Source organism: Coregonus lavaretus (genome assembly GCF_964263955.1).
Source record: "Coregonus lavaretus genome assembly, chromosome: 9".
Classification (NCBI taxonomy): Eukaryota; Metazoa; Chordata; class Actinopteri; order Salmoniformes; family Salmonidae; genus Coregonus; species Coregonus lavaretus.
Window position 1 is genome coordinate 29,920,311 of NC_139996.1, and position 144,179 is coordinate 30,064,489.

At 43.0% G+C, this 144,179-nt stretch overlaps 1 protein-coding gene across 1 annotated transcript; it reads right to left on the reverse strand.

The window, feature by feature from the left end:
• Window positions 1-32,372: 32,372 nt before the first annotated feature.
• LOC311134565 (talin-2-like) lies at window positions 32,373-109,099 on the reverse strand (the record flags this gene model as incomplete). Its single annotated transcript, XM_084168271.1, has 55 exons — window positions 32,373-32,501; window positions 33,293-33,418; window positions 33,491-33,673; window positions 33,818-33,880; window positions 33,993-34,118; window positions 36,308-36,432; window positions 42,770-42,875; window positions 43,008-43,115; window positions 43,617-43,802; window positions 44,437-44,553; window positions 45,261-45,386; window positions 45,851-46,034; window positions 46,318-46,484; window positions 54,077-54,223; window positions 55,448-55,567; window positions 55,687-55,788; window positions 56,569-56,715; window positions 56,908-57,078; window positions 57,168-57,269; window positions 57,355-57,490; window positions 60,225-60,406; window positions 62,715-62,855; window positions 63,050-63,211; window positions 63,393-63,536; window positions 63,862-63,984; window positions 64,100-64,189; window positions 65,087-65,180; window positions 65,747-65,886; window positions 66,499-66,696; window positions 66,986-67,105; window positions 69,624-69,832; window positions 70,898-71,000; window positions 71,102-71,230; window positions 71,529-71,777; window positions 71,936-72,049; window positions 76,070-76,198; window positions 76,932-77,098; window positions 78,194-78,488; window positions 78,777-78,944; window positions 79,153-79,251; window positions 79,545-79,753; window positions 80,416-80,524; window positions 81,000-81,113; window positions 81,251-81,437; window positions 82,916-82,992; window positions 83,081-83,182; window positions 84,421-84,576; window positions 86,060-86,164; window positions 86,322-86,385; window positions 99,153-99,280; window positions 106,466-106,608; window positions 107,091-107,249; window positions 107,920-108,049; window positions 108,141-108,238; window positions 108,964-109,099. 55 exons carry the CDS (start codon window positions 109,097-109,099, stop codon window positions 32,373-32,375), a joined length of 7,644 nt encoding a protein of 2,547 aa, XP_084024397.1.
• Between the last annotated feature and the right edge of the window lie 35,080 nt (window positions 109,100-144,179).

Below are 144,179 nucleotides of genomic sequence, written 5' to 3' on the forward strand. Positions count from 1 at the left end.
CAGGTTATGATAATTCACGTAGCAAGTTAGTATAATTAGGTTAAGGTTAGGTAAAGGGTTAGGGTTAGCAAAAATGCAAACAAAAATAACATGTTTGACTTCAAATTTGACAAACGCTGTATCCCATCTAGACATGACTGATTTGACGGGTAGGAGAGCAGCCCCTTCAAGATGTACGTTCCCATTTCTAAGGTAGTACATGCTGCTGTTTGGGAAGGACACTATCCAGGGCAGGACTACCACAAAATGTGCTGTTTTATAACGCTATTCTACACATTTTGTCATGATGCTAAGAGAAAATGTTGCAGTTTTAAAGCTAATTTCCTGCAATTTTACACATTTTGCCATGGGGAAGATATTTTTTGTTGTTGCTGTTTTATAGCTCATCTCATGCTTTGGTTCACATTTGGCCATGAGGCTGACAGAATATTTTGCAGTTTTAAAGCTAATTTTCTGCTATTCTACACATTTTGACATGAGGCTGAGAGAACATGTTGCAGGTTTAAAGATAATTTCCTGCAATTATACACATTTTGCTATCATATGCTATCTGGAGGTCGGGGGCCCTGGGGCACTTGCTCTGTGTGCCCGTTCGGTAATCTGGCTTTGACACTATCCCAAGAAGATGGCAGGAACTGGGACAGAAATGCACATTTACCCTATGGAGTTTACAAGTTTACACATTCTTATACAGTTGCATTAGTCTATTTTATAAACAGTTTGTTTAGAAACAGCATGTTGGCAGTGGGCCATGCTACAGTAAATACAATGTATTGAGATTTTTTTCCTCATGTCATTGTGAGTTGATTTAATATCGAATCCTGTTTAATGTTTTTTTGTCCTTTTGTCCCAGGATACTGGACCATAACTGTGCCAGTGCCCAGTACTATCCATGGAGCTGTCTGCAGGGCTTACATCAGCTTATTTCCATCAGCATTTGTGTTGAAGTTGTCCTACTGGGAGATGTTGTATTAGCTCAGGTCAAGTGTACAGTCAGTGAAGAGGTACTGCTGGTGAAAGACTCAGGTCAACCAGCCCCTCGAGGCATTGTTCACAATCTGAGAGGCGTAAGATAGGAAAGAGCTGCCAGATAATGTATCAAGTAGCCTCCTTGCTAACTCTTTAAGTATTAGTTGGCTGTAGGCAGACAGCCTCCATGGGATACTGAAGTGTGATGGTATTTCAACAGCCCTCTGCTCCCTTTGACAATCTACAGTAGCCATATACTGTAGTTCTAATCAGGGGTGCAACTTTGGTTTTAGAAGTGGGGGGGATATATCATTATTTTTTAATAATACAAAAATCCAGTCTGATAAACACTCCAAACAGCCTACCGATCGCTCAGAGGCGTCCGCATGGTCCTAAAGCACACGGTTGCCTTGTTTTGTATCACATTCCAATGATAAAACTGGGGGGGACAAAAATGCAATTTCAGAATGTGGGGGGGACATGTCCCCAGTGAAAGTTGTGCCCCTGGTTCTAATGTTAGATAACTGTCACTGCTGTTCAGACTGTTGAACATGGATATAAGAAGAGTAACCGTAAAACACTATCTACAGGGAAAGAGTTACTTAAAATGGACATGTACAGTACATTACAGGTTTTTAGCAATTGTTTAAGTTTGGAAATTAACCTAAAGAAATATTGATTAATCAATGGATTGATCAGTTTGACTATCTCTCATATCATCCATAGCACTGAAGGCTAACCATATCAATTGAACAGATAATTTGCCACAGTTGACAAAAAGTAGAGGCAAGCCATTCGTGAAGACCCCGAACAGCCAAAGTTGATATTGGGAAAATGAAATGTAATTCCATTGAGTAATTCCTAATTATTATTAGTGTGTAAATATATATCTTATTGTAATGTAGACAGAAAGCTGAAAGAAACATAGGCTTAGACTGAGGCCTTCTTGAGTCTGTCCTTGTCCTCATCAAGATTCTTATGAGGATATTTTTAGGATTGCCTTCTTCAAGCACCTGCCTTGGTCTGTAAAGTTCAACTAAGTCACTATGCCAAGTGTTCGGGCCAAACCCTATGAGATAAGCCTCTAAAATAATAAAAGTATTTCGTATGCTGTTCACTTTGGCTTTGGGCTGTTTTTATTATCACAGCAACTGGCATAGGTTGATTGCCATTCACGGGTGTGTATTGTGTGCGCTGTGGTTGCAGATTTTTACATGGAGGGAGAGAGCATGAATTTGCACGTCCCATATAATGTGAGTGAATTAGCACATCCCATATAATGTGGCAATGAGTCAAAATCCACTTAGCCTATTGTTTTCTGGCACATTCATTTATTTTCATTCGCATGCAGGGTCCGACATTAACGATGGCACACCGGGGCAAGTAAAACATGTGTCGGCCAGTGGATCTCGTCACTCACTGGCCCGATAGGGCCAGTAAGTAACTTTTCAGTGCATTTTATGCATTCCAGTTCAACATTTACCTGCTCTGTCACAGTCTACCATAGAGCCCCACAGTGAACGCATCATAATACTCATAAAACCTAGAGGTCAAACACGGAAATGGTTCCAATCACTAGCACATTAGAGGCTGCTGCTGCCTATTGAAATCACTGGCCACTTTAAGAAATGGAACACTAGTCACTTGAATAATGTTTACATATCTTACATTACTCATCTCATATGTATATACTGTATTCTATAATATTCGACTGTATCTTAGTCCATGCCGCTCTGTCATTGCTTGTCCATATATGTATATATTCTTAAATTCCATTCCTTACTTAGATTTGTGTGTATTGGGTATATGTTGTGAAATTGTTAGATATTACTTGTTAGATATTACTGCACTGTCGGAGCTAGAAGCACAAGCATTTCGCTACACCCACAATAACATCTGCTAAACACGTGTATGTGACAAATAACATTTGATTTAAATCATTTTTTCATCATTCATTTTTCCCATGGGGAAATTTAGAACCACTTTAAACAAGGTTTGTGTTTCATGCAGGCTTTCCCTGGTGTGATGTTTTGAAAACCGTGTAAATGTCTCTCGGACAAGGTGACTTTTATCAATATATTCCACTTTATTTAATCTCAGATTAGAAAATGGTAACTAGCATCAAAGTAGACATCATGCAAGACTACAAATCCCTGCAAGTTCCTGCAGGCCATCTTTGCTGTCAGCTAGCTAGCAGGAAGCTACCTTGATCCAAAACGAAATATATATTGAACAATTTAATTTACTATTCCATATTTTATTTAACAAAAATGTGTTGGTTTATTTATGCATTTGGTCTTGTGTCTTGTACAGAATACTATCCTAGTAGCAGTCAGATATTTACAATGTGCCATGAATACTAGGATAGTTATTTGCCTAGATGATATTAGCAACATAGGCTACCTTTATTTTACCAGATCCTCTTCTCCTTCAGCCGGTTGAGGTCTATATTTAATCCCTTATAATTTCTGCCAACTATATGAAAGAGGTGAAATCTATTTAAATTCATGGTGACAGAATGCATGGTGTCAACTAACTTGTTAACATGTTCTGTTGCAGATTCAAAGCCAGATTAACTCATTGCAGAATGTATTAAGAATCATGAATGAATAAGCATATTTATTTGACAAGAATGCACCTAGTCACCCATCAATCACCTCAAACACCTGAACTCCAACAATTATATTGTTTTAAATAAATCTAAAACAGTAGACAATGCATACATATGCCTTTTAAACATAAAATAACATATAAACATCTGATTTGAAAGTACAAATACAATTATCTATTAATCAATGCCACAAACCTGGGACATCGAAGAGCACCATATGAACTATTAATACTACCCGAGAGCGCACAGATTCTTCTGCTTTTTCATTATAGGAATTAGACCAACACGAATAACACAAAATGTAAAACAGCATTTAGTGATTTTTGATGGTTGAGTTACAAATGGAGAAACAACTGGATGCGTAAGGTAGGTTTAATATAAAATACTAGGTGAACTCCAGCAGGATGAGAAACACACTTAACAGACTCAAAACAAGGAAGCCATGCCTAAACGCAGCTATATCAACCCTCTTCTTGTCCATGTTGCTGCTGTCAATTGTGAGCAGCAGATTTACCACTGCATTCAGTCTGAAATCCAGAATAAGCAGGAGGAGGACAGCATTACAAAGGTGAAAAAAAGGTAGCAAAAACAGTACACCACAAAACTTTTAAACGTGTTACTGAGTCTAGATGTTATCAAATCAGGAGAAGAATAAGTGAATAGGGAAAATGAGTGAAGGTAGGGTGGGTTTATAGCGATAAGATGGAGAGTTCCAAAGACGATGAGTAATCACAGCATTTCCACAAATTGAGCCAAACACAATACAATTTAAGCATAGAGGACAGCATTTTGTTGACAACATGGTGGTTTACACTATGTCTACTGTGTGTGAATGATGAAAGAATCTTACCCCAGCTGTAGGTCAATTTGAGTGTGTGTGGTCACTTAGGTAGCACATCAACCAGTACTGGGACCATTGGAGACTATAAAGGTAAAGTACAAAATTGAGGAATTTAACAATCTGTGGCTTAGATTTAATTCAAAGTTGACACAAATGATAAACTAAGCAATACGATGCAACAAACTACATCACATATGAAAGAGTACCACACAGGCCAGTACAATAGTCTATACATACTTGGTGGGGCAAACCCCCCACATTTTTTTTTAGATGCATGCCAGCAAAGCTACTACACAACACAACACTAAACAATACATTAATTGCTCTATAACGGTGACAAATGGTGCCCACAAATTGTTAAGGCCTACATTTAGCTGTCCCAACAGCAGAGCTTTCTTTTCAGTACCATGGAGTGAATCCTTACCACTGCTACACCTGGCTATCAGCGGAGCCTTGTCTGGCAGCGAAACAGTTAATTCAGCCTCATTTACTGCCTTTAAAAAAAACATAGCTTATATGGCTGACTTGCTTAAACAAATATGGTTTCTACTGACAATTGAGATGTACAAACTATGTCATAAGGGGATGACAAGCGGATAAGAGGCAATCCGTACATTTCGATTAAGACATTAATGAGCAAGCTAGGACGGACGTAGTCAATTTAACTATTTGTTTAGCACTTTTGAAATGTACAGCGACAGAATTCAAAACATGGGCCGTTCTTACAGTGTTCTCCCTGTACACCAAGTCAGAACCGTAGGATAAATAAAGGGGGCATATAAGCAGACAATGAAAGCTCTTACAATATTCGTTGATTACATTTCTCTAAAACAGGTTATAGGCTACATGTGCACCACCAAGTCGTAGGCAAAATTAATTACTACACAACATACACTTAGTATTACTTTCTTAGCTACAGTATACATATCTCCCTGACATATTACATCATTTATGCAGCAGCATACAATACATTTTTGGACTCACCTTGTTGTGCTGCGCTCACTTGAACAGGAAGGTGGCGCGGCGGTCCTTCGTGGGAAAATTTTGTCATCAAAGTCTAGCATTCTCTGGATTTATGGTGCTTTCTAGACAACTGGGAACTCAGAAAAAAAACAAGGTCGAATCATGATGACGTCAGTGATCTTCAGGTCGTAGCTCTAGAAAGAGGCCCGAGTTCCGGGATGACCGTTCAAAACTTATTTTCCCAGTCGGAGCTCATTTTTCCCCCGAGTTCCCAGTTGTCTTGAACTCACTGAAGTCAAGTTTTCGCAGTTCCGAGTAAACAGTTGTTTTGAACGCGGCACAAATCATGCTTCATTGACAACATGGCCAATGTTGAATGTTTATCATTTTAAACTTGGAAAAGAGGCCCTTAATCCCAGATTTGGGACCACACAGCCACTCCACTGAATAGCAGGCTAGTGATTGCTTTGCAATGCTTGCAGTTAGCCACTGATTCCTTCCAAACCACTCATTGTTGAATTTGCGATTTCCAACTTGTTGTGTAATGTTTATGTCCAATGGCCGATGAACACCGATGTGTTTTATCTATAATTTCTCTTCATATGACAAGGATTAAAAAGGATTTGCCAGTAGATTGTCGACTTGGTTCATGATGTTGACTGCTAGCTAAAATTTTGAAAGTATGATGTTGACATGATCAGTCCAATCAAAGCTACTGTAGATATAACGTGATTTGACGTCATTTTATCTGTGACCAATGACCTTGAGCCTTCTTGGATGGGCACTTCTAATGTAACTCTATGGCAGCACCCAAGGGGCTTGAATTTTCGAGTTCTACCCTTAGACTTGGCGGGATGTAGTGTCCCCATGAGTGACAGAACACTGAGCCAATCACGGCGCAACTAGAGAACATTACCAACACCTACGCTCCTTATTTTCCGCTGGCTGCCCCACCACCACACTGAGCTAGGCTGAAACACCTGCATTTTGGAGCTGCCTTACTCAAGAAAGCAATAAAGAGACCATGTTTGTACGCAGCTTTTTTTTTAACATTGTTTGCAAACTGATATGTGACACGTATTAATGCCAAAATAACATGCAAAACAGGCAAGCCCACCCCCCAAAAAACTATTATTTATTTTTTATTGTATTTATTTTTTTGCTAAAAATGTGGGGCTCTGCCCCACCTGCCCTAAATGACGGGTCATCAATGCTCATAGATATACACTACAGCTGCAACATATACAACATTTACCTCAATTCATACCAGACACTGCAAGGCTGTCATAGCAAAGTTATGTTTAGTACTATATAGATTGATTTTAATATTGTATGACCTTGTTCTTCAATTGTCCCTACAGTATTTTCAGTGTGGAGCAGGAAGAGGAAGTTTGTGGTGGCATGTTGAATTTGCAGCGGTATTCTGGGAAAGAAAATAAGCTCTATTATGATGTTTTCTATAATTATTAGAATGGTCAGAGTAGGAAAAGGTCTTATTGTAATTGTGGAAAACAAAGGTTTCCCCTATTATCAAATCGACACATTAATATGATTTTGTAATGCAAGTTTCAGAACGCAGAGAGTAGTCCGTGTTTTGTTTGGCTTAGTGTGTCAACCATGTTTCAGTCCTGGTAGCTCTTTATAGCTGCAGAACCCAACATTTCTATTTCCCTGCCACTGAAGTCAAGCAAAAAAAAAATCTAAAGTGGTATAATTATGCGTTTGATTGGAATCTAATAATTAAAATAACTCTTGATAACTATTGTGTAATTCAAAGCTTTTGTGAACTTTTTTAGAGGGATCAAATCAAATCAAATCAAATGTTATTTGTCACATGAGCCAAATACAACAGGTGTAGACCTTACAGTGAAATGCTTACTTACAAGCCCTTAACAAAAAATGCAGTTTTAAGAAAGAATACCCCCAAAAAATCACTAATAACAAAATACTATATAAAATAATGCGAAATAAAAGTAACAAATAATTAAAGAGAAGCAGTAAAAATAACAATAGTGAGGCTAAATACAGGGGGTACCGGTACCGAGTCATTGTGCGGGGGCACCGGTTAGTCGAGGTAATTGAGGTAATATGTACATGTACTGTAGGTAGAGTTATTAAAGTGACTATGCATAGATAATTAACAGAGAGTAGTGGAGGGGAAGCAATGCAAATAGTCTGGGTAGCCATTTGATTACATGTTCAGGAGTCTTATGGCTTGGGGGTAGAAGCTGTTTTGAAGCCTCTTGGACCTAGACTTGGCACTCCGGTACTGCTTGCCGTGCGGTAGCAGAGAGAACAGTCTATGACTAGGATGGCTGGAGTCTTTGACAATTTATAGGGCCTTCCTCTGACACCGCCTGGTATAGAGGTCCTGGATGGCAGGAAGCTTGGCCCCAGTGATGTACTGGGCTGTAGGCACTACCCTCTGTAGTGCCTTGCGGTCGGAGGCCGAGCAGTTCTATACCAGGCAGTGATGCAACCAGTCAGGATGCTCTCGATGGTGCAGCTGTAGAACCTTTTGAGGATCTGAGGACCTATGCCAAAAATTTTATGTCTCCTTGGTGTTCATGGACCATGTTAGTTTGTTGGTGATGTGGACACCAAGGAACTTGAAGCTCTCAACCTGCTCCACTACAGCCCCGTCGATGAGAATGGGGGCGTGTTTGGTCCTCTTCTTTTTCCTGTAGTCCACAATGATCTCCTTTGTCTTGATCACATTGAGGGAGCGGTTGTTGTCCTGGCACCACACGGCCAGGTCTCTTACCTCCTCCCTATAGGCTGTCTCGTTGTTGTCGGTGATCAAGCCTACCACGGTTGTGTCATCGGCAAACTTAATGTTGGAGTCGTGCCTGGCCATGCGGTCATGAGTGAACAGGGAGTACAGGAGGGGACTGAGCACGCACCCCTGAGGCGGATGTGTTGTTACCTACCCTTACCACCTGGGGGCGGCCCGTCAGGAAGTCCAGGATCCAGTTGCAGAGGGAGGTGTGTAGTCACAGGGTTCTAAGCTTAATGATGAGATTTGAGGGCACTATGGTGTTGAACGCTGAGCTGTAGTCAATGAATAGCATTCTCACATAGGTGTTCCTTTTGTCCAGGTCTGAAAGGGCAGTGTAGAGCACAATACAGATTGCATCATCTGTGGATCTGTTGGGGCGGTATGCAAATTGGAGTGGGTCTAGGGTTTATGGGATAATGGTGTTGATGTGAGCCGTGACCAGCCTTTCAAAGCACTTCATGGCTACAGACGTGAGTGCTACGGGTCTGTAGTCATTTAGGCAGGTTACCTTAGTGTTCTTGGGCACATGGACTATGGTGGTCTGCTTGAAACATGTTGGTATTACAGACTCTGACAGGAGAGGTTGAAAATGTCAGTAACACTTGCCAGTTGGTCAGCGCATGCTCGGAGTACACATCCTGGTAATCTGTCTGGCCCTGCGGCCTTGTGAATGTTGACCTGTTTAAAGGTCTTACCCACATCGGCTACGGAGAGCGTGATCACACAGTCGTCCGGAACAGCTGATGCTCTCATGCATTTTTCAGTGTTACTTGCCTCGAAGCAAGCATATAAGTAATTTAGCTTGTCTGGTATGCTCGTGTCACTGGGAAGCTCGCTGCTGTGCATCCCTTTGTAGTCTGTAATAGTTTGCAAGCCCTGCCACATCCGACGAGCGTCGGAGCCGGTGTAGTGTGATTCGATCTTAGTCATGTATTGACGCTTTGCCTGTTTGATGGTATAGTGGGATTTCTTATAAGCTTCCGGGTTAGAGTCCCGCTCCTTGAAAGCGGCAGATCTACCCTTTAGCTCAGTACGGATGTTGCCTGTAAGCCATGGCTTCTGGTTGGGGTATGTACGTACAGTCACTGTGGGGACGACGTCATCGATGCACTTATTGATGAAGCCATTGACTGATGTGGTGTACTCCTCAATGCCATCGGAAGAATCCCGGAACCTATTCCAGTCTGTGCTAGCAAAACAGTCCTGTAGCTTAGCATCTGCTTCATCTGACCACTTTTTTATTGAAGAGTCACTGGTGCTTCCTGCTTTAGTTTTTGCTTGTAAGCAGGAATCAGGAGGATAGAATTATGGTCAGATTTGCCAAATGGAGGGCGAGGGAGAGCTTTGTATGCGTCTCTATGTGTGGAGTAAAGGTGGTCTTTTTCCCTCTGGTTGCACATTTAACCTGCTGGTAGAAATTAAGAAAAACTTATTTAAGTTTCCCTGCATTAAAGTCCCCGGCCACTAGGAGCGCCGCCTCTGGATGAGAGTTTTCCTGTTTGCTTATGGCCGTATACAGTTCATTGAGTGCGGTCTTAGTGCCTGCATCGGTTTGTGGTGGTAAATAGACAGCTACGAAGAATATAGATGAAAACTCTCTTGGTAGATAGTGTGGTCTACAGCTTGTCATGAGATACTCTACCTCAGGCGAGCAAAACCTTGAGACTTCCTCAGACATCGTGCACCAGAAATTACAGAAATTACAGTTTTTAATGTCCCGTTGGTAGGATATTCGTGCCTGTAGTTCGTCCACTTTATTATCAAATGATTGTAAATTGGCCAATAGTATCGATGGCAAAGGCAGATTAGCCACTCGTCGCCGGCTCCTAACAAAGCACCCTGATCTCCTTCCGCGATATCTCATTTTCTTTCTACCATGAATGACGGGGATGAGGGCCCTGTAGGGTGTCTGGAGCAAATCCCTCTCGTCCGACTCATTAAAGAAAAATTGTTTGTCCAGTTCAAGGTGAGTAATCGCTGTTCTGATGCCCAGAAGCTCTTTTCAGTCATAAGAGACGGTAGCAGCAACATTATGTACAAAATAAGTTACAAACAATGCGAAAAAATATAAATAAATAATTAAATAAATAAATAATTAAATAATAAAGTGTTTTCCATTAAAATTATATTTTTAAATCATAAATGCATTATAAATAGTTTCAGACAGAGTGCATTGGGTTAACTTTCATGGTCATTTACCACCACTCTCTCCCCTGGCTCCCATCATGTCACCCTCTGTCAAACTAAGGTTGTAATTTCTATTATGTGAGAGAGTTGACACTTGGCTTTGTCTGAGCCCAGTACAACATAGCAGCATGCCTGGCATACATGGAGATCACAGTGGATCAGCTGGGGATCCTCACGCTTTACCAGTGCTTTAGGGAGTCAGACGGCTGTACTACTCCAATGAAGTGATACCTGATGAAGAACTCATTCCTTTGGCTTGCCTTATATTGTGTCGGGCAGCATGTAAGATAATTCACAACGACAGTTCCTCCAGAGATGGGTTTATACCACTCTGTTAGGTTGTGATTATGGACATGATCAGATCCAGACCAGTCGAATGAGACACAAGTCCGACAAGACATAGGAAGAGTATTACAGACGGGTTGAATCATGAGAATAATGTCTGTTTGACTGGTACCACAGCCAGGTCTGTTTCAGCATTTACATTTTACATTTTACATTTTAGTAATTTAGCAGACGCTCTTATCCAGAGCGACTTACAGTCTTCATACTCTAATGAAGATGATAGTGAGGGTCTATCAGGTCTGCTGATCTCTTACAGTAAGGGCCCCCTGTGTGTATGAAATGTCCAGTTACCCTCCTTGGCTGCATAGGGAGGAGCTGAGCTGAGCTGCACTGGACTGTTGTATGAGAGCTTGTTTATCCAAGCCAGAGAGCCCATGGGAGAGAAGCTATGGGACTTTGTCATGGCTGAAAATACTCTTGCGTCGCACGTGCCAATCACTCGGCCTCAGAGCCTCACAGGAAGTGGACTCCAAACTTCACAGTGTGTCGGATTGCCACCTCTGTTCGGAAAGTAAATATACTGTAGATACATTAAGTAGCATATCCCACACAACTTTATATATGCATAGGAAGAAAATTGAATGAAATCGTTACGCCTGTCCAATACTGTCAAGCCTGCAAACAATGAAGTTTACTCTTGTCGTGCTTGCAGTGGTTTACATCTGGGAAGCAGTCCTCTAGGCCAGAGGTTGAGGATACTGTACCAGCCAGAGCCAGTAGCTGAAAAGGCAAGGACTTCATGAGTACAGTGTTACCTATGAATATTACATAATTATTTCACCAGTGGTAAGGGACTTGCTTGTTTGGGCTCGCTTTGTTTGTATGTCAACCTTTGTACACCTGTGCTGTCTCCTGTCTGGACAAAATCACATCTACCATTTGACACACAATAAAGTGGTCCATGGTGTGAACCCAAGCCATGTTGACTACAGTCAGTCAGTCAGTTAGTCAGACAGACAAGAATGTTACTGAGAGCAGAGGCCCAGTCCGGATGGTACCCTACAGTTGGTTTAGAACCCACTATACAGCAAGTCAGTCTCTGTGAGTCTCTGAGGAGTGCAGTGTTGGAAGGCTCTTCGTAAAATACTATTTGAGGATTCTACAGACATGGTCCAGATATATATAGAGCCCATTGGATCCCTGTGGCCGCTCCCTAAGGATTACAGTGCCATGCACGGGCATACATTTAGAACAGCAAATATGGAGAGAGTATGTTGGGGAGGGGAGGGGGTGGGGGTGGGTGTGGGGTGGGGGGGTGGGGGTGGCGTAAACCTACCCTCCTGTAACCTGAGTGCCATGGCCTATTAATGCCCTGGTGTCATAGAGTCCCGGGTCTCTCTGCACATTATGTTCCACTGAGTTACAGATCTCACACACTAAATTAGCATAGACCGACATCTAGCCACAGCCAATGCCTTCACAACCAGGTACATTTTCACTTATCATGACTAAGAAATTAGAGACAGAATCAGGGGTGGGGAGGTCATGTTTCAGCTAGAGGTGCCCCATTAAAGCTGCACAGAATTCCACCTGTGCCAGGTATTTTGCTATATGAGGTTTCTTTCACTACTCAAACTGTGTCTTGCCTGGGTGAGTCTTGTATGGGCCAGGAATGGGGCACCCTCTTTGTCCTCACTGGAGTCCCTGTCTGCCACTGAAAAACATTTCCAAGTAGCACAAACCATTATGAAACTCATCAAGGCTAACCTCAAAGTCTACAACATAATTTTTTGTCTTAGGTTGACCTGTGTAGTTCATATGCTGTTTTAGGGCAGACTCTGTCCTGAGGTACAAATCAATCTGTCATAGTTGAAGTAAAGAAACATGTATATTTTTTTCTATTTTAATTCAAACTCATATGTTGTCTAGAGTAAAGTAATAAGCCTACATCTAGCCTCCAGTGCACTTCAAACAGACAGAAAGAGACCAGCTAGCACTTAACGAACTTGACAACATTTGTATTTATTTATTGGTATTTCATTACTTTAACAGAACTTTTCCTAAAAGTTCAAACATGGTTACATTTAATTTCAATGTTGCTAATGTTCTAGGAACATTCTCCAACTGGTTTGGAGAAATAGTTCAGAGAACGTTAAGAAACAACATTCTTCTGTGGGAATTTCAGTACTTCAGCATACGTTTCCTACAGGTTTCCTCTTGGTTCTATTTAAAGTCATGTTCTCAAATTGTTCAGAGAATGTTAAGAAAACCTTCCATAAAAACCACAAGAAAACTTTAGTAACATTCAGAGAACGTTCTAAGAATGTTACTTAAAAACATACATTCCGTTCTCAGAATGTCAAGAAAACTTTCCATAAAAATCACAAGAAAACTTTTGAAACGTTCAGAGAATGTTCTAAGAATGTTATTTAAAAACACATACAATATGTTCTCAGCATCAACAAAACTCTCTCTATCCTTTATCTCAGGGGTTGGCAACCCTGTTTTTGATTTGCCCAACCTAGAAGACCAGGTGTTTTGAATTTAGGCAATCACTGAAATGACAAATTAGCTCAGTTGGTCAAGTGTGGTGCCCTGCGGCACTCCAGGAACAGGGTTGCCTGCCCCTGCTCTATCTTGTTAAGTTTGTTCAGGTGTGTTGGCCGAGCCCACTAATTGAAAAATGTACATTCCCACAACTTCCAAGGAACGAAATGTGCTAGCTGGGAGTATATGGAATAGAAACATGAAGAACTTGAGGTAAAGAAACCCATGTGAAGAATGTCCTTTTTCTGCTCCAAAAAGACCACTGCGGGTGGTAGCCATAATGGTGGAATATTTGTGGGCTAGCCAGGACTCCTCCCAAAGCGTTTGTTTGTGTTCCCCCTACACATCTGGGAAGACACAGAGGGAAGAATGTCAGGCATATCTGATGCAGCTCTGTCATAAAGAGGGGGAAATAATTGAGGGGGGAAACGCCATAATTAATTTCTAAGTCATAGTGTGTGCCAGTACCACAATTTAACCCAAATACAAAAGAAAAGTTATACAAGCCTGAAAGTTTTTTAATACCAATATCAGCCCTATCATTCACTTTTAAAACACTAACTTGGGCTTTCTTATGGCAGATATTCATGTAACCCCGTTCAAATTCCAATGGGGAAGCCAACAAGGGGGAGGAGAAAGTAAATGACTGTTTACTGGCAGCTTGAATTTCTCCAAGTTTCAGATAAGAGATTCCTTGCCAGCATCATCAGGGCCGTGTCCTAGTCAGGAATTCTCCCTCCATGGATCAGAGGATGTTGAAAGCTACTGATATGGGGAAGATCTTTACAAGTGGTTGAACTGAAAACCCACTGTTCTTCGAGTGGTCTTGTGTTGACAACTTCTCGTTCTGAATGGTTGACCCTCTTACGAATATTGTCAAACTACACGTTTTGCATTTACACAGTTTGTAGCCTAGCATCTTGTTGCCTAAATTATTTTGTCCCTAATGTCACAAGGTTAGAACTTTCTGTGTCTACACACACAGAGAGACGCTTCCATACGTGTCCATATATGGAGTCTCTTGTGCTGTAGCCTCTGTGTGTGTGTGAGGTGGAGGGCTAGGTTGGAGAGCCTTTTTGTGAGGTCTAAGTCCTACTTTATATATTTTTCCATTCCACAGTGCTATAAAACTCTTCGGTGTGCACTTACAAATGAGCCACTGTTCTTCTCCAATACTCTCCTGCTTGTTTCAGAACCTACTGGAACAGAGAGAGACAGATGAAGAAGCAAAGTAAAGGGGAAGCGAATGTTAGAATAAGAATAAGGGTTTGTTATGGAATACTTACTGAACCACTTTTCTGCTAATATTTTATGCTGTACTTTGTCACAATTACATACATATATGGTACAAATTCATTATTGCTAGTTAACCTGGAATAATGGCAATCTATTGTCACAATGAGCAGTATGGCCAGCACATGTACATAGATTGGCATAGCCCATCTGATCAGTTCTCAAACTGAAATCTGGGCCAGTTTGTACTACTGTGTGCCTCATCTCCCCAAAATGTGAAATTTTATTTTTCCTTGTTAAATAACATTTCTAAAATAAAATCAGAAAGTGGGGGTTTTAAACTAGATTTGGGGAATGAACTGCAAACCCCAAAATTACTTTTAAAGTTAAAGTAAAACAGTCATTTGGAGCTTGCGGGAGAATCTATGGCAATGATACATTCCAGTGTGGTTTTGAGTGACTGGTGAAAGGCTGACAGAGTGTTCATACTATGACCTGGCCCAGCAGTCTCCCTACAGCAAGGAATGCTACAGGAACCCACATATCTATAGTAACTGTATGCTGCTCATACCAAAGCCTGGCTGTGACCCTGTCTGTGTTTGTTCAGATGCTGTGACTGTTTTTCCCGTCACATTTAGACTTCCCCGTCAGGTAGAGCACATGGAAAAAGTAATAAAACAACTGTCTGAATGCATAGACGTGACAATAGACATCCGGTGGTGGAGGTGTGGTCTGAGTGATCCCTGCCCTGAGGCCACACTGTTAGAGATAACAGCATATGATTCTTGTCATTATCTCCTGAGGCTGCTGAGAGGAACACTCATATCACGAGTCACATATAAAGAAACTGGGAAAGGGCTTGATGAAAGAGGAAGTCTGACAAAACTCTTGGAGCTAGCTATCCCAGGATCCCACTTCCTCAACCAGCCCAGTCTCTGGGTCAGTCTCATCAGCCAGAGCTGCTGGGTGAACAGTACACTGGAAGAGTGGACAGCCAAGCTCTCAGAGTAATAGAGAGTAGAGTTTAGTCACCGATTAATCACTCTAGTTCAACACAGTCTAAACCCTGTCAAGAAAAATGGCATCAGTCAAGAGAGAAAAAACAGCTGAGTATCCAGAGTAACTGTTTTTTCAGCTTTATACATGGAGGGGAAGCCATGGAATTGAGAGAAAAAAGTAGCCCTGCCAGGACGTTTGTGTGCAGCCAATTTGGGCTCTCATCTAGTGTGCACTGCAAAGTTTCCAGAAGGGGAAGGGACGAAAGGATGAGTGTTACATTTCATTTGAGACAGCTTAAATCCCTGGGGACACTGTGGCTCGGTTTCAGTCTGCAGCAGCACAGTTTGAGACAGAGCTCTCCGACTGCTCACCATCATGGGTCTGTATCAGATACCAGCTGAACTATCCCATCTCATCCAAAACCCAGGTTTGGTATTAGGCTCAGTATGTGTTGGCAGTTATAGGTGCTATTATTTATTTGAGACCAGCTGCAGCAGATACATTTACATTACCTCCTTAGTTTTTAGAGGTGTCCAAAATTAGCCCCTGAAGATTTGAGCTTCATAGCTTTGGCCCAATATAGCTCAGCTCTTACGGCACTGCTGACTCAGAAAGGCTGTCTCTTTCTTACACCCCCCCTCTAAAGGAGCTGCCGTGCCTAAGACTGAGAGAGGCATCCATTACCGTCACAGAGCAGGGGACTGGGTGCTGCTAAAGGCGGCTAGACGGTTTACGTGCATAGATCTGTTAGTGGGTGGACTCATTTTTTGGGAGTAGCGGACTCTTTTAGTTGCGTTCCACCCAGAGAGGAAGTCCGCCTTGTGTCGTGTATATCCACTAGGGGGCTTGGGGAGCCAGAGTAGTTTACCAATCAAGAGGGGCGAGGCACTTTTTTTTACTCTAGCTAGCGACGACATTTGAACTTCCGGATCCGGTGTTATATGCCTGTTTACAAATACTAGCTAGCTAGCTATCTACATGTCAAGCTAGTCTGGTGTTCTATGTTTTATGATGCTACTTTTTAGCCACAGAAGCAGAAGCAAACATGTCTCTCTATGAATTGCAATTGCTAGAGTTTGAACAGCAAGAGCTTGAACTGCTCTTACTACTCAGGAGGAGAAGAAAACCCCCCTGAGAAAATGGCGAGTTCGTCCACTGAACACAACAAGAGGGGACGATGGGGGAATACACGTCTCTTGTCCAACCTATGCGAAGCATTGACTAGGAAAGACATTTGAAATACTTTTGGATGTCGGCTACCAGATTTGACGACTTGCTTCAGCGGCTTGCCCCTCACATCTCGCATGAAAGAACTCACAGGTTGCCCGTAATTGCTACAGGAAGGATGTCTGTGACCCTTCGGTTTATGGCGAGTGGCAGCACACAGCAAAGTATCACTGCAAGTTATAAGCTAGGAATCGCGACAGTTTGTGCCATCGTCACGAAAGTGTGCCACGCTATCTGGCATATCCTGAAGGAGGATTTTGTTGTTTATCCCTCCGTGGCAAAATGGGCTTCACCATGATCGACGTGGGCGCATAGTCAGGAGGGAGATGCAGGAATCTTCTCATGAAGCAAGTTTGGCTCCCAATTCATAGCAGGCCAGCTGCCGCTACCAAGGCCAGAGTCAATGCCAGGGACCCAAACACTGAGCCCATGTCTTTGTGGGAGATGAGACATTCCCTCTGATGGTAAACCTGATGTATCCATATCCAGGTAAGATAAGCTAAATACATGTGACTATACATATGATGTGAAAATTATACCAATATAGACATTGTAATTATATGCCTCACATAAAGGTGATCTGAGGATGGGGGCCTATGTCCAAAGCATAGGCTACACAGTTGTTACAGTACACATTTGATAGCCTTAATTTTCCTGTTCAATACTAATGGAAACGCTTATTTTATTCAAAGGTTCTTCTGGTCTTGATGACGCCAAGAAGATCTACAACTACCACCACTCAAGAGCCAGAAGAATTTCAGAGAACTGCTTTGGGATCCTTCCTGCAAGATGGAGGATCCTGGGACAAGCCCTTGAGGTTGCCCCAGAGAAAGCTGAGACCATTGTGAAGGCCTGCGTGGCCGTCTACAATTACCTTTCCACTACAAATACTGTCAACCGAGTCATCAACCCCACGTTTGTTGACCACTCCACACCCACTGGGGACCTGTGTCCAGGAGAGTGGAGACAGGTGGTACAAGGGGACACTAGCTTCCTGGACCCAAGAAACATGTGGCAGACAGGGCAACCAGAGTTGCTATAGATGTGCGCAACAACCTCAAGGACTACTTCCTCACACCAGCTGGTCAAGTGTCTATCCAGGATGCTGCCATGACACGTGGCACCTTACATTAAATGTTGGAGTTTGGTTTGGAAAACATGTGCACATATGTTCTCTTCCTCTGGTTGATGACAGTTTATATATCATGTGAGCTACACACTTGGTTTTGCAGTTTTTCTTATTCCTAGACCCTCAAGATATTTACCTAACCTTGTGTTGTGTAGTGGCCTTTCAATGAGGACTTTCCTGCTATGGTACATGGATGGTACGTGGGTGAGGATGGCTGTCTAGCTGTAAACAATTACGCTAGACCCTCAAGACATTTACCTAAACAACATAACACAAGATTGTACATGGTCATGTGTTGTGGTCTTTCAATGGAGACCTTCCTGTTTTGGTACATGAGGTGAGTGTCCAGCTGGAGACAATAAGGACAGACCCCCAAGACATTAACCTCATCTACATGGTACAAGTTTACTGAGTGACTGATTCAAAACAGTAATATTTTATGCCACGTACAAATAACCAGACAAAAACATTTGCAGACGTTTTAGATATTTATTTAGGAAAATAGTTCAATGTAAAACAATGTAATACACATGTGAAAGTGTAATCAAATGGTAAATAAGAGAAAAAAACACAAAGTAAACACCAGTAACACGGGAATGAGGAAATAAATATGAAAAACATGCAGAAATACCCCCAGTAAATTGCCCACCACCCTAACGTATGAATAAGAGAAGTACACAAGACCAGTTTTTGGGGTGAGACGGACGGAGCGAAAACACATTACTGATCAATGGTTCTGTGAAAGTACATCGTCATGTCCCTGAGAAAAGGGAGACATTGATCAGCAGGAATAGACACCATCTGTCATGGATTCTGCCGAGGCTGCTCCTCCTCCTTGCTCGGGCAGGCTTCGGCGTTCGTCGTCCCCGGAGTACTAGCTACTGCCGATCGATGTTTCGGTGTTTGTCTTGTTCTGTCTTGAGTGGTTACACCTGTTCGCTATTATGTTTGATTGTAGTCCCTATATTTACCCATGTCTCTCGTTTGGTATTGTGTGTTATTGTTTGTGTCTAGGCTGTATCGGCATTGCTGTTTTGTCGTATACGTGTATTTGTTTTCCTCCCTGTTTAGGAGGTTTTGTATGTTCTTTACTATTAGTAAAGTACGTCTGCTAGTATCTCTGTGTCCTGCGCTTGACTTCACTCACTGCATACACGTCGCCTCTTGACAGAATAACACACCATCATGGAGTCAGCAGGATCGGCGGTGCCAACGGGATCACTGGAGGAGCACGTAATCCACCAAGCGGCCATGATCCAGGACCTGGGCACCGCCATGCAAGGGGTGATGGACACCTTGAGGCGATGGGAGATAGGAGGTTTGCCCACACCTCCTCCAACGATACCACCACCATCAGCCATACCCATCGTTCCATCTCCGGAGTTCAGTGGGATTCGGCTCTCGCTCCCGAGGGCTTATGATGGCACTGCGGCCAGGTGTCAGGATTTCCTGCTCCAAGTTGAACTCTACCTGGCAACCATCCACCCGGCGCCCTCGGGATACGAGAGCGTTTCCGCCCTCATCTCCTGTCTGTCTGGCAAGGCACTGGAGTGGGCCAATGCCGAGTGGAGGGGAATAGACGCGGCTACAGTCAGCTATGCGGGGTTCTCCCGCCGCTTCAGGGCGGTTTTCGATCATCCCCCAGAGGGGAAAGCGCCGGGTGAGCGTCTGTTCCACCTCAGACAAGGGAAGAGGAACGCGCAGGAATTCGCACTGGATTTCCGGACTCTGGCTGCCAATGCGGGATGGAATGAGAGGGCCCTCATCGACCACTACAGGTGCAGCCTAAGGGAGGACGTTCGCCGAGAGTTGGCCTGCAGGGACACCAACCTAAGTTTCGATCAGCTGGTGGACATGTCGATTCGTCTGGATACCCTGTTGGCTACCCGCGGATGTCCGGAGTTGGGGCCGTCCATTCCATCCCCCAGCACCTCCGAGCCGAGCCCTATGGAGCTCGGGGGTGCTGGTGCTAGAGAGAAGAGGAGAGAGACCAGGAGAGAGGCCGTCCCCTGCACCAACTGTGGCCGCAGAGGACACACTGCGGTTCGGTGCTGGGGAGGGTCTCCTAGGGATCGAGGCAGCAGGCCACGCACTGATGAGTCATTCCAGGTGAGTAAGCACCCAACTCACCCAGAGCTCTCTGTTGTACACATGTGTATTAAAGTTGTGTTTCCCGAGGTTTCTCCTCACTCCCAGCATAAGGCGCTAGTCGATTCAGGCCCAGCTGGGAATTTTATCGATCGCTGTTTCTCATATAAGTTAGGGATTCCCCTTTTACCAGTTGATGTGCCCTTCCCCATCCATGCCCTAGACAGCCGCCCTTTGGGGTCGGGATTGATTAGGGAGGTCACAGCGCCACTTAAGATGAAGACGCAGGGGGGTCATGAGGAGATTATACAGTTGTATTTGATTGACTCTCCTGCATTTCCCGTGGTGTTGGGGCTTCCCTGGTTAATATCTCATGACCCCAACATTTCATGGCAACAGAGGGCTCTCAGGGAATGGTCTGATCAGTGTGTCGGGTGGTGTATAGGTGTTTCCATAGGGGCAACGACGGTGGAAAGTCCAAACCAAATGCCCGCTATGCACATTCCTCCTGAGTATACAGATCTGGCACTAATCTTCAGTAAGAAGAAGGTGACTCAATTACCACCTCATAGACAGGGGGATTGTGCGATAGACCTCCAGGCAGGCGCTGCACTTCCTCGTAGTCATGTGTATCCTCTGTCTCAGGAGGAGACGGCAGCTATGGAGACATACGTCACCGAATCTCTGGGACAGGGATACATATGGCCATCCACTTTTCCTGCGTCCTCAAGTTTATTTTTTGTGAAGAAGAAGGATGGGGGTTTGCGCCCGTGTATTGATTACCGTGGTCTCAATCAGATTACCATTAAATACAGCTCTCCCATCCTCTCCCTCTGATTGCGAGTATGACGGAGTCATTACACGGGGCGTGATTCTTCACAAAATTGGATCTCAGGAGCGCTTACAACCTGGTGCGCATTAGGGAGGGAGATGAATGGAAAACAGCATTTAGTACCACCTCGGGTCACTATGAGTATCTCGTCATGCCATACGGTTTAATGAATGCTCCTTCAGTCTTCCAATCATTTGTGGACGAGATTTTCCGGGATTTGCATGGACAGGGTGTAGTGGTGTATATTGATGACATTCTAATATATTCCGCTACACGAGCCGAGCATGTGTCCCTGGTGTGTCGGGTGTTGGGTAGACTGTTGGAGCATGACTTGTATGTGAAGGCGGAGAAATGCCTGTTTTTCCAGGAGTCCATCTCCTTCCTGGGACATCGGTTGTCCGCGTCAGGAGTGGAGATGGAGATTGACCGCGTTTCAGCCGTGCGTAATTGGCAGACTCCCACCACGTTTAAGGAGGTGCAGCGGTTTTTGGGTTTTGCCAATTACTACCGGAGGTTTATCCGTGGTTTTGGACATGTAGCAGCTCCCATCACCTCCCTGCTAAAGGGGGGCCCGGTGCGTTTGCAGTGGTCGGTTGAGGCGGACAGGGCGTTTAGACATCTGAAGGACCTGTTTACCTCGGTTCTGGTGCTGGCACATCCGGACCCCTCTTTGGCGTTCCAAGTTGAGGTGGATGCGTCCGAGGCGGGGATTGGTGCTGTACTGTCTCAACGCTCGGGCACGCCTCCAAAACTCAGTCCCTGTGCTTTTTATTCTAAGAAGCTCAGTCCGGCGGAACGCAATTATGACGTGGGGGACAGGGAGCTGCTAGCAGTGGTTCAAGCCCTGAAGGCGTGGAGGCATTGGCTTGAGGGGGCTAAACACCCTTTCCTCATTCTGACTGACCATCGTAACCTGGAGTACATCCGGGCAGCGAGGAGACTGAACCCTCGTCAGGCTAGGTGGGCCATGTTTCTTGCCCGGTTTGTATTTAAGCTCACGTATATACCAGGGTCACAGAACGTGAAGGCAGACGCCCTGTCCCGGCGATATGACACAGAGGAGAGGTCCATTGAGCACACTCCCATACTTCTGGAGTCTTGTCTAGTGGCACCGGAGGTGTGGGAGGTCGATGCGGAGATCGAGCGGGCGTTACGTACAGACCCTACTCCTCCTGAGTGTCCAGAGGGGCGGAAGTACGTGCCGCTCGAAACTCGAAACCTGCCCCTTCGCCTGCCCTGCTGGAAACTGGGTCTGCAGTTTGTGGGGCCATTTAAAGTCCTGAGGAGATTGAACGAGGTATGTTATAGGTTAAAACTGCCCATGTCTGTGTCTAGGCTGTATCGGCATTGCTGTTTTGTCGTATACGTGTATTTGTTTTTCCTCCCTGTTTAGGAGGTTTTGTTTTGTATGTTCTTTACTATTAGTAAAGTACGTCTGCTAGTATCTCTGTGTCCTGCACTTGACTTCACTCACCGCATACACGTCGCCTCTTGACACCATCCATGGTACCATGACGTCGTAGACGGCCTTTGCTGGATCCTGCTGCCGTTTCTTTAAGTCATCCACCCGCTGCATAATAATGTTAGTGTCCAAAGGATCCTCAGCAGTCTTCCTCTTCCGGCCATTGGAGCTGGGTCGGGGAGATGGGGCGGATGTTGATGAAGTTTCAGGGCAGAGAACAAGGATGCACCTGGACGGTGCGTTAGGTGTTGGTGAGAAGAGGCGTTGGGTAAAGGTGCCGGGGAGGTAATGAACCAGGCCGGGGAGAGAGCTGAGGAACCAAAGTGTTATGTTTGGTGCAAATCCAATACACCACTCTCCATATTTTCAAGCATAGTGGTGGCTGCATCATGTTATGGGTATGCTTGTAATCGTTAAGGACTGGGGAGTTTTTCAGGGTAAAAAATAAATGGAATGGTGCTAAGCACAGGCAAAATCCTAAAGGAAAACCTGGTTCAGTCTGCTTTCCACCAGACACTGGGAGATGAATTCACCTTTCAGCAGGACAATAACCTAAAACACACCGCCAAATCTACAAGTTGCTTACGAAGAAGACAGTGAATGTTCCTGAGTGGCTGAGTTACAGTTTTGACTTAAATCTACATGAAAATATATGGCAAGACCTGAAAATGATTGTCTAGCAATGATCACCAACCAATTTGACAGAGCTTGAAGAATTTTGAAAAGAATAATGGCCAAATATTGCACAATGAAGTTGTGGAAAGCTCTTAGAGTCTTACCCAGAAGGACTCACAGCTGTAATCGCTGTCAAATGTGCTTCTACAAAGTACTGACTCAGGGGTGTAAATACTTATTTAAATGAGATATTTATGTATTTCATTTTCAATAAAATGTGCAAAAACGTCTAAAAACATGTTTCCACTTTGTCATTATGGGGTATTGTGTGTAAATGGGTGAGAAAAAATGATATTGAATCAATTTTGAATTCAGGCTTTAACACAACAAAATGTGGAACAAGTCAAGGGGTATGAATACTTTCTGAAGGTACTGTACTGTATTATGATATTTTCTTCCAGTCCAGTGCCTGCTGCTCAAAGGGAGATTTCCTTCTTGGAGGACATTACACTCCTCATCCAGCCATTTCAAAATGTCTTCCTATAGTATACTGTATCTTGCCAAAGTGGTGCTCTGTGGAGTGGTATTCAGCCAGCCATACAGTTCAGTGCCGGTCTCTCCATCTAAGATCAAAAACATTTTACAAATAGTGCTTTATAACTGAAAGATGTAATGGCTTGTCAAGTCAACCATCCTAGTCAATACCACACATCACATTTTGGAAAAGAGAGAGAAAGAGAAAGTGTGAGAGATTATCAAAATGTGGAAGACCATAGACAGCGCCTCATTTTATGAAACCACTGACGGCATCACTGGAACTATGTTCTGTATTCTTGAGAAGACTCTTGTTGTATGTTTGTTAAGTGAAAGCCAGGATGTTGGGCGAGCCCCCCCATTGATGGCCTAAAATAGTAATGTGCAGCGCTGCAAAGCAGAATCCTCTCGCTCATCCATTAGCTGCTGTCACCTGGGTTTATGTTAAAGAGAAATACCTCTCCAAGCAGATTACATTTAGTCCATACAAGAAGACGAAACGTGTTTTACAGTCATCCATTCTCTGCAGGGTCACAATGACCTCACTCACTCTGACTTAGGCAAGACATCACTTAGCTATTTGTCATGTGTTATAGGTAGAGAAAGGCCAATTGTAAATGCTTAATGGTACAGTATATAAGAGCATTGTCGAAGATAACAGAGTATTATAACATTAAGTAGATGACAAAGAAGAAATACAAAATGAAGTTGGGAAACCAGCTGTAAAAACATAATTGAAACAGACAAGGCCAGAAAAAAAAAACTTCACTAGAGTTGGATAATTTGTTTATGACTTGTCAAGGGCTTTTCACCATAACATATCAACCTGCGACTTGGATTTGGGGAGCCAGTTCAAATAAACTATTACACCACCATTCTTGTGCTCCAGGCTCTGGGCTGCATTTAATGGAGCATCCTGACAAAAATAACCAAAATCTAAACACTCGCTACATGGCATTTTACCTAAGAACAATAATGGTTTCAGCTCTTTTGTCAGTTCGGTTAGCTTAGGATTTTCTCTTTAGTTTCACATTCAACATTTGATTTCACGCCACATACTCATAGCTTCAGTGCCTACACTTTGACAGTCTATATAACATCATGTCTGTAGTGCCCCGAGATGTTGAAGAAGGCATAGCTTAAACCAAAAAATATTCCTTTCCTGACATACAAAACATTTTTCAAACTCTCTGCTTCCTGTCTCTCCAATATCTACAGCAGGAGTAGAACCAGATCCGTTTGGCTCAGAGCAGTTACTGCTTCAGTATTGATATACTGTAAGTGAGAAAAAAAGCATGATGCTATCTGAACTCAGTCCAACTTCAGCCTTACTTATCTTGGACTAGTTTTCATGAGGAAAATTCTGCATACCAGACAGGGCCCATTCACAGACAATGGGTTTATTCTATCCCAAGAATTTAGTGTGTGCTGCTGTCTCATTTAATAGATCCCTTAATTCTGTTTAGTCTTGCAATATAACTCAATAAGCAATACCACCAGAGACCAATATAAATGTTTAATATCCAGCCATTTCAAATAATATAATTAGCAACATCCTGACAAATAAACTTTCTGAAGAATGCTGTGGGATTGCACTGCTCAATCCTTGGTACCATCTCCAGGCAATCATCAGCAATGACAGTAAGACATGTTACCAAGACATTCCTTAGCACAATAATTATGGATACATCTATCACCAGCCATTTACACTAATGTCAGCCATTTCTGAGTCAGTTCAGTTTAATTTACAAAATGAAACATGACTGAACTATCTATCTCAACTAACTGGTCAACAACACAAAAGCATTCAGACAATAGTCCAGTCAAATTCTGATAGTTGCTTTTACAAGGTGTATGAAGTGCTACATACTTTATTTATTACACATTGATGAATATCATCTGTGTGCATAAATGAAAGCGAAACATTGACCTATTTTCATCCAGTTTAGCCATGGCTTAGCATGGCCCCTTCTCTGTGAACTTGAGCATGGAACAAAGCAGGGAGTAAATGGCTGCCAGGCTGTGGGGATTAGGCACGGCACAAGCCACAGTCCCTCTAATAAAAACACTCCACACTGTTAATGTAACACATTTGGAGGGTCACAGCTCCCTGGTGTGGGTGCCTGGGATTACTGGATGTCCATGAGCCTCTAGGCACCCACAGGGGCCCTTCAGAGGTTTCTCTGGATATTAATGACAAACTCCCTTGTGTAAGAGATCAGACATCAAAACTACTACCAGGTGCAGCTGGCCTCCATACATGAGTGAGCAGGATTGACAGGGGTGAGTGGGCAAAAAACTCCACTTCTATATTATAACACCAACAGATGGCTTTCTCTCTAGGCTTCCACTCTTACCTTTGGATGGACCTGGTCAAGACTAGAGAAGAGTTAGCGTGTGAGTGATGAGTGTGTGTTTACATAATAATAATAATATGCCATTTAGCAGACGCTTTTATCCAAAGCGACTTACAGTCATGTGTGCATACATTTTTATGTATGGGTGGTCCCGGGGATCGAACCCACTACCCTGGGGTTACAAGCGCCATGCTCTACCAATTGAGCTACAATTGAGTGTGAGAGAGAGTGAGTGAAAGAAAGAGGAGGGGGTGGTGCTGCATAAATATTAGGGCTGTCAAGTGATACATGTTTAATTTAGTTAATCGCAGGATTTGCTGTGATTAATCGCAAATTTAGAATTTGCTCAAATTGAGCTGTAATTTAAGATTTTGTATACAAAAAGCATTACAAGAATATTGATGTCTTGATTATGTCCAAGGTAAATTGATAAATAACTATTTTTTTAACCTCAATGTCAACTTGTTTTGACATGGCATTGTTGTTTTTACAGTAGCTGTATAGATTCTGTATGTTGGATGTTTTCAGTGTATTTTGAACACTTTCAGACAATGCAATTAATCACAAAAAATGTGTTCACAAAAATTACAAAAAGGTAAACTCGAGTTAACTGATTAACCCGACAGCCCTAATAAATACAGTGCCTTCACAAAGTATTCACACCCCTTTACTTTTTCCACATTTTGTTGAGTTACAGCCTGAATTTAAAATTGGTTAAATTGAGATTTTTTTTGTCACTGGCCTACACACAATATCCCATAATGACAATGTGGAATTATGTTTTTCAATTTTTTAAAACAAATTAATTACAAATGAAAAGCTGAAATGTCTTGAGTCAATAAGTATTGAACCCCTTTGTTATGGCAAGGCTAAATAAGTTCAGGAGTAAAAATGTGCTTAACAAGTCACATAATAAGTTGCACGGACTCACTCTGTGTGCAATAATAGTGTGTAACGTTTGTACTTATTATCTGTATGGTCCCTCAGTTGAGCACTGAATTTCAAACAAAGATTCAACCACAAAGACCAGGGAGGATTTCCAATACCTCACAAAGATGTGCGCCTATTGGCAGATTGGTAAGAAAAATAGAAAAAAAAGCAGACAATGAAAATCCCTTTGAGCATGGTAAAGTTATTAATGACCAGTGGTGTAAAGTACTTAAGTAAAAGTACTTTAAGATACTACTTAAGTCGTTTTTTGGGGTGTCTGTACTTTACTATTTATATTTTGCACTACTTTTACTTCACTACATTCCTTAAGAATTGTACTTTTTACTCCATACATTTTCCTTGACACCCAAAAGTATTTTGAATGCTTAGCAGGATAGGAAAATGGTCCAATTCATGCACTTATTAACAGAACATCCCTGGTCATCCCTACTGCATCTGATTTGGCGGACTCACTAAACACACATGCTTCGTTTGTAAATGATGTCTGAGTGTTGGAGCGTGCCCCTGGCTATCCGCAAATTAAAGAAACAAGAAAATGGTGCTGTCTGGTTTGCTTAATATAAGGAATTTGAAATTATTTATACTTTTACTTTTGATACTTAAGTATATTTTAGCAATTACATTTACTTTTAATACTTAAGTATATTTCAAACCAAATACTTTTAGACTTTTACTCAAGTAGAAGTTTACTGGGTGACTTTTACATTTACTTGAGTCATTTTCTATGAAGGTATCTTTACTTTTACTCAAGTTTAACAATTGGGTACTTTTTCCACCACTGTTAATTACACTTTGGATGGCATATCAATACACCCAGTCACTACAAAGATACAGGCGTCCTTCCTAACTCAGTTGCCGGAGAACAAGGAAACTGCTCAGGGATTTCACAATGTGGCCAATGGTGACTTTAAAACAGTTACAGAGTTTAATGTCTGTGATAGGAGAAAACTGAGGATGGATCAACAACATTGTAGTTAGTCCACAATACTAACCTAATTAACAGAGTGAAAAGAAGGAAACCTGTACAGAATAAAAAATATTCCAAAACATGCATCCTGTTTGCAACAAGGCACTAAAGTAATAATGCAAAAAATGTGGCAAAGCAATTTACTTTTTGTCCTGAATACAAAGTGTTATGTTTGGGGCAAATCCAATTCAACACATTACTGAGTACCACTCTCCATATTTTCAAGCATAGTGGTGGCTGCATCATGTTATGGGTATGCTTGTATTCGTTAAGGACTGGTGTGTTTTTCAGGATAAAAAATAAAGAGAATGGAGCTAAGCACAGGCAAAATCCTAGAGGAAAACCTGGTTCAGTCTGCTTTCCACCAGACACTGGGAGATGAATTCACCTTTCAGCAGGACAATAACCTAAAGCACAAGGGCAAATCTACACTGGAGTTGCTTACCAAGAAGACATTGAATGTTCCTGAGTGGCCGAGTTACAGTTTTGACTTAAATCTACTTGAAAATCTATGTCAAGACCTGAAAATGGTTGTCTAGCAATGATCAACAACCAATTTGACAGAGCTTGAATAATTTTTTTAAGAACAATGGGCAAATGTTGCACAATCCAGTTGTGGAAAGCTCTTAGAGACTTACTCAGAAAGACTCACAGCTGTAATTGCTGCCAAAGGTGCTTCTACAAAGTACTGACTCAGGGGTGTGAATACTTATTTAAAGGAGATATTTCTGTATTTCATTTTCAATAAATTTGTAAAAATGTCTAAAAACATGTTTTCACTTTGTCGTTATGGGGTATTGTGTGTAGATGGGTGAGAAGAAACAATATTTAATCAATTTTGAATTCAGGCTGTAACACAACAAAATGTGGAATAAGTACTAAACAAAGAAAAATCACTATTAGTGCAATCATGTTGGAGTCATGAAGTTATTCATGCTGGTGTGCCAAACAGAAATTTTGCAGATCTTGATTGCTACTCTAATTCAGTGGTTTCCTAATCAGACTGCAATCATGAAGTTCATGACAATAAGAGGACGGACACACTGGAGATCGTGGGTTCTTCAAAGCATTACTCATCCCATTGAGGGTTTTGATAGTCCTATTCCTGAGCCAAAGCTCCCCAAACAAACATCATCCTCTTCCTCTGGTCTAAGTTGCGATGGAATGGCACTCCCTTCCTTGCTGGACACATGGCTTGAGTTTCCCCTCTCCACTGTGTGGCCTCGCATGAGACCAAAACAGTCAAACGGCCAAATATGGTGTTCATTAGGCTGGCTATGTGTATAGTACTGCTGGGCACCTCTGCTCTGACCGTCTTTCATATAGTCTGTCCTGGGGAGCCCAGGGCTGGGCACTGTGAGGAGGACTGGCATGTGAGCTCCAGACTTACTGGAAGATTTGTCACCTGAGGAGAATGTGCTCACTGCCAACGTAAGGTCTACTAGACATAGAACAGCTGATCTGAATTGCATGGCATCACTTTTAACATCAGAGGACTTATACAGACAACATTACAGAAATGGGCAATTCATTTGAATCTATTGGGAATCTACTCAAGTGAACTAAAAGTACAAACAGCTAAAATGGCAGTCAGTCCCTGCATGGTTCAGGGTCTGGTCTGTGAACCAGGGGAATACAGCACATACTGTATGACCATATTTGGTCTGCCTGAATTTGCACTCTCCATCCACTACAGCATAGGTCTCAAAACACCCAGTGACCCCAACCTCTACATTGAAAAGACTAACAGTGACATCTACTGGAAAGAATGTTGGTGAGCTGATAAAGGCTTTGCTTCATTTAGCTATTCAATTTCCTTTCAGTTAATTCAAGATTCCTGTTCATGAATGAATGATACATACAGTAAATTAATCACAATGACCACTAACAAACTGGGCCATGTTTGTTTGAAACTCTTTATTTTCAGTGAATACAAAAAATACTTTTGTGACAAGATAAATATTATACATACAGCATCAGTTAAACTGTTGATGAATTCAGTCTGTTAAAGAAAGCACAACACCTACATTTGAATAACAGCTAGTCGTTTTTCCTATTCCAGTTAATGCTTATAGACAAATTGCTTAGACAATATACATGATCTCAGGATAGTCGTTACATTTATCGATAAAAACTTAATTTATAGTGGTTTAACAATGAAAGAAGGACGTTATTTAGTCCTATTTATAAGGATTATGTGTATGTTGAATGAATTTAAAGGCAGAGCAAATTCTCATCTTTAAGAGTTCAATAACAACTTGCCACATGCTCATGGAATGCAGTGTAGTGTGTGTTAATTTCTGTATATTGTCTATAACCTAAACATATCCATGGATGCACTTTATATACCAGCATGGTTTACGGCAGGCAGATGGGCTACCAGCCAAGGCAATACATTGTGTTATGGCATAGGACTAGGTGATAGTTAATGACCCAGAGAGAGTTTGGGTTAGACGGGATAAATGTTCTTATCCAGAAGGACAAGCCTTTAGATGTTGGTACAGCAGAATCAATTAAGGCACTAGTACACAATGCAGACCACAGCCTGACAATGAGGGACTGAGCTGTTGGAGTGGACACAATACTAATTACCTTATACTACACCAATACTGGAATAACATAAATTAACTATTTACCTACTCAGGGCTAGGGCTAGGGCGATACCAGTATCGCAATATTTTTTTTCCATGGCAAAAATGAAAACACGAAGCAGACACAACTCTTTGGTCCTTTAAAAACCTGCTGTATGTAAAATATTGTGTGTTATAGCTTGGAAAATAAATACATATGACTCTGGATGACAACATAATGATGTTTGTTTCCAACATTAGGGCTGTTTTCCTAAATAAGTTTAATCCACTTCGTGTTTTGTTTCCTTGCCACTTTACTAACGAGTATTGCGATACTGGTATCGTCCCGGCCCTAGTCATGACTGTACTGTATGTGGTTTAATCACTAATACATTTGACAGGAGCGTTAGTAGTAATCCTGGTTGAACATTGAAGGCATTGCTTGCTCTCCTCAGTGCATAAGGTTATACCAGCCATCTCAGTGCCAGTCTACACCGCATCCTACAGTTTCCTACATGTTTAAGTGGGAAAAAGCCATTCACAGCTGCATACACAATTCCAATCAGTGCTGCCCTGTCATCAGTCTGATACAGTATAATGAGTGTTAATGTATTGCTATGGTCAGAGTAACAATAAGAACATGAACACGAGAATAAGATCATCTCCCAAATTCAATGAAATCTATAATAAGTATAAACCAAACACCACCAGATGAACAGGCCATGGACAGACAGAGCATAGCTTTGCTCTTGCGTGCGTATGGTGGAACTCCCAACCAAACTCTGGCTACTGTCAATTAGACTGGCATTAAAACACAAAGACAAGAGAGAACAAACATGAGAAAGAATGTAAACAGAGCCTCCACCTGCAGGCACCAGGCAGCCCAGAAAGAGTGTGAGAGGGCTTGGCGGGAGAGAATACCAGTCTGGCAAAAAGATTGCACATAGACCTCGAGATTTAACCCATTAACAACCCTCTGCCCGTGACTGCTCCCTGCTCCTGAAATATGAGTGACAGCCGAAAGTCCAAACATGGGAGCCGAGGCAGTGATCACCCTACTGACACACCAGGGATCATTATTACTTCGAGAAGTATTACTTTAAAAGGTATTATGATGCTGTAAGAGATGAACTAGCGTCTGCTGTTGGCTTTACTATCCACTCAGACACACTCAATGACACTATGAATTTGGTGTGAAGCTGAAGTTCTATTACATTAAATATAGTACATAAAATCGAAACATTTACTTATTCAACAGCAATTCCAAAGATCACATTCATATACTAACATATTACAAATGCCCAATTCTAAGCTAAACTATTGGTTAGTAGCTTTATCGATATGTACAGATGCATCTTAAATTGACCCTGCTTCTCACAGCAGGAAAATAATCCTGTAGCAACAGGACATTTGAATTATTATGTAGATTATAAATTAATGGGCATTTTTGTAGGAGTTGATACATTATTCATTAGGGCAAATCAAGTCTGACATTTTTAAGTGGAAATTACAAAATTTAGAAGCCTTTTTAAACCTTGAATACACTACAATTTGCATTTCTTGCTGCGTAGGAAAATTCTCTGCAACAGAGTGATCAAATTAAGATACCAGACCTGTCTAGTTTTAATGGTGCATGCAGGCCAATGATTCAAATGAAGCATTAGAGTACTGCAATACTTACAGTAGATCAACACTAAGATGGTGTGTGAGGAACTGAAGCTATGGATCCCTATGTCAGCTGTGCCAGTTGGAGAGTGAGCTATGCCTTTTTATTAGCTTTTACAAGTTTTAAACTACCTTCAACTGATTTAGAGATGTATCCATGAAAAGTATTAATAGTATTTACCATTATTGGATCCAGTAGTGTTCATTTAACTGTGATGTCCTTATTCATGTATCCTACCATAAAATCTGTAAAATAATCTGTCTCAATTTTAAGATTGCAGGTCATAACCCCGCTAATACAGTACAGCTATAGCCAGCTGGTCCTTATGTCATAATGTCAGTATCATCCTCTGTGAAACACAAACACACACACACACGCAAGCACGCACTATTTCCACTCATGAAACAGGCCTGGCCCGTTCCACTCATGAAACAGGCCTGGCCCAAATATGTTATACACTCCACCCGTGTGAGAGAGAAACAGCCAATCACTGTAGTCAGCTACATCTCTGTGTAACAAAAGGTTCCAATCAGATGTCCATCTACTTTACTCTCGACCAATCAGCTCTCATCCTCCCTCAGCTCAGTGGGCAGGAACTTGTACTGCTGCTGTCTGATCTGAGCTAGCTTCTTCCTGGCCTCCTCCAGCTCTCTCTCTTTTCTCAGCATCTCCTCCTGGGCTGCAATGATCTGAGGAGAGGAGGAAATGGTTAAATACATGCTTCAGTCTGCTCATCTTAAATCTGTCCTGTAACTCTCCAACCCAACAGATTATAATATCATCAAATAATTTCCTCCAGTCCCTTTAGTGAACATGGACTTGATTGATATGAGTTCTACAAATACAAAGGAAATATACTTTCTTCAAAACATTTAGAATACAGCTCATACTCATTTCCCAGATTTCTCAGTAGGTTTCTTTAAAGCGGGTTATGGAAAACCTACAATTAACATAACTCTTCTGTGCTAACTAGTGAAATGTCTTAAATGTAAGTATGCAGTAAGTATCTATTTATTTTCTTAAGCAAATAGCTCTTATGGATTTGGGAGATGGCAGTGGGTGGGTGTTGACTGGCCCACTTGAGAGAGACCTGCTTTCTCCGGAGGGGTGCTGGCTCGGAGACTTTCAGTGTTACACACACGCACACGCACACACCACAGGCTATGGGGTAGACATCCACTCTTCAATTACTCTACATTTAGCCATGGATTAAAAGGGAGTGGATAAGTAGTCTGCTGGGGCAGAATAACTCTTTGTGACTTGATCTTGAGGCAGCTGTGGATGCCTGCTAAACCACAGATTTGAAATGCAGCTGATGTATGATTCAGTCATACTGTAGTGGCCCAACTCAATTTCAGAACCATTTAGTTAGAGAGGAAATGTTTGCATGTGAAAGCAACATTAAAGCTGGGAACAGTTGAGGAGGTAGAGGTGGAAAATGAACAAAGTAACATATAGAATCTAAACTCTAAAGTCTCACCTGAGCAATGCCACCCACGAACTTGGTCTTGACCACCACACTGTTGTCATCAGCTTTGTCAAAGGCAGCTTTCTGAGCCGCCTTCACCAGGTTGTCTGATGCCCGCTTGACCGCGTTCCCAGCAGCCTTAGGGAGACAAAGCCCTTGGTTAATGCCATCATAGTGTGTAGAGGTGAAGTCAGAGAGACAGGGTTATACCTGCAGTCTCCTCATGGCCTCGGAGTCCGGTTGAGCTTTGACCTTACAGGCCACTAGGAGCTGAGCTGTGGAGGCTGCCACCTGCTTGGCTGAGGAGATGAGCTTCTCCTCACTGGCGTGGCCCTGCACAGAGGCATTGGCCGCCTCACACAGGTTACTGGTCGCTGCCGCCACCATTCGCGCCTATAGGGAACAGCAACCATACATCAGGGTACGGCCTCAGACAGACACAACTCAGTAGATATGAGGCTGATTCACCATGCACAGTTTCACAGTAAAGTTCTGTCATAATACTACATATAAAAAGAAACAATGATGGGAACTCACAGCAGATATGAGACCCTGAGACCACTGGCCATCATCCACAGCATTGGCAAGAATGGATCCCACCTGGAGAGTAGAGTGAGAGAGATACAGTACTGTGTAACATTTCACATACATATTTAGTTTATTGCTGAGGTTACATTCAGACACTGATGATTCTAAAACAGTTGTAACTGACCTTGCCCTGTGCCACCAGCTCTCTCTGGGCTGCAGAAGCAGACTTCACCAGGGCACTGGTGGCTGCAGCGATGGATTTAGCTGCCTCCAGGATCTGCTCCTCAAAGTCCAGTGTCTCATCTGCTTGCTGAAAGCAAAACCCATAGAGAATGATAGAGGCCTCTAGTGGCCAAAAGGCTGTATTAGCATGGGCAGCGCCCTTGAGGGCTTCCACCATTTTAATGTAGTCAACTGGGTGGGACTACCAACTTCATTGGCTGATCCCTCCTGGTGACCCTGATCACAATACCAAATTAAAATCAGTGAACTAGGTCTGGGCCAGACCAAGTCATCAGGAGCGATCAGCCAATAGTGAAGAAGAAAATTGACTACTTCAAAATGAAGATGCCCATGCTGTCACAGACGCTATAATGGCCCAGATACAAAGATGAGTCCTCTATCTATCACTATGGCAAAACCACACATTTAACCATGGAAATGCACTTAGGGGGACATCTTGTGGCAATAAGACAAAACAACAAACTCCATTGGTTGTTTTATGGTGCTATGTTGAGTAACTGGCCAATCACATCCACCAACACATTTCATAATGGGGAATCCTTCCAACAGATCTTCAAATACTGTTTGCTGTTGGAAAATCCAAACCAAACACTTTGCAAGATTCATACAGTAGAGAAGCACCCATTCTAAAAGGATAATGAATTACTTGGGAATTACAAATAATGTCATTCCTGTCTCAGTAGACTACACCAGTCAGTGACCATAGATCATGCCAGCATCATCAACACACAAGGCACACGTGGCTGGAGACAGGGCGGGACACTGTAGGAATATGTTTGATATATAGTTGGACTGAATAACAACCTAATATATCAAACATATCAGACAGAGGCCTGCAGAGAAGGCTTCCAGGTCTACAACTCAAGAGAATGGAGGGAGAGTGAAGCATGCTGGGGAGGGGAGAAGGGGCACAGAGAGGGAAGGATGGAAGGAGGGAGCAGAAGGTGAACAGCAGGGGTTGTAGATAACCAGTCAGACAGTACCTCATCATTTAGATGTTTTACACAGTGTCCCTTTCACACGCTGTACTGTGGGCTTGATATTTGGAGGTCTAAGTAAATCTACACCTTGCATGATATAGTAGTAAACATAGTATACTGTAGCTGGTAAGAATGATTGTTTCATGATAGAAAAAAAAGATCTCAAAATCTCTGCCCTGCCTCTCTGCCTTGTGGAAGCAGAAAGCATGCACTATGTTTAACAGATCACTAGAGGGCAGCAAGATACTGACATCCTAAAGACGCCAACCACCCTTCACCTCCATCTTATAAACACTGGGCCCTGCTGAAATCTGAACCGGAGGGCCATCAGGAAGTTTCTAATGAAAACAGGAGGTTCTCCAGCCAGGTTCAGTTGTGCACCAGAGAGCTGGAGAGAGGGACCAGATCTGATCAACCAAAGGCACAAAACAAGTAGACCACACAGCACTACAGGGAGAGAAGGAAGAGTATTGGGAGGATCTGAGGTCCAATCTACACACGTACCTGTACACTGGTACGGTATACACACACCCTCATGCACATATGCACACACACAGATCTATACAGCTCAAACCTTACATACTAGCTGTGTAACGTTTGTACTTCAATTTCAGACAAAGCTCACAAAGATGTTCATAGTTTTCTTACAGACAGTTGTTTCTTTCAGAGAAGTTACGTTGGTTTGTGCAATATCACTCCATGAAGTGGATGAATACCTTGGGCTGAGAAAGGCCCCTCTCATTTTTGTGTAAAAACAAAATAATGCTGTAATAAAACAAATGAAATAGGTTCAACAAGGAAGAGGACCTTTCCTTCAATAGGCTTCAGACAGATCATCACAAATGTGAACTCATTCCAACCTAAGCTTCAGGTCCCAGTAATGCAATTGAGTCTCCTGGCAACACTGCTCTACAGATTCTCTCTAAAAACACTAGATTTCTCCCCAGACAAAACCTTCCAACAGATGTAAATACATCAACATTCTACGAGCTCATAGAACACACAAGTAGGCTGTCTTGAGTCAGCTTAGTTTTAGAGGTAGGCTACAGTTCACACAATATTTCTATTCCCTCCCAACATATCACAACCTCTAAAAGCAGCTCTGAGACTAACAGATTACCGTACTTCAAAGACAATGTGAACTTTTGTAGCCTTCCTGATGAGTGAGTAGATAGGTTAGTAGACAGGTGTGTTCTGTGGTGGAGGTCTGGGAGGTGTGGAGGGAGGTGTGGAGGGAGGTGTTGGAGGTGGTTGAGAAGGGGACTGGTAGGCCTACCTTGGGCTTGGCTCTGGGTTTCAGCTGCTCCAGTTTCTTGGCTGCAGCTTCGATGGAGGCTGCCGCTCCCAGCAGCTCAGTCTCAGCGATGACAGTTGGGTCCTCAGGGTCCACCCATTCTAACCCTAAACCACACCACGAGAGATCATAATCACAACACATTATACAAATCCTACAACTCTTAACACAGACACAAAAATAACCAAAGCATACACCACCAAGGCAGATCACCAGTTCAGACAAAGCCACTTCACTTAAGCCCTTTCTATACAAATGCCACCACACATAATACAACCCACCAATTTAGAACACACAAGCACAACTCCACACATGCAATGATAACAAGCATTATACCTCTGAACATACAACGCCAAGCAGATCTACCATGCACGTTTTTCACTCTGCCGAGTTCTGTCTGTAGACAGGGCCAGTGTCCCCCGACCCCTCCCGTCTTAGTCTCCAGTATCTATGCTGCAATAGTCTAGGTATGTGCCGGGGGGCTAGGGTCAGTCTTACTGAACCTACTGTCTCGACCCCTGAATTCTCGGCCATGAAAAGCCAACTGATATTTACTCCTGAGGTGCTGACCTGTTGCACCCTCTATAACCACTGTGGTTATTATTTGACCCTGCTGGTCATCTATGAATGTTTGAACATCTTGAAGAATGATATGGCCTTAATGGCCATGTACTCTTATAATCTCCACCCGGCACAGCCAGAAGAAGACTGGCCACCCCTCAGAGCCTTGTTCCTCTCTAGGTTTCTTCCTAGGTTTCTGCATTTCTAGGGAGTTTTTCCGTGCTCTTTGGGGTTTTAAGCTGGGTTTCTGTATAAGCACTTTGTGACAACTGCTGATGTAAAAAGCGCTTTATAAATACATTTGATTGATTGATAGTGATTCTAATGCCTCAAAGTTAAATACGGTTGAATAAGAGTTTGAAGAAGTGTACTTTCAATGGATCATTGTCACTCTTTATAGGTTTTAAAGTGGCCATAAAACAGGACTATTTGGGAACAACTTGGAAAAGCAGATGGAATTATGTTTTTCCAGATTATGTTGAACCCTGGGGAAATCTGTTCAGTACCTCTCCCCTCTCCCCCCATCCCCCTCCCCCACTCTTCTACCTCCCCTATGTGCCTGTGTGAACAGTGATCAGCAGGAACCAAACAGCCCCATCTCTCACTTACCTCCATCTGAGGCAGGAAAGAGAGAAGGAAAACAAGAGGCATTAGAGATTTGAAATGGATAGCCCCAGTGGGTTGTTGGCTGTACACTGGGATCCAATTCTCACCCAAACACAATATATTAGTCCTGTCAGAGATATGGAAGGCAGGCAGCAGGGCTTCTGGAGGATACATTCCTGGTATACATACATTCCAACTGTAATATTCATATGTGTCACCATACTGAATTGTAATTGGATGCATCATACTGTGCAATGATTGGTTAAGACCACCCAGGTGGTGAGGTCATTCTAAGATGATCATGGCCAGAGACACATGGACATGCACGTTATAGCTAGTTAATAAAAAGCTACGTTTATAAATATCCTGTCGTCCTGCATTTTATTATTTTGTACAAAGCATACAAAACAAGACATGGTGTCAGAGTAAAAGGACTAAAAGATGGATTTTGCTGGAGTTCCTTCACCTCGAATGGATTGGGGGTCTACAAATCTACCCGATGCATGGCGTAAGTTCAAACAGCATGTGGAGCTGATGTTCACGGGTCCTCTGAAGGAAAGAGGAGAAGAGGGAAAGTGCAGCTACCTGCTCCTCTGGATCGGTGAAAAAGGGAGAGACATTTACAACACATGGACACTTACCGAGGCTGAATCAAAGGTACTGAAAACATACTACGATCGTTTTGAAGCATATGTTTTGCCAAAGACCAATACAATTTTCGCTAGGTACAAATTCCATGAGAAAGTAGAAGGCGCTAGTGAATCGTTTGAACAGTTTGTCACTGAGCTGCGTCTGCTTGTGAAAGACTGTGATTATGCAAACAAGGATGAGATGGTCAGGGACCGTATTGTATTTGGAATACAATCACCGCGAGTGAGAGAGAAACTTTTGAATGTTGGATCAGAGTTAACGCTGGACAAAGCTATCGACATAGCCAGATCTCACGAGCTAGCACAGGTTCAGATGAAAACCATTTCAGGCGGCAGCACGAGCGCATCACGTGAACAAGCAGTGCACGCAGTCAGGCAGACATCAAAGCACACCTCCAGTGCCCAGAGAGCATGTTTCAGAACGGAGACAGACAGAACTCCAAAACAGAGCGACACAGACTCCAAACGCCCCAAAACATGTGGATATTGTGGATACAAAGTGCATGGCGAACAGGGGAATTGCCCAGCTAAAGGCAAACAGTGTACTAAATGTGGAAAATGGAATCACTTTGCAAAAGTGTGCAGAGTTTACTGTGGAAAAACAGTACATACAGTGAGTGAAGATGAAATGTCAATCAAAGAGTCAAATGCTGATGAACTGTTTATTGATTCAGTGACACAGAAAAGTCAGATATCAGAGACAGAGCAAGCCTTTGCTGACATTGAGATAGGAAGACAAGGCACAGAGCTAAAATTCAAACTAGACACTGGTGCACAAGTAAACATTATTCCTCTGAGTAAGTACAGAAGCTTGACATCTGAGTGTGAGCTACAGCCCACCACGCGCAGACTGACTGGTTATGGTGGTGAACAGCTCCCAGTAAAAGGCACATGCACTCTCAAATGCAAATACAAGGAAAGGGACATGATGTTGGACTTTTACGTTGTTGACACTCGAGCACCTGCAGTGCTAGGTCTTAAAGCATGTTTAGACATGGACCTTATCAAGCTAGTTTTATCAGTGACAGCACCAGTAGAGATAGAGAATGTCATGGAGGAGTTTGCTGATGTTTTTACAGGAATAGGACTATTCCCAGGAGAATGTACCATTCACCTTAACCCAGACGCAACCCCTGTGATCTACCCACCGAGAAAGATTCCACTTGCTCTCCGCGCCCGTCTGAAGAAAGAGTTGGAGAGCATGGAACAATCTGACATCGTCACCAAGGTTACAGAACCGACGGATTGGGTCAACGCGTTAGTGGTGGTGGAGAAACCACGGACAGGCAAGCTCAGAGTATGTCTCGACCCAAGAGACTTGAACAAGGCTATCAAACGCCCCCATTACCCCTTACCGACGCTAGATGGCATCACACACAAGCTAGCGGGCGCACGCTACTTCAGTGTCATGGACGCCAGATCAGGCTACTGGGCTATCAAGCTCACAGAAGAGTCATCTAAGCTCACAACGTTCAACACACCGTTTGGACGCTACAGGTTCCGTCGCCTGCCTTTTGGGATTATCTCAGCCCAAGACGAGTTTCAGCGAAAGATCGACGAGGTGTACGAAGGCCTCGACGGAGTCGTGGCAATTGTGGACGACATCCTTGTCTATGGTCGAACCAAAGAGGAACACGACAGAAACCTCAACGCGATGCTGCAAAGGTCCCGCGAGAGAGGAGTCCGGCTCAACCCCGAGAAGAGCACAGTCGGCGCTACAGAGGTCAGCTACTTCGGGCATCTTCTCACAGCGAATGGAATCAAGCCAGATCCGCAGAAGATCTCAGCCATAAAGGAAATGGAGCCACCAAAGAACCGCGCAGAGCTGGAAACAGTGCTTGGCATGGTCAACTACTTAGCCAAGTTCGCACCCAGCCTCTCCAATGCTAATGCACCCCTGCGTCAGCTGCTAAAGCAGTCCAGTGAGTTCCTCTGGGACAACCAACACGACATCGCTTTCCAGAAAGTGAAAGACTTGATCACGAGAGAACCAGGACCAATCCTTGCCTACTACGACCCCAACAAAGAGCTCAGACTCCAGGTGGACGCGTCAAAGTATGGACTAGGGGCAGTGCTACTGCAAGAAGGAAAACCCATCGGCTACGCTTCCAAATCTCTCACAGACTGTGAAATCAACTACGCTCAAATCGAAAAGGAGCTGTATGCCATTCTGTTCGGATGTAAGCGTTTCCATCAGTATGTCTATGGACGACAAGTCATTGTGGAATCAGACCACAAGCCCCTCGAGTCAATCATGAGGAAACCGTTAGCCGCAGCCCCGCCAAGGCTACAGAGAATGATCCTTCAACTACAAAAATACGACTTCACAATCACTCACCGTCCAGGCAAAGACATCCCTGTCGCAGACACACTCTCCAGGAAGTTTCTTACCTACAAGGACAGCAGCCTCAGTGAAGGCATGGACATGCAGGTGCACACTGTGTACAGCAACTTACCAGTTAGTGACACAAAACTGAAGGAGATCCGAGCAGAAACAGAAAAAGACACACAACTCACACAGCTGAGGAAAGTCATACAGTCAGGATGGCCTGAGGAGAGGAGAAAATGCCCTCAGAGCGTCTCAGAGTTCTGGAACCATCGTGACGAACTATCACAGATCAACGGAATCATTTTCAAAGGAGAGAAAATCATCATTCCTACCAGTCTCAGAGAAGAGATTTTGACAAAGATCCATGCTGGACACATGGGCATGGAAAAGTGCAAACAGAGAGCACGGGACATTTTGTTTTGGCCCGGAATGTGCAAACAAATAGAGGACATGGTTGGTAAATGCCCCACCTGTCTTGAACGACGCCCCTCGAACACCAAAGAGCCAATGTTACCTCACCGTATCCCAGACCGACCCTGGCAGGTTGTGGCAACCGATCTGTTCACGTGGAACAACGAGGACTACATTATAACAGTGGACTACTACAGCAGATACTTCGAACTCGACAAGCTTCACAGCACCACATCTGCAGCTGTGATACACAAGCTGAAAGCAGCCTTTGCCAGGCATGGCATTGTAGAGACTTTAATATCTGACAATGGGCCCTGTTACAAATCAAATGAGTTTGAATCCTTCACAAAAGCATGGGAGTTCACACACGTCACCACAAGCCCACATTACCCTCAAAGTAATGGCCTTGCTGAAAAATCTGTGCAGATCGCTAAATCACTCATGGACAAAGCAAAAGCAGACAAGAGAGACCCCTACCTCAGTCTCCTTGAATACCGCAACACTCCAGTTGACAACTTCAAATCACCAGCCCAGCTGTTGATGAGCCGCAGACTTCGCTCAATCCTCCCCAGCACCAACCAGCAGCTGCAACCTGAGGTCGTCAGCTACAAGGAAGTGCATGCAAAACGTGCACAGAGACAGCAACAGCAAAAGCGATACTACGACAGGTCAGCCAGACCACTGCCACCACTGAACGACGGAGAGTCAGTTAGAATCCAGGAGCATGGCTACTGGAAGCCAGCAGTCGTCATCCAACCAGCTGACACTGAACGTTCATATCACGTTCGCACCGCAGAAGGAGCGGTGTACCGCCGCAATCGTCGTCACCTACTGAACACAAAAGAACAACACACTGACGAGATGAACTGTTCCCCTGAAAGAGAACGGGGTGGACTAAACACAGACACAACACAACATACACCATACTTACCTGCAACACCACAAGAACTGTTGACTGACACAGAAGCATGCTCAGCTTCATATCACACAAGGTCAGGAAGAGAGGTCAAGCCTAGAGCTGTCCTAGACCTGTGAAATGTCAAAGGGTGTAGGCGGATCGCTGCCCTAAAAGAGTTTCCAGACTGTAAACTTGTTATTGAAAGTTAACTTGAAATGCTTTGGTATTGTATTTGTTTGATATGTTGAGATGTCATTGCTACAGTGAAAAGCTGAGTTGCTGAGAAATATTTGTTCTAAAAATAACAATATGCTGAATCATTGTTTGTCTGTTATGTTGATGCAGTTGGTGCAGTTTAAATGGTTACTTACCTCGAGTTCAAACTACAGAGCATATATTCAAAAGAAACGCTTTATTGTTCCACATATTTTTTCTTTTTTTTAAAAGAAGGGGGATGTAATATTCATATGTGTCACCATACTGAATTGTAATTGGATGCATCATACTGTGCAATGATTGGTTAAGACCACCCAGGTGGTGAGGTCATTCTAAGATGATCATGGCCAGAGACACATGGACATGCACGTTATAGCTAGTTAATAAAAAGCTACGTTTATAAATATCCTGTCGTCCTGCATTTTATTATTTTGTACAAAGCATACAAAACAAGACACCAACCTACTGATCTAATATGTTGACAATTTACATTGCAATGACTCAGGATGTTAGGCCCACTCTACAGCACATGTTCTATATTATCTGTCTACATAACCTGTGGATAAATGGGGTGGTTTTGGTATTTTAATTATTGTGAATATTCTACTCACACAAGGCCATTATAGGCCCTGGGAAGAAAACATCTCTAAACTCATTTACATTGTGTGCTACTGTTTGAATAAATTGTCAGAATGGATTACTGGGTCTCTGCAATATGCTGTAGTCTGGTCTAACTATGCTTCTCTAGGTGAATGTGTGTGTGGCAGCCTCACCCTTCATGGCCTCAGCAGTCTGGATGAGCTCTGTCACACACCCCGCCACGCACTTGGAGTGTACCGCCAGCTGCTGCCTCTGGTCCGCTGTGGGCTTCTGGAGCACCTGGACACACACGCGCACCCACACACACACACACACACACACACACACAACAATCATGGAGCCACATGTTATCAGGCCAAGCGAACAGAGGTTAGGTGTTGTCTGTGTGATGTATTGTATTCTCCATCTCACCAGCAGTACTTGCTCCAGCAGGTCGATGTATCCAGTGGTGCACTCTGACCCGTAGTGCAGGGCCTTATTCCTCACCTCCTCACTCACCTCTGGATGACAGGCCGCTTGCTAGAGGGAAGCGAGACAACAACAACATTTTCAAAACATACAAGAGACTGGACGTTTATATATTATTTGCAGAAAATAAGGTTCTCTGCCTAATGATATTGACTATCAAGGCAAAGTAATATATAAAAGGTGTCTAAAAGGTATGCTGAAGACCACTAGGCTCTCCTTTATAGAACTACAGCCTTAATATCGCTACTGCATTGCTACATCATTGATATGTGGGGCAGCGAAAGTCATTTTGTTAAGCTCGCCATCAGCCTTTTTCTCCTTTTTCCCTGGTCTGTTCACTTACTGTCCACTTTTGTGATGTGCCTGAAGGACATCATGACTAACGTTCCAGACTGAGTGACATTGAACAGTGTGAGTCACACCAGCCATATGAACTAGCCCCTGCTGCCCTGCTTTCATGTTTTTTTCCTGGCAAAGCGGCAATATGGGAGTGATGTGGTGTCAGTGAGAGGATGTGAGGCCTGAGTTGGCAGAGCTGGGGTGGATTATCACCTTGCAGGTGGTCAGCATATCAGAGATGGCTTTGCGGCTCAGGTTGGCCGTGGCGATGACGTGCTCCTGCTGGGCAGAGTTTCCTGCTGCCACAGCCTTGGCCGTTGCCGTGGTGATGCCCTTTGTCATGCGGATGAACTCTTCTGGTGTGGTCGACTTCTCGGGGACGTCCTTGGACTGGAACACCTGTGCACACACAGCATGAGTCACTGTGACTGCACTGACAGCCACTGAGGGTGATCTACTTTCATTCACAGGTTGGTTCATCATTACTAAGGACAGGAGTTGTTTCTGACCATATGACCTGACCAGAAAATACTCCTGGCCTTTATCATTGTTAGTCTAGAACTGTCAACAGTCAGCCCGGGGTCATGACCACTGTTAGAGTAAACAAGTGAGGTGGACAAATGTCCTAGTATTATTGATGCCACTGTAATTGTGAGCTAAGTGAGCTGTGTTTGATTTGGATTTTGCCGCTGCAGCCTAGGTAACGCCTGTTGTGGTCCTGAGGGTGCACTGATAAGGATTAGCAGTAAATCACTAGAAAAAAAAGCTGATGAACATTTCATGCTCTCTTTCCCCCTGTGTCTGCTACACAATCCCTGATCAGAGCAATGAGAAGACTGCAGGGCTTTGGGGAGGAGTGGAAAGGAGGAGAGGAGGCAAAGGTGGACTAGATATCAGAGAGTTTAAGGTTGAGTAAAAAACACTTAGGTACACCGCCACACCTCCCTTTCTTTAACCAGCCTGGCAGCCTGTGTCTCCTCTATGATATCCCACTAGTACAGAGTGGCGAGGGGAGACTTTCAGGGCGTCTTACTGTCAACTCCTGTTTGATGCACTCAATGGTGGCCTCCAGTGCCCTCGTCCCGCGAGTAGCCTCATCCTCCACTGCCTTCACAGTCTTCAGCAGGGACGTCACGTTGGTAACCATCACCTGTCAGAGATAAAGAGAGAGAGAAATGTGACACTCACTGAACACAGAGAGTCAGGCCAGCAGGTGGAATTGTCTCCCACTAGCACCAGAGACCAGAATGGGATCTCAGTAGACACAGCCCAGATAGAATGGCAACAGTAAAGAAGGACAATACTATACACATTTCAGACCAGGAGGAAAAAACCTTGAAGCAAAAACCCCCCAAAACTTGTTTTCCTTGGATATTCTGAGTAGAAAGGACACGGCAGGCGGGGCTTCAGTAAAAGCCCCAGTCAGTGTCTCTCTCTCCACAGAGTGTGGGAGATAAGGAGCCTCTCTAGTCCTCTAGTCACAGTGGTGATCACAGATTGCTCAGAGTTCACACCCCCTGTGACAAGCATGAGTCACACACACCCTGATACCCATCTCAGTGACACTGCTACAGTGGCACGCACGTTCAAGGGTGCGCACGCACACACACACACACACACACACACACACACACACACACACACAATGATAAGGGAACTGTCATATCCTTCTGGAAACAGGACCATATGTGTTTCTTGGAGAAAATACTGCCATGACACAGAGACAGCATCTTGTATAGATATGATCTGCTTCATTTCTGTAAAACAAGGGCGGCTGAATAGACAAATAGACACTCCAAAGTGTGTAACATTCTGTGTGGTATTCTCTATGTTAGAGCAGTGTTTGTCTTACAGTACCTTGGCAGCACTCTTCAGCTGATACATGGACGGGTCGTCAGCTGGCTTGCCTGAAGCACACTTGGTGGCGCCGATGAGCTCAGCTAGAGCCTTGGCCACGTCTCTCACCGCATTTATGAGGACCACCTTAGGGGAGGGAGGGAGAAGAAGGAAAGAGACCACATTAATACAATACAATGGACAGAGTACAGGTTTATCATGCCTACCTGAGGTAAAGATTTTAACAGAGCCTGGCCTTATCACTTCTACCTGGAGCTATGCTTCTGATAGTGTGGAGGGGAGAGATACACAGGGAGGAAAAGTATGTGTCAAAAGGCCTGATTACGGAATGGCTAGACAGAATGACAAAAGACTAACAGAACAGTACAGGTCTATCAGGGTGACCTTTATAGAATACATGGGCATACATGTTAAATCACTATTGGACTATTTAGAGGTGTGTAATATAAATATGTGGACATATAGAAATAGGACAGATTTATCTTTATCAGGGGGAAAAAAGTAGTTTTTGAATTTAGAATGAAAGATTGTTGTAGCGTTACATTTATGTGTTGTCATTTCTATCCAACATGGTGTGGTCAGTGTATTACCTGAGTCTCTGGGTCGTCAGAGCCCATGCTGGTGGCTCCCAGTTTGACCACGTCAGTGAGCATGGTGATGGTCTTGGCTGAGGACTGGGCAGCCTGGGCCAGTCTGTCCTGACTGGACGCTGCCCCAGACACCAGCAGCTTAGTGTCCTCCACTAGAGCCTTGGCTGTCTTCAGAATGCTCTCCCTGAGGGACACCACACAACATCTTGTCAAATACCCATTGGGATAAATAAAGATTTATTGAATTGAACACTCTATAGTCATACAGTTGCAGTTCATGGGAAGAGACAGTCCCTTTCCTTAAAAGAAAGACATATTGTATGAGGTCAAAGTCCATGCATTCTATTCTATTGCTTCATTGACCACTACTTGACTTGTGGTTTCTGTGGACATAATGAGTTTGGCCCAAGGTAATCTCCTCAACAGATTAGTGTTCACCTCATTACTGTGACCTGCTCTAGTCTCACCTGTGGTCAGCGAAGGTCTCTTCTTTCTCGGGGTTGAGTGTTCCAGCCGAGGCGAACATGATGGTGGTGTCGAGGTCAGCGATGATGCCTGAGACAGCACTGGCTGCTGTGATGCAGGCCTGAGTACCTTTGTTACCTGCCTGCAGTGCAGACAGCACCATGGAAACCTGCATGGACAGCAGACAGACAGGGGACGCAACATACAACACATGATTACATTTTAGTAATTTAGCAGACACTCTTACCTAGAGCGACTTACAGTTAGTGCATCCATCTTAAGACAGCTAGGTGGGACAACCACATATCACAGGCATAGAAAGTAAATGTTTAGCTATCAGTAGAGTCAGAGCGAGAAAGGGAGGGGAGGGTTTGGGGGAGAGGGGGGGTGTTAAAATCTAGGTGAGGAGGATTATTTAAGATACTGTTTGAAGAGGTAGGGTTTGAGAAGTTTTTGGAAGATGGGAAGGGACTCTGCTGTCCTCCCATAGGGGTGGGAGGGCCAAGCTTCAGGGGGAAGCTGGTTCCATCATTGGGATGCTAGCACAGAGAAGAGCTTGGACTGGGCTGAGCGGGAGCTGCCCTCCCGTAGGGGACCTGAGGTGGCAGAAAGGAGTGCTCGGGTTGGAGTGTAGGGTTTGAGCATAGCCTGAAAGTAGGGATGGGCAGTTCCTCTTGCTGTTCCGTAGGTAAGCACCATGGTCTTGTGGTGGATGAGAGATTCGACTGGAAGCCAGTGGAGTGTTCGGAGGAGCGGGGTGACATGAGAGAACTTGGGAAGGTTGAAAACCAGGCGGGCTGCAGCGTTCTGGATAAGTTGCAGGGGTTTGATGGCACAAGCGCGGAGCCCAGCCAACAGCGAGTTGCAGTAGTCCAGTTGCAGTAGTCCAGACGGGAGATGACAAGTGCCTGGATTAGGACTTGTGTGAGGTAGGGTTGTACGCTACGGATGTTGTAGAGCATGAACCTGCAGAAGCTTGATGTTTGCAGAGAACGACAGGGTGTTGTCCAGGGTCACGCCAAGGTTCTTTGCACTCTGGGAGGGTGACACTGTGAAGTTGTCAACTGTGATGGAGAGGTCTTTGAGTGGGAAGGCCTTCCCTGGGAGGAAGAGCAGCTCCGTCTTGTCGAGGTTGAGCTTGAGGCGGTTGGCCGACATCCAAGTTGAGAAATCTGCCAGGCACGCAGAGATGCATGTCACTACCTGGGTGTCAGAAGGGGGGGAAGGAGAAAAGTAGTTGAGTGTCATCCGCATAGCAATGATAGGAGAGACCATGTGAGGATATGATGGAGCCCAGTGACTTGGTGTATAGAGAGAAGAGGAGAGGGCCTAGAACCGAGCCCTGGGGAACACCAGTAATGAGATTATGTGGTGTAGACACAGATCCTCTCCACGTCACCTGGTAGGAGCGGCCTGCCAGGTAAGATACAATCCAAGAGTGTGCAGAGCCTGAGATGCACTGAGAGGGTGGAGAGGAGGATCTGATGATTCACGGTGTCGAAGGCAGTGGACAGATCTAGGAGGATGAGAACAGAGGAGAGAGAGTCAGCTTTGGCAGTGTGGAGAGCCTCCGTGACACAGAGAAGAGCAGTCTCGGTTGAGTGACCCGTCTTGAAACCTAATTGGTTAGGGTGAGCGATAACGAGAAAGTTGATCAGAGACAGCACGCTTAAGTGTTTTGGAAAGAAAAGAAAGAAGGGATACAGGTCTATAGTTTTTTATGTCGATGAGTCGGGTGTTGGTTTCTTGAGGAGGGGAGTGACTTGGGCTATTTTGAAGTCAGAGGGGACACAGCCAGTGGTCAGGGATAAGTTGATGAGGGAAGTAAGGAATGGGAGAAGGTCCACAGAGATGGTCTGGAGAAGGGAGGAGGGGATGGGGTCGAGCGGGCAGGTTGTCGGGCGGCCAGACCTCACTAGTCGCAGGATGTCATCTGGAGAGAGACGGGAGAAAGAGGTCAAGACGTAGGGTAGTTCTGTGTGAGTGAGACCAGTGGACTCAATAGGCTGAGTGAATGAGGAGCGGATGTCCTCAACCTTCTTTTCAAAGTGGTTGACAAAGTTGTCCGCAGAGGGAGGAGGGAGGGGGAGGGGTGGAGGATTAAGGAGGGAGGAGAAGGTGGAAAATAGTTTTCTAGGGTTAGAGGAAGAAGCTTGAAATTTAGAGTGGTAGAGAGTGGCTTTAGCAGTGGATACAGAGGAAGATAATGTAGAGAGGAGGGTGTGAAAGGATGATAGGTCCTCTGGAAGTTTAGTTTTCCTCAATTTTCGCTCAGCTGCCCGCAGCCCTGTTCAGTAAGCTCACCATTTTTTTTTTTCACCTTTATTTAACCAGGTAAGCCAGTTGAGAACAAGTTCTCATTTACAACTGTGACCTGGCCAAGATAAAGCAGTGCGATAAAAAACAACAACACAGAGTTACATATGGGGTAAACAAAACATAAAGTCTAAAATACAACAGAAAATATATATACAGTGTGTGCAAATGTAGCAAGTTATGGAGGTAAGGCAATAAATAGGCCATAGTGCAAAATAATTACAATTTAGTATTAACACTGGAATGATAGATGTGCAAGAGATGATGTGCAAATAGAGATACTGGGGTGCAAATTAGCAAAATAAATAACAATATGGGGATGAGGTAGTTGGGTGGGCTAATTTCAGATGGGCTGTGTACAGGTGCAGTGGTCGGTAAGGTGCTCTGACAACTGATGCTTAAAGTTAGTGAGGGAGACAAGAGTCTCCAGCTTCAGAGATTTTTGCAGTTCGTTCCAGTCATTGGCAGCAGAGAACTGGAAGGAATGGCGGCCAAAGGAGGTGTTGGCTTTGTGGATGACCAGTTAGATATACCTGCTGGAGCGTATACTACGGGTGGGTGTTGCTATGGTGACCAATGAGCTAAGATAAGGCGGGGATTTGCCTAGCAGTGATTTATAGATGACCTGGAGCCAGTGGGTTTGGCGACGAATATGTAGTGAGGACCAGCCAACAACAGCGTACAGGTCACAGTGGTGGGTAGTATATGGGGCTTTGGTGACAAAACGGATGGCACTGTGATAGACTACATCCAATTTGCAGAGTGTTGGAGGCTATTTTGTAAATGACATCTCCGAAGTCAAGGATCGGTAGGATAGTCAGTTTAACGAGGGCATGTTTGGCAGCATGAGTGAAGGAGGCTTTGTTGCGAAATAGGAAGCCGATTCTAGATTTAACTTTGGATTGGAGATGCTTAATGGGAGTGTGGTAGGATAGTTTACAGTCTAACCAGACACCTAGGTATTTGTAGTTGTCCACATACTCTAGGTCAGACCCGCAGAGAGTAGTTATTCTAGTCGGGTGGGCGGGTGCCAGCAGCGTTCGATTGAAGAGCATGCATTTAGTTTGAGTCAGCCACAGAGTAGGAGGGGAGGGCCGAGCCAGCTGGGAGTAAAGGGGACAGTGCGAGTCATAGGTTGCGGAAAGGGAGGAGAGTAGGGTCGACAGAGGCAGAATCAGGAGACAGGAGGGAGATAGATTTAGCAGAAGGGAAAGATGATAGGATAGAAGAGGAGAAGATAATAGGATAGAAGAGGAGAGAGCGAATATTGCGACGGTGTATGACCATCTGGGTAGGGGCTGAGTGTTGAGGTTGGAGGAAAGGGAGACAGAAAAGGAAACAAAGTAGTGATCAGAGACCTGGAGGGGGGTTTCAGTGAGATTAGTAGGCGAGCAGCCTCTAGTAAAGATGAGGTCAAGCGTATTGCCTGCCTTGTGAGTTGGAGGGGACTGGGAAAGGGTGAGGCATAAAGAAGCAAGGAGTGGAAAGAGAGAGTTGGAAAGAAATTAATCGAAGGCAGACGTCGGGAGGTTGAAGTCGTCAAGTACGAAGAGCTGTGAGCCATCGTCAGGAAATTAGCTTATCAAGGTGTAAAGCTCATTGAGGAACTTTCCAAGAGCACCTGGTGGGCGATAAATGACAATAATGTTAAGCTTGAGTGGACAAGTGACAGTGACAGTATGGAATTCAAATGAGGAGATGGACAGGTGAGAGAGGGAGAAAATAGAAAATCTCCACTAAGGAGAAATGAGTAGACCTGTGCCACTACCGCGACGACCAGATGCTCTCGGACTATGAGAGAAAACGTAGTCAGATGAAAAAAGAGCAGCTGGAGTAGCAGTGTTCTCTCAGCATAGGCTGAGATTAACTTGGTGTTCTTGACCACAGATTGGCAGTTCCAAACGCTGCCAGAGACCCGAAATTCCACATGGGTTGTGCGTGCAGGGTACACTAAATTAGAAGTGTTGCAGCCAAGGGGTGGGGAGCGTCTGTAAAGCCTATAGGGAGACGAGCGAACAGGTATAGAAAACACACACAGTTGCCAAAGCTACAAAAAGAGCAAAAATTTTATCAAATCAAATCAAATTTTATTGGCCACATGCGCCGAATACAACAGGTGCAGACATTACAGTGAAATGCTTACTTACAGCCCTTAACCAACAGTGCATTTATTTTTAACAAAAAAGTAAAAATAAAACAACAAAAAAAAAAGTGTTGAGAAAAAAAGAGCAGAAGTAAAATAAAATAACAGTAGGGAGGCTATATATACAGGGGGGTACCGGTGCAGAGTCAATGTGCGGGGGCACCGGCTAGTTGAGGTAGTTGAAGTAATATGTACATGTGGGCAGAGTTAAAGTGACTATGCATAAATAATTAACAGAGTAGCAGCAGCGTAAAAGGATGGGGTGGTGGGGCAGTGCAAATAGTCCGGGTAGCCATGATTAGCTGTTCAGGAGTCTTATGGCTTGGGGGTAGAAGCTGTTGAGAAGTCTTTTGGACCTAGACTTGGCACTCCGGTACCGCTTGCCGTGCGGTAGCAGAGAGAACAGTCTATGACTAGGGTGGCTGGAGTCTTTGACAATTTTGAGGGCTTTCCTCTGACACCGCCTGGTATAGAGGTCCTGGATGGCAGGAAGCTTGGCCCCAGTGATGTACTGGGCCGTACGCACTACCCTCTGTAGTGCCTTGCGGTCGGAGGCCAAGCAGTTGCCATACCATGGTGCAGCTGTAGAATTCTTTGAGGATCTGAGGACCCATGCCAAATCTTTTCAGTCTCCTGAGGGGGAATAGGCTTTGTCGTGCCCTCTTCACGACTGTCTTGGTGTGTTTGGACCATGATAGTTCGTTGGTGATGTGGACACCAAGGAACTTGAAGCTCTCAACCTGTTCCACTACAGCCCCGTCGATGAGAATGGGGGCGTGCTCAGTCCTCTTTTTTTTCCTGTAGTCCACAATCATCTCCTTTGTCTTGGTCACGTTGAGGGAGAGGTTGTTGTCCTGGCACCACACGGCCAGGTCTCTGACCTCCTCCCTATAGGCTGTCTCATCGTTGTCGGTGATCAGGCCTACCACTGTTGTGTCGTCGGCAAACTTAATGATGGTGTTGGAGTCGTGCCTGGCCATGCAGTCATGGGTGAACAGGGAGTACAGGAGGGGACTGAGCACGCATCCCTGAGGGGCCCCCGTGTTGAGGATCAGTGTGGCAGATGTGTTGTTACCTACCCTTACCACTTGGGGGCGGCCTGTCAGGAAGTCCAGGATCCAGTTGCAGAGGGAGGTGTTTAGTCCCAGGATCCTTAGCTTAGTGATGAGCTTTGAGGGCACTATGGTGTTGAATGCTGAGCTGTAGTCAATGAATAGCATTCTCACGTAGGTGTTCCTCTTGTCCAAAAATTACTAGGTAAGATACTCAAGTGAGAGAGTGGTGTGGATTAACAGCAGCACCTCCGGGTCTATCTCAATAAACATCCAAACACAGCATGATCATAAACTAATCATTCCCTTTGACCTTATGTTGTTAAGAGAAAACAAAGGAGCTGTGGCATATCATCTGATATTATCTGTGAATGACAACCACCACTCAGGATCCACGGCTTACAGTTCATGATCCACCATCACCAAATAATGTGTTGGTGAAATCGTAATTTGATTAAAGCTTCCCATTTGCATTCAAATCAAGATCTGAATCAAGGTAATGGGAGGGCCGACTGTGAGGCAATCTGAGAGAGCTGGACTGAGCAGGGAGCTGGCAGCAGGAGAGAGAGGGGGAACCGTGCATTAGCCCTGAGCCTACTGCTGCACAGACACATTAAACTAATGACTCTGGACGCTGCATCACACAGTGCTCTCTATCCTTCCTAATCCAGACAGAGACAGACGTCTACAGTCCCTCACAAGCATTCAAATGAGGCACCTCAAGGTCCAGCTCCCCACATGCATGAGGCCACAAATTATTCATGTCTGAAATGAGTCTTGAATGAAATCATACGGTGGGTGAGGAGAGAAATTATAATGCAGACTCATTGAAAATCAGCTATATCTTCTGCTAGTGCTAGGGTCACAGAAATGACTAATTGGTCTAATTTCACTATGTACAGTAAGTGTAATCATGAGAGTATGAACTGAAGGACTGAATTGATATTCATATTCACAGCTACTGTACAGCACAAGTTGTGTACAACACATAGCAAAAACAGTGTTTTCACAGCTAATGTAGGTCTGCTTTACTCACTCCCACAGTTCTTCCCCCAGCCACAGGGCTCAGGGGGATAAGGTCTTTCAGTCACAGTGGAGAATGCTCCATTATAAAAATCCATTATCCTTAGAGCCGATTCTCAGCTATTCCCATGACACCAAAACAACATTCACACCTGGACTCTTTCTTCACAAAAACCCCTTAGTGATTCTGTTACCGGCATCAGACCCAGAACACAGTAAGCAACTGCCGTTCAAGGGAATAACATTCTCTCTTTCACTTAAAGTAGAAATCCTCGAAGCCTAGTAATGTTAATATGCAGTCACAAAAGCAAAGGTGCAGAACAAATCAACTGACATTTATTTTTTGGCATTCAGATTATAACATTGCAGACTTAGATTAGCGGTTTGGTTCATCAGGCTTGCTTCCTAACTCTTTACTATTGCTTAATTTACCCACATCTCATTTACTGTACATTGTCTGGGCCAGTACATCCTGTATGCCTCCTACCTACACAAATTACTCATCATACAAAATACATTTGCAAGACTAGCCACCTCTTCTAATTACCTGGCTTTGTTTAAGAAACGCAATATATTGTCTATTTACGACGTACATTTCCGCCAATTATGCATCTACAAATACTCATCCCTCCCAGACAGTTTACCTAAACCCTTCAATGGATTCTTCCAGGTTAATTCTGAAATCCATCTATATAACACAAGATACTTTGATAACCTTCACCCTCCCCACTGCCGCACCTCACATAGTCAATTCTCTACCAGATACAGAGGTACCATACTCTGGAATTATTATCTTCACATTACCAAACCTCATCATCCCTCAATAACTTCAAGCAAAGACTGGGGGTCAGCCTGATGAACCAAACTACTCAGTAATCTCCTCCATATAGCCCAACTCTCACGCACTCAAATCCACACATTTAAACAAAACATATACTGTTTTATTTGTGATTGCTGATCAGTTCATTTGTTTTAGCAAACCTTTTTATTTATTTTTACTTATGTATTGTATATTGTTTTTTTGTGGTGTGGTTTTTATATAAGCCCTTGGGCTTCCAACCACACCTCCACACTGTTTTTATGTTGTTATTTTTTAAATCTGTATTGTTGTTTATTACTTATTTTCTCTGGTGCAAATAAATTAAACCTAAAGACTTCAAAGTTATCACAATTTACCACAAGGTTCAGGCAAATAATTATACTATATCAGCCCCGTTCCCAGCCTACCTTCTCAGTGACGGCACGGGCACACTCAATGAGCTCCCTCTTGGAGAAGCTGTCAGTGGGGCTCATTTGCAGGGCCCCAGCCTTCTGAACCAGGTAGATACATCCATGGCCCAGCTCCTGGACCCGTGTCTTGATCTGGAAGCCCACCTGCAACACAGCCAGACAGCCAGTCCATCAGTACTACAGAGCCATCTCACCCACTCCCTGCCTCCTTCCACACAGCAGACAATGTTTCATCATGTCCTCGACTGACTGACTGACTGCCTCTTATCAGGCTGCTGGGTAAAAACTGATTTCCAGCACCTGAGAGGGACTGATGGTACTACACCTTTAATTTCCTGACACAGAAATGAATGGGTGGGTGGTACTTCATTACCAGCATCACTATAGGCTTTTAGGCTTGGATGGGTACAATGTCGCTATGGTAACAAGGGTTTCCAGCATCCAGTTATGTAAAGAGAATTGATAAGAGTGTGTGGTGATTAGGCTATGTTTTCACACACAATAGATAGCGGTCTCCCTCTCAGAGATGAGCATTAAACAGACTATGTGGGTGCAGCTGAGACAGAGAGAATGAGGTTTGAGAGGTGGAAATATATTCCAGAGTTTGATCTCACACTATCAAGTACAGCCTCAAGGAAGATGCATCATTTCAAAGAATGCCATCCACCCTGTGACATATCTGCATATATGTGTGATATTTCTGCATAATTTCTAAGCATATGCAAGTCTCTTGCATCTCAAATCTCTTTTGATATGTTGCCGTATAAAGACAAGGGAGATTCTCATTTGGGAAAAAGACTGTCCTCTCCTCCTCCATCCTCTCTCCTCTGTGACCCGGAAACCGATAAGTGGTTGAGGGGTCAAGGAGAGTGTCAATTGGTTTTTAGGGCAAACAGAGGAGTGTCCTGGTCTCCTCGATAGCCTCCTCCCGCCGAGGAAGTACAAGAGTATCACCGCCACACCCTTTGAATCAGCTGTTGTTTACTTATACACATATTTAAAAACAATATGCTACTTATCCTTTTATTTATAAAATGTCTAGCTACATTTATTTTTACTACTTTACACATTTAATTTGAGATTCCACCCCTGTAAACGTAATTTGCACAATGCCACTCGAGTGAAGAAGGAGAGTCTCATTTCATACAAGCACATTTGTTTCCACATTTCTTCTCCTCTCCTCGGTTACCTTTTTCAAAAGGAGGTGAGGAGAGGACGGAGGAAGGTGAAGGAGGATGGAGGAGTTGAGCAAACCAATTGAGAATCTCCCATAGGGCTTGCCTATAGGGGCACCACAGAAAAATTATCCCATATTTTAACAGTATCCTGCTTTGACAGTGCACCCATAGGCACCGCTTGACCTCTCACCTCATCTGGTTCTGCGGTGGCAGCTGCCAGGCGACCTTGGTGGGCTAACTGGCTGTAGTCTACAGTCACCTGAGAGGCCAGGCCACCCAGCTCCTCTGGACACGTCACTGACTTAGTCATCTGGGGACACAATCAGAACAAGGTCATAACATGACTGTGATATAGTTATTTCAGAAATGATGAAGAGGTACATCTATAAGGATACATTGCATATTTAGGGGGTAGTTGTTTGTGCTCACCATCTCCTGAGTTGTGATGGCGATGGCCTTGGAGTATTTCACCATGGTGGTCTGGTAATCCACAAAGGATCCTTCTGGTTCAGGGGGATTGCCCTCATCCAACTGCAGAGGGAAAACCACGGCTCGTTTAATATATTCAACCTAGCTACTTACTGTACATAATCTACACATATGAATATCAACCAAGCATCTACCACACATTTGAATAAAGCTTTTCTTTATTCAATGAACTCTATGCATAAATATGTTGCAGAATGCAAATATCCACATAAGGCTGCGCAATGTGTTATTTTCTATGCAGAAACATAAATCGAATTCAATAGGTTGGAAACATATAGAGAACAACATCTGATAGAAGCATTCAGGCAATCAAATATGCAGGCATAATTTATTATTATGAGCTCCATCATCAAGTCTGTGACAGATCTCAGGAGAAGGAGGGTGACAGCCAGTGGATGAGTGACAGCTGACAGCTCTGAGGCCTGGACCTGACACTTCCCATCCATCTCACTAATGAGTGTCAGTTAAGAGGATGTTTTTCTGCCCGCCCACCGTGGTGGAGACATCTTAAAGCAGTAGGAAGAGATGAGTGTTCTCAGCAGAGCTCTACTCCTGAGCTGCTTGGGGCCACAGTACACACGCACATACACCAGTGATGGCTCATAATAATGTCCGGAACGGAGCACATGGAATGGCATCAAACACCTGGAAACCATGTGTTTGATGTATTTGCTACCATTCCACTGATTCCGCTCCAGTCATTACCACGAGCCCATTCTTCCCAATTAAAGTGCCACCAACCTCCTGTGATATACTGTACACTCACATGTACACACATACACACTACTACACCCTGCTGTACAGGACACCAACCCCACTCACCCTGCTCATGGCCTCAGCAATAGCCTCCACCATGCCTCCCACCATGCCACCCTCGCTGGCCGCCTCATTCAGCGTCACCATGATGTCGTCCACAGCCTCCTTCATTAGCTGGATAGCCTCCGCTATGGCGTTGTGGGTGTGGGCCGCCTGGACACGCAGTAAATACACCAGACCACTGTGAAACTCAACAATCTTCTTCATAACAATACACATGGCTATGCAACTACAATAAGGAATATGATAGATTGTGGAATGAGGTGCACACAAATCTATACTAATTACGTACTGCTCCATTGCTCAAACATGGCCTCTGTGCACTGTGTTATACAGTAACATTACCTTGGGGTTTCCACCTCCCTCCTTGGCTGCATAGAGCATCTGCAGGGCAGATTCTGACAGGGTCTTGGTCTGGTCCAGGATGTTCATCTGCTGCTGCTGGTCGACAATCTTAGAGGCCAGGCCAACAGACGCAACGATGAGGGGCTCAAAGTAGCTGGCCAGCTGGGTCACCTGGGAGAGACAGTATCATGTAACAGTATGAAACACAGATCTAGGAGACATGAATTTCTCCCTATAGGTGAATGGTCCCAGACTAGTACCTTGTGCCCCAGCTGGGCAGCTTCACCCCTGGCTGCAGTATTGATGGGATCGATGAGATGTCCAATCTCCTGCACCGACGATGTCAGCTGCTCCTGCAAAGCCTAAGGGGGCAGCAAAGAATTACGATGGGGAAAATGAAAATGAAGAAAAAGCCATTATAGTGATCATTTGACAATTCAAACTTACTTCCAAAGAGATGTCATCCCTACATCCCTGTAGGCTCTGGCCCACAGCAGCTAGAGAAGCCTGCTCGATGTCCCGGATACACTTGTTGATGTTATCAATGGAGTAGTCACACTCCCTCTGCCCTGGCGCTTTGTCCCTACCAACAGTATCATGATACATATGAACAAATCGAATCACATTTTATTGGTCACATACACATATTTAGCAGATGTTATTGTGGGTGTAGCGAAATGCTTGTGTTCCTAGCTCCAACAGTGCAGTAGCATCTAACAATTCACAACAATACACAAATCAAAAAGTAAAATAATGGAATTAAGAAATATATAAATATAAGGACGAGCAATGTTGGAGTGGCATTGCCTAAAATACAGTAGAATAGAATACAGTATATACACTACCAGTCAAAAATTTGGACACACCTCCTCATTCAAGGGTTTTTCTTAATTTTTAAATTTTTTTGAATAATAGTGAAGACATCAAAACTATGAAATAACACATAAGGAAACATGTAGTAACCAAAAAAGTGTTAAACAAATCTAAATACATTTTATATTTGAGATTCTTCAAAGTAGCCACCCTTTGCCTTGATGACAGCTTTGCACACACTCTTGGCATTCTCTCAACCAGCTTCATGAGGTAGTCACCTGGAATGCATTTCAATTAACAGGTGTGCCTTCTTAAAAGTTAATTTGTGGAATTTCTTTCCTTCTTAATGCGTTTGAGCCAATCAGTTGTGTTGTGACAAGGTAGGGGGGGTATACAGAAGATAGCCCTATTTGGTAAAAGACCAAGTTCATATTATGGCAAGAACAGCTCAAATAAGCAAAGAGAAACGACAGTCCATCATTACTTTAAGACATGAAGGTCAGTCAATACAGAACATTTCAAGAACTTTGAAAGTTTCTTCAAGTGCAGTCGCAAAAACCATCAAGCGCTATGATGAAACTGGCTCCCCTGAGGACCGCCACAGGAATGGAAGACCCAGAGTTACCTCTGCTTCAGAGGATAAGTTCATTAGAGTTACCAGTCTGTGATTTATTTAGAATTCAAGGCACACTTAACAAGCATGGCTACCACAGCATTCTGCAGTGATACACCATCCCATCTGGTTTGGGCTTAGTGGGACTATCATTCGTTTTTCAACAGGACAATGACCCAACACACCTCCAGGCTGTGTAAGGGCTATTTTACCAAGAAGGAGAGTGATGGAGTGCTGCATCAGATGACCTGGCCTCCACAATCCCCCGACCTCAACCCAATTGAGATGGTTTGGGATGAGTCGGAGCGCAGAGTGAAGGAAAAGCAGCCAACAAGTGCTCAGCATATGTGGGAACTCCTTCAAGACTGTTGGAAAAGCATTCCAGGTGAAGCTGGTTGAGAGAATGCCAAGAGTGTGCAAAGCTGTCATCAAGGCAAATGGTGGCTATTTGAAGAATCTCAAATATAAAATATATTTTGGTTACTACATGATTCCATATGTGTTATTTCATAGTTTTGATGTCTTCACTATTCTACAATGTAGAAAATATTAAAAATAAAGAAAAACCTTTGAATGAGTAGGTGTGTCCAAACTTTTGACTGGTACTGTACATATGAGATGAGTAAAGCAGTGTGTAAACATTATTAAAGTGACTAGTGTTCCATTATTAAAGTGGCCAGTGATTCCATGTCTTTGTATATAGGGCAGCAGCCTCTAAGGTGCAGGGTTGAGTAACCGGTTGGTAGCCGGCTAGTGATGGGCAGTACTTCTACAAGCAGGTTTTCAATGCATTATCACAGGACCTCAAAGAAGGGAAATCATGTATACTAGGTACACTTTTTGCAAACATGGTCTCTAGAGGTTGACCAGATGCAAAATGTTCTGTAGCTAAGGGGCAAGTTACTCTGTGGGTGTGAGATAATGAGGGGAGACACTTCTATTCAAAACAGCAGGAGGGACTTTCTCAGTATAAGAAAGCGGTCAAAGCAGCACCAGCAGCACAGCAGATCCTCCACGGAACTCTGCCTACTCATCTTTATCAGTGCCCTAGAGCATTCCTCTTCATATTACATGGGAGGTGGAAACCCAGCCACCATAAATTACCATGACAACTCACCACTCAGTGGAACTGACAGTTACTCAGAGATAGCTGAACTCCCCCATACCCAGCCTGGCTACCCATCCCCATAGCTCTGGCCAAACTGACGTTTTTCTCCACCATGAGTCTGGATTTTCCTCCCTCCCCTACGATTTCTAGAATGCAAACACATTCTGTGTCACGACTTCCGCCGAGGCTGCCCCCCCTCCTTGTTCGGGCAGGCTTCGGCGTTCGTCGTCACCGGAGTACTAGCTACTGCCGATCCCATTCTCATCACTCCACTTGTCATGTCTTGTCAGTCACACACACCTGGTGCTCATTCCCCTAATTAGTATGTGTATAAGTGTTCCCTCTGTTCCCCTTGTCTTTGTGAGTGATTGTTTTGTTGTGAGAGCGTGTAGCTCGGTTGAGCTGTGTTATTGCCAAGGTCGATGTTTTCCCTTGTACAGTTTCGTTTGACACTTGGGACATTTGATTTATGCAAACGGATTAAACTCTGGACTTCTGTATTTTACACCTTGTCACATTCTGACTGTTTTGATTTGTTATCAACTTTGATACTCTGATTGGATAGATTTCTTAAAGACGATCCAATCGTTGATTTTTTTTTTTTGTACAACGCCCTTCACTTTTGAAGTCATACAAACAACTTCTAGGATGGCAGATTCAGACTGAATGTATGTAGCGATCGATAGAGCAGTGGAATTCTATTCAGGGTGAGTTATCAGGCAAGGCCTTAACAGGATAATACCCAGAGCACCATAGTGCAGAACCAGAGGGGTCTGTGCTGACCTGATGGAGGTGATGAGGCTCTTGATGGAGTCAGAGACGGTGCGGGAGTGCCCAGCCAGGATTGACCAGGTGGGCGGGTCTTTGGGGTTGATGATGAGCGAGCGGGCGGTCTCCAGGAGCAGGGTGGAGCTGTCCAGCATGGAGCAGGCTGAACGCATGATGGGCTCCTGGGCTGCCGAGCCCTGGAAATGGGAGAGAGGGAGAGAGGGGAGGACAGTGAAGGTGATAAAACAACACAGGTTAAAGAGCCTCTAACTAACAGCTCAATAGCAACACACTACACAGCTGTCACTGATCTCTTATTATTCATATTATTCTGCTTTACACGGAGACGCAGAGGCACACCTTCAGTCTTTATGATGGCAGCCAAAGCCTCCCTCGACAATTAGACTAACATGCTGAAGATTAGAGCAGCTGTGCTGAGAGAGAGGGCAGTTAAACACTGCCCTCCAACAGATAACAGTCAAAGCTTTTAGGGCTGTGTGAGGACTCTTTCTGCTAGATTGTAACATAAAATACATCCAATTTCTCCTTGAGCCATTTCCCAACATTAAATAAATTAGAGGGAAATAGTACATCAAACCAATCCCGCCAGCTTTCCTGCACAAACGACTCTGTACTGGCTCTATATCGGAGGGGATATTTCAAGGGGATTGAATGCCGTAGTCACCAATGTATTCATGGAATCTGTAGGAGTAGCTTTGCCGTCTCGTTTTTATTACAGAATATACAGTGGGGAAAAAAAGTATTTAGTCAGCCACCAATTGTGCAAGTTCTCCCACTTAAAAAGATGAGAGAGGCCTGTAATTTTCATCATAGGTACACGTCAACTATGACAGACAAAATGAGAAAAAAAATCCAGAAAATCACATTGTAGGATTTTTAATGAATTTATTTGCAAATTATGGTGGAAAATAAGTATTTGGTCAATAACAAAAGTTTCTCAATACTTTGTTATATACCCTTTGTTGGCAATGACACAGGTCAAACGTTTTCTGTAAGTCTTCACAAGGTTTTCACACACTGTTGCTGGTATTTTGGCCCATTCCTCCATGCAGATCTCCTCTAGAGCAGTGATGTTTTGGGGCTGTCGCTGGGCAACACGGACTTTCAACTCCCTCCAAAGATTTTCTATGGGGTTGAGATCTGGAGACTGGCTAGGCCACTCCAGGACCTTGAAATGCTTCTTACGAAGCCACTCCTTCGTTGCCCGGGAGGTTTGTTTGGGATCATTGTCATGCTGAAAGACCCAGCCACGTTTCATCTTCAATGCCCTTGCTGATGGAAGGAGGTTTTCACTCAAAATCTCACGATACATGGCCCCATTCATTCTTTCCTTTACACGGATCAGTCGTCCTGGTCCCTTTGCAGAAAAACAGCCCCAAAGCATGATGTTTCCACCCCCATGCTTCACATAGGTATGGTGTTCTTTGGATGCAACTCAGCATTCTTTGTCCTCCAAACACGACGAGTTGAGTTTTTACCAAAAAGTTCTATTTTGGTTTCATCTGACCATATGACATTCTCCCAATCCTCTTCTGGATCATCCAAATGCACTCTAGCAAACTTCAGACGGGCCTGGACATGTACTGGCTTAAGCAGGGGGGACACGTCTCGCACTGCAGGATTTGAGTCCCTGGCGGCGTAGTGTGTTACTGATGGTAGGCTTTGTTACTTTGGTCCCAGCTCTCTGCAGGTCATTCACTAGGTCCCCCCGTGTGGTTCTGGGATTTTTGCTCACCGTTCTTGTGATCATTTTGACCCCACGGGGTGAGATCTTGCGTGGAGCCCCAGATCGAGGGAGATTATCAGTGGTCTTGTATGTCTTCCATTTCCTAATAATTGCTCCCACAGTTGATTTCTTCAAACCAAGCTGCTTACCTATTGCAGATTCAGTCTTCCCAGCCTTGTGCAGGTCTACAATTTTGTTTCTGGTGTCCTTTGACAGCTCTTTGGTCTTGGCCATAGTGGAGTTTGGAGTGTGACTGTTTGAGGTTGTGGACAGGTGTCTTTTATACTGATAACAAGTTCAAACAGGTGCCATTAATACAGGTAACGAGTGGAGGACAGAGGAGCCTCTTAAAGAAGAAGTTACAGGTCTGTGAGAGCCAGAAATCATGCTTGTTTGTAGGTGACCAAATACTTATTTTCCACCATAATTTGCAAATAAATTCATAAAAAATCCTACAATGTGATTTTCTGGATTTTCTTTTCTCAATTTGTCTGTCATAGTTGACGTGTACCTATGATGAAAATTACAGGCCTCTCTCATCTTTTTAAGTGGGAGAACTTGCACAATTGGTGGCTGACTAAATACTTTTTTCCCCCACTGTATGAGGAACCAGACAAATAAAACAACGTGACACTGTAGGCTGAAGAAATCTCTTAGGAGATAAAAAATAGTACTCTGAGCAAGATGTGCATTTACATTTTCATACAGATAGTGAAAATACACATTGTCATTGAAGAGCTTATATATCGCACAATAACCTCATTGCTGATCTGTGCAGGGATACTAGCAAACTCTGGGTTGGAGGAAAATGTGGATAGATTCTCTACAGCCTCGATGAGTGGAGTTGTCGCGACACGGCATCTGTTTCTGTTCTCCTCTGAGAAGTCCCCATCCAAGGCCTGGAAGAAAACAACAGGACATGACCTCCTTAGCCAACACCCCAACTCAGCTACACAATATAGCCATCTGTCTTCATTACAAATGATGGAAATATTTTAAGTGAAACAGAGAACATCAATAAATCTACTTTTGCTGAAGGCACAAAGGACAAGAATCCCATTTATGAGTGGACCATGGCAGAGAGTACACATACCTTTATAGTTTTGACAAGGTTGGCTGTGGTGTTGGCAACCTCTTTGGCTGACTGAACAAAGTGTCTCCTGGCCACAGGGTTGGATGTCTTGGACGAGGCCAGGCGGCAGGCATTGCAAAGAGCTGAGGTATGCTTGGCTACAATCGTTGCTGCAGACAGAACCTAACAAACAAACAACCAAACGACAAACAAAGCAGTATAAACATTTCTCTAAAGAGGCATATGGTGGGAAGAAGTTTGATGTGATGTTGATGTTCAAATGTAATAATCCATTTGATTAAGTCACTATTCGTATAATAGACTCAATATGTCAATAAATGTCTCTCTACATTGGTCTTCTCACCTGAGAGGGGCTGCTGGCTGGGTCCACCAGGTTTTGACAGGCCATCTGAATAGCTTGGTTGGCCCTAGCAAACTGGATTGGATCCACCAAGCCCTCATGACCAGATTGGCTGTTTGGATCGGACACACCCACCAGGTAGGAGGCCTGCAGTGTGGGGAGAAGGAGAGAGCGGAATGCTCATGGCTTCGTTTCTGCTTTAGGGAGAGGTGCATGTAGGTGCTGTAACTAAACATGAATATAGGTCTAGAGCTGATAGAGTGTTGGTTGTGTGCCAGACCCAGACCCAGACCCAGACCCAGACTCAGACTCAGACTCAGACTCAGACTCAGACTCAGACTCAGACTCAGACTCAGACTCAGACTCAGACTCAGACTCAGACTCAGACTCAGACTCAGACCTGATAGCAGGGAGGAGTGGGAGGGAGGCTGGAAGCTCCAGCCAGTCAGTCAGTACTAGCCTGGGATCTCACCTGTCCAGCCGCCTCCGTCAACCCACACAGGGCCTTGGACGCCACCCCCACACAATCCCCAAACGCTGGCACGTTGCCCGTCTTACAGTGCTGGGAAATCCCCGCCATGGACTCTCCAAGAACCTGCACATGTGGAAATAGAAATAAACTGTAAGATTACCTCTTCAACTGTCTATTCCATTATATATCACTGACATTTAAAGTCTATGATGCATGTGATTGTTTTGTAAGGCTTTACCTTTGAGTTCTCCATGACGCTCTCGATGCAGTCAAAGTAGGAGAGCTCACTGACAGGCTCACTGGGGTTTTCCAGCAATCCTCTCACAGCCTGTACGCAGCGGGAGAGGGGCTCAACAATAAGGAGAGCACAAACTACTGAACCAATCTGATAGCCAACTTGGGGGAATTAAAATGTGTGCTACATGAAAAACAAGTCCAACTGTTTTTAATCGGTCTGTTTTGAAGTCATGTTAATCTTTAACTTATAGAGGGAAGTCATGTCGCCAAGCTTTATTACTTAATAATTTAGGAGAATAACCCACAGATCTGTGAGTTACATGAAAGCATCATTAGTGGTACTCCAGGGGTTGAAATTAATGGTGACTGTCATTCAATGTTAAGCAGAAGGGATACAGAGAGAGACCGATAATAAATATCAGAAAGCGTGAAGAGGAGGGGACATGGGCTGAAGGGGCTCAAGGCACAGAGGAAGTAAACGACTTGGTAATTATTCCCCATGGAGACAGAGCAATGCTGTGCATGAAATAATGTCAATACAGAAACCCTCAGCAACATGCATCTCATTCAGCCGTTAAATATCATCCCAATTAATGAATTGTAATGGAAAACCATTGCTTTTTCAGGATTCAAATCAACACAAAACAAGGCAGCAGTAAATATCTCATACCCCACGAATGACGCAGCCCCCCCCTTGAGCCAATATGCGTAATTTTGTAAATGATGGATCTCTATGGCAAGACGCATCATTCCCCCAAGTTTTGACAACATCGGGCCAGTGCTGTCTGAGATATCACATGTGACTAATGTATGAACTTACAAATGTACTAACAGATGGAGGCAAATCCACAGTTCCCTCCCTGATTTCATCGTGGGGGACAAAAAGTTACTACATCAAAACCCTTTATTTTGTGTAGACTGAAATAAACATGAATATTAGCTAGCATGAACATAAAAAGGGTTGTGTAGTGTACAGTAAAACGGCTACCTCCAGTTCTCTCAAAGCGTTGTCACACTCCTTCTGGCCCGGTGCCTGCTGGGTACACAGTGTGATGAGCTGATTAATGCTCTCTGTCACCGCTCTGAAACACAAGAGCAGCAGCACACGGCTTTTTAGCGCTCACATCTCTCTATATACACACACACGCATACACTTCTACTTTACACATGCATGGCAGAGCCCATCGCCCATCTCTCCCTGTGACAATCTAACACTGTACAGGAGTGTGGAGGCTGCGCTTAGTGATCACAGACAAGCTCCAGCCATGGCTTCCATCTGCCTAATTAAAGAGAGGGAAGTCAGTCAGGCCCAAAGCCCAGCGGGGCCAGCTACCTGCCATCTCTCCACCAGGGGGGATTCTACCCTACTATCTCTGTCTATCTCTCAGCCTAGCAACATCCTGTGAGAAGCAGAGATGTTTCATAGCATGGATATAAACTATGATAGTAGTGTACTTGTTTTATGTGGCTTTGAATGGAAACTGGGTCAGAATATACAGTATATGAATATGTTTTTGTTCTAACTGACTTAATACAGTCACTCCTTACAGTCTTACTTTGTGCTTAATGTAGACCCTCCTTATACTCAACTAGGTTGTGATAAGAGACATTCTTATATGCCATTCAGCTCCATATAGAGTGGCCTCACCTTGCTGCAGCAGCTAACAGGTTCTTGGCGTTAGCTGCTCCAGGATCCACTGACAGGGACTTGGCTGCCAGAAGGAGCTTGCTGGATGCCATGGAGATGTTCTTCAGGTTGCCAATCACTTGGATTTGGTCCTCTTGGGACTGCAAAGACAAAGTCACAAGACAACTCAGCTGTTTCTTAGAATAAAATATGTGTGTGTGGTCAACATGTTATTCAAGTCACATCTTTCCAGGAAAATGAAACTGTACGTATTGTCAACAACTGTCACACTGTCTATCTGGTGGAATGGCCTATGAAACTGGCATCATGTGAATGGTGTCCCCCACCTCAGCCAGCCAGTCCCCTATTCATTTAAGCCTGATTAAGGCCTGTGTGTCATGCTACATCAACTGCTCTCCTACACAATCTATCCAAATTAATGAGCAAAATAACCAGAACATCATCAAAGATCTCATCACGTCTGACTGTGTTAGCGCTCTCAGGGACAATCATGTGCCTAAGTGAATTAGATGAAAAGGACTAATTAACAAATGAATCAAAATAGCTTAAGTGCTCAAGCGACAGAAAAATGTGAAGCTACTCAACATGACTAGCTCAGAGGCATTTCCATTTTATCCTATTAAATCTAAACTGCTCCTGTCTACCAACAGTATATTCAGGTGTCATAACATTTATCCACACCTATTTCACAGGGAGATTAATCAGATATTTATATGGGGCTGTTGGGACCTGCTACAGATAATGATACCTACTTGAGTGTGTCCGGCCATCTCAACACCGGCGTCCAGGAACTCATCAAAGTCCTCACTGAATTTCCCAGAAGCCACGGCCAGTTGGTTGCTGGTACCCCGGGAGGAATGGACCACGTCCCCTGCTGAGTGGTTGAGCTCTGCAGCAGTATGGTTCAGCTCACTCTGAGCGTCCTGGAATGACTTACTGCAGGGGGGGAGCTGGAGAGACACAGGAAAAACACAAGTATAGTAGTCCGTACATTTTCATCGGTATCATTTGTTACATCATTATCCGTATGGTATTTGTGTTATGTTTATGTTACATTTTTCCCTGGATAGTTGTGAAATGTCTGTGTAGATGATTAATGACTAGAGGTAATATATGCCAAATGTGTGTTAAGGTTGAGGACAGCATTGACTTGACCCTCTATAAGCACTCATGTTCAGATGCGTAATAAAACGTCAACACTCCAAACTGCAGCCTCGCCGGTATGGCAGCAGGACTCACAGTGTCCACCAGCAGCTTCTTGCTGGCCTCTCCGATGCTTCTTAGGGCCATGTCCACATCCTTCTGGCCAGGCAGGCAGTTCACACAGTTATTCAGAGAGTGGGACACTGCCTTGGCCACCTGCAACACAGCACAGATCAGCCAGTCAGTGGGCTGACATTACATATTCTAACCACGCTCCATAGTCCCAGAGCACAGCTCTGAGAAGGAAAAACATCTTAAATGCAAATCAGCCTGCAAGCGGAGCACGACAATCCATGTCACTAATATATGCTACCGTCACAGACATATGCCAACCAATATGTTTATCTCCCAAAGGGCCCCGCTGCAAATAAGCAGTTTTACTGGAGCTAACAGAACTGTGAGAGGATCGCTAAGCAGGAGACTGAGAAGAGAAAATAGCAACCCTTAAAGCAGATAATTGTTATGAAAAGTAGCAGGGTTTACAAATCGGTTATCAGCCAGAATGCAGAGGAGAGGAAAGAGCCTGACAGAAAACACTGTGCTTGGAACATTAACTACTGTCTGAGTAGGACGTCAATACAGGAAATCTGTCATGCTGACTAGACCGGGCGCGTGCGTGCGCCATCGCGCCGGAGGAGATGGCTGCCGTTTTACGGCCCCCTAACCAATTGTGCTATTATGTGTGTTTTGTTGCGTTATTTGTAATTTATTCTGTACATAATGTTTCTGCCACCGTCTCTTATGACCAAAAAGAGCTTCTGGATATCAGGACAGCGATTACTCACCTCGTATTGGACGAAGATTTTTTCTTCAACGAGTCGGAAGCAAAGGATATTCTACAGACACCCGACAAGGCCCCAAACCCCGTCATTCGCATGAGAAAGAGACAGAGATATCGTGGACGTAGGTCGGGGTGCCTTGTAAGGATCCGACAGCGAGCTAGTAATCTGCCTCTTCCACCCGTCCTATTAGCCAACGTACAATAATTGGAAAACAAAATGGACGACCTAAGATCAAGGATATCCTACCAACGGGACATTAAAAACTGTAATATCTTATGTTTCACAGAGTCGTGGCTGAATGACGACATGGACACCATACAGCTGGCGGGATATACGCTACATCGACAGGATAGAACGGCTGACTCCAGTAAGACAAGGGGTGGCGGTCTGTGTATATTTGTAAACAACAGCTGGTGCACGAAATCTAATACTAAGGAAGTCTCAAGGTTTTGCTCGCCTTAGGTAGAGTATCTCATGATAAGCTGTAGACCACACTATTTAGCAAGAGAGTTTTCATCTCAAATTTTCGTAGCTGTCTATTTACCACCACAAACCGATGCTGGCACTAAGATTGCACTTAATGAGCTGTATAAGGCCATAAGCAAACAGGAAAACACTCATCCAGAAGCAGCGCTCCTAGTGGCCGGGGACTTTAATGCAGGGAAACTTACATCTGTTCTACCTCGTTTCTACCAGCGTGTTAAATGTGCAACCAGAGGAAAAAAAGCTCTAGACCACCTTTACTCCACACACAGAGACGCATACAAAGCTCTCCCACACCCTCCATTTGGCAAATCTGACCATAATTCTATCCTCCTGATTCCTGCTTACAAGCAAAAATGAAAGCAGAAAACGCGAGTGACTCGGTCAATAAAGAAGTGGTCAGATGACGCAGATGCTAAGCTACAGGACTGTTTTGCTAGCACAGATTGGAATATGTTCCAGGATTCTTCCGATGGCATTGAGGGCGTACACCACATCAGTCATTGGCTTCATCAATAAGTGCATCGATGATGTCGTCCACAGTGACCGTACGTACATACCCCAACCAGAAGCCATGGATTACAGGCAACATCCGCACTGAGGTAAAGGGTAGAGTTGCCGCTTTAAAGAAATTATAAGAAATCCCGCTATGCCCTCCGACAAATTATTTGATATTTTGTATTTTTTACTTATCTATTTTTTACTTAACACTTATTTTGTTGGTTAAGGGCTTGTAAGCATTTCACTGTAAGGTCTACACCTGTTGTATTCGGCAAATGTGGCAAATAAAATTTGATTTGATGTTGACTCTGTCCTTTCAATAGCAGACGCGATCAGGACACGCAGGTTGAAATATCAAAAACAATCTCTGAACCATCTATATTAATTTGAGGACAGCTTGAAAAGCATTAAACATTCATGACAATTTAGCTCGCTAGCTTTCTGTTGCTAGCTAATATGTCCTGGGATATAAACATTGGGTTGTTATTTTACCTGAAATACACAAGGTCCTCTACTCCGACAATTAATCCACAGATAAAAGGGTAAACCGAGTTAGTTTCTAGTAATGTCTCCTCCTTCAGGCTTCTTCTTCTTCTTTGGACTTTTTATGGCAGTTGGCAACCAACTTTAAGGTGCATTACCACCACATACTGGACTGGAGTGTGGACCTCAGTTCATCTTTCAATCATCCATGTGGGTATATGCTCCTAAAAACCAATGAGGAGATGGGAGAGGCGGGACTTACAGCGCTTCAAGCGTCACAAATGGAACCAAGTTCTATTTTAGCGCCTGGCTTGTTGACACGCGCGAGCAGTTTGGATGCAATGATTCAATAACATGTATGTATACATTTATTTTGCAACGCACGTGACGTGAGCTGTCTGGTCAGCATGTCAGGAGTTCCTCACCTGTGCCAGCCTCTGCTGACTCTCTGCGTCGCCGGGGGAGACCAGGGCCTGGTGGGCCTCATGGATGAGCATGGCAGAGCCCTCCATGACGTACTGGGCAGAATCCAACATGGCCGCCGCAGACTGGGGTTCCTTAGTGCTGGCCGCGACACCTCTGGCTGCCTGGGCCAACGTCCTCAAGGCCTGGGCAGTCTCCCTGGCAGCCACTCCTACACACAATAGCGACAGACAGACAGTGTTGGAGTGAGTGGAAGTCTTGGAGTTGGAATAACAAAGCTAGTCCAGGAAATAATTATGGAAAACCTGGTGTCAACGTCCCACTGTACCTCATCATTGTTCTTTAAGATGCAGTTAAACAACCTACTGACTCTGGATAGCTACATCATGATTTATTCATTAGACAAACTCCAAGCTGAATCTTACTTCATTTCAATCTCATTATCACGTCACTAAATATGTCCTGCATTAAGACATACACACATTCAGAGGTGAAGCTTTAGTGCTTAAAATGAATAGAACGAGTTGTTGGTAATGTGTAACTGAACAGTAGGAATAGCACAGCGAGCCCAACCTAAAGCACCCCTATTGTTAAAACAAATTAGATAGATAGGAGAACGAGGCACCATGTGGGATTGGGGCTTTACTTATTACACACAAAGCTGAGATGAGGGAATGCAGCAAATTGCATCAAATTTCATTATCCAGCCGAGTGGAGCCCATTGCTGATGGAAAGTTAAATCTAGTAAAAATAAGATGAATGAGGAGAGAGTAGCACCCTGTGCCCCAATGTGAAGCAGCACAGCCTGGGAGGGAGGGAGCAGCCATTGTTAGAATACACTATTCAAATCTGTCTTTATCAATTCTCCTGAGAGACTAAATGGAGCTAGAATGGAGGCTAAAGAAAATGTCAAGCTGTGCAGCAGGACCCATTGGGTTTATTGCTTGCTCATAGGCAATAGTGATAACAACATCACTAAATCAAAAATTGAATTACACTTTGATATCTATTGGTGGAGGGAAAGTGAATGATTGTTCGGGATTCTGCTACCTACTTTATATCCTCTCTTACCCCACTTAGTAGAGTAGAGCTTTACTGAGACCCTGTAGCTGATCGTGACATTTTGCAAACTGTAATGTCAAATAATAACATCTAACTAAGTCTAGTCGAGCAAAAACATTCTACACAGCTACTCAATGAAGTCTGCCATAAGTTTAGGTGAACATTCCTCTTGTACTACTCAATCATTCTCAGCGCACTCTGTTTGCTTTCCTACCTGTGTAGTGCTCATTGCCCTGTGCAGCACAGGTCAGCAGCTGAGCCATGGAGGAGCCAACAGCCTTGGAGGTACTACCCAGGTCCTGAGCACACTTCTCTAGCTGTAGGGACGACACAAGAGCACCAAGTCACGCCTTTTCACACATCTGCAGATTTGCTTTGCATGATTGGAACAAATCAATGTATTCTACAATGAACTGACCGATTCCCCAGGAAGTGGTTTGAGCTGCCCATCGTGCGTAGCCATCCTGGCATCTTGAAGCTCACTCCTCAGAGTTTGGACTGCACTGAGGGCAGAGTCTATCTCCAGAGGACCACAGGCTTCTTGAGCCTGCAGAAGCACATAGACACAAACCTTTCTCACACAGAGCCCAGAGGCTGTGTGTCCTGTATGAAAACATGACCATCAGTAGCTGTGGGTACAGGCAGTGGCGTAGCTCATTTTCGCTATGTGGCAGAGAGAACATTTTTCAGTTTTATAGCAAATATCATGCTATTTTCCACATTTTGCTGTCTGGCTGAGAGAAAATGTTGCTGTTTTAGAGCTCATGGATTGGGGGCCCTGAAAACTTGTGGGCTGCATGGGTGTGTGCGGGGGTGTGTGCTACGCCTGTGGGTACAGAACTTACCTTTTGGGTGACTGTCCGTAGCTCAGCTAGGCAGGTTGCCAGATTTTTGGCACATTGGCCAAGTTGCATCGCTGCAGCCTGGTCTGTCACCGTGGGGACGGTTGACTTTGCAGACGTCACCATCTTACTGCCAGGCTGTAGGAAGCTCTGGCTGGCCATGATGAGGGCTAGTTGGGCACTGAGTTCCTCTGGCTGAGCCTGACTACTCCTCATCCCCTGGATCAGCTGAGGGATGTGGTCTGCCACTGCCTACAAGTACACATATCATTTGATTAAAACAATGTAATGAAACCTGCAATATAAATGCTGCCAATGTAGCAATCGGTTCAATACTGTAGGTATTTCACCAAAGTGATCTAACAGTGATCCTGCTCGCTGTGGCTCAATCTCTATCCATATTACTGTACCTTGCAGCTGTGTACTAGTTGTTGATGAGAGGCAGTGTTCTTATTGGATGCAGAAGCGTTCTGGGCAGCTGCGATGGTCTGAGTAGCAGCAGCCGCAGCCTGCTTAGCAGCAATCTGTTCCAGAAACAGAGAGAGATATTGACAGAGATTGTTGTAGGTACGTGTTTTACATCAGAACCATAGATGAGGGTGGTATAATTAAGGCACCTCAGGGGTTTGTGGTAGGTGGCCAATATACCACGGCTAAGGGCTGTTCTTACGCACGACGCGTAAGAACCTGGATACAGCCCTGGATACAGTGCCTGGATACAGCCCTTAGTCGTGATATATTTGCCACATACCACAAACCCCAGAGATGCCTGATTGCTATTATAAACGGGTTACTAACGTAATTAGAATAGTAAACAAGTAATTGTCTCATATACAGTGGGGAAAAAAGTATTTAGTCAGCCACCAATTGTGCAAGTTCTCCCACTTAAAAAGATGAGAGAGGCCTGTAATTATCATCATAGGTACACGTCAACTATGACAGACAAAATGATGAAAAGAAATCCAGAAAATCACATTGTAGGATTTTTAATGAATTTATTTGCAAATTATGGTGGAAAATAAGTATTTGGTCAATAACAAAAGCTTTGCACACTCTTGGTATTCTCTCATGAGGACCACCACAGACAGGAAAGGATGGACATTAGACTGATGGAAATTTGTCCTTTGGTCTGGAGTCCAAATTGGAGATTTTTGGTTCCAACCACTGTGTCTTTGTGAGACGCGGTGTGGGTGAACGGATGATCTTCGCATGTGTATTTCCCAACGCAAAGCATGGAGGAGGTGTTATGGTGTGGGGGTGCTTTGCTGGTGACACTGTCTGTAATTTATTTAGAATTCAAGGCACACTTAACCAGCATGGTACCACAGCATTCTACAGCGATACACCATCTCATCTGGTTTGGGCTTAGTGGGACTATCATTTGTTTTTCAACAGGACAATGACCCAACACACCTCCAGGCTGTGTAAGGGCTATTTTTCCAAGAAGGAGAGTGATGGAGTGCTGCATCAGATGACCTGGCCTCCATAATCCCCTGACCTCAACCCAGTTGAGATGGTTTGGGATGAGTCGAACCGCAGAGTGAAGGAAAAGCAGCCAACAAGTGCTCAGCATATGTGGGAACTCCTTCAAGACTGTTGGAAAAGCATTCCAGGTGAAGCTGGTTGAGAGAATGCCAAGAGTGTGCAAAGTTGTCATCAAGGAAAAGGGTGGCTATTTGAAGAATTTCAAATATAAAATATATTTGGATTTGTTTAACACTTTTTTGTTTACTACATGATTCCATATGTGTTATTTCATAGTTTTGATGTCTTCACTATTATGCTACAATGTAAAAAATATTAAAAATAAAGAAAAACCCTTGAATGAGTAGGTGTGTCCAAACTTTTGAATGGTAGTGTATATACAGTGGGGGAAAAAAGTATTTAGTCAGCCACCAATTGTGCAAGTTCTCCCACTTAAAAAGATGAGAGAGGCCTGTAATTTTCATCATAGGTACACGTCAACTATGACAGACAAAATGAGAAAAAAAATCCAGAAAATCACATAGTAGGATTTTTAATGAATTTATTTGCAAATTATGGTGGAAAATAAGTATTTGGTCAATAACAAAAGTTTCTCAATACTTTGTTATATACCCTTTGTTGGCAATGACACAGGTCAAACGTTTTCTGTAAGTCTTCACAAGGTTTTCACACACTGTTGCTGGTATTTTGGCCCATTCCTCCATGCAGATCTCCTCTAGAGCAGTAATGTTTTGGGGCTGTCGCTGGGCAACACGGACTTTCAACTCCCTCCAAAGATTTTCTATGGGGTTGAGATCTGGAGACTGGCTAGGCCACTCCAGGACCTTGAAATGCTTCTTACGAAGCCACTCCTTCGTTGCCCGGGCGGTGTGTTTGGGATCATTGTCATGCTGAAAGACCCAGCCACGTTTCATCTTCAATGCCCTTGCTGATGGAAGGAGGTTTTCACTCAAAATCTCACGATACATGGCCCCATTCATTCTTTCCTTTACACGGATCAGTCGTCCTGGTCCCTTTGCAGAAAAACAGCCCCAAAGCATGATGTTTCCACCCCCATGCTTCACAGTAGGTATGGTGCAACTCAGCATTCTTTGTCCTCCAAACACGACGAGTTGAGTTTTTACCTAAAAGTTCTATTTTGGTTTCACCTGACCATATGACATTCTCCCAATCCTCTTCTGGATCATCCAAATGCACTCTAGCAAACTTCAGACGGGCCTGGACATGTACTGGCTTAAGCAGGGGGACACGCAGGATTTGAGTCCCTGGCGGCGTAGTGTGTTACTGATGGTAGGCTTTGTTACTTTGGTCCCAGCTCTCTGCAGGTCATTCACTAGGTCCCCCCGTGTGGTTCTGGGATTTTTGCTCACCGTTCTTGTGATCATTTTGACCCCACGGGGTGAGAACTTGCGTGGAGCCCCAGATCGAGGGAGATTATCAGTGGTCTTGTATGTCTTCCATTTCCTAATAATTGCTCCCACAGTTGATTTCTTCAAACCAAGCTGCTTACCTATTGCAGATTCAGTCTTCCCAGCCTGGTGCAGGTCTACAATTTTGTTTCTGGTGTCCTTTGACAGTTCTTTGGTCTTGGCCATAGTGAAGTTTGGAGTGTGACTGTTTGAGGTTGTGGACAGGTGTCTTTTATACTGATAACATGTTCAAACAGGTGCCATTAATACAGGTAACGAGTGGAGGACAGAGGAGCCTCTTAAAGAAGAAGTTACAGGTCTGTGAGAGCCAGAAATCTTGCTTGTTTGTAGGTGACCAAATACTTATTTTCCACCATCATTTGCAAATAAATTCATTAAAAATCCTACAATGTGATTTTCAGGATTTTTTTTCCTCAATTTGTCTGTCATAGTTGACGTGTACCTATGATGAAAATTACAGGCCTCTCTCATCTTTTTAAGTGGGAGAACTTGCACAATTGGTGGCTGACTAAATACTTTTTTTCCCCACTGTATACTGTATTTTGGGATGAGGACAACATTTTCTCAACATGCAATACATACGCACTGTACAATACACTTTTTGTATTGCCATTAATCCACACCCAGATTACTTTCTTTGAAGTAACAACAAAATGGAAAGTGGCGAGAGAAAAGAGATTCCATCTTTTGTGGGTGGAAGGATGGAGGATGAAAAAGAACCTGAACAACAATGCTATCTTTGTCCTGTGGAAAACAAACAGACTGCACAATGTTGCCTGTCTGGCACATCTCTCAAGAGGAGAGGGAGAGGGGGAGGGATGGAGGGAGGGGGAGAGAGAGAGAGAGAGCGAGAGATAATTAATTTCTCTCTGGTGAAACAGACAAACAGATCAACTACAAACAGACTACATATTTAGCATTTTCTTAACAGCAGAGCATGCTGGTAAGGGCGACACAACACAAATGGCAATGTTGAAACCCAAAAGATACAAAGCTTTAGGAGATCAGTAGGAGATATTTCAGCCATATGAATGGGCAGGTGATGGTATGCTGTCAGTTAATCTAAACCCATTAAATTCTAAATTGTTTTTATTATCTCTGCATCCTCTTTGGGCTGGAACCCATTAGTATTACAGGCTACAGAGAGATGCATCAGATAACCAACTGAATTCAGCCTTAGGTTAGTGTGTTCAGTGGAAGCTCCAGTGCAGTGGGGGTCTGGTCATTAGGGGCCTACTAATACTAGGGGCTAAACCCAGATCTTTACACTACGATTAACTCATTCACACAAATAATGGGATTCACATACTCCTGCTGCAGGAACAGAAATAATGTAGAGAATATGCTAAATACACCTAATTTGTGCAACATTTTTCTTTTGCTATGCTCTTTCCTAAGGCTTGGGGGGAGGGGATCTATGCATCTTCACACATATCTAGGTAGTGGTGTCTGACACACTCTCCTCTTTAATGGTGCGTCATGGTGTTGGATGGACTTATGGGGTTTGTTTGTGAGAAAGGACATACTAGTGTAAAGTCTCAAATGTTCATTGCTACAAAGCTACAGCTGGACAGGGACTCAAAGTTAGCACAAAGGTTACAATATTCTCTCATTCTCCATCCAACCCACCTCCAGCCTGTTGACCAGCTTCTTCTTGATGGCATTCTGAGCTGCAGCGTTAGTGGCAACACGTAACCCCTCTGCTGCCTCTCTCAGCCGCTGCTGCTGGTCCTCATTCTCTGGGTAAGCTGCAGCTCCCTGTTCACGCACACACACATGCACGCAGGCACACACAGACACAACAAGCAAAAGCACCACTAATTACAATCATAGTTCTGCAGTGGCAAAGGGAATATCAAACCCTCTTTCATAGTCTCAGTAGTACTCTGAACATTTCCCCAACACTGTGACTGTACATTAAATGTCTCAGTAACATTCTGACCATTTCCCCCAACACTGTGACTGTACATTAAATGTCTCACTAGCACTCTGAAAAATGTCCCAACACTGTGACTGTACATTAAATGCAGAGCAGCATTAGACACTCTGCTTTCTGACAGTTTCCAAGGAAACCGCCAGTGCAAGATTCCCATTTCCTCTTTGTAATAGCAGCAATGTTGTGATGAATCTGTCACAGATCAAAGGCATCTTACAAGCCATAAGCATCGTTTCACTTGCCTGGTGTTTTTACATTGATAATATCCTGCTCATTTATACTTGTCTACAGCACCAAGGGCTTATTAAGAACCATTGGTCCTGCCCTTTCATTATTTCAGCTCTAAAGAGAAGCTACAGCCCAGACTACATTAGGAATACTATACATCTCCTTTCCAACAAATGACAGCAGTACAATTCTAGTTTAAGTTGCAGACATGACACTAATGATAATACACTAACATGGCATACTGTACAGTTTACACACTAGTGGCATACAACAATCTATCCTAGAACTCTAAGTAGGCTAGCATAGTGGTTGTCCCCGTACCCGTACCTTAGCAGCCTCTACCATCCTGGCCGTGGCATCAGCCAGGAGTTTGGCTGCAGCCAGCAGCTTCTTAGAGTTGTCCACGTCCACCTCTGCCTCAGCATCTGACCTCATGGCATTGACCAGGTCAGAGGTGGCCTGAGCCAGCACCCTGGCCTGACGCACCATCTCCCCTACACAGGGTCAGAGAGAGAGAGAGGAGAGAGACAGAGCCAGGGTCAATACCTCCCAAATGTGCTATCTACACAGAAACATGGCCTAGAATAAACTCACTGATTACTGATCCCTCATTGGACCTCACACACAATAGTACACTACATGATTTCCTTTTCACCTTCTGGTATCATACTGATAGTATCACAGCAGTTTAATTTTGCCTTCCCCACTGGTTATAAAAAATTAATCTGTCTTTATATGTATTTCTGTGAGGAAATAGAATAATAAAAGCACTATAAAACCTCTATAGTGCTGTATAGAAGCTACTGTATTTCCCCCAGTCAGCCTATAAAAACTGTTATTGCTAAACACCCACCTCCAGCTAGAAATAACTGGAGAGAAGACTATCAAAGGCATGACATCCAGGGTCCTTTACAGCCTACAGCCTTTAGAGACACATGTTTTTCCCTATCAGTGAAATGGGACTTTTAAAGACATATTTCATAATAAATGATACTTGGCTGATCTACTGCAGTTTTTATTTGACTATGTTTTACAAAAGTCAGAGTGTTAAGCCCTATAAAACATTTTAAGGTCATTTGTTTCCAGTTAAATTTCAAAGCCGCACTGAATGTGATTGAGAGCAGATTTTAAGCTCTGTAGTGGTTTTCGATGACATGCTTTCTACGACCCCTTGAGGATTGGCTGGGGTTGGGAATTCTTCAGACTCATGGGCAACCCATAACAAACACTTCAGGCCTTGAAAATGTTTCAATAGCAGGGTATTGAAGGTCAGTTAATATAAACCATAACCAGAAAACATCTTTGGTCCCACTCAGTCAAAATACATGGGAACAACCACAGTGAAAGTCTAGAGAAAATAAAAGACAAGAAACAGGCTGGACAGTCCTGTCTACTTGAATGATAATTCTTACGTCCTTTAATAATAGCTAGCTAAAGGTTTGAGACTCAAACAGCTGGATGCCAGAACTGGCCAGGAATGTGAAAATACTTGCAAGATTAATCAAGAGTGAAAAGTTCTCTCCCCACCTCCCAAAAAGTGCTCAACCACTCCCCTCCCCCCTCCACTCCCCTCCTCTCCCAGAGCTCACCTGCGTCTCCCATGGACGTGAAGATGCTCTCGGTGACGGTCATGATGGTGTCTGTGGCCTGGTCGTAGCGTCCGATGGGCTCACCACAGCTGGCGTAGTGGCGTACGTGCTGCAGCAGGTCACTGAGTGCCTGGCTCACCGTGTTGGCCGCGGCACCCACCTGCTTCAGGAGCTCCCCGTGGTCTGTGGCAGAAAGGCAGGCCTTGACGCAGGTCTCCACCGAGCGGTCCACCAGCTTCCCTGCCTCAACCAGCTGCTCCTGGCACACCGGAGAACTGATGGTGGGGCTCACCACCTGGACGAACACAGTCCACGATCAGTCTCGACTGGCCACTCAAAATTAAACGACACATTCAGAGATGCTAGGGGACTCATTTTGGCGTGTACAAGAATTATAATGTTATTGTTGACATAACTAATTTAGCATACGCTATCCTGTACTAGAAATCAAGAGATAGGACAAACACACAGCCATTTCATTTCAGTAAGACAGCTCTTCTCTTATCACAGTCCTTGCCCTGAGCTGTCCTCCATGGCAACAGGAGACAGGGAACCGGGGTGTGGCAGTCAGTCAGGACAGTACCTTGGTGCAGGCCACCAGCTGTGAGGTGGAAAGGGCACACTGAGTAGCAGCTGCAATCACTCGGTTCTGCAGCACAGTGTCCTCTGCCACCTGGGCCACATTCTTGGCCTTGAGGACCATCATGGCAGCTGCGTTGGCCACCGCTTTGGCCAGGCTCATCAGAATGTCCTGTAACACATTCATCAACGTCACTCACTGACTCACAGCAGAGCTGAGCAGACTTTTTGCTCTCCATTCAATTGCAATAGCTAAAGAAAACAAAGCCTGATACCATTACATAAGTGTGTGTGAAGCTTTAAACAGGGACTGGGGGAACATGTGTGTTTCCCTGTTTGGCAGCAGTACTATAGAAATAGTGAGTAAAGTGCAGTCCAACCTGGAACCTCTCGTCGGTCTCGCCCTCCCCCATATGATGCAGCAGGTCCCCACTGGCCTGGCCTATGCTTCCTGCTGCAGTCAGCACCGTCTGTCTGGGCTGCATGGGAGGGGGTGACATCACCACATTCACAACACTGACCCCACTGCAACACCACAGCACAATCACAGCACTCCGCTGCTCTCAGATACAGTTCACATCACCAGCTCCCAGTGATTATTTCTACAGAACACATCATTATTGTTTTGAAAACATACTAAAGAAACACACTAGTGTCTTTGTTAAAAGGGAGTCCACATGCAGTACAGTCCGTATCAATCTCTGTGTAATCATTGTAATAAGGAGAATAGAGCAGATGTAATGGGTAGAACAGTGCTGTGTTGTGTCTGTACCTCTCCAGCTGCAGGCTCCACAGACCTGAGCAGGTCAGAGACGGCCCCTGTCAGGGTCCTGGCAGCTCCCATCAGGTTCTGCCCGCTGCCCACCTGGTCCTCCACCAGCGCTGCCAGAAGCTTCACCCCCCTAGACATCTCTGTCAGGTTGGAGGAGATGGTGGTGATGGCACAGCCAACCGCCGTGTAGTCTGTGTCTGTAGGGTCACCTAGGGAAGAGAGACAGTCCTCGTTAACCCTTTCTTATACCTTCTACTCTTCCACTCTCTCAGCCCAAACCGCAAGCAGCAACCTGAGTGATGCCATAATAATACACACATCAGTGTCACCATCATCACAATGAAAACACATTGGATATGGTATTGTGGAGATAAGCACAGAGAGAGAGAAGTGATAGTTATTTATGGAGAGGTAAAAGTTTCTATTGGATGATAACAGGGAGCCTCAGTGCCATTCAACAGATGGCTGGGAAAGATTAAAACCTATTGAAAGGCTGGCAGGGAGCAGTGTGGAGCAGCATGGCACAGCTCCAGCCAGGAGGCAGTGAGAGGCTGCCAGCTAGTTAAGCTTCAGGACAACACGCTCACTATTTATTCATCAATGGAAATATTTATTAGGGCAAATGGGAAATGTTCCATTATGTAAACGGAATTCAGACCCCTCCTCTCTGGGTGTTCCACATCGGCTTGGAAAATGTGTGTATTGATTCTATCCCTGTGGGTTTTGCCCTTGAAGATAAGCGCCTGTTATTTTTAATAGGTCATTTTCGAGCTAAGTCTAGAGGCCTTTTATAAACAAGGATTCTAGTGAAAATATAACAGAAAACTCTACATGATTCCAAACATCTGTAAGGAAACTCTTGGGCACTCACCTGCAGTAAGATTGACCACAGATGCTGTTCCAGCAGTTATGGCATCTACTTGAGAGTGGATTTCATGTTTGGACTCATCCACTTTGTTCTGAACCCAAACTCTGGATGCCTTTCAGGAGAGAGAGAAGGACGGGTTTTGGCTTTCATCACAGTGGGAGAGTTTTAGCTCATATATATTTTGTTATCAGGACTAGGGCTTCTTCACAACTCCTACAGCTATTGAAGCACCAGTTTCCAGCTTTAAAGTGCATATTTCATATTTACAGTCAATTTCCACCACCTAATTACACGTGAAACATGGGAGTTCAAAAAGACTAACATAAAGTCAGCCCTTCTATATGCTTAGCTAAGCACATCTACCGAGGGAAAACGCCAAACTTGCACCTTTAAAATAATACATGTAATGGGATACAAAAATATATTTTCCAAAAACACACAAAGAAATAGAATTAATCTTCACTGACTAGGCTGCGTGGACTAAAAGGTTCAAAGTGTTGGAGAAGTTGAGCAGTTTTGAATGGTGTAATTTTGTGGCTGTGGTGTGTGAAGGGGGATTAGTCCAGTGAATGGAGGAGGGAACTCACCATGTCCTGTCCAAGAGGAGGCAGGTTATCTACCTCCCCCAGATCAGCCTGGGCCTGCTGCACTGCCTGCATACTGGTGTTAATGGTCCCCATCAGGGCCTGCTGGGCCAAGCTCTGACAACACACACACATTTTAAAGATTTTTGTACAAACAGACAAAGATCGTAGTTAGTGATTGTGTAAGCAAGGTTTTCTGCACATCACTGCTCCTACTGTGTGACATTGGCATGGGTGCCAGCGGGCATGCTCACCAGCGGGGGCATGTGTCCTCTGTGCATCTGCCCTGTGGTAATCTGCTGCTGGGCAGAGGGCATGGTGCCCATGTTGAAGGTGTTGTCAGGGCCACCGATGGACCCGGAGCGGATGATACCTGGCAGTGCCACCGAGCCATGCTCCACACGACCCACCCTGTTAAACTGCTGCTGCAGGATGGTCGACCTGAAGAGGGGGGAAGGGGGGGGAGAGAGAGAGAGAGAGAGAGAGAGAGAGAGAGAGAGAGAGAGAGAGAGAGAGAGAGAGAGAGAGAGAGAGAGAGAGAGAGAGAGAGAGAGAGAGAGAGAGAGAGAGAGAGAGAGAGAGAGAGAGAGAGAGATGTTAGGACCTTTATAGGACATCTTCTGATAAGGAAACATAATACTCATTATTTTCTCCATTACAATAGGACAGCAGTAACAGAGCCATAACAGTGAGTTAGTACTGATATGAAAAGAGCTGTTCCACTGCCCCTGTAAACAGTTTGTCACATTCACTATTGGTTAATTACTGCTTATTTTGAGAGGCAGCAATTATGTTCTGTGCTGAGAAACAAAACATGAGTCAATTGGCACCTAAACAGTAGGGAGTGATATGATGCCCAGTGTCTATCCCAGCAGGATCCGCTATGAGACAAACAGGTTTCCAATAACAACCGGTGTCTGGGCTCGGGGTGACAGGACAACAGTCTATCTGTATTAGATATCCTGTAGGAGTCGAGCTGCAAGGCCAAGCAAAAATAAAAACTAGGCAGCTGTGATCATCTGAGATGAGAAGAAATTACATGTTAAAGGGATACTTCAGGATTTTGCCAATGAGGCCCTTTATCTACTTCCCCAGAGTCAGATAACTTGTGGATACCATTTTCATGTCTCTGCTTGCAGTTTGAAAGAAGTTGATAACTAGCACTATCGCAATTGCAAACTAGTGTTAGCGTAATGACTGACTAGCAGATGCCCATAGACTTCCAGTCACTAGTTAGCAAAATCTTGCAAAACTACGTTCATACCCCAACCCGAGCACTCCGTTCTGCCACCTCTGGTCTCTTGGCCCTCCCGCTCCCACTCAGCCCAGTCCAAGCTCTTCTCTGTCCTGTCAGCCCAATGGTGGAACCAGCTTCCCTCTGAAGCTAGGACAGCAGAGTCCCTGCCCATCTTTCGAAAACATCTGAAACCCTACCTCTTCAAAGAGTATTTTAAATAATCCCAATGCACCCCCCCTCGCATAAAACATAAAAATGGTCTCCACGAGTTCATCTGATTCTGGGGAAGTAGATACAAATGATCTTTGTTTGCAAAATAATAATATAGCTGTCTTGCCCTGGGGTATTTTTCTTATGGAGGTTAGAGAAAATACAAATAAAAGCTAATATTCCTTCAGGAGAGAGGGACAGATGGTATTCTGTGATCATATTTCAGAGAACAAATGAACTCACAGATACTGTATGTTATTGGAAATTCAGGATGCAGAGTCTAACTCATTTCGTGTTATTTTTCTCAGGGGTGTAATGCCGGGCAGGCAGAAATGTGATTATATGCACAATAAAATCAAGGTTTACATTCACATGAGGAATAACTTGTCTGTAGTCTCTGAATATGGCTGGTCAGCATTATCAATGTAAATAGGCCAGCACCCTATGTATGTGCAGTATGAGGGATCCTTACTTCTTTGGAGAGACAGATTCTTCCAGCATGGTGGACTCTTCATCTCCCTCCAAACCAAAACGATCCTTACTCTGCTTCTGTGGAAGGGAATAACAAAAGGTGTCAAAAGAAAATACTTGTGGGAAGTGTTTCTGGTTTGCTCATTTCTGGTTTATTTTGACTTGCCTTTTTGAGAATGATGTCGATGTATCCTGCAATCAGCTGAGAGATCTGTTCCCCCTCTGTGGTCTGAACAGAGTAGTAACTCTCCTGGTACTCCCCAAAATCCTGCAGGATACAACCAGATTGTCAGGAGAGATACTGAAGTTACAGTCCAGACCCACTACAATGGACTACTCTCATAGCAATAACTTAATCACATAACTAATCCCTATCTGTCAGTACATAGGCTCATAGTATTCTGGTGATACCTCTAGGAAATGGAGAAGTGTATGTGTTGTCGTATGTGGAGTACAGCAGCTTTCTCAGAGATCAAGGTTGAACCAGGGCCTTCTACTTTCACGTGTCACAGCTATTTGCCATGCTGCGCTCTAATTTCACAAAGTTCCTTTCCATCTACACAAGCACAGGAAGATGTGGTAGTGCTTAGAAAGAAGCTTTGAATGGACTAATGGTATGTCGGCAACACCTTCACCATTCCTTCTCCTAATGAACAGACAAACTTTGACTCCATTCCATTACGATTCTGAACTCTTCAAAGAGCTGATAAAATATGAGACATACTCGTTTTCAATATATAACTCCACACATTTCAAAGGCTTCCTAAGCGAGACAGGAATGTAATATTCCATTCAAATCAATGTTGGCAAATGTACCTCCGAGTATGTTTAAAAATTGTACTCCCTATTAATCTTAAAATGGGTTATTCATTTCAGTTGAATGCAATCTGGCTTAATAAACCGAGATAAAACAAACAAACAAAAAAAACAGCACTGCTGACAACAACCAAAATACTACATTGAAAAAGCACTCAAATAAATAAAACGTCCAAGTGCTTCACATTCTTTCAGTAAAATCCCTTGTATACACAGTCTAATATATACACTAACATAACTGTTTATTGAAAAGAAAACACAATAACACTGTGGATTGGGGGTAGTATCAACAACACATACTATTTTGCAGTTACACTACACCTGTCTGCAACGGGCCGAAATATTTTGAAGGGGTGTCCACATACTTTTGTATATATAGTGTATTTCTGTTGTTATAATGAGATGTAACGGACAGAAGAGAGGTTAAAGGCTCAGATACACCACTAGTGTTTGCTGGCCGAGGGTTCTTAGCACCTCTGAACGTAAATTGCGCACCAATATTCCATGTAGAATCACGGTGAAAAATGGCGGCAGTCAGACGTCTACAGCGGGTGGTCCCTAAAACACAGCGCGCCGAACGATCGCCAGACGAATGCTAGATATACATTCGGTGTGATGTGTGTGAGCCTTAAGAGTGTAGAATGTGTTCCTGTGAATGTGGGATTGGAGTGGACTGAGACCAGGTCATACCAGGGTGAAGCTCTTGGGAGAAGCAGCCCATCTCTTCACTGTGGTTAGGGGCCATTCCTGAACCACGTCTTTAGTCTTCTCTTCCACCCGCATCACCGACTCTTTGGTTATCCCCAGTAACCGTGGGACAAGCTTATTCTTGCTTTTCAACTTTTCCTAACAGACAAGACATGAGACAATATTTTCATAGGTGTTCAACGCCTACACAGATGAATAACTGGGGGCATCTCTTTACTCAGAGAAATGAAAACAGCAGCAGAGCAAAGCTGCCTGCCATAGATAGCACACATGCGCTGTTCTGTTTGTCTGTCCTGAGTCAGGAGCCCCAGTGGAGGAGGAGGAGGGCGGATGGGGTTTGACCCTGCAGAGTTCAGGCTTGTTTAACCGGGCCTCCCTGCTGTTCTGCTGAACAGGCCATCCCCAGTCCCTCCTTCCCCAGGCTAGGCCTCTGTTGCTAGGGGAGCCTCAACCTGGCTGTCAGTGTGGCAGGATGGAGCTTCCACCAGCAGCAGCACACTGACTCTGACTGGCTCTAGTGCCCTCCTCCTCTCTGCCCACACACAATCCATTACGCCTCACTTCAGAACATGAGCCTACTCTTGGCTCCACTCCAGCAAAGCTGAACACTACACAAAATTAATGGTTAGGAGGACAGGGGAGTTGAAAAATACCTTTTCACTTCTCCAGGCTATTGTTTTTATTTCAGGGTCAAAAAGTAGAGCTCCAACAACAGAACAAGGTAACAGCTTTAGAGCAGCTTGAACAGACTCAATGCTTTTTATACAAGGGCAGATAACATTATCTTGATTATCATGGTAGCTATGTATAGAGAACTATTTCAATTGTTCATTGTCTTAGCTTATTCAAGTAGTTGTTCACAGTGTATTCAACTCAGGAAGTCAGATTTTGGAATCTGAAGTGGTTTGCCATGTTAGAGATAGTATCTTAAATCAGTAAGCTTGTATTTCATACAAGGCAAGTTGGTGAGGTTTTTAAACACCTGCTGGTCGGGACTCACAGCAGCACAGGTTGAACTAATGTCAGAGAGCTTTTATTGGCCGTAGTCCCACCATCACAGACAGGCCTTCTATATCATTCATTCAACGTTTCTTGATTTCTTGTATTTTTTAGGGGGAAAAAATCCCTAACATTTTAATTTTTTGACATTTTACAGCATTGTTAGGAGCTAGTAACATAAGCATTTAGCTGCACCCGCTATAACACCTGCTAAACTGTGTACGCAACCAATAAACTTTGATCATATCTAAGATCCTTACAGTTATGGAAGGCTTGTTCTGGAGCACTGAGCTGGTTTAAGAGTGACACATAACAAATGGAAGGTTGCAATAAATTCCCAAAATGTGCTTTACCTACAGTATATCTATGTTTTTGGCTGTTGTTTCTGTGTGAGCGTCTCTCTCTCTCTCACACTCTCTCTCTCTCACACTCTCACACTCTCACACAAACACCCACACCTCTCACACACACACACACACACACACACACACACACCTCTCTCACACACACACACACACACCTCTCAAACCTAATCTTAACCTTGCAGTAAGCTGTATTTACACAGTAAATCATTCATTTTACTGTCTGTTGGAGAACACAAGCCTCTCTACTTATATCTTACCTTCACCAGGAAGAAGGAGACCCCATATGTCGGAAGGGACCTCGCTAGTTTCACATACTTTACTTTGGACTCAATCTCTGTCATTTCTCCACAGGTTTTGTGATCCTGAGGGTCAGAGGGAAATAGATACAGCAATAGAAACCTAGAGTTTAAACAATATCAAATTTGGGAAATGCATTGCTTTTAATTCACAGCTTTTAATTTTCCTTTGATAACATATGAATCCATATGTCTACAACATATTGCATAATACTGAACATACCACAAATATTTTCTTCTCCGACCCTCTCTGCTTGATGTACTCTTTGGGTAGAAACTCCTTCAGGCTATGGAGATAAACCACATTTTACAAGTTTACACTCATGATGTACAGACATTCCCTTTCCAAAACATGCTTTCACACAAGGTCATTCTTGCCTCAGTACCTACATTCACAAGTGTTATATTCTATTTGCCATATATTTTTCAACTGTTCTGTGATGTTTTACAAAAGTTCTGAACCTTTCTATTCTCATTGTTTCTACAGATCGTAAATTGAAAATAAACATTTTTGCTAGAAGTATTATTATATTATTGATCGATTGACTATGACTTTTCAGATCACCCAGTAGTGCTATCTGCAGGGTTAGCTCCAGGTAAACATTGCAATCCTTTAGCCATTCCTGGACCTGTGTCCAAAAACAAGCTACAAATGGACAGTAACAAAACAAATGATCTAATGATTCTGTCTCTTCGCAGCAAAATATGCAGAGCTGGGAAGATTGTATCCCCCATATAAATAAAATGTTATTGGTAGCAACAATTTTATATAATAATTTACATAGAAAAATTATAAGTTTTGAATCCGGTATCGTTTTGCGTATCAATTCATAAACACTATGCCATGGAATCGGTACGTCAAAAATCTCTTCCCAACTATTTTGCAATCTATATGGGATGGCTGTCAATCCTTTGGTCCTTAAATGAAACTGGTATACTTTTTTATTTATCACAATTTTCTTTAACCAATTATATTCTTTAATGCAAGGCCGACAGACAAGTTCCTTACTTTTTCCCCCTTCCACTTTCCTTTTCCATTTTTGCTGTAATGCTGCAATTATTTGGTTGTAATTTTGGGTAGAGCAGACATTTCCATATGTTTTTGTTAGCTGCATGTGCGACATAACTCCACCAGTCCTACCGATAATATAATTTACAAAGATTATACCTTTTTTAAACATTTTGTAAAAAAAAAAGGTTTTTTATCAATTAGTATATTTGAGTTTAATTTGAATTTGTTCTGTCGTTTCTGGAGGATTAAATTGAAATTGCAACCAACTTTCTATGGCTTGTTTTAGAAATAGTGATATTTGGGAGATTATTTCCTTTTCAAATAACTGAAAGTGAGAGGTTGTAATCTGAATAAAGGGAAAAAGGTAATTCTTGAACATTGGGTGAGACAATCTTACTAATTTGCTAGAGAACCAGTTCGGATTTAAGTATAACTTTTGTATGACTGAAGCTTTTAGTGATAGGTCTAATGCTTTAATATTTAATAATTTATGTCCTCATTCATATTCATTATATAAATAGGCCGGTTTAATTTTGTCTGGCTTGCCGTTCCAAATAAAATTGAATATTTTTTTCTCATGTAATTTAAAAAACTGTTCGCTAGGCGTAGGCAAGACCATAAGCAAATAGGTAAACTGGGATAATACTAAAGAGTTAATCAGGGTGATTTTTCCACAAATTGACAGGTATTTACCTTTCCATGGTAGCAAGATTTTATCTATTTTTGCTAACTTTCTATTAAAATGTATTGGAGTGAGATCATTTATTTCATTTGGGATATGTATTCCGAGTATATCCACATCACCATCAGACCATTTTATTGGTAAACTACATGGTAATGTAAAAATTAAATTTTTAGTGATGCAATACGTAATATAGTACATTTATCATAATTTGGTTGTAATCCAGAGAGGTTAGAAAATGTACAGTGAGGGAAAAAAGTATTTGATCCCCTGCTGATTTTGTACGTTTGCCCACTGACAAAGAAATGATCCGTCTATAATTTTAATGGTAGGTTTATTTGAACAGTGAGAGACAGAATAACAACAACAAAATCCAGAAAAACGCATGTATAAAATGTTATAAATTGATTTGCATTTTAATGAGGGAAATAAGTATTTGACCCCCTCTCAATAAGAAAGATTTCTGGCTCCCAGGTGTCTTTTATACAGGTAACGAGCTGAGATTAGGAGCACACTCTTAAAGGGAATGCTCCTAATCTCAGTTTGTTACCTGTATTACATTTACATTTTAGTCATTTAGCAGACGCTCTTATCCAGAGCGACTTACAGGAGCAATTAGGGTTAAGTGCCTTGCTCAAGGGCACATTAACGTCATTTAGCAGACGCTCTTAGCCAGAGCGACTCACAAATTGGTGCGTTCACCCTATAGCCAGTGGGATAACCACTTTACAATTGGGGGGGGGGGGGGGGGGTAGAAGGATTCCTTTATCCTATCCCAGGTATTCCTTAAAGAGGTGGGGTTTCAAATGTCTCCGGAAGGTGGTGAGTGACTCCGCTGTCCTGGCGTCGTGAGGGAGCTTGTTCCACCATTGGGGTGCCAGAGCAGCGAACAGTTTTGACTGGGCTGAGCGGGAACTATGCTTCCGCAGAGGAAGGGGAGCCAGCAGGCCAGAGGTGGATGAGCGCAATGCCCTCGTTTGGGTGTAGGGACTGATCAGAGCCTGAAGGTACAGAGGTGCCGTTCCCCTCACTGCTCCATAGGCAAGCACCATGGTCTTGTAGCGGATGCGAGCTTCAACTGGAAGCCAGTGGAGTGTGCGGAGGAGGGGGGTGACGTGAGAGAACTTGGGAAGGTTGAACAACAGACGGGCTGCGGCATTCTGGATGAGTTGTAGGGGTTTAATGGCACAGGCAGGGAGGCCAGCCAACAGCGAGTTGCAGTAGTCCAGATGGGAGATGACAAGTGATTCCTCACCGTTCTCATGATCATAAAATACACCTGTCCACAGAAGCAATCAATCAGATTCCAAACTCTCCACCATGGCCAAGACCAAAGAGCTCTCCAAGGATGTCAGGGACAAGATTGTAGACCTACACAAGGCTGGAATGGGCTACAAGACCATCAGCAAGCAGCTTGGTGAGAAGGTGACAACAGTTGGTGCGATTATTCGCAAATGGAAGAAACACAAAAGAACTGTCAATCTCCCTCGGCCTGGGGCTCCATGCAAGATCTCACCTCGTGGAGTTGCAATGATCATAAGAATGGTGAGGAATCAGCCCAGAACTACACGGGAGGATCTTGTCAATGATCAAGGCAGCTGGGACCATAGTCACCAAGAAAACAATTGGTAACACACTACGCCGTGAAGGACTGAAATCCTGCAGCGCCCGCAAGGTCCCCCCTGCTCAAGAAAGCACATATACAGGCCCATCTGAAGTTTGCCAATGAACATCTGAATGATTCAGAGGAGAACTGGGTGAAAGTGTTGTGGTCAGATGAGACCAAACTCGAGCTCTTTGGCATCAACTCAACTCGCCGTGTTTGGAGGAGGAGGAATGCTGCCTATGACCCCAAGAACACCATACCCACCGTCAAACATGGAGGTGGAAACATTATGCTTTGGGGGTGTTTTTCTGCTAAGGGGACAGGACAACTTCACCACATCAAAGGGACGATGGACGGGGCCATGTACCGTCAAATCTTGGGTGAGAACCTCCTTCCCTCAGCCAGGGCATTGAAAATGGGTCGTGGATGGGTATTCCAGCATGACAATGACCCAAATCACACGGCCAAGGCAACAAAGGAGTGGCTCAAGAAGGAGCACATTAAGGTCCTGGAGTGGCCTAGCCAGTCTCCAGACCTTAATCCCATAGGAAATCTATGGAGGGAGCTGAAGGTTCGAGTTGCCAAACGTCAGCCTCGAAACCTTAATGACTTGGAGAAGATCTGCAAAGAGGAGTGGGACAAAATCCCTCCTGAGATGTGTGCAAACCTGGTGGCCAACTACAAGAAACGTCTGACCTCTGTGATTGCCAACAAGGGTTTTGCCACCAAGTACTAAATCATGTTTTGCAGAGGGGTCAAATACTTATTTCCCTCATTCAAATGCAAATCAATTTATAACATTTTTGACATGCATTTTTCTGGATTTTGTTGTTGTTATTCTGTCTCTCATTGTTCAAATAAACCTACCATTAAAATTATAGACTGATCATGTCTTTGTCAGTGGGCAAACGTACAAAATCAGCAGGGGATCAAATACTTTTTTCCCTCACTGTATCTAGATCCTCTATGAGGCTGTGGAGGGATTCAAGTTGTGGATTTAAAAGAAAACATGAATCATCAGCGTACAATGACAAATTTGTTTTTAAGCCCTGGATTTCTAATCCCTTGATATTATTGTTGGATCTGATTTTAATAGCTAACATCTCGATGGCAATAATAAATAGATATGCCGATAGTGGACAACCTTGTTTCACTCCTCTTGACAGTTTAAAACTTACTGAGAAATAGCCATTATTTACAGTTGAAGTCGGAAGTTTACATACACCTTAGCCAAATACATTTAAACTCAGTTTTTCAAAATTCCTGACATTTAATCCTAGTAAAAATTCCCTGTCTTAGGTCAGTTAGGATCACCACTTTATTTCAAGAATGTGAAATGTCAGAATAATAGTAGAGAAAATGATTTATTTCAGCTTTTATTTCTTTCATCACATTCCCAGTGGGTCAGAAGTTTACATACACTCAATTAGTATTTGGTAGCATTGCCTTTAAATTGTTTAACTTGTTTAAATTGTTTACCCCCCTCCCCCATCCGCCCATAAAACAAAAGGGGTTGTCCCACTGGCTATCATAAGTTGAATGCACCAATTTGTAAGTCGCTCTGGATAAGAGCGTCTGCTAAATGATGTAAATGTAACTTGGGTCAAACATTTCGGATAGCCTTCCACAAGCTTCCAACAATAAGTTGGGTGGATTTTGGCCCATTCCTCCTGACAGAGCTGGTGTAACTGAGTCAGGTTTGTAGGCCTCCTTGCTCGCACGCGCTTTTTCAGTTCTGCCCACAAATTTTCTGTAGGATTGAGGTCAGGGCTTTGTGATGGCCACTCCAATACCTTGACTTTGTTGTCCTTAAGACATTTTGCCACAACTTTGGAAGTATGCTTGGGGTCATTGTCCATTTGGAAGACCCATTTGCAACCAAGCTTTAACTTCCTGACTGACTGATGTCTTGAGATGTTGCTTCAATATATCCACATCATTTTACTTCCTCATGATGCCATCTATTTTGTGAAGTGCACCAGTCCCTCCTGCAGCAAAGCACCCCCACAGCATGATGCTGCCACCCCCGTGCTGCACGGTTGGGGTGGTGTTCTTCGGCATGCAAGCTCCCCCTTTTTCCTCCAAACATAACGATGGTCATTATGGCCAAACATTTCTATTTTTGTTTCATCAGACCAGAGGACATTTCTCCAAAAAGTACGATCTTTGTCCCCATGTGCAGATGCAAACCATAGTCTGGCTTTTTTATGGCGGTTTTGGAGCAGTGGCTTCTTCCTTGCTGAGCGGCCTTTCAGGTTATGTCGATATAGGACACGTTTTACTGTGGACATAGATACTTTTGTACCTGTTTCCTCCAGCATCTTCACAAGGTCCTTTGCTGTTGTCCTGGGATTGATTTTCACTTTCCACACCAAAGTACGTTCATCTCTAGGAGACAGAATGCGTCTCCTTCCTGAGCGGTATGACGGCTGCGTGGTCCCATTGTGTTTATACTTGCGTACTATTGTTTGTACAGATGAACGTGGTACCTTCAGAAGTTTGGAAATTACTCCCAAGGATGAACCAGACTTGTGGAGGTCTACCATTTTTTTTCTGAGGTCTTGGCTGATTTCTTTTGATTTTCCCATGATGTCAAGCAAAGAGGCACTGAGTTTGAAGGTAGGCCTTGAAATAAAGCCTCAGGTACACCTGCAATTGAGTCAAATGATGTCAATTAGCCTATCAGAAGCTTCTAAAGCCATGACATCACTTTCTGGAATTTTCCAAGCTGTTTAAAGGCACAGTCAACTTAGTGTATGCAAACTTCTGACCCACTGGAATTGTGATACAGTGAATTATAAGTGAAATAATCTGTCTGTAAACAATTGTTGTAAAATTTACTTGTGTCATGCACGAAGTAGATGTCCTAACCGACTTGCCAAAACTATAGTTTGTTAACAAGAAATGTGTGGAGTGGTTGAAAAACTAGTTTTAATGACTCCAACCTAAGTGTATGTAAACTTCCGACTTCAACTGAGCTATTTTACACCTAGGGTTACTATACATGATTTTACCCCATTTTATAAGAGATTGTCCAAAATTGAAATGCTCCAGGCATTTATATATAAACCCCAGTCGTACTTTATCAAATGCCTTTTCGAAGTCTGCTATGAATAGTAGGCCTGGTTTCCCAGATTTTTCATAGTGTTCTATTGTTTCCAGTACTTGCCTTATATTATCTCCAATGTATCGTAATGTATGCACTCACTAACTGTAAGTCGCTCTGGATAAGAGCGTCTGCTAAATGATTCAAATGTAAATGTAATGTATTGCCCATGTAAAAAACCTGTCTGATTAGAATGAATAATGTCCGACAATCCCTTTTTAATTCTATGCGCTATACATTTTGCTAGAATTTTTGCATCACAACACTGAAGTGTAAGGGGCCTCCAATTTTTTTAATGGACTGATCTTTATATTTTACACTTGTATCCTGTTTCAGTAATAATTAAAATCAGACCTTCTTCTTGAGTGTCTGATAATCTACCATTTACATAGGAGTGGTTAAAACATGCTAATAACGATCCTCTGAGTATATCAAAAAAGGTTTAGTATACCTCGACTGGTATGCCATCCAGCCCTGGAGTTTTCACGGACTTAAAGTCTTTAATTGCATCCAGAAGTTCTTCCACTGTAATTTCACCTTCACATGAGTCTTTCTGTATGGCTGTTTACATTATCAATTTAAAAAAATCTCTACAATTTGCTTCAGTTAGAGGAGATGGAGGTGACTGAAAACATATGCTTAAAATACTTTGTTTCCTCCTTCAAAATATAATTTGGTGAATCATGGGTGACTGTCATTTGTAACCAGTTTCAATAAATTATTTTTGGTAGCATTCCTATGTTGAAGATTAAAAAAGAATTTGGTGCATTTTCCCCCATATTCGATCCAGTTTGCTTTATTTTTATAATATATTACACTTGATATTTCTTGAATAAGTTTCTCCATTTCTTTTTGTTTTTCCTCTAATTTATTCTGAGCCTCTATGTTACAGTTTTTATTGCTATCTATCTGTTCTGTTAGACCTATTTCCTTTGTTAGTGTGGACACTTTTGACCTAAATTGCTTTTGTTTTCGAGATGAGTACTGAATTGCATGGCCTCTAAAGGCACATTTAAAGGTGTCCCATTCAATAAGGGGATTTGCTGTACCTATGTTATGTCGGAAATAATCAGTTATAAATTCCTCTGTCCTAGTTAAAAACAAGTTATCATCCAATAGGCTTTGATTACATTTCCAATATCCTCGCCCACGTGGAAATTCAGTAAGAGGAATGTACAGTGGGGAAAAAAAGTATTTAGTCAGCCACCAATTGTGCAAGTTCTCCCACTTAAAAAGATGAGAGAGGCCTGTAATTTTCATCATAGGTACACGTCAACTATGACAGACAAATTGAGAGAAAAAAATCCAGAAAATCACATTGTAGGATTTTTAATGAATTTATTTGCAAATTATGGTGGAAAATAAGTATTTGGTCACCTACAAACAAGCAAGATTTCTGGCTCTCACAGACCTGTAACTTCTTCTTTAAGAGGCTCCTCTGTCCTCCACTCGTTACCTGTATTAATGGCACCTGTTTGAACTTGTTATCAGTATAAAAGACACCTGTCCACAACCTCAAACAGTCACACTCCAAACTCCACTATGGCCAAGACCAAAGAGCTGTCAAAGGACACCAGAAACAAAATTGTAGACCTGCACCAGGCTGGGAAGACTGAATCTGCAATAGGTAAGCAGCTTGGTTTGAAGAAATCAACTGTGGGAGCAATTATTAGGAAATGGAAGACATACAAGACCACTGATAATCTCCCTCGATCTGGGGCTCAACGCAAGATCTCACCCCGTGGGGTCAAAATGATCACAAGAACGGTGAGCAAAAATCCCAGAACCACACGGGGGGACCTAGTGAATGACCTGCAGAGAGCGGGGACCAAAGTAACAAAGCCTACCATCAGTAACACACTACGCCGCCAGGGACTCAAATCCTGCAGTGCCAGACGTGTCCCCCTGCTTAAGCCAGTACATGTCCAGGCCCGTCTGAAGTTTGCTAGAGTGCATTTGGATGATCCAGAAGAGGATTGGGAGAATGTCATATGGTCAGATGAAACCAAAATAGAACTTTTTGGTAAAAACTCAACTCGTCGTGTTTGGAGGACAAAGAATACTGAGTTGCATCCAAAGAACACCATACCTACTGTGAAGCATGGGGGTGGAAACATCATGCTTTGGGGCTGTTTTTCTGCAAAGGGACGAGGACGACTGATCCGTGTAAAGGAAAGAATGAATGGGGCCATGTATCGTGAGATTTTGAGTGAAAACCTTCCATCAGCAAGGGCATTGAAGATGAAACGTGGCTGGGTCTTTCAGCATGACAATGATCCCAAACACACCGCCCGGGCAACGAAGGAGTGGCTTCGTAAGAAGCATTTCAAGGTCCTGGAGTGGCCTAGCCAGTCTCCAGATCTCAACCCCATAGAAAATCTTTGGAGGGAGTTGAAAGTCCGTGTTGCCCAGCGACAGCCCCAAAACATCACTGCTCTAGAGGAGATATGCATGGAGGAATGGGCCAAAATACCAGCAACAGTGTGTGAAAACCTTGTGAAGACTTACAGAAAACGTTTGACCTGTGTCATTGCCAACAAAGGGTATATAACAAAGTATTGAGAAACTTTTGTTATTGACCAAATACTTATTTTCCACCATAATTTGCAAATAAATTCATAAAAAATCCTACAATGTGATTTTTTCTCATTTTGTCTGTCATAGTTGACGTGTACCTATGATGAAAATGACAGGCCTCTCTCATCTTTTTAAGTGGGAGAACTTGCACAATTGGTGGCTGACTAAATACTTTTTTTCCCCACTGTATATGCCAATTATATGATGGTCCGACGGCATTCTGTCCCCTATCAACACTTTTTAAACTTTTGGTGCCAATGAGAATGACATAAGAAAGAAGTCAAGACGACTAGCTTGATTGAGTCTCCGCCATGTATATCTCACTAGATCAGGATATTTAAGCCTCCATATATCTACTAGTTCTAATGTATCCATGACATTCACGATTTCCTTAAGAGCATGAGAGGGATTGTTTGTAGTGTGATTTCCTTTACGGTCCATTGAGCTATTTAAAACAGTATTTTAATCTCCCACCATAATAATAGAGTATTGAATTGCTTGCAGAGTTGATAATTTATTATATATATTGTCAAAGAAGTGTGGATCATCATTATTTGGTCCGGAAAGGTTAATGAGCCATATCTGTTTAGGGTCCAATAACATATTTAAAATAATCCATCTACCTTGCGTATCTGTTTGGAAAATGTGCACATTCGGATCAAAATTACTGTTAATTAATATCACCACCCCTTTTGAGTTTCTGTCACGCCCTGACCTTAGAGATCACCTGTATTCTCTGTTTGGTTAGGTCAGGGTGTGATTTGGATAGAATCTAGTTTATTCTATTTCTATGTTGGCCGGGTGTGGTTCCCAATCAGAGGCAGCTGTCGATCGTTGTCTCTGATTGGGGATCATACTTAGGCAGCCATTTTGCCTACCTTTAGTTGTGGGATCTTGTTTCTGTTTATGTTAGCCTTTAGAACTTCACGTTCAGTTGCTTTATTATAATATTAAACATGTACGCATACCACGCTGCACCTTGGTCCAATCCTTTACACGACGAACGTGACAGTTTCTTTGCCCATGGGAGAAGTATATTTAGCCCCCCCATTCCTTTTTTCCACGCAACTTCATCTAGAATTGTTTAATGAGTTTCGTGTAAACAATAGATATTATATTCCTTCTCTTGGAGCCCCGTAAATATTGTTCTTCTTTTGTTATTATCTGCTAAGCCATTACAATTATAACTAGCTATACTTATTTCACCACATGCCATAATGGGATACAAGTTTCAAATCTATTTATCATTATATATGTTTGTAAATTTACCAATAAAAAATACCATAGCGATTGACTGTCCATATAGCTGTACCATGATATTTCCATTGCTACTAAGTAACCCTCCAATTGTTCTCCACTAATTCCCCCTGCTAAAGCCCCTCCCCATCCCAAGTTGGGCCGTCATCCCAGTGATCAGCATACCACCCACGTCCCCCCGAATCCCTAGGCCCCCGAGAGGCCAGGACCCATCCATCGAAAACAGCACACAGTGCCACCCACAAAACAGAAGCAGGTCAACCGCCAAAATAATTTCCAATGCTCTCACCTCAATATATATATATATATATATATATATATATATATATATATATATATATATATATATATATATATATATATATATATATATATATATATATATATATATATATACATACTGCTCAAAAAACTTAAGGGAACACTAAAATAACACATCCTAGATCTGAATGAATGAAATAATCTTATTAAATACTTTTTTCTTTACATAGTTGAATGTGCTGACAACAAAATCACACAAAATTATCAATGGAAATCAAATGTATCAACCCATGGAGGTCTGGATTTGGAGTCACCCTCAAAATTAAAGTGGAAAACCACACTACAGGCTGATCCAACTTTGATGTAATGTCCTTAAAACAAGTCAAAATGAGGCTCAGTAGTGTGTGTGGCCTCCACGTGCCTGTATGACCTCCCTACAACGCCTGGGCATGCTCCTGATGAGGTGGCGGATGGTCTCCTGAGGGATCTCCTCCCAGACCTGGACTAAAGCATCCGCCAACTCCTGGACAGTCTGTGGTGCAACATGGCGTTGGTGGATGGAGCGAGACATGATGTCCCAGATGTGCTCAATTGGATTCAGGTCTGGGGAACAGGCGGGCCAGTCCATAGCATCAATGCCTTCCTCTTGCAGGAACTGCTGACACACTCCAGCCACATGAGGTCTAGCATTGTCTTGCATTAGGAGGAACCCAGGGCCAACCGCACCAGCATATGGTCTCACAAGGGGTCTGAGGATCTCATCTCGGTACCTAATGGCAGTCAGGCTACCTCTGGCGAGCACATGGAGGGCTGTGCGGCCTCCCAAAGAAATGCCACCCCACACCATGACTGACCCACCGCCAAACCGGTCATGCTGGAGGATGTTGCAGGCAGCAGAACATTCTCCACGGCGTCTCCAGACTCTGTCACGTCTGTCACATGTGCTCAGTGTGAACCTGCTTTCATCTGTGAAGAGCACAGGGCGCCAGTGGCGAATTTGCCAATCTTGGTGTTCTCTGGCAAATGCCAAACGTCCTGCACGGTGTTGGGCTGTAAGCACAACCCCCACCTGTGGACGTCGGGCCCTCATACCACCCTCATGGAGTCTGTTTCTGACCGTTTGAGCAGACATGCACATTTGTGGCCTGCTGGAGGTCATTTTGCAGGGCTCTGGCAGTGCTCCTCCTGCTCCTCCTTGCACAAAGGCGGAGGTAGCAGTCCTGCTGCTGGGTTGTTGCCCTCCTACAGCCTCCTCCACGTCTCCTGATGTACTGGCCTGTCTCCTGGTAGCGCCTCCATGCTCTGGACACTACGCTGACAGACACAGCAAACCTTCTTGCCAAAGCTCGCATTGATGTGCCATCCTGGATGAGCTGCACTACCTGAGCCACTTGTGTGGGTTGTAGACTTCGTCTCATGCTACCACTAGAGTGAAAGCACTGCCAGCATTCAAAAGTGACCAAAACATCAGCCAGGAAGCATAGGAACTGAGAAGTGGTCTGTGGTCACCACCTGCAAAACCAGTCCTTTATTGGGGGTGTCTTGCTAATTGCCTATAATTTCCACCTGTTGTCTATTCCATTTGCACAACAGCATGTGAAATGTATTGTTAATCAGTGTTGCTTCCTAAGTGAACAGTTTGATTTCACAGAAGTGTGATTGACTTGGAGTTACATTGTGTTTTGTTTAAGTGTTCCCTTTATTTTTTTGAGCAGTGTATATAGCTATTTAAAAATATATATCCATTCAAATATCTTGCATATCTTATTTTCCATCATTATCGATTAATATGCGTAATAATGTTGGCAGTTCATGCGTAGGATTTTAACCTATAACCCGGATTGCCATTGTATTACATTACATTTTTGACCAAAAATTATTATTTTAGCAAACAATTATTGTGGTTCATCCTATATTCTCCCTAACATTTTTTTACATTTTAGTCATTTAGCAGACACTCTTATCCAGAGCGATTTACAGTTAGTGAGTGCATACATTTTCATACTGGCCCCCCGTGGGAAACGAACCCACAACCCTGGCATTGCAAGCGCCATGCTCTACCAACTGAGCTAACATCCTTACCCCCTTGCAACAGATGTGAAATAAACATACACGCACATACTCTAACACACTCAACCCCTTTCCTCCACAATCAACCATAAGATCAGATGCTCAACGGTTGTTACATCCCAGAGCCCAACTCAAGAAAGGACCTGATTTACGAATGCATATACAGTTACAGCTGTTTGAGAAAGCATGCAAGATTGAGCAAAAATGGACAACAATGTGAGATTTGATTAATCTATTTAATCTATGTCAAGTCCTAGGTGATGGAGATCAGATCCACCCTCTTCACCTGAGACACAAACACTCACAAGTGTTAACATTCTCGTATGCCTTTGAGTACTGCACTCAAATAGGTATGACAAAAATAAGGATTTCCCCTAAACTACAATGGTAGTGTTGTGTCTAAATAAGATTGAAATGTATAGAATGGTAGTGTTGGATACAATAGTGTTATTGTTGATAATGCCATCTGATAAAAGGGCTTACTCTAGGAATCCAGGCTTGTGTTTGTGTTCGACGTGGGGGCCAAACTGGATCTGGGCCTGAATTCCAGCGAACTCACAGGCTTTATCAAATGAAACAGGGTGGGAGCCATTCAGTATGTCATCTCTGGCCTAGAGGAGAGAAAGAGAGACAGAAGAGATAAGAGAACAGATTAAGTTTTACTTTATACTGAGTTCAAACTAGAGAGTAATGCTGCTTTTTCTGTTTTTTCTGCTTCAGAGAAGATTGCCTGCTAAGTGAATAAATGTAAACCAAGAGCAGGGACATCACACAAACACTTTACTGAGAGTAATGGACTCAGGGGAACCAAACAAGATTAGTTTGTATAGCAATCCATGACATTAGCTAACATATAAAATCGAACAGCCTCAACCATTCATCATCACAGTCAATGGTGACGTACAGTATTATCACAAAGATGTCAAAAAATATGGCAATTTCTCAGAATATTGCATCAATATTGCAGACTGATCCACAATGTGTCATTAATAAACTGTTAAAGAGCAACTTTAGAGTGATTCTGTATTAGTTTTTTATTATTAGAATATGCACAAAGTGTATGTAAAACAATAAACAGGACGTAAATAAAGTCTACATTAAGACTACCCAGGCCACAATAATGCCTGATAGCAGCCATGTACTGTAGCAACCTGTCTCGTTTGGCCACAACAAGAATGATATTTTCAATCCACTTCAATGAAAGCCTAGTTGGAATGTACCATTTTGCACCAATCATCTAAGACATCTGTTACATTTCAATGTCTCATCCATCCATTAAAGCATTACCTCAAAACGTGGTCTACTCTACACTACACTATCTAAAACCGTTTAGGTAGTTGAGGGTGATACATTGATTCTGTGTGGAGAGGAACCCAGTACTTCTGGACATCTTTCAAATTAGTACCTTGTGTGTGTGTTTTCCCTCCCTCCCTCCCTCCCTCCCAAGATTAATGGCTTCTAATGCTGAGATGCCTGACTGACAGTGAGAAAGCCTTCCTCAGTGTTTTTAATCCTCAGAGGGCACAGACTCAGCCCAGCTCATTTTAATGTCTCATTACATCAACTGCAAGCTAAACAGCTAGACAATCTTCAACAAACACCTCTTTAGAGTGGTGCTGATCAGCTGATCAGTATGGGTGGGGCCATCTGCCCTCCAGTACAAGGTCATTCAGGGACAACTAGTTCTGAGCCCCTTTAGAAGAAGCAGGGTTGTACTGTACTGGAGGAGGAGCTTCATAACAGCCCAGATGTCCTGACTCAGCCTGGGAGTGTAACACTGATGTCAATCAGCCCACTGTACTGTACCCTAAAGAGTTCAACCATTCACTTGGGCGGAATATTACAGCCATAAACATAAATGCTGACAAAGGTAAAATTGTTTAATGAATACCATCGTAATTCACCTGACTAACCAGCCAATCAATCAATTGGCATATCAATAACGAGAACCGTTGTTTGACAACAAAACACAAGGGATATTCGGTTTAGAACGCCTGTAGACTGGATTGGCTACACATATACTGCATACTGTATGATAATCTAGCAATCAGGATACTGAACACACGATCAAAAGCGTGACACAACCCCATCAATTGGAAAAACAATGAGCTCAAACACTTTAGCGCCACACACACACAGGCTGAACACAGAGTCCCCCCACATGTCACTGCCTCAGACTCCAGTGACTCTAAATTGCCAAAAATATTAAAGTGGCCTGACAGAGCGAGAAGAGTAGCAGCATTCTTAGGCTGGAACACACCCCAGACCCCACATCCACTCTCTGACTCCTTCCAAGAGCCGTTTGCAGTGCTCTCCTCAGACACGTCTCCAGCACATGACCGTACTATATATGCTTCCTGTCAATGTCTATATTCTGGTACGATGGAACAGTCCTCATTCCCCATGCAGCCATTACCATAGGAATCTGAGTTAGTAGGTTAATTTTGTGAGTGTGTAGATTATGATATCATCCCTGGCATTCCTTAGGGAGAGCCTCCTAGTGATGAGCCCCAATGTTTATTAATGATGTGTAGCTTCCATGATCTCATCCTCCCACCCCTCCACACAGCGGGGGTCTCTGTCAGATACAGCCCCAGCCTTAATTCCCAGACACTCCCCTCCTGACACACATCTCTTCTCCACTACTACAGGAAATCCACAGCCTTTCTCTGCGTGTGTGTGTGTGTGTGTGTGTGTGCATGCGCGTGTGTGACTGTGTGTGACCGAGTGAAAAAAAAGAAATAGAGAGAGGGAAAGCTGAAAGAGGAGCAAAGGGAGGAATAGATATAGGGAAGAATTGTGTTTTTGTGTGAAAAGATATTGCCTTGTGTTTGTAAAGGAAGGGAGTGCATGATGGAGCACTGCACTGCAATGTGTGCCAGAGTAAGCGGGTGTGGATGTGTGTGATTATGTCAGGATGTTTATGGGATTAAGGGGGCGTGAGGCAAAAACAGAGAATGAGGGAGGGAGTCGGGGCAAGAGGAAGATTTAAGAGTGAAAGGGAGGATAGGGAGAAAGAGAGAGACTTAACTATAGATGTATTTATGGGCTGTAGCTCCGAGGCAGCCTGGATTACAAGGAGGGAGTTAACTATGGATGTACAGTACAGTATTATTGTACAATGCCTTGCAAAAATATTTCGGACCACTTGGATTTCTTCAAATTTTATTGTGTTACAAAGTGGGATTCAAATGGATTTTATTGTCATATTTTGTCAACAATCTACACAAAATACTATGTAATGTGAAAGTGGAAGAAAAATTATATACAGTACATACATACATACATACATACATACATACATACATACATACATACATACATACATACATACATACATACATACATACATACATACATACATACATACATACATACATACATACATACATACATACATACATACATACATACATACATACATACATACATACATACATACATACATACATACATATACAGTGGGGAAAAAAAGTATTTAGTCAGCCACCAATTGTGCAAGTTCTCCCACTTAAAAAGATGAGAGAGGCCTGTCATTTTCATCATAGGTACACGTCAACTATGACAGACAAAATGAGAAATAAAAATCCAGAAAATCACATTGTAGGATTTTTAATGAATTTATTTGCAAATTATGGTGGAAAATAAGTATTTGGTCAATAACAAAAGTTTCTCAATACTTTGTTATATACCCTTTGTTGGCAATGACACAGGTCAAACGTTTTCTGTAAGTCTTCACAAGGTTTTCACACACTGTTGCTGGTATTTTGGCCCATTCCTCCATGCAGATCTCCTCTAGAGCAGTGATGTTTTGGGGCTGTCGCTGGGCAACACGGACTTTCAACTCCCTCCAAAGATTTTCTATGGGGTTGAGATCTGGAGACTGGCTAGGCCACTCCAGGACCTTGAAATGCTTCTTACGAAGCCACCCCTTCGTTGCCCGGGCGGTGTGTTTGGGATCATTGTCATGCTGAAAGACCCAGCCACGTTTCATCTTCAATGCCCTTGCTGATGGAAGGAGGTTTTCACTCAAAATCTCACGATACATGGCCCCATTCATTCTTTCCTTTACACGGATCAGTCGTCCTGGTCCTTTTGCAGAAAAACAGCCCCAAAGCATGATGTTTCCACCCCCATGCTTCACAGTAGGTATGGTGTTCTTTGGATGCAACTCAGCATTCTTTGTCCTCCAAACACGACGAGTTGAGTTTTTACCAAAAAGTTCTATTTTGGTTTCATCTGACCATATGACATTCTCCCAATCCTCTTCTGGATCATCCAAATGCACTCTAGCAAACTTCAGACGGGCCTGGACATTACTGGCTTAAGCAGGGGGACACGTCTGGCACTGCAGGATTTGAGTCCCTGGCGGCGTAGTGTGTTACTGATGGTAGGCTTTGTTACTTTGGTCCCAGCTCTCTGCAGGTCATTCACTAGGTCCCCACGTGTGGTTCTGGGATTTTTGCTCACCGTTCTTGTGATCATTTTGACCCCACGGGGTGAGATCTTGCGTGGAGCCCCAGATCGAGGGAGATTATCAGTGGTCTTGTATGTCTTCCATTTCCTAATAATTGCTCCCACATTTGATTTCTTCAAACCAAGCTGCTTACCTATTGCAGATTCAGTCTTCCCAGCCTGGTGCAGGTCTACAATTTTGTTTCTGGTGTCCTTTGACAGCTCTTTGGTCTTGGCCATAGTGGAGTTTGGAGTGTGACTGTTTGAGGTTGTGGACAGGTGTCTTTTATACTGATAACAAGTTCAAACAGGTGCCATTAATACAGGTAACGAGTGGAGGACAGAGGAGCCTCTTAAAGAAGAAGTTACAGGTCTGTGAGAGCCAGAAATCTTGCTTGTTTGTAGGTGACCAAATACTTACTTTCCACCATAATTTGCTAATAAATTCATTAAAAATCCTACAATGTGATTTTCTGGATTTTTTTTCTCAATTTGTCTGTCATAGTTGACGTGTACCTATGATGAAAATTACAGGCCTCTCTCATCTTTTTAAGTGGGAGAACTTGCACAATTGGTGGCTGACTAAATAATTTTTTTCCCCACTGTACAAGGGGTACTGGTGCCGAGTCAATGTGCAAGGGTATGGGTTATTTGATGTAATTGAGGTAATATGTAGGTAGGGGTAAAGTGACTATACATCGGTGACGTTTAAGATGAGGGAGGACAATTTTTTTTTTTTATGAGCGTGGCCTTATTCCTATTATAGCATATTGGATGACTATCATTCATATTCCATTCACCCAGCTCAATGTAACATCGATAGGTTAGGCTAATATATGATACTCAAATGTTCCCTATACCCATCATTAGGATGCTACAACCTAGCATGATCCCTTTGATCGTTGTACAATTCCTTCTAGCATCTACGTGCTCTCATTCTCTCACTGTCTCCGTTCGCTTGTGGAGTTCAGTGCACAACACATCAGCTGTCTGTGACCAGGCAAAAAAATCTTTCCAGGCCAAACCTTCATATTATAACCGCTAACCTACATCGTTGTCACCATATTAATGTCATAGTTCTAGTAGCTATGTTGACTAACGCGTTCGTAAACCTGCTACAATCATGCAGTTTAGCAGTTACACCGGCGAGAGCCGGTGGCAATAAATTAATACAACCAAAAGCTTACCTTGACTTGGAAGAGTTCCAGTGTTGGATAGCCATAGCCAACTAGCTAACATAGCATCACTCTCTGTTTGAGCCGGGTGTTTGAGTAGGCTAAACTAGCTAGCTGCATTTGCTGCAATACAAGAAAATATAGCTAGCTCTACTGCTTCTTAATTTTTGAAGTAATTAATTTGTTCAAAACTGTTCAACTATTATCTTCCTCTCTCTTTGAGTCAACTACTCACCACATTTTATGCACTGCAGTGCTAGCTAGCTGTAGCTTATGCTTTCAGTACTAGATTCATTCTCTGATCCTTTGATTGGGTGGACAACATGTTAATTAATGCTGCAAGAGCTCTGATAGGTTGGAGGACGTCATAATTACTTTGTAAGTCTATGGAAGTGGGTGAGAACCACAAGCCTCCTAGGTTTTGTATTGAAGTATTCACCCCCCTTGGCATTTTTCCTATTTTGTTGCCTTACAACCTGGAATTAAAATGGATTTTTGGGGGGTTTGTATCATTTGATTTACACAACATGCTTACCAATTTGAAGATGCAAAATTTATTTTATTGTGAAACAAATAAGACAAAAAAAGCCACCTTTTGTAGCAATTACAGCTGCAAGTCTCTTGAGGTATGTCTCTATAAACTTGGCACATCTAGCCACTGGGATTTTTACCCATTCTTCAAGGCAAAACTGCTCCAGCTCCTTCAAGTTGGATGGATTCCGCTGGTGTACAGCAATCTTTAAGTCATCCCACAGCTTCTCAATTGGATTGAGGTCTGGGCTTTGACTAGGCCATTCCAAGACATTTAAATGTTTCCCCTTAAACCACTCGAGTGTTGCTTTAGCAGTATGCTTAGGGTTGTTGTCCTGCTGGAAGGTGAACCTCCGTCCCAGTCTCAAATGTCTGGAAGACTGAAACAGGTTTCCCTCAAGAATTTCCCCGTATTTAGCTCCATCCATCATTCTGAATAGTTTCCCAGTCCCTGCCGATGAAAAACATCCCCACAGCATGATGCTGCCACCACCATGGTGTTCTCGGGGTGATGAGAGGAATTTGGGTTTGCGCCAGACATAGCGTTTTCCTTGATGGCCAAAAAGCTCAATTTTAGTCTCATCCGACCAGAGTACCTTCTTCATATGTTTGGGGAGTCTCCCACATGGCTTTTGGCGAACACCAAACGTGTTTGCTTATTTTTTTCTTTAAGCAATGGCTTTTTTCTGGCCACTCTCCCGTAAAGCCCAGCTCTGTGGAGTGTACGGCTTAAAGTGGTCCTATGGACAGATCCTCCAATCTCCGCTGTGGAGCTCTGGAGCTCCTTCAGGGATATCTTTGGTATCTTTGGTGTCTTTGTTGCCTCTCTGATTAATGCCCTCCTTGCCTGGTTCGTGAGTTTTGGTGGGTGGCCCTCTCTTGGCAGGTTTGTTGTGGTGCCATATTCTTTCCATTTTTTAATAATGGATTTAAAATAGTGCTCCATGGGATGTTCAAAGTTTCTGATATTTTTGTATAACCCAACCCTGATCTGTACTTCTCCATAACTGTCCCTGCCCTGTTGGAGAGCTCCTTGGTCTTCATGGTGCCGCTTGCTTGGTGGTGCCCCTTCCTTAGTGGTGTTGCAGACTCTGGGGCCTTTCAGAACAGGTGTATATATACACTGAGATCATGTGACACTTAGATTGCACACAGGTGGACTTTATTTAACTAATTATGTGACTTCTGAAGGTAATTGGTTCCACCAGATCTTATTTAGGGGCTTCATAGCGAAGGGGGTGAATACATATGTACGCACCACTTTTCCGTTATTTATGTTTTAGAATTTTTTAAACAAGTTATTTTTTTCATTTCACTTCACCAATTTGGACTATTTTGTATGTCCATTACATGAAATCCAAATAGAAATCCATTTAAATTACAGATTGTAATGCAACAAAATAGGAAAAACGCAAAGGGGGATGAATACTTTAGCAAGGCACTGTACCCAAAGGAGGACGGAATCAAGCTGTCCTCCGGCTACACCATGGTGCTACCCTACAGAGTGCTGTTGAGGCTACTGTAGACGTCATTGCAAAACAGTGTTTTTTAATCAATTATTTTGTGAATATATTGAAGAGCTTAGTTTACTACATGTTGGACAGCAATGAGCACAGTGAGAGAGAGAAGTCTGACCTGTACATAGAGGAGGTTGAGCTGGACAGGGTCTCGTGAGTCCACATTCTGATCTGAATAGAAGAACTTGCGTCTGAGCAGCAGCATCTCGCTCTCCTCCACTCCCTGCTCTCTGAACGTCCGGCTGTGGTCCAGCCAGTTCACTGGCAACAGAGAAACACATACTCACGTATGTATAATACACAGTAGCATACACTTCTACTACTGGGATTGGGCATGCTGACAGTGAAATAAAACAGTCAGAAAGACAGGTAGACCTCAATGCCAAAAGGAAATTATTATTTGTTTTTGTCTAAAACCACAAGGGCAGTAATTTGCATAACGTTCTGCTGAGAATAAGGATCGATTTTGTGATGGTTTGAGGATGATTTTTATATGAATATTTTCCAAATGTCATTTCTGTTCCTTGGGGGTAAGATAACAATCTTCATTTCATTAAACATTGATACAGTACTATGACTTTGAGTTGAGTGATAAAACATGTTCAAATGAGATGATCCTGGACTTATTATAGTGAGATATTGGACTTAATGAGAGAGGGGTAGAGGTGATGACTGGAAGCATGTAATACTGGACTATAAAACAACACATTTTGTCTTCTTTTGGAAGTGCTTTTCAAACTCACAGTCATCATCTGTGTGAAGCTTGGCTTTGAGCTTCTCCATCTTCCTCTCGTCTCGGAGCAGAGTCCTGTCCTTCTTCAGGGTGCCCGACCCATGACCGTCCTCCTTCTTCTCCTCCACCGCCTCCTGGATCAGAGAGTACTCCTCGTAGTTGGTGATTCCTGAAGAGGAGAGGCAGCCAGGAAACTCTCAGAGAGGGAGCAGTGTAGAGCACAGAGCCAGCACTTTGAGCTGTGCCATATCCGAAGCCCCAGTGGGGGAAACTGGAGAGCAGCCAGAAAACTAAAGGGGGAACTCAGAAGAGGAGAAGCCAAGCAGAAAGCCCTTTCTAAACAAACACCAGCCAATAAAGAGATTTGCCAGACGTCTTTCTTCTCCTCACCCAATTGAGTTTGGGCACAGGCAGCCCAGCGTAATTGAAATACAGTATATGGCTGTGGGAACACCTACATGACAGGAGGACAGCACAGTCTATGGCTTCACAATTACCACTCATAATTTCAACATAGGGGAAAAAGGCTTTTTTACACCATCAAAAATATCTATATAAAACGTTGACTATACCAGTACCATAGCTAATTATCATGTTCTAAAAGCTAAGGGATGTGCAACCATAATGTATGGCGGAGCCAGTAACCGTGAGCTATAAATAGGATCATGGCCCGTATCCACAAAAGGTCTCAGAGTAGGAGTATTGATCTAGGATCTGTTTTGCCTTTTAGATCTTAATGAATAAGAATATATGGACAGATCCTAGATCAGCACTTGTACTCTGAGAGGCTAGTGGATGGTTTGACTGTTATAGATTCCAGTTGAAGAGAGGTTACCCACCTATTCTACTACATATGGTTACAAGCAGCTCTCCCACGGTTTTAGAGTCATCCACCATGATAGTTTTAACTGCCCCGTCCAACATCTTGATCTTCTGGGGCCTCTGTTTCTTCTTGTACTCCAAGACATCCTGAGAAACAAGGAAAGAGGGGAATGAGATGCAGTTCCTTTGATTGAATGTCTGATGGGACTCTGCCCTGGGCTCTATGATTGGGCTTTACCCCGTTCCGGAGCATATAGTAATCCAGAGTTCTCCCAGACTCCAGCCAGATTCCTTTTCTGGGATCATCATCAGAGAGAAACAGGCCATAATCAGAAGCTGAAACACACAGCGGAGAACGTATTAGGGTAACGTTTAGTAATGGGAACAGTTGCTCGATTGACTGTTTAAATGGCAAAAGCCAACTAAGTGAACACATGTTGACAAGACAATGCTATTTAACGGCATCTCATGTAGTTATTGTTTATGATACAGAGGATGCCTCTTTTTCTGATCTCATTGACATTCATATGAATAATCCATGTTATGACATTCAGTTGGGAAAGAAAGTTAATCATGTCTGCCATCAGACATATCTAGCTGATATAAATCTGTTCTAAAGCCTAAAGAGAGCGCACAGCTTAAAGAGCCTCTCCAGCATGCCTAGCTAACACCACAGAGAGCCTCTCCAACCTGCCTAACTAACACCTCCCAAAGGGAGGAATACCGCCCACAGACCCAGATTGAACCAGCATCGACTGTTCGGTTTTGAAACTGTTTTCAGTCTGTCTGTAGTCAGAAAGCCATGCTGTGGGTGACATCCATTTGTATCTCCTGCTTAAACAGCTTTTATTCATTACATACATTCTGAAGCTAAACAGACACCAATGATCAGACACTAATGCCTTGTTTGACATTTGGATTACAATGACACTCTTGGTGTATTTAGTACAAAGTAATTGTGTCGTTTTTGTATTTCAATTTTTTTCTTAGTGCAAGTGAGCCTTTTGCAAGTGAATCATTCTGACATTACCCATTAACAGTAGCTTTCCCCAATCTCTCACCTTGGCCAGTCTGGGCTTCCGGAACCCTCTCCCTGATGATCCTACAGGCGTCATACACAGGAGTGGAGGGCTCAAACTGCATGGTCTTCACAACATTGCACTGGCGGACACAGATCTTCAGTGAAAGGGCCACCATCTTGACTGGTGGTGTATTGGCGTTGCCAACCTACACACCTGGAAAAAACAAACAGATCAGTTCAGATATAACTCTGACTTAGCCAAGGAAATGTGTATAACACGACACTGGATATATACACTACCGGTCAAGTCAAGTTTTAGAACACCTACTTATTCAAGGGTTTTTCTTTATTTTTACTATTTTCTACATTGTAGAATAATAGTGAAGACTATGAAATAACACATATGGAATCATGTAGTAACCAAAAAAGTGTTAAAGAAATCAAAATATATTTTAGATTAGAGATTCTTCAAATAGCCACCCTTTGCTTTGATGACAGCTTTGCACACTCCTGGCATGAGTAGGTGTTCTAAAACTTTTGACCGGTAGTGTACATCAGAACAGCATACAAGGGATATGGTTATTATCTGCAGGTACATTGTAGAAGTGCTGCTTTGAGGGAGTCTACTGCATCAGCTAGTTTCCATCCCTCCTTATTTCTTAAAGGTTTAGAAGAAGGTAGAACTCCTAACTGGCAGTGTTTAGCATACACTGAGCTGAGCCAAGGTGAGCAGCGTAACCTTTCAGCAGAAAGCAAATGTCTCTCCAAAGCTACAATAATAGGACAGAAGATGCTACCTGAATAATGAAATTACATTATTCATCATTATGCGCTCTCTCCCCCTACAAGCAGACATCGGAGTCAAACCAGTGGATGTTATGTCACCCATTTAAGGGCAAACCGATTGAAGTACACTGTAGTTCTTATTCATACTTAAGAGAAAACATGCAGACAAAAACTCTAATGACACCATTTATTTTCTTTTTATCTCCCTTAGCCGGGAGGGAAAACTGTTCACAATGGATCTCTCCAACAGTTCCCTTTTTGTTCAGAATACAGTTAAAGAATTCTTTCCTCTACCGAGTGCGCTGTCAAATCAGGATTTTCAGTCAACCCTACATTTTCTCATGTTAGATATAAAAAAAAAAAACACTGTATTATGGATAATATGAGTTGACATTCTCTATGTGCTTCTTAATGACAAAGGTCATATGGAAGCTGTGCTTGTGAATACTCCATTTAGAGTCTAGATATACCCATGACAAAATGCTTCCCCATACTTTGGAGGTGTGTTCCGTACAATTGTTCTGTGAGCCATTTCAGAGAAAAGGGAGAGGAAAATGATTTCTAATGATGTGGTTGTGAATGATGTCCCCTCTGACTAGCAGTCTTTCATAGAGCCAGAGGTAATGGCTCTGCATGGGACCTGCTCCATACAGCCTGCCACAGGAGTCCTACAACACCTTTGTGGCTCAGATATATGTTTATTCTCTGTTAGACAGGCCGCATGAGGCCCAGCTTGCCCAGGCCACACACACAGGCATTTGTGCACACAACGAGGATGGTCTATGCCACACACAGGCCTGAGGGTGCAGTCGAGTATAGCTGTGTGGGGATAATCAAAAGGAACTGTACAGTATATTCCATTGGGACCTTGGTATCTATACCTAGCAGGATTAGGAGGCACAAAGCTCTGTCTAAATATGCCAGTATGCATTTGTGATGTTACCCATCATAAAAAAGCTTCAGAGAATCAAATAAATACATCATGCATGAAAAATGATAACATTCCTGTTGTAGGCAATTCAGAAATAATTTCTTAAAAAATACCTTGACACCGCAAATTACAAATATTCTGAAGTGAATGCCAGCACAGAGAGACACAGAGAGAGAGAGAGAGAGACACACAGAGAGAGAGAGAGAGAGACACACAGAGAGAGAGAGAGAGAGACACAGAGAGAGAGAGAGAGAGAGAGAGAGAGAGAGAGAGAGAGAGAGAGAGAGAGAGAGAGAGAGAGAGAGAGAGAGAGAGAGAGAGAGCGCGCTCAGGAGCAGCCACATGATGAAACCCTGGCGGATAATCACTACTCTGGAGCGGAGCTAGTAGGAGCTAGCGTGAGAACCCATTTCTCACTGAGTTAATCTCCTCTCTCTCTTCTGGCAAACACTCAACAGCAGCAAGCTTCTAATTAGCTCTGCTTTCAGGCCGACACCGAACCATTACTAGGCAGAGAGGACACAACATAGACAGCAGATCGCAACCAGAGATATATCAACATACAGAACGAATGGCCTTCTACTGTATCCACTGCAACATGATGCTTCAAAGTGGACTTAAAATAGTATTACCAGCCCCCTGTCCTCTCTTACACCATTCTAAGGGGCTTTCTCTCCTCCATCCACAGGGCTTCCAGTATTAAGTTAGGTTTGTTTAGTCCTCAACACATTAGAGATCTGAAAAGATAAGGAAAGTGTCTAAGAGCAGCTGGGAGGGCAGTGTAAACATGGACAATTCAATAAGAGCTGAAGTAGGGTGCCATCTGGAAGGGATACAGTATATGTCACATGATTTGTTGTAATAACAATAGCAGAGAGGAGAGCTCCTGAGGACACCCAGGCACTGTCTGCTACTCAGCCTGGTGGATCATTACAGCAGTTTTTTAGTGAGTGCATATATTTTCATACTGGCCCCCCGTGGGAATCGAACCCACAACCCTGGTGTTGCAAACGCCATGTTCTACCAACTGAGCTACACGGGACTACACACACACACACACATACAGTGGGGAGAAGAAGTATTTGATACACTGCCGATTTTGCAGGTTTTCCTACTTACAAAGCATGTAGAGGTCTGTAATTTGTATCATAGGTACACTTCAACTGTGAGAGACGGAATCTAAATCCAGAAAATCACATTGTATGATTTTTAAGTAATTAATTAGCATTTTATTGCATGACATAAGTATTTGATACATCAGAAAAGCAGAACTTAATATTTGGTACAGAAACCTTTGTTTGCAATTACAGAGATCATACGTTTCCTGTAGGTCTTGACCAGGTTTGCACACACTGCAGCAGGGATTTTGGCCCACTCCTCCATACAGACCTTCTCCAGATCCTTCAGGTTTCGGGGCTGTCGCTGGGCAATATGGACTTTCAGCTCCCTCCAAAGATTTTCTATTGGGTTCAGGTCTGGAGACTGGCTAGGCCACTCCAGGACCTTGAGATGCTTCTTACGGAGCCACTCCTTAGTTGCCCTGGCTGTGTGTTTCAGGTCGTTGTCATGCTGGATTACCCAGCCACGACCCATCTTCAATGCTCTTACTGAGGGAAGGAGGTTGTTGGCCAAGATCTTGCGATACATGGCCCCATCCATCCTCCCCTCAATACGGTGCAGTCGTCCTGTCCCATTTGCAGAAAAGCATCCCCAAAGAATGATGTTTCCACCTCCATGCTTCACGGTTGGGATGGTGTTCTTGGGGTTGTACTCACCCTTCTTCTTCCTCCAAACACGGCGAGTGGAGTTTAGACCAAAAAGCTTTATTTTTGTCTCATCAGACCTTCTCCCATTCCTCCTCTGGATCATCCAGATGGTCATTGGCAAACTTCAGACGGCCTGGGCATGCGCTGGCTTGAGCAGGGGGACTTTGCGTGCGCTGCAGGATTTTTATCCATGACGGCGTAGTGTGTTACTAATGGTTTTCTTTGAGACTGTGGTCCCAGCTCTCTTCAGGTCATTGACCAGGTCCTGCCGTGTAGTTCTGGGCTGATCCCTCACCTTCCTCATGATCATTGATGCCCCACAAGGTGAGATCTTGCATGGAGCCCCAGACCGAGGGTGATTGACCGTCATCTTGAACTTCTTCCATTTTCAAATAATTGCACCAACAGTTGTTGCCTTCTCACCAAGCTGCTTGCCTATTGTCCTGTAGCCCATCACAGCCTTGTGCAGGTCTACAATTTTATCCCTGATGTCCTTACACAGCTCTCTGGTCTTGGCCATTGTGGAGAGGTTGGAGTCTGTTCGATTGAGTGTGTGGACAGGTGTCTTTTATACAGGTAACGAGTTCAAACAGGTGCAGTTAATACAGGTAATGAGTGGAGAACAGGAGGGCTTCTTAAAGAAAAACTAACAGGTCTGTGAGACCTAGACTTGGCACTCCGGTAACGCTTGCCGTGCGGTAGCAGAGAGAACAGTCTATGACTAGTGTGGCTTGAGTCTTTGACAATTTTTAGGGCCTTCCTCTGACACCGCCTGGTATAGAGGTCCTGGATGGCAGGAAGCTTGGCCCCAGTGATGTACTGGGCCATACGCACTACCCTCTGTAGTGCCTTGCGGTCGGAGGCTGAGCAGTTTCCATACCAGGCAGTTATGCAACCAGTCAGGATGCTCTCGATGGTGCAGCTGTATAACTTTTTGAGGATCTGAGGACCCATGCCAAATCTTTTCAGTCTCCTGAGAGGGAATAGGTTTTGTCATGCCCTCTTCACGACTGTCTTGGTGTGTTTGGACCATGATAGTTCGTTGGTGATGTGGACACCAAGGAACTTGAAGCTCTCAACCTGTTCCACTACAGCCCCATCGATGAGAATGGGGGCGTGCTCAGTCCAATATTTTCTCATGCCCTATCAAAATTAAAGTCAGACTGTAGGTACATGGGAAGAGGTACATGGGAAGATAGCTATGGCCATGACTTCAAGATGTGTTTGTTACACACTTACAGCTAGCTAGCTGCTTAATGGCTTAAAAGAGGATCTTTAAAGTCAAATGATAACCCAATAGTGAAACATACAGAACTGATGAACCCTCTCAATGTGTTCAAAACCAATTAGACTGGCTGCACAAAATGTGCAGTGATTATGAATATACTAATAAAAATAACCCACTAGGCACACACTGGTTGACTCAAAGTTGTTTCCACGTCATTTCAATGAAATTACGTTGAACCAACGTGGAATAGATGTTGAATTGACGTCTGTGCCCAGTGGGAAGCTAGTGGAGTTGTCACACATGCAGCTATCGAAAATATATGGGAATGTTTGCTCAATACAAAGTAACAACCAATTGATTACAGCATTACCACAGAAATTGAGAAGTCAAGTGGAAGGGGAGAAGGTAGGGAACTTGTATGTCTGCCCTTTATTAAATATAAAAATTGGCAGCATATTGTTTTGCATAAATAAAGAAATGTACCAGTTCCATTTGTTAATTAGACGTTTTCTGCGCTAAATGTATGTAGAATATTGGCCTGTTGGAAACTACAACTCCCTACTAAATCGCACAATTCATGCTTGATCTGATTTATCTCTAGAGAAGCTCACAGAAAAAAACAGAACTAAATGGAATTAAAATAATTGAACTGATGTCGGTCAATTAGTTGTTTAAAAACCGAAAAATAACCGAGATTTCGGTTAATCGCTCAGCACTTTACCAAAATAACCTGACCTACACTGAGTGTACAAAACATTAAAAACACCTGCTCTTTCCATGACAGACTGGCCAGGTGAAAGCTATGATCCCTTACTGATACACTCGGTGCACACACCATAATAAAACATGAAGGTTTACAACCAAATGAGATCAGGCAGTAACAGAAAACAGAAACCTCTCAATTCTATTAATTATTCTTGCAACACCAAAATCTAGACTGAATTCTGTATTCTTGTTAGGCTACATAGATAAACAAAAACACCCATCCCCATCACCTTAGCAACTAAGTGAATTTTAAGGTCATGGCAGAGACAAAGACAAACAGAATCTTAATGGCAAACAAAGATCACTGGACAATGATCATAAACATGTCATTTCTTAACAACGCCCATCCTCTATTAGCAAATAGGAATAGAAGAATAATACTGTTTCAAGCTTTAAATGCATTTCTCTGGCTTTACTAATATAATCAACCCTCTCTGCAGCAGCACTAGTTGTAAATAGGATCAAAGGTGGATTAGCATACCAGCTCCATATCCCAGCCTAGTCATTGTTAAGGACGAGAAGGAGATTTTAACAAGCTCTAATAATATTTAAAACAACCTCAGACCTCAAACTAATGTACTTGTCTAAGAACATGCAAATACCTAAGCTGTACATTAATCTTAAATTAATTGAATAGTCATTTAAAAAAAGTATTATTTTAATGAATTTTTTACACATACCTAATCATTATGATTGTTAATTAAACAAATATGTCCCTGGCATGCTGAAATGGTATGAGGTTAAATCCATCATCAGCATTTCTCTGAGTGGCTGAGAGAGAGAAGGATTAAAGGTTTCATGTGCTGAGGTGGATATGCTGATGAATGCCATCTTTCCTTGGGTTCCTTTCTCTCATCTCTCCACTCATGCTTTAAATTAGCCACCCTTTCTATTCCCATCTGATTAAAAGATAGGTAAATCTGCTGCAGGCCCAGGGCATGTCTCCTGGGATCACCTCTTTTTGATGGCACTGGGCCTTTAACTACCCTGAGTTGTGAATATCAAACGAGACAGGAGTTACTTCACTCTGTCAGATGGATCCTCATCACACTTATCATATCATACATCCACAACATCAGCATGTTTCACATAAATATCACATTTATAGTGCAGCTAGTGAGATGTTTTAGGAACCTAAATATTTTTTGTATGGATGGGATGGACAGGAGGAGAGCAAATCTGAAGTAGTAAACATACTGTAAATCACACGATTATCTGTTCCACTAATATACATTCATACAAACATGCTGTACATTTGACTCAAGTTTGGTTCGCAGAAAGCAATTGCATACAGAAAGCAACGGCAAAATCAAACACAATACCTTCCTAATAGTCTTTCCATATCAAGATGTCCTTGTTTAATCCACTTCCCTTCTCAGAATACTTAGCCATAGTTTGGCCTATTTGTGTGCTGTACTAAATACATGCCTGATGAAGACCTAAGGGTCGAAACGTTGTTATAAATAAATATCACCTGGGAGCATGAGCAGCAGTGTACGGCGTTTTCCTTTCTGTTTTTCCTGAACTAAATACAGCCACCATGATTAACCATCAATCTGAAAAATACATCTTCAGACTGACCTTGTGCCCATGAACAATGAACCATGTTCGGCCTTCTCTACAGAAAATGCATTGCACAAAATCTAATTCAGTACAAGGATATTGTAAGGTCATCAGGAGAGGCTTTGAAAGAACTGTCATACTTCATGTTACAGTATAAATTGAATAAAATATCCTAAGTAGAAGTGTTTTTGGTTGTCGAGGCCCACTGTACTATAACTAAGGCCAAAGGTGCAGCCACCAACAACATTAAACCACCAGCAAATTCACAATTTGACCCCTGCATACAGGAAGTATGTCTCCAACAGTAACGAGGCGCAATCTGTTGTGTCTCCACTGACCCTGACTCAGAGAGGATATAGGCTTTCCTCTAATGTCAGTTGAAGGTACAGATCCTGACAGAAATGGTTAATCTTGCCCTCGTCGCAGCGGGGAGGGAGAAAGCAGCTCCTTTTATTCTAGCTAAAAATACCCAGCAAAGTAGAACGTCCTCCAGCACTGCTTCACACGGATCCTCTGAGATACATGCAATAAATAGACTCCTGTCTCCCTGAGCATTTAAGAGGAAACCACTCAGCCATTTAGTAGAGCTAATATGATGGTTTACCTCTACAAAACCTCCATTGATACTCAAATCAGGTCAAAAATCTTTATTCCTAAATCATGAAGATAAATCCTTAGATTAAACCAACATACCACACAGTATCTGAGGATTTTGTAAGTAAAACAAAGAGTCAATCCTCTACGATCATTATGTTAGTGGTTCTAAAATGATACTTGCTCCACTTAGACTACTTTCAAAAGAGCACAGCTTATTAGTTTACATTTGTCCAAATAATTGTAGAACATTCATGGGATTTATAATATACTATGTAATGTTTAAAACATCCTAGAGGGAATAGATCCGGCACTCAGAGGATATAGTATACATTGTAAGACATGAAGAATCAGCTTGTGACTAGGCCAAGGCAGGATGATCTACTAGAGGATAAGAGAATAGAGCAGAGCAGAGCTCCACCCCAACAGCTGCAGTCAGTCAGTCACTGACTGGGCTGTACGCCTACCCAGGGTAGTCACAGCGTCCAAGCCTGACTGGATTCCCTGGCTCCACTCTTCAAGACTGTGGGAGGGTCCATTTGGATTCCTCTCTTCAAGCCTGAGTGGTCCCTTTGGTCAAGAGGGCAGTGAAAGACAGATGAAAGACAGAGCCCTTACCTGGCTTATCTACATGCAGCATTAGAGTACTAAGTCAATGAGTACTAACTTTTCTTGATAACATCTTTGATCTTTTGTAAATCTCTGCTGAATATCCAGTGCATAGGATGTTGGTCTTACATAAGTGTGTACTGTAAGTTAGTGATTTGATCTAGTGAGTATGGTTTGTGTCAAGAGATCAGCTTGCGTCTGACATGCTCTCTCCTCTCATCCCACACAATGCAGCATGAGGTCATACTCTCCCTCTCTCTCTCACACACACACACACACACACACACACACACACACACACACACACTTCACAGATTTCAACCCATTCAAAGCTGAAAACACCAGGTGCAGGTGAATAATATCATTGGTGTGGCGGATGATAAGGGATGTGGATGGATGTGTCTGACAGCTGGCAGTATGAGTCAGAGTTAGTGGTACAGTAGAACTGTGACACAGATCATCCCCCCTCATCCTCAGGCCACTGTCATGATGATGTCAGTCAGTCAGGGACAGCTCTGCTGCAGGGTTTCAGGTAGGAAAATTGGGTGTGTAACCTGATCCTAAATTCATACAACCAGTAGGCCTAGGTTACAGAATGTTTAACTTAAAATGTTGATCAACTATTATTAGTGCAGCACTGCGCACAAGGCAGTAGGCTACGCCCGAATGTTCATTTCATAATGCAATTAGTAGGAAAACGTTGTCAAAAGCCAGCTGTTTCATGTGACAGAAATGAAAATATCTGTTAGAAATGTAGACAGAAGGGAGATCTAATATGCAACAACTAACATGGGTTGCTAATATGACTAGGTTTATATAAAACAACTGCCTCCACAGATATGGTCAGATTTTGGCTAGGCTACTTTAAAGCGAGGTAAGAGATGCCTCAAAATATGTAGTAAAATGTTCAGGTTTCCAACACTTAAGTATATGTTTTCAAAATGCATACTGCTTCCAGCTCATTGCAAAATGGTGTGTGACGCGCTGATTAAGCCTGCCTTCCGTTGCCTATGCATTGCTGTTTGAGATGTTGTAGCAGCAGCTGTCTGACAGATTGTCCACTCAAAAGCTCTGTATCGTTATGCTGTGCACATGTGATAAATAAGATACATAGTGAATATACACACATGCCAATTTTATTCCACTAAATTATGCAAATTAACCTATAGACCGATAAGCATGACCGGTCAAATGTATTTACATCTACTGGTATTTACATAAATGAATAGGCTAACAAGCATTATTTAGAAATTTGATATTTTCTTCTTCTCCAGGCTTGTTCGTGGCAATTTTATTTATCGGCTTTAAAAAAAAAAAAAATCAACGGCCAAAAGCCGGCTAACGGAAACCCTGCTCTACTTACTGTCTTCTGCGAACACCACTGGGTGCACATCCAAGATGGATCAGACCGCATATACAGTATTTGTAGGGCTTTGGTAACGGCCTTCCTATTATTTATCGGCCAAACAAAAAGCTTAGAGAAAATGAGAGTATTCTCATAAATTAAATGGAATCAAGGTCAAAAACAGTTATCCATCTCCTCGAAAACAAAAAAGTCCTCAATTATGGCAATAATGTTGCTCTTCTCTCTGCTCCTGCACTGAAGCTGACTGGTGCATGCTACAGTAACTCTAGAGTTTGACACAGGTCGTAATTGGAGTAATATGCACTATTACCAGAGGGAGAGGACAGCGGGAGAGAGGAGAATCATGTAATATGACAGTAATTAAGGAGAGATCATGGCTACGGCGGGGTTACAGAAACAAACATCTGAGTGTATGACCTCCCTCTGTGAACAGCTCTAGAGCAAACATGCTTTTCCTCTCTGGACTGATTCAAGTGGGCGTATGAAATCAGTGTGCTGCTGCTTCCAAAGGCTAACAGACAGTTGGGATACTCCCTCTTCCAGTCCCTCACACACAGTAGAACCAGCACAGACGCCATACAAACACAATGTGGCTGGCAGAGCTTTCCCCTGCCCTTAGGTACACCTACAGTAACAATAACACATACTGTACTGTACAGAGTGACGTACAAGGAACAAAGCTTAGAGAATTATTTTTCAGGGAATCTTATACCAACAACTACATTTACATTACATTTTAGTCATTTAGCAGACGCTCTTATCCAGAGCGACTTACAGTTAGTGAGTACATACATATTTGTATTTATTTTTCATACTGGCCCCCCGCGGGAATCGAACCCACAACCCTGGCGTGGCAAACACCATGCTCTACCAACATCCCTGCCGGCCATTCCCTCCCCTACCCTGGACGACGCTGGGCCAATTGTGCGCCGCCCCATGGGTCTCCCGGTCACGGCCGGCTACGACAGATCCTGGATTCGAACCAGGATCTCTAGTGGCACAGCTAGCACTGCGATGCAGTGCCTTAGACCACTGCGCCACTCGGGAGTGAACTACAATATGAATGGATCTTGTGATTGAATTACTAGTTGTGCATTGTTAAACATATGGGTAATTATGATTTGAAATTGAATCACCATTAATGCAGTGCCTTAGACCACTGCGCCACTCGGGAGTGAACTACAATATGAATGGATCTTGTGATTGAATTACTAGTTGTGCATTGTTACACATATGGGTAATTATGATTTGAAATTGAATCACCATTAATACAGCACAACATGTACTGTAGTAGGTCAATCTGTGTTGCTCTGGGAGATAGGTATATCCCCATTGCCTTCAGATCAAGAGACTGGGAGCCTCAGAGCATCAGTATTTAGCAGCATGCTTAGAGCATTGCCTGCCAATCATATAAATCCTGGCCAGTGTGTCATGTCCTGTAAATCAGGTAACTGAAATCTCTGGTCCAGCCTCTCCTCTGCAGCTCACAGCTTTCCTCGCTCTCTCTCATCCATCAGAAGGCTAGAGGAGGCAGATCCCTGAGTACCAGGGTAGGGGAGGGAATGGCCGGCAGGGATGTAGCTCAGTTGATAGAGCATGGCGTTTGCAACGCCAGGGTTGTGGATTCGATTCCCACGGGGGGCCAGTATAAAAAAATATATATATGTATTCACTAACTGTAAGTCGCTCTGGATAAGAGCGTCTGCTAAATGACTAAAATGTAATGTAAATGTACCCGCTGTCTGCTACCAGCAGCATACTGATTGTATTATCAAGCACTGGAAAATAACTTATAAACAGTGGCTGTGCCCCAAAGTGTGATGGACTATGATACTTTCTATAAGTGATAGCTAGATATCTTTAGACATTAAGCTAAAGAAAGATGTATACCGAACAAAAATATAAACGCAACATGTAAAGTGTTGGTCCCATGTTTCATGAGATGAAATAGAAGATCCCAGAAAGTTTCCATATGCACAAAAAACGTTTTCCTCTCAAATAGTGTGCACAAATTTGTTCACATCCCTGTTAGTGAGCATTTCTCTTTTGCCAAGATAATCCATCCACCTGACAGGTGTGGCATATCAAGAAGCTGATTAAAACATGATCATTACACAGGTGCACCTTGTGCTGGGACAACAAAAGGCCACTCTGAAATGTGCAGTTTTGTCACACAATACAATGTCACAGATGTCTCAAGTTTTGAGAGGGTGCAATTGGCATGCTGACTACAGGAATGTTCACCAGAGCTGTTGCCAGAGAATCTAATATTCATTTTCTACCATAAGCTGCCTCCAATGTCATTTTAGAGAATTTGGCAGTATGTTCAACCGGCCTCACAACCGCAGACCACGTGTAACCACGCCAGCTAAGGACCTCCACATCCGGCTTCTTTACCTGCTGGATCGTCTGAGAACAGCCATCCAGACAGCTCATGAAACTGAGGAGTATTTCTGTCTGTAATAAAGCCCTTTTGTGGGGAAAAACACATTCTGATTGGCTTGGCCTGGCTCCCCAGTGGGTGGGCCTGGCTCCCAAGTGCCTGCGCCCCTGCCCAATCATGTGAAATCCATAGATTAGGGCCTAATGAATTTATTTCAATTGACTGATGTCCTTATATGAACTGTAACTCAGTAAAATCGTTGAAATTGCATGTTGGTTTATATTTTCTTTCAGTATATATCACCATCACACTACTGTTGTGGAATATAATTTCATTTTCTTATCTGCATGCAGGTTTTTGACTAATTGTATTTAGATAAAGGTTGCATACTGTATTTTGAACAACATACATGTGAATGTTTTATTAATCATAAAAAACTTCAGAACTGAGTCAAACCTTGTTATTCTCTGATGGAAGAAGTTCAGAGAGAGGGCATGTTGTTGGCCCATTGTTTCCACTTCACTGACTCTGCCCCCTGTTGCCATGACGCTGCATTGCCCACCTTTTCCTAGACATATAAGGCTGGACAGCAGGGGCAGGCTGGGCCACTTCAGTTACCACAGGTTCAGAGCTGCCACTGCCTGCAAGGTCATCCTCACAAAAGCATTCACTGCTGTGCTTTTAACATTTAAAACAAAGTCTGCTTTCAAATGTCAGATAAACAAAGTTAGTATTAAGAGCTCAGCCATCTCGGAGGCAGGAAAAGAGATTGAGAATGATGACGGATTCATTTTGACGGAGTGTGCCTGAAAAATGAATACACCTCTCAGTAAAACTGTCATCTTCAGTGAGGGTGCTCTGTGTAAGAGTGCATTATAAAACTGTTAAGAAGTTTATACATTGTATAAACCTGAGACCTGTTATTTCTGTACTTTAAACAAACTGAAGTGAAAAGGTAAAAGTAACAACCACTGCTTTCAGAGGGGCCTTATTTGGTGTTCAGCTGGTATGACCTGTCCTTTATCTAACCACATTACTACTGCTTGTACATCGATCCAGGACCCTGGCTACAGACGATTACTGCTGTGGAACAATTATCCTCTCACAGGACTCACTTGGCCTGAAAACAAAGTACAACTTTCCTACACGCCATGGAGGCGAGGTAACCAAACTAAACTAAACAAGCCAGCCAGCCAGCCAGCAGATAAAGCACTCAGGCAAGACTCCTCTCCACAAACTGAATTAGGAAGGCAGTGTTTTACTGTATGTTCCCTTTCAAGATGATTAATGATTGGTCAACATCCAGAGCGAACAATAAAAGGTCAAAGCAAACCAACAGCACCTCTCCTCCATTATCTAATGAACACTGAGCACATTCCAAACACACTGCATCTCTGTGCCACTTCTAGCAGGTTTGCTTTTCTCTCAGCAGCACGGTCTGAAAGCAAAGGAGAATCAAATGTTTAAATTGGCTGGAAAAGGTGTAAACAAACAGCTTCTCCTGCAACAAATATTATCGACTTCAGAAAGTTATCCTAAAGGGTACCGTGTGCTGGAGGCCTGCTGACAAATTGGAAGCCGTTTCTGAAGATAGCTACGCAAAGACACACTTGGCTGATTTTGTTTCCTCCAATATTCCCATACAATCCCCTGAGAAGACACACAAATACCAAAATACATGTATTCCCATTCCTACCCTGACAGCCCAGTTATGCCAATACTCAAATATATTTAAAATAAGGATTCATTTTTTGTAATGTTTCTTATTAAGTGAAAACTAGCACAAACCATGTTCATCAACATCTGCGACTTCACACTTTGTCCGAGCAAAACATCCAGAGCACAATATGGCAGAAAGTGAGAGAAGGAGGAGGAGGAAGAGGAGAAGGAAGAAACATAGCCTTCTCCCAATCATTAAGCATTTTACCCATACGATTTCACCCCCTTTTGTTATCCTTAGTCTCAGATGGGGTCTGGGTGTGTCACAAGCTGACAGCTGAGAACCATTAACTACCCAGCCAACATCCACATTTTCCCTCTGATTCAAGACCACCAACCAGAGCACCAATGACCTGTACTGGCCACATTTCCAAACATACTTTATGGAAAGAACATAAAAACTCCCTTCAGAACATCTGCCTCCACAATGTAGCAGAGAGGAAAGGTAATCGACTTGTTTGTGTTTATTCCTTGGCATACAGTTCTGTCACAGAATTTGATACTGTTGTGCACTGCAATTCTAAAATGTTGAAAGTCATCTAGCCATCAAATCAGAACTCCCTTGTATGCACTTTTCCCCTAGAACTGCATTTATGCCCTACGACCAGACCCTAGGCCTAGCCCCGTTTCTGATTAAGAGAAACAAACAACCAGCAGAAATCCACCTCAAACATCTGATCAGCTCAACACATCCCTCTCCACCATGATTACGCTCCCACAGTCATTGTGCAACACATGCTTTAGATCTGAAGGGTCATCTGAGGAGAGCTACCGTGTGGTGATTACTGGGATGTACTTGGGTCTGTAGGCTCCCTACAGAGTGCTATAGGGGAATAAGGAAGGGTACAATGAGCCCCTCCAGGACAGGGCAGGACAGGGCTGGTGGCTGGACTGACGGACCCACCGAGGAGCTACAAGAGCAGCTACAGGATTAGGGATTGGAGTATGTGAAGGATGCTGCCGTCCTTAGTTAACTCGCAAGCACACTTTTTCATGCGCCACATCTGTGGGTTGCCATAGCAACAACCTTTTGTGGAAATCCCCAGGTCAGATGGCTTCTGTCAGCTCCATGCAGTGAAAAAACCCTTAAAAAGGTCCAATGCAACTGTTTTTATCTCAATGTAAAATCATTGTTTTCAATAAAAATGGTCAACAATAAACAAAAAAAGTTTCTTATCAAAGAACAATTTCTTAAGCAAGAATTTTGCTAGGACTGCCTGGAAGTGGTCTGAGTGGGGAGGAGAAAACTGAAAACTAGCTGTCATTGGCAGAGATGTTTGGAATTCTCTTTCTTATTGGTCTAGTAACCAATTTACTGCCTGGTGATGTCACCAGGCAGGCCAAAATTCCATCTGACCAAAATAGGCTGAAATTTCATTATCATAATTTTCACAATTTCACAGTATTATTACAACCTCATAGTGTAGAAATATAAAACACAGGAAAATCACCTTTTTGATGGCACTGGGCCTTTGTTGTGCTGTTAGCTTGGGCCTGGTGCTGTGAAAGACTGACAAAGGCCACTGAATTTCAATGGTCATTGAAGTTTCTCTAGCTAATCGCTGCCTACAAACTCACAACACTTCAAGTGAAAGATTGTGACTGGAGTCTAGAAGAGTAACTTTATTTCTTATTTTGTGAGCTTTTCATTTAAACTTCACTCTCATTTGATTATTGTGCATCGATTTCCCTTGATCATAGAGAGAAAATACCAAAGCTTACCTTATTGCTGAAGCATAAAATGGCCAAGGATTTCAGCAGGTTTTTACAGCTGGAAAGAAACAAAGACTCAGTAAGAAAAAGGAAGGTAATATGCACAACTGACAATATAATACTGCTGAATCACAGATTCTCAGCAGAGCACATTCTGTTACTATAGCCTACTAAAAGATTCTCCCCATAACCAGATTGCTACTGCATGAACCAGGAATACTAGCATGTATAGTCTCAAAACATACACCCAGGGATCAATCAAAGCAGTGTGTGGTTTATCTTCATTCTTGGATGACATAGTAACATGAAATGGAAATGTAATTACTTTATATCTTGTTGCAAAAACAAAATAAACAACATAAATACACATACAGTTTAAGTTGGAAGTTTACATACACCTTAGCCAAATACATTTAAACTAAGTTTTTCACAATTCCTGACATTTAATCCTAGTAAACATTTCCTGTCTTAGGTCAGTTAGGATCACCACTTTATTTTAAGAATGTTAAATGTCAGAATAATAGTAGAGAGAATGATTTATTTCAGCTTTTATTTATTTCATCACATTCCCAGTGGGTCAGAAGTGTACATACACTCAATTAGCATTGCCTTTAAATTGTTTAACTTTGGTCAAACGTTTTGGGTAGCCTTCCACAAGCTTCACACAATAAGTTGGGTGAATTTTCTCCCATTCCTCCTGACAGCGCTGGTGTAACTGAGTCAGATTTGTAGGCCTCCTTGCTCGCACACGCTTTTTCAGTTCTGCCCACACATTTTCTATAGGATTGAGGACAGGGCTTTGTGATGGCCACTCCAATACCTTGACTTTGTTGTCCTTAAGCCATTTTGCCACAACTTTGGAAGTATGCTTGGGGTCATTGTCCATTTGGAAGACCCATTTGCGACCAAGCTTTAACTTCCTGACTGATGTCTTGAGATGTTGCTTCAATATATCCACATAATTTTCCTTCCTCATGATGCCATCTATTTTGTGAAGTGCACCAGTCCTTCCTGCAGAAAAGCACCCCCACAGCATGATGCTGCCACCCCCGTGATTCACGTTTGGGATGGTGTTCTTCGGCTTGCAAGCAACCCCCTTTTTCCTCCAAACATAACGATGGTCATTATGGCCAAACAATTACATTTTTGTTTCATCTGACCAGAGGACATTTCTCCAAAAAGTACGATCTTTGTCCCCACGTGCAGTTGCAAACCGTAGCAGGACCCAAACTGGAGCAGTGGCTTCTTCCTTGCTGAGCGGCCTTTCAGGTTATGTCGATATAGGACTCGTTTTACTGTGGATATAGATACTTTTGTACCCGTTTCCTCCAGCATCTTCACAAGGTCCTTTGCTGTTGTTCTGGGATTGATTTGCACTTTTCGCACCAAAGTACGTTCATCTCTAGGAGACAGAACGCGTCTCCTTCCTGAGCGGTATGACGGCTGCGTGGTCCCATGGTGTTTATACTTGCGTACTATTGTTTGTACAGATGAACGTGGTACCTTCAGGCATTTGGATATTGCTCCCAAGGATGAACCAGACTTGTGTAGGTCTACAATTTTGTTTCTGAGGTCTTGGCTGATTTCTTTTGATTTTCCCATGATGTCAAGCAAAGAGGCACTGAGTTTGAAGGTAGGCCTTGAAATACATCCACAGGTACACCTTCAATTGACTCAAATTATGTCAATTAGCCTATCAGAAAAATCTAAAGCCATGACATCATTTTCTGGAATTTTCCAAGCTGTTTAAGGGCACAGTCAACTTAGTGTATGACCCACTGGAATTGTGATACAGTGAATTATAAGTGAAATAATCTGTCTGTAAACAATTGTTGGAAAAGTTACTTGTGTCATGCACAAAGTAGATGTCCTAACCAACTTGCCAAAACTATAGTTTGTTAACAAGAAATGTGTGGAGTGGTTGAAAAACAAGTTTTAATGACTCCAACCTAAGTGTATGTAAACTTCCGACTTCAACTGTATTACAAGAATGTCTGACTCCGTGGGGCCTTACAATGAAGGAAGTCATTATGACAGCATGGGTGCAGTTGAATAGCAGTGTGCATGCTGCATGCACCAAGGCTGTTTGAGCTGATCATTAGGAGTGGGACAGGGCCATAGCGGGACAGGCTCTACACTGGGTCTGTGATAGGAACTCCCCTCACCACAGGGGCAGGCTCATAGGCTGCAGGAAGAATGCCTGAGGCCAAGTGCTCCCCTGAACCCCAGTCTTTAACCTGATTACTGTAATGAGCTTAGAGACTGCAGATGCACAGCACCAGACACACATGCAGACAAAAATACTGCCTGCATTCCTTCATCAATCACTTCCTCATTGGCAGATGAAAGGGTCTAATCAGAGCGGGGGAACTGTAGGCCTCATTGTGCCTTATTGGTGAGAATGCACTGGCAATGCATATTCAACTCAATGTATGAGATATACAGGTAATAAATGCAAGCGGTCCCTATGCACAATTCAGTATGCGTGACAAAATGTCAGAAATTGCCATACTGCCATAGAAAATAAGGTCAAGAGATATGGACTCAGTGTGCTGGGTTAGAGAGTAATGCAGCTGCAGTGAATGCACAAAATACTTATACAAAATACAGTTGCAACAGTGTTCAGGATTAGTGTGTCATAATGCTCTAGGAGGCAGAAGTGCTGGTTAATTGTGAAATAGTGTGTCTATGTTACAGTGCATAACAAAACTGATTTTGCTCATATTCTGCATTGCCCAAATATGATAAATAGCAAAGAGGGTCATCCCAAACTATTTTCTCCCCTTGTGGGTTGTTATAGGTTAACATCCTATAGATATTCATGCTAAAAAGTATCCATAGAGTAGTGGTCCCAATATTACTACTAACAATTCCTAAAGCTGTACAGTACATACACTTTGTTTGGGCACAGGGGAGTGCAATGTTTTCTGCCATCTAATAAATATGCATAGTGCACCCACTAGATAAACAAACACACACTAAAGTACTATGTCAACAACCCTGAAAGAACATGAGGGAGGTAGACATATTAGATGAAATAAGATACACTTTACAGGGGTAGTTATTTTATTCTTCAGAAAAATTTAACACACCGCCTCCTCCTTCTGCACAGTGAAGCACTTACTGTAGAAAGGAACAAACTGTTAAACAGTCCACTCCTCACATCTGTAAAAGACCGGAGGCTTGCCTGCCCATGGTGTACATTCTGGAAGCCAACCTATGTCATCGTCTCGAAGATAAATCCATAAAACTGTGATGATTTATAATTCTTTAACTTCCTAGGGAGGAATAAAGAGCCGTCATAGAGGAAGATGTTCCGTAAGCAGTAAAAGTAATGGAGAAGTTATGGGAGAAGAGTCCAGTCTTGACATTGGCTGGATGGAGCTAACCCAGGAGGGGACAGGAGTACTTCCTGATGGCTCTCTGCAGCAGCTGTTGGAGGAAGCTGGGGCCTGGTCACTGCTCAGAAGGGAGGAGGACATGTCTGATGGAATGAGCCCCGATTAGAAAGACTGATCAATCTTTTATTATATGGTCTTACTGCATGTTTCAGCACTCAATCCACAACCATCAAATGCACAAACTGGCAATTTGTATGGTTCCCAAAATATACAGCAATCTGTCTTTTCTATGAATTTATCTTAAAAACCCACTGAAAGTAGCATTGCCTAAGCATACCCCTGAAGTGTACATCACTGTCTACACAGAGTGTACCAAACATTAAGAACACCTGCTCTTTCCATGACAGACTGACCAGGTGAATCCAGGTGAAAGCTATGATCCCTTATTGATGTCACTTGTTAAATCCACTTTAAATCAGTGTAGATGAAGGGGAGGAGACAGGCTAAAGAAGGATTTTTAAGCCTTGAGACATGGATTGTGTATGTGCCATTCAGAGGATGAATGGGCAAGACAAAACATTTAAGTGCCTTTGAACGGGGTATGGTAGTAGGTGCCAGGCGCACTGTTTTGTGTCAAGAACTGCAACGCTGCTGGGTTTTTCACGCTCAACAGTTTCCCGTGTGTATGATCAATGGTCCAACTCAATATTAGGAAGGTGTTCTTAATGTTTTATACACTCAGGGTATGTCCACACAAAATCACTGAATGGATTCCAGGGACGCGGAGGAGCACATGTGAAAATATGTACCAAGGTTAGTGAAATTCAAGCACATTGAGATAGGCCTAAATAGATTATTTTGTCTGTTTTGGTGCTGGTGACATTAGCTAAGGTCCCCTCAGTGATGTGATATTCCGAGGGCATGAAAAGGATACCTGTATGGGTCTGGGACAGACACTTTCATGAGGCAAGACAATCAAGGGCATACAGTATATGGTCTTTGGCGAATGTGGTTGCAGGAATGTTGTGTACTACAATTATTTACGCAGACCATCTGTCAGTTTTGCCGGATGAAATGTGTATTAGCCTACTTTGCTTGTTATTTTTTATAATATCACAAATATGATCACCAACATGCTCATACTGTATTTCCTTAATTTATTAGGTTTACTATCAACAGCACTTCATTTATGAAGACAATCCATCTGGAGAATCTGGTGGTGGTAATCCTTATCCTCCCAACAAGGAAAGCAGCAATCTACATTACCTTTACTTGTTTAGTCTTCTAACTATCGCTTGTAGACTGAAGAGGTAAAATAAGATCATAAGGCATTATTCAGGAAATAATACCTGACACACTATCTCCGTCACTTTCATCATGTTTTGGCTTCAGATAAGTCTAGGGGTTTAAGGCATGATAACAGGGGAAGGGGCTCATTTGTGAGATAGCTGCTGCTACATTCTCTAGCTACTATACCTCAGTCAGTTAGCTATCTGTGGCTCATGCTATATCCAGCCAGTGAACTGTTACTATATTGTAAGAGAGATCTTATCACGTGTTCCAAATGATAACACTGCCTTTGAGCTGATTTAGATTAAATAAACACCCTTATTCAAAATCTCTCTGTGTTCCTGTGAACGTTTGTGGTGCTAGAGCATACAGTGACTTGGAATATGAGTTGAAGCTTGAGCAGCAGCAGCAGTAAATCACTAACATGTAAAGAAAAAAAAAAAACCTGTCAGCTGTTACCATAAATCATTAATGTGTTGAATGATCTCTAATGATGCTTTTCCTTTTTTCCTTGTGATGATCTGGAAAGCATTATTGGCCTGTGTGAGATATCATCTTTGTCATTATTAGCTTAGTCTATTCTTATTCACCAAGGTCAGTGAGAGTGGTGCCTGTGAGACCTGGTGCCAAGAGAATAAACAGCTGCCAACACTGAGGTTGTGACAGTGAACCACTCTGAACAGGGTAACCAGTCAGATTAAGACTCTTTACAGCTCTATCCAAAAACAATACACTGGGGTGAAAACATAACATGTAGACACCGTTAGCATTCCTTTAGCAGCATAGGCTAAATATTATATTATCTGCCACTGATTCTGGGCTAAAGGTATCCCAATTCTCTAGTCATATGACAACATTTCTCTCTTCCACAACAAGCCCAGACTTAAATGCCACACACTTCAGGCTCAATCACTTGAAAACATAATTCCCCACCATAATCCATGTAGTAAACATGCACCTAGTGCTGTTATGTGTTGTCAAAATCCACATAACACTGGCAGCAGCTTAGCACATAGCTTTAGCCTCACACCTCTTTCAATCATAAGTGTCTCAATATTTGGAGCTCAGCATTTTGCTGTAGCTGCTTACTGAGGCTACTAATTGCCTTAATGAGTTTTCACAATTAATTAACGCTGACACAGACTTCGAATTAGTTAAGTGGGGGCATCGAATGCAATACTTACTATTTTAGCATAGCATAGTATGGTGACATTTCATTATCTCGACCACATACACAACCACCTACTGTTAAATCAATACATTCATTCTAGGGCATGGAAAATATCTAGACTGCATAACAAGTTTTATAGATCTATTAATGGACAAACACATCTGTATTTCATTGTATGTTACATAGTTAGATAGTTGAGAAATAGGACAGAACTGAAAACGGTCAAGTTGAACTACACTTAAATACGTTTTTATTTTTTATTCAACAAACAATTGTAAGCCAAACAGCTGCAATAGGATTGAGAGTTTGCTCAACATTTGGGCATATAGCTGAACCAACATACAATCTCAGTTGAATTGTATCTCCACTCAACTCAACTTCAGAATTTATTCTACCTTATTTGCATATTTCTTAGTGTGCCTTTCAGACGAATTGTATTTACCACCCATGACTGTATTTGTTAGCGACAGAGACATTATTGTTGTATTCAATGGCTTTCAGTCCTGTAGCCTTCACCAAATGAGTGTCTAAAGCCTTTTTCACACTGCAGGCCTTAATGCTCAAATCAGTTTTGTTTTTCAAATCCATTTTGGAATACTGACTGTCCAAACAGCAAGTTATAAGTGACCAAATCGGATGTGTGTGTTCAGACAGCAGTCATTTGCTGAAATGGCTATGCTAGTTGTCATAGTAATGACAGGTTTGTGCACAGTGGTGTAGGCTGATTGGTGGTGGTGCTCGTGCTTCCTATCACTCAGAAGTTAAGTTGCAAGCTAAGGTGACAACAATGCCTGCCATGGATGTTTCCCAGTGCTTTGAATGTTCAAAATCATGGAGAACACTTTTAAAGCCTCAATGGATAAGATGATCCAACTTTCAAAATGAGTCCTTTTTGGCTAGCCACAGCAGTCAACTAGGACGCTAGGTAGCCATTTAGCTTTCTAGCAAATTCAGGAGTTTGTTTGTAAACAACTATCAATCTAGTTAGCTATAACATGTTCTTGTCAAACTGTCAACAGAGAAGCTATCAAGAAACAAGATACGCCAAATTAGTCTAAAAACCACTTGAGGGCAAATAAAGTCGCATGGTCAGGAATCAGATTTGTATCAGACTTCGTAGGTGGTTTGAAATGTGGCTTGAAATATCCTATTCAATGTGCTTTTTGGCTGTTCAGACTGCAGGAAAAAGAACAGATTCGAATCAGATATGCAACAAAAAAAATAGTCACTTCAAACTGCCAATGTGAACGCGGCTTTAGTGAATGTAAAAAAAACACACAAAAAAACACCAAGTCTATATTATGACAAAAACAGCTCAAATAAGCAAATAGAAACAACAGTCCATCATTACTTTAAGACATGAAGGTCAGTCAATACGGAACATTTCAAGAACTTTGAAAGTTTCTTCAAGTGCAATCGCAAAAACCATCAAGCGCTATGATGAAACTGGCTCTCATGAGGACCGCCACAGGAATGGAAGACCCAGAGTTCCCTCTGCTGCAGAGGATAAGTACATTAGAGTTACCAGCCTCAGAAATTGCAGCCCAAATAAATGCTTCAGAGTTCAAGTAATGGACACATCAACATCAACTGTTCAGAGGAGACTGTATAAATCAGGCCTTCATGGTCGAATTGCTGCAAAGAAACCACTACTAAAGGACACCAATAAGAAGAAGAGACTTGCTTGGGCCAAGAAACACGAGCAAGGGACATTAGATTTTTGGTTCCAACAGATGTGGCTTTGTGAGATTCGGTGTGGGTCAACGGATGATCTCCACACGTGTATTTCCCACTGTAAAGCATGGAGGAGGAGGAGGTATTATGGTGAGGTGGGTGCTTTGCTGGTGACACTGTCTGTGATTTATTTAGAATTCAAGGCACACTTAACCAGCATGCCTACCACAGCATTCTGCAGCAATACGCCATCCCATCTGGTTTGGGCTTAGTGGGACTATCATTTGCTTTTCAAGAGGACAATGACCAACACACCTCCAGGCTGTGTAAGGGCTATTTTACCAAGAAGGAGAGTGATGGAGTGCTGCATCAGTTGACCTGGCCTCCACAATCCCCCGACCTCAACCCAATTGAGATGGTTTGGGATGAGTCAGACCGCAGAGTGAAGGAAAGCAGCCTACAAGTGCTCAGCATATGTGGGAACTCCTTCAAGACTGTTGAAAAAGCATTCCAGGTGAAGCTGGTTGAGAGAATGCCAAGAATTTTGGTTACTACATGATTCCATATGTGTTCTATCATAGTTTTGATGTCTTCACTATTTTCTACAATGTAGAAAATAGTAAAAATAAAGAAAAACCCTGGAATGAGTAGGTGTGTCCAAACTTTTGACTGGTACTGTACTTAAAATGAGTAAGCAACACTCACCAATAAGTCATCCATCCTCAACAGCTCCCTCCTGCTGAAAAGTGTTGTATTCGGCGCATGTGACAAATAGAATTTGATTTGATTTGAAAATCACCATTGGCTTCATGGTGTAATCCCTGATCGGTGTCCTTCCTCTTTGGCAACTGAGTTAGGAAGAACGCCTGTATCTTTGTAGTGACTGGGTGTATTGATACACCATCCAAAGTGTAATTAATAACTTCACCATGTTCAAAGGGATATTTAAGCTTTAAATGTTTTATTCCACTTTGACATTATGGGGAATTGTGTGTAAATAAGTGACAAGATTTCAATTGAATCCATTTTAAATTCAGGCTGTACTACAACAAAATGTGGAAAAAGTAAAGGGGTGTGAATATTTTCTGAAGGCACTGTACATGCAAAAACACAGGTATTGCAACAATCAATTCTAAAAATTAACCTGCAATAGAGCATGCTGGGAAATATGATAATTATGGGCGTGGTTTTTATCAAACATGAATTTGTAATTGCTTGTTAAAATTCAGCTCACTTCGAGCAGAGTTTGTTGAGTAAACAAACTTTAACACATTATCTCAAATTCTTGTACTTTTGATGTCCACTCAAGTCACAGAATAAAGCTGATTAAGCACTTGGTTAAGTTGGCTTTTTTAAAGTGTAGGTTTAAATAGGCTACAATATGAATTGGGACCAATGAGTTCAATGGTGACATGTTGGCAACTGCAGCATTCTTTTCCTTGAGATGCAATCTTTATGCATGTTTCATACAGAGAGATTCCATGGACATACAGTATCACAAGACATATGGCATTTCTCAATGGGGATATTCATATAGATGACAATCTCAAAAGAGCAGCTTATACAATTTACAGTATAGGGCTTATGTTTTGAACAGTACATATAGGGGGAACACAATGTGAAGCAGTTCTTAGAACTGAGGAACCCAGAGTTAGGGAATTATGGTATAGAATAGAGGAGGGTGTGTTAGCGAGTGCATACAGCATCACGTCTCTTTTCATGAAAAATACATTGGTTCTTGGATACTGAGAGGGGACAGATAAGCCATAGGGCTTTTGTAACTTACTGTAAGGGTACATAGTATTCTACTTAGTAATCTGTGTCTCTCCATATGAGTGCCTTTGTTGAGATGTCATTATAGAATGAGATCTAACAATATCAGGGCAGGAAAGATATTATGAGAAGCAGCTTAGTTCTTCTTCAAGTTGTATCTATCTTACTTTTATGTATAACATTTACATATATGTAAACCATCCACTGCAGATTTATCAAAGTACAAAAGGTATGTTATCCAATGCTGTGCTTATGAAGAGTTATAACAGAATGTACAGCTCACATGTTAAGCCTTTATCAGCTTGTTATCAATACAAACTCAATACTACTTACTGATGCACCCTTGGACAGAACCACATTAGGAAAAGCTGGCATAAGCACATTGAAAACACTTTAAATGAGAATGATTTATCTACTGTATTTGCAGTGGTGGATTTTATTACAGTGCCAATGCCATTAATGTTGTACGTGATACCGCCACCATCAGAGCAGAGGCCACTGGAGCTGTGGAGAAGTGCTCTGCCAAGCCTGCCCTTCTCCCCTAGCTACATCAGAACGGGTAGACAGGCAGTGAATTGTTTCTACCAATGGCCTATAATAACTGGACCGGCCTCAGTGAGGCCCAGCTCAGAGCTGTGAGGGGAAAGATCCCTGACAGGGATTAGCCGACACTATCAGATGGCCTCCATGGTCCAGACGAGTGGAGCTGAGAGGAGCCTGCCACACCATACTTCAAACTGTAGGCTGAGGTTAGGTTATGCGTGTACAGGAAAACATTTTCCCGGCCCTCTCGCTCTTAAAGAGATTCTCCGGTACTTTTGTATACTCATGGTTGGGTAGGTTACGTTGAAAATGTCATCTGTTACAGTTACTAGTTACCGGTCCAAAATTGTAATCAGTAATGTAACTTTTGGATTACCCAAACTCAGTAATCTGATTACTTTCCCCTTAAGAGGTGCAGGTTAGCGTTTTTTACCATTAATCTTGTTGAGGCAGCTCCGCAGAGTGGTCACTAGCTGGCACACCCACAAAGCCATACAATCAGATTTTCAATCTAACCTTAACCACACCTTAACCCACAGCCTATAGGGAGGAGATCAGAGACCTGGCAGTGTAGTGCCAGGACAACAACCTCTTCCTCAACGTGAGCAAGACAAAGGAGCTGATCGTGGATTTGGTGTCCACATCACTAAGGACCTATCATGGTCCAAACACACCAAGACAGTTGTGAAGAGGACACGACAGGAGGCTGAAAAGATTTGACATGGGACCTCAGATCCTCAAAAAGTTATACAGCTACACCATTGAGAGCATCCTGACTGGTTGCATCACCACTTGGTATGGCAACTGCTCAGCATCCGACCGCAAGGTGCTACAGAGGGTGGTGCGTACGGCCCAGTACATCACTGGAGCCGAGCTTCCTGCCATCCAGGACCTCTATACCAGGCGGTGTCAGAGGAAGGCCCTAAAAATTGTCAAAGATTCCAGCCACCCAGTCATAGACTGTTCTCTCTGCTACCACACAGCAAGCTGTACCGGAGCGCCAAGTCTGGGACCAAAAGGATCCTTAACAGCTTCTACCCCCAAGCAATAAGACTGCTGAAGAGTTAATCAAATGGCTACCCGGACTACCCTTATTTTATTCTTATGTATTATACTTTTTTTGCACGGACTCTTGCACAGGCTCGATGTAAACTCACTGGACTCTAACCACACACACATACTACACTGACACTCCAACACACAAACCCACACGGGGACACACACACACACTCAGTGCATTCGGAAAGTATTCAGACGCATTCCCTTTTTCCAAATGTTTTTACGTTACAGCCTTATTCTAAAATTGATTAAATTATTTTTTCACCTCATCAAATCTACACACAATACCCCATAATGACAAAACAAAAACAGGTTTTTAGAGATTTTTGTAAAATGTATTAACAATAAAAAACAGAAATACCTTATTTACATAAGTATTCAGACCCTTTGCTATGATACTCGAAATTGAGCTAAGGTGCATCCGGTTTCCATTGATCATCCTTGAGATGTTTCTACAACTTGATTGGAGTACACCTGTGGTAAATTCAATTGATTGGACATGATTTGGGAAGGCACACACCTGTCTATATAAGGTCCCACAGTTGACAGTGCATGTCAGAGCAAAAACCAAGCCATGAGGTCAAAGGAATTGTCCATAGAGCTCTGAGACAGGATTGTGTCAAGGCACAGATCTGGGGAAGGGTACCAAAAACTGTCTGCAGCATTGAAGGTCCTCAAGAACACAGTGGCCTCCATCATTCTTAAATGGAAGAAGTTTGGAACCCCCAAGACTCTTCCTAGAGCTGGCTGCCCGGCCAAACTGAGCAATAAGGGGAGAAGGGCCTTGGTCAGGAAGGTGACCAAGAACCCGATGGTCACTCTGTCAGAGCTCCAGAGTTCCTCTGTGGAGATGGGAGAACCTTCCAGAAGGACAACCATCTCTGCAGCATTCCACAAATCAGGCCTTTATGGTAGAGTGGCCAGACGGAAGCCACTCCTCAGTAAAAGGCATATAACAGCCCGCTTGGAGTTAGGCAAAAGGCACCTAAAGGACTCTTAGACCATGAGAAACAAGATTCTCTGGTCTGATGAAACCAAGACTGAACTCTTTGGCCTGAAAGCCAAGCGTCAAGCCTGGAGGAAACCTGGCCCCATCCCTACGGTGAAGCATGGTGGTGCCAGCATCATGCTGTGGGGATGTTTTTCAGCAGCAGGGACTGGGAGACTAGTCAGGATCGAGGGAAAGATGAATGGAGCAAAGTACAGAGAGATCCTTGATGAAAACCTGCTCCAGAGCGCTCAGGACCTCAGATGGGGCGAAGGTTCACCTTCCAACAGGACAACGACCCTAAGCACACAGCCAAGACAACGCAGGAGTGGCTTCGGGACAAGCCTCTGAATGTCCTTGAGTGGCCCAGCCAGAGCCCGGACTTGAACCCGATCGAACATCTCTGGAGAGACCTGAATATAGCTGTGCAGTGACGCTCCCCATCCAACCTGACAGAGCTTGAGAGGATCTGCAGAGAAGAATGTGAGAAACTCCCCAAATACAGGTGTGCCAAGCTTATAGCGTCATACCCTAGAAAACTCAAGGCTTTAAATCGCTGCCAAAGGTGCTTCAACAAAGTACTGAGTAAAGGGTCTGAATACTTATTATATTTACATATTTCAGTTTTGTATTTTTAATTTTTGCTTTGTCATTATGGGGTATATTGTGTATAGATTGATGAGAAAAACAACAATTTTATCAATTTTAGAATAGCGCTGTAACGTAACAAAATGTGGAAAAAGTTAAGGGGTCTGAATACTTTCCGAATGCACTGTACATTCACATTCCTTCACATAAGCTGCTGCTTATTATCTATGCATAGTCACTTTACCCCTACCTCCATGTACATATTACCTCATTACCTCAACTAACCCGTACCCCTGCACATTGACTCGGTACCGGTATCCCTTGTATACAGCCTCATTATTGTTATTTTATTGTGTTCCTGTTTTTCCTTTAGTTTTTTTAGCATATTTTTCTTACTTACTTTTTAAAAACTCTGCATTGTTGGTTAAGGGCTCGTAAGTAAGCATTTCACAGTAAGGTCTATACCTGTTGTATTCGGCGCATGTGACAAATACAAATGTATTTGACTTGATGCCTAACCGTAACCTTAAAATGAAGAACAAAAAGCTATTAAAAAAAATATATATATTATACAGCCAATTTTGACTTTGCAGCTGGCCCATCTAGCGGAATTCGCTTAGTTCTTGCTCAAGGACAAGACTCATCCCAATAAACTAAACCTGCTTAAGAGACATTAGAAGAAGACAAAAATGTATATTACCAATTGAATGACATCTATTGCAGGAAAAATCAATGTTAGAGTTGACATAGCTGGCCATAAATAGATGTTGCAGTTTACTTTATGGGTTGGTTATGTATGGTTATGTATGTATGTTTTAACCCATTGTTTTGTACTACAGATAATACGATTAGGCTATATATCTTTACATAAAAATAAAAAAACAGTCTGTCAGATTTCCAGAGATTCCAATTATTTGATACCCCTTGATCTTCAAGAATAGGACTTGGAAATATAGATTAGCCAAATAGTTTTACCTGAGCATAACCCAAAAACAAAGGACTAATTAGTCTACTCTGTTGTTTATGATTTTGTTGCCATGGAGGACTGATTGGGCTCATTGCTTCAAGTTGAGAAAGAAATGCGGCTCTCTGAATGGCTTTGTTTAAGCAGCTGCTTAAGTCTATCAAAAGTGCGCGAGTTTGAGCATGTGTTCGTTAGGCCTATGTCATTAATTTTTTTATCAGCACAAATTAGATTGAGCAATAGAAGCCGTAACTCATGGCCTTCTTAAATTAAACTTGTTTTTGACAGGGTGGAGCACAATACCACGGGGGACTAATTGTTAGCCAATTGAATACCAACCACCTTATTGACACAACTTACACTGTAATTACACTGTAATAAGGACCCCTTAAAATGAAGTGTTACCGTGCATTTTATACTGGCTGTCCACTGGGGCATATTCATTATGTTGATTCTGTTCTTTCTTAAACGGAAGCAAACAGAATGAAACGGGAGGGACCTACCTGAATTTGTCCAATAGTAACTCTCGTTTTGCTCTGTTTGCTTCCCTGGTCGCAAAAGCAATGATTGATAGGCAGCTTAAACTTCTTCAATGCAACCATTATTGGGTTAAAATACACATATACAATTGTGAAAAGCCATCCACAACAACCACAATCCGTAAGGTGCAATTATAGCTAAATGAGAGAGCAGCAGTGTGATCCACATCAATGCGCTATGTAGATATCAATAATAAGTGATATCCGTGTCGCCCGTAGGCTACAGCACTGCTGACGTCCTTATCTTCAAGCGTTTATTCAAGTTGGATAATCTTTGGATGCCTACAGCAGTCGCACCATTGGAAGATATAGCTTGGACTGTAGCCTACAAAAGCCTATTCCTGCTCTTTCCCCGCAATCCATCAAACGCATTTGGTATGTCATCATAGTGACTTATGGCCAGACTTGCTCAGGAGGAACAAATGTACATTTGCGCCTTTTTTCAATGCTGATTTAAATGTAATTGAGAAAACAGAATGGTGTCAAATACCTTTCTGAATTTAAAAGTATCTAATCTGATTACAATATTTTTGCTGGTAACGTAACAGATTACATTTACAGTTTTATTGTAATGCGTTACTCCCCAACACTGTGTATACTTTTTAGCCAGTAGTTCTGAAAGTAGCGCTCATTAGCCAAAAGTGGTCCCAGGAAATGACGTTACTGTCACATATGTGCAGATATGTGCACCACGTCATTGCTCTCTCTCTCGCTCGGCTGTGTGTGCATCTTGCTAGCTGTCACTCAAAATGGAGAGGGGCTGAAGCTCATTGGCTAGAACTTGACTTGCTAGGGGGCTGGCCCACATGGGGGAAAATGGCATAGCACAGCATCCAGAAAAACTATTGCTTTCAAACTAGGGATTTCGTGGCTAATTGGGGTAAAACAGTAATTCTGCTCATAGATTATGCATGTATGAACTACACATTGACACTTCCAGTCCAAAGTATTAAAAAAGACTTAGTAGTCGCCAAAGTTCCGGAGCATATCTTTAAACTTCCACATCTTGTGAGGCAGAGCACAAAGTCCCATCCCCTCCAGACACGGAGCAGGATTCTTTAATCTCCCCATTTAGATATGACATTTCCATGTAATCTCCTTCCCAGTGCCCTGAGAGCAACGCAGACAGACAGAGGAAATAAAATCAATGCAATTTTTCCTCCCTGGGCCTGTGTGTGACTTTATTAGCATGGCTGCTACAGATGTAGCAGCAGTAAATGTGATTTAGGACAGACAGCACCCAAACCAAACCACAGCAGACAGACAGGGTGGATGCTGGGCAATTCCACAGTAACAGAGTAATGCTGAGACTCACGTTTTCACTTTAAAATGTATGCCAAGCAAAAACTATTGAATGCAAAGTTTAACAAACCACCTATATGCAGAAATCTACTTTTAACAATTGCCACCGAAAATGTTCTTAAAAAACACATTTACTTGAGGAACAGTGCAGGTGCAAAGTTTGGCAATAGAATGACAGTAAAATCTCCCTCATTTTTTTATGTGAGCACGTTTTCCAGAAACGGTTAAAGATCTACTCTGAATTAAGATTCAAAGAGGTCTACAGAAAGAATGGGGTGTCAGCTATGATATGACACCTTGAGTTTGAAAATCTCTCTTTTGGTTATTGAACTACAGTAAGTGAAGTGGATCAACTCCCGGTAACAGAATGGCATCATGGGTCAATTATCTGTAATATACAAAAATGCAAAATGATGAATGTCATTCTCTTCATGGTGATGTATCCTGAATGCATGTTTAGGTATTGTTCTACACCCTGGCTATTATTCTAATGAGCTCTGCCCCCAAACAAGACCAAATTTTGTTTGTGACTACTATGATTTCCCATTGTGGCAAATTCAATTGCAGTCATTCTGTTACTGATTTGGTAACAGAGTGACACGTTTTAATCACTTAATAATTCATAAACAAAATTGTTATCAGTAAAAACACTAACTAATTGGTAGGTCAACCTTTACTTGTTACTTCTGTGGACTTTTATAATCCTCCCTCCTCATGAGGGAGAGAAATTTAAAAAAAACATTTTAAAGATATATGGGGTTTTGGTAACATAATGACAAGACACTTACAGAAGGCAAATCCTTTCTGCAAAACTAAATATACAGTAAATGTTGATATTAGTGGGCAGGGGGGCATTACTTCAACATTATTATGTTTTGATGTATTTCTAATACCTTATAAGACTTTTCTAGTAGACTTTTTTAAAGACCCCTGAAATCAAAGCCTTTGTTTTGTTCCACATTTCTGGGGATGGAAATGCCTTCATTTCCCCAAGGTTTAGACTCTTTGCTTTCATTTGACAGCAAATTTGAAATGCTATCAGATGTTGGTGCTCATGGGTCCTTTTACATGGAAATTACCTGCTGCTAAATGTTAGGATGTTAGCAACAATAATAGCCGACTGATGCCTAGCCACAGCTTTAACAGCTTCAGGCAAAAAGGTCAAGGATAAAGAAGCACACTCCAGCCTGGGTGTTTTTTATCCCAATTGTAGCAATTAGAATACATCATGGGAACTCCAAATTGTTTTGTATGTGTTCCTTTACAAGTGAGTTCAGAATGTAGAGTACTTATAACAGCTCTCTAAACCACAGAGGGTACAGGACACATTATATAAATTAATCAAACAAATACAAATAACATGGTCAAATATTAAAACTGAGCAGAGCACTCGAATAATACTTCTGAACAAAACACACCAAAACCACCATTTAAATGCTCAGACAGACATGTGAAATGAGCCATTAGTAATTGTGTCATAAGAGGCATCAAGAGGCTCTTTCTATCAAGTTCTAACTTTCAAATCGTCTTTCATAAGAGAACTAGAAGTTGGGCACATCTGGGGAGCAGCTGTTGCCAACCTGGCCTGGCCCAGCCGTCTTTAGAGGTCAGTAGGTTAGCAGCCTTCTGGAGAGACACCATCTAATCCCAACATGAAAATTGAACCAAGGGTCACATTGAGCCTGCCCCCCTGCTCACTGCAGAAATACACACCCTTCCAGTCCCACCCCCCTTTCCTGGAAAAAAAATTGATCCCAAATGATTAGTTGTGCCTTCCCGTGGGACAGAGGGGGATAAAGAAGGATAGGGATGGGGGTAATTCAATTAGCCTCTCAGCTCTGCACCAGTGCTGAGCTGTGAAGGGAATCAGACATATCCATCTCACTGAGGTAGATTATATTACATTATACTGGATCTAGTGTACACAGCAGCCGCGTAGGCATGGGTGGGCCCGTTCCCACCCACTGGGGAGCCAGGCCCACCCAATCAGATAAAGCAAAAAAATGCTCTCTACTTGTCAGTGTTCCAAATGGGCAGAGGTGGGTAGTATCCTGCTACAAGTAACACGTTACATGCACTTAAGTAAATTTTTGCTTGTAGTGGCACAACCGAAGGGGAGGAGAATGGGCCAACCAAGAAAATAAAATACCCTTCAAAGTGTAAAGGATAGGTTCGGAAGAGAAGGAGGATGGAGGGTAAATCCTACCTTGGCAGCAAAAAGATGATTGAGTTGACTATGGCAATTGATAACCGCACTGTTTGATTATTTATTACCTGAATACCTACCTTCATGTTTAATTCCATGCTGAAATGTGTCTGATTTGCATACTAGTAACGTGATTGATAGTTTGACTGTTGTAAAACTTACCTGATCATCCTTGATATTTCATTTTGAGTAAAAAAATGAAACATCACACTTGCTGTAAATCTTTTTAGTATGCATTCACCATCACATGTACTTGAAATTATATTGTGAAATAAATGTTCATTAATGCTATTGAAATTGTGAAATTATTCCAATGTCTCGAGTACCATTGACCTTTTTATGAAATTGAGCACATTGATCAATATTAAGATCAACTTTGAATAAGACTGTAATTGAAACTGGACAGCCTAAGGACTTTGTTTAATGTCAGTCTTCATTGGAGACTACCTGTGCTGGAGGACACCTGTAATTTATTATTTTTATTAGGATCCCCATTAGCTGCTGCTAATGCAGCTGCTACTATTCCTGGGGTCCACAAGATGGTGCTGGCAGGCTTAAATAATACATTTATGTAAAATCAATTGCACTAAGTTGTTGTTTTTGTTTACTGTCACAGTTTACCTTTAGGTGTAAAAAAATTACCAAACTAAATTTGTAACTACTTAAGTAGTTTTCTGACTGGATACTTTTTTTTACTGTTACTTGAGTAGTTTCTTAAGAAACCTACTTTTACTTGAGTAAATTACAATCTAAGTAACAGTACTTTTACTTAAGTACAGATTTTCAGTGCTGTACCCACATCTACAAACGGGACCTTAGTCTTTTTACCTAAACATGCACACACCATCAGATGGAATTCATATAAAAGCAGTACACTGGAATGAGATTCTGATTAACTGGAACGACATTCACTCTCATGGGTTGTGTGGCCAAAAATAACTAACTGAAAGCCACACCCCCAATAAGCCATGAATATGACCGCAATGGGGCATACTGTATGTCACGGTGCTTCTATGGCTATATGCACCATGCCACTGCCTACTTAATTTGTTCATTTAGCAAACAAGACAGCTCATAATCCAGTGCCTTTATCAGTCAACACACCTATATTTGAGCTTTAAAAATTCAATATTTTCTCTCAGCCTCATGACAAAATGTGTAGAATAGCATGAGATGAGCTAATCAACTGCACATTTTCCTCTCTGCCCTATGAGAAAATGTGTAGAATTGCAGGAAGTTAGCTGTTCTTTTGGCCCACCCACCAACACATTTCTGTCTACGCTACTGGTACACAGAGGACAACATTTACATTTACATTTAAGTCATTTAGCAGACGCTCTTATCCAGAGCGACTTACAGTTAGTGAATACATATTTATTTTTATTTTTATAATGGCCCCCCGTTGGAATCGAACCCACAACCCTGGCGTTGCAAACGCCATGCTCTATCAACTGAGCTACATCCCTGCCGGCCATTCTCTCCCCTACCCTGGACGACGCTGGGCCAATTGTGCGCCGCCCATGAGTCTCCCGGTTGCGGCCGGCTGCGACAGAGCCTGGATTCGAACCAGGATCTAGTGGCACAGTTAGCACTGCGATGCAGTGCCTTAGACCACTGCGCCACTCATCAATGTCGCAGGCAACGGTGGTGAGCATTAAAGCCAGTCTAACATACTATAGATCCCCAGGCGGTAAACACAAGCTCTGAAAAACTCTGTTCTGCCACCTTGACAACCTAAGCCTGTGAAGGTGAACAGATTGCATGCTACGGCCATCAAAGTACAGAGCGAACTGCCATGGTTCCTTTGTTGTCGCATGACAAGAAGAGGCAGCTACCCTTTACGGTAAGCCTCCAGCACAGCAGCTAGCACCTAACGTGTGCCAGGAAAACGTTCTCCACACCATAACACCACCTGACCCTGACTCTGAAATCAGCATGACACAACAGCAACCGGGATTCGTCGGACCAGGTGATGTTTTTGCAGTCCTTAAATTGTCCACTGGAGCCGCTTCTTCTTGTTTTTAGCTGATAGGAGTGGAACCCGGTGTGGTTGTCTGCTGCAATAGCCCATCCGTGACAAGGACTGACAAGTTGTGCGTTCCGAGATGCCGTTCTGCACACCACTGTTGTGCTGCGCCGTTATTTGCCTGTTTGTGGCCCACCTGTTAGCTTGCACGATTCTTGCCATTCTCCTTCGACCTCTCTCATCAACAAGCTGTTTTCGCCCACAGGACTGCCGTTGACTGGATGTTTTTTCTTTGTTGCACCATTCTCTGTAAAACCTAGACACTATTGTGCGTGAAAAGCCCAGGAGGCCGGACGTTTCTGAGATACATTTTACATTTACATTTACATTTTAGATACTTGAACTGGCGTGCCTGGCATGATGATCATA